Below are 143,567 nucleotides of genomic sequence, written 5' to 3'. Positions count from 1 at the left end.
ATAGAACCCCAAGGAGTTCTACCTGGAACCAAAAAAGGTTATCCTATGGGGATCGCCGAATAACTATTTTGGAGCGAAAGCACATGCCTGTGAATGTACACCTTACTCGTGATTCTCAGTATCTCTGTCCCTCTGTCTGTCAGTTTACACATCCCTCCATACAGCCACCATGACACTCATCTCCCCATGTATCAGCTTCCTCTAGCATGTCTCTCTCTCCCCCTCTTATAAATCTTTCAGTCAAGTTGGAAAGCAAGACTTATTAAATGATTGATAGCGGGGGCGAGGCATGAGAAAAAAAGGGGCAAGAGAAAAGCCTGACTTTTTTGAAGCCCTCAAACATCTGGGAGGAGGGGTGACGGGAGAACGGTAGAGGGGAAGAGAGTGAGGGGGAGAGATTAGAGAGGTTAATATAGGAGGGAACACAGAGGTAGACAGGCTGGGAGGCCAGGGCAGAGGCCAATGATCCAGTCAGAGCAAATCCCCATTCAGGGCTTGTTTGAAGGCCAAGCTTTCAGGGACTCTAATTTAACCCCATCTAACTGGCAAAGCTCTCTCTTGGCCTCTCTCTTGCCCTCTTTCACCCTCCCTTGCTCTCGCTCTCTCTTTTCTCTCTCTCTTTCTCTTGCTTCTTATCGCTCTTTCCCTCTCTCTCTCTCCAAGGCCCACATATATTGTGTGTCACCTTGAGTTATTAGGATGGGGGGCATGGGGATGTAATAAAATGGAGGGGGACTTGTGAGTTATGGATGAGAGTCCACTGGATTATAGAGAATGAGAAGAGCCCGAGAAAGGGTAAGAGAAAATATAAATGGGACGACAGGTGAGGAGGACAGATGACAGCGGTGAAGATACTATCTCTCTAAGTCCATAATGCAGGCTGCTTTTTCAATGTCAACTCTTAGCTTATCCTGTAAACACATGTCGGTCTCAGACTCTCTTTATTAATATAGAATATGCCTTTTTTTCTTCCTCCCCCAATACATGTTGCCCTATTTTCTCTTTCTCTCAATGTCTGTCCTCGCTTCTACTACATCTCACCCCCACAATCCCAGAATGCACTACAATACAAGTACCTACTTTTTAACAATTAACTGTTACCTAGCAACAGTGTGAGTGAAAGAGGTATAGGGAGAAAGGTTTTAGGCAGTAAAGAGAAGTAATTCTTCATAGTACTGTTAAATTATTTTCTCATACAATAAAATATCAAACATACATGTATTATATGAATTAAGAGAACATGAATTTGCTCAATTTAGTACATGAGCATTGGGCAAAACGGCAGATGTTTTGAGGTTGATTGCATCACACATACTGTATACTACATACACCCACACAAGCACTTAACACTGGATAGGAACTGGGAGAGAATTTGGCTGGATGATGCTCCAGGACAGGTGTTGCAGTGTCTATACATAGTGTGTACCTCCTAAGATAGTAGGAGTAGGCATTGAGGAGCTGTCTCTAGCGCTGTGAGGGCCAAAAGGCATCCAGACACAACTGAAGAGACAGCAGCACACAGCTGATACACAGCAGCCCAACATACATGAGCTCCATTGACACCGACAACCACAACATTCCTGCAGGGAGAGAGAGGATCAAATCACACACATGGACACACGCTAAATGCAGAAACACATAATAGAGAAAGGATTCAGACAAAGATAACAGTTGGGTGTGTAATGTACTGGAGGTGGCAGGTAGCCTAGTGATTAGCGTGTTGGGCCAGTAACCGAAAGGTTGTTAGATCAAGTCCCCGACCTGACAATGTCAAAATCTGTCGTTATGAACAAGGCAGTTAACCCACTGTTCCTAGGCTGTCATTGTAAATAAGAATTTGTTCTTTATAACTGACTTGCCTAGTTAAATAAAGGTTAATTAAAAGATACTGTTGCAGATGTATGTTTTACTGGTAATACAGAGAGAAGAATAAAACAAATTCACACCTAAGAACTTGACTGTTGCTATGACGGTTAATCCTTCACAAAATATTTGTTGATATTTGCAAAACAGTTGTTTGCTTGGAGCTGAGGGCGAGTCAAGGTGGGATATACAGTAGATAGCAGTAGATGCATGTAGACGTAATAGGTTCGATGATAGATGAGGTATAGGCGTGGATGTCATAACAGTTTATGGTTATAATAACATGAGTAAATAGGGTTGAAGATTTAGTATCGCGTGAGAAAGAGGGAGAGAGCGGGATGGGATGTGGAGAGCGAGTAACAGATGGAGTGAAAGGACATTTACAAGTGATAGAACACTGAGAGGGTGAAGGACAGAAGGTGAAATGAAGCACTAGTGAGAAAGGGTTAAGGAGGAGAGGGGAACGAAATGGTTACCGCGGCAACAAGAGCCAGCATTTCCATTGCTGAGTGTAAAGGTTTTGATGGTGGAGATGACAGAGTGCCATCGTGTGCCATAAGGGGTTAAACTGTACATGCTCTACGTTAGGTTCGGGAAGCACACTATAATGACTACTGTATCTTAACTAATCAAATCAATCAGGAGTGTTTCAATTAAAGACATGCTCCGGAACATTGGAGACTGGTAAGTATTTTTTAAACCTCCCGCTTTGGGCTGGATGTGTCAATGTGTACATGCATAATCTAAGAGCAGAATTACTGTTTTATCTCAATTAGCCACAAAATCCCTAGCTTGAAAGCAACTGTTTACTGAAAAATGGCTGTTTACTGTTTCCTATTTCCTGTTTACTGGCACCCTTTTCCCTACATTTTCTCCCACGTGGGCCAACCCACTAGCAATTTGAGCTATCAAGAGAGCAATGACGTGGTGCACATATCTGCACATACAGTATGTGACGTAGTATGCAATTTTTGAGGACCACTTTTGGCTCGTGAGTGCTACTTTCAGAATTACTGGTATACAAAAGTATACTAAAGTACCGGAGAATCTCTTTAACTTGATGATTAAATTGAATTGAATAGAATTGCTATGGATTGACCTAGCCCTGGTAGATGTGATATCATTACAGGGCATGTCCTTTCTAAGACCCACTGACAACATTTCAATATACATGATTAACATGACTTAACCTTCATGAAGAGAAACCTGCATTACATCATTATGAGGTTCTTTCATGAAACACTAATTAGTTGTAGTTGAAATAACAGCAAGAAGGGGTACATAATCCTTTGTTTGGTTTCATACAATACTCCAGCAAGGGCCAGGAATTGAAAGTAATTAACATTTGCATATAGTCTCACCTTCCTCTCTTTGTTCATAGCCTCTGCACCCACCAAGGTAATACAAGCAGGATGGTATGGAACCAAACGCTGTCAACCTTGTGGCATAGCGACACTTCCCTGACATCCACCCGAGGGATGAATGATGAGCTGTAAGGTCACGGTGACGTCACAGCAGGGGATCGAAGGTAGAAACCATACATCATGAGAAAGGACACCTCAGACCCCTGGAAGAGAGAAGCAATAAAGCACAGAGGCCCACCATGAGTCACAGGGACAGCACCAAGATGATGACACCATCAAATGTAATGGCCGCTGGGTGGGGGATCGAGAGAGGGTAACCAAAGGGTACCCATAAGACAAACCTGCTTAACTGGGGTAATCCCTCTCCTCACTTCTCATTCTGTAATATCTCTGATTTCGAAATATGATCTCAATATGTCCCTCAGACTTCTCTGGTCCCCTTAGCCCCTGTTCCCTGGCTTGTGTAAACCCTCACCCAAACACATTAACCAGCACCCAGCCTTTCACTGCTGCTGGAGAAGGCCATTCCTTCCTCTAAGTGTGGAGGCCTTGCTGGGATGCCGATGCCTGCCTGCCTGGCCCAGCCCCCCTCCCCTCCCGGTATCCGTAGTGATTGAGGCAGGGTTCTGCGGTTGCTAGGAAATGTGGAGAGTGTGGCAGTCGGCCTCAGCGAGAGAGGGAACCTGCAGTAAACTGTAGATGTATTTAGAACTACATGTAGAACCATGTGAAGATGCATGAGGATGTTGTGTGGGCCTTTAGGAGAGGATGCCCCCTGCTGGATACACATAGTCCCTTTTTCTATTAGTCATAATGCAGCTATCTTACAACATCTCCGTTATTCTGCTCTGACAAAGGACATCTCCTTAGCGTAAAGCATTGAAGATGCTAAGAATGCTCTCTATTAAATGACAGATATTTGCAGTGAAATTAGACTGTCTTGGATTCATTTTTAGACTGCCAACGGACTCGCTCTTGTTTGCTGTCCCCATTACTGTGAAGTGCCTCCTCTCTTTTATCAAGGACAGTAGGAAAGGAAATATGGAGGGATGAATGCAGCCAAAGCTACTCCAGATGCTGTGCTATACTAGAACATTTGTTTTCCATAGAAAGGTATCAGATCAACCCACTCTATTGATTCAATGTCTATTATAATTGCACCAATTGTAATATTGTAGGACACAGACACTACACCAGTGAAGAGCAAAGGCCAGTAAACTGTAGATGTATGTAGAACTGTAGATGTATGTAGAACTGTAGATGTATGGAGAACTATAGATGCATGTAGAACTGTAGATGCATGTAGAACTGTAGATGCATGTACTGAACTGTAGATGATGCATGTAGAACTGTAGATGTAGAACTGTAGATGCATGAACTGTAGATGCATGTATAGAGATGCATGTACTGAACTGTAGATGCAAGTAGAACTGTAGATGCATGTAGAACTGTAGATGCATGTAGAACTGTAGATGCATGTAGAACTGTAGATGTATGTAGAACTGTAGATGCATGTAGAACTGTAGATGCAAGTAGAACTGTAGATGCATGTAGAACTGTAGATGTATGTAGAACTATAGATGTATGGAGAACTATAGATGCATGTAGAACTGTAGATGCATGTAGAACTGTAGATGTATGTAGAACTGTAGATGTATGGAGAACTATAGATGCATGTAGAACTGTAGATGTATGTAGAACTATAGATGCATGTAGAACTGTAGATGCATGTAGAACTGTAGATGTATGGAGAACTATAGATGCATGATAGAACTGTAGATGCATGTAGAACTGTAGATGCATGTAGAACATAGAACTGTAGATGCATGGCACACACATGTCAAAGGCCTTGTTGGATTAATATTAGAAAAGATGTATGTAGAACTGTAGATGGAGAACATGCAAATTGCATGTAGAACTCATATTTTGCATGCTGCTGTGACTGGTGCATGCTCTGATATTTTTTTGATTAGTATGTTGCATTTTTCTGGTATAACTCTGACTCCATGTGGTCATCATAGAAATTGCACATTGCATGATAAGCGTGTGGTGCACTGATAGTTGGTTGCCATAGCAATCAGATGTCATCAGACAAGATGTAAGGTGGTATCTTACATGTGTCTTCTGATGCATTCCTTTAAACTACTTCATTTGTGAAGCTAAACATGTGGAGCCTTAATTGGGGAGGATGGGCACGTGGTAATGGCCGGAGCGGAATAAGTGGAAGGGTATCAACAACATCAAACACATGGTTTCCATGGTTTCCATGTGTTCGGAGACATTCCATTTGCTCCGTTCGATTATTATGAGCCGTCCTACCCTCAGCATCCTCCACTGCTGTGAACTACACCCACCTGCCTACAGCATTTCTATACAGAGAGATCATTCTACTGGACAGTGACAACCTTTGACCAGACTACAATATCCTCACAGATAAAGTACAAAAAGCAGAAGTCATTGGTGAAAAGTTTCGGGAGCCCTGCAGGTATAAATAAATACCCTGTGTGGTACCTTAATGAAGACTCTATGCTGAAACACATTGCTGTTTTTATATGCTATATGCCCAGTATATTAAGGCCTTTTGTAACTTTAACAATTGCCTGAGTGCCTGGACCTTTCTCTCTTTGTTTGGATTTGAGTTTTCTGTTTTTCTGATCAAAAGTAAGTAGCGCTTTATAGTTGATGATGTGACTCCAGTAATATTATACATTTGAATACATTGGGAAATGTGATGGTTAAAAGAGGTCTATGGAAATGTGTAGGCTACAGTATAAAGAAAGACATCCGGTACTTAGCCAGTGTTCCTCCCTGCGTGAGTTCAGGGTTTAGAACTGTGCTCCAAATGGGTTGTTAATGGCTCATTCAGTGATTTGATTGGCATCCTGAACACTTGCTTTTCATATATTAGACGTTTTCGACAAAACCACCTCAGGTCGGTCGAGTGCATGTCTTGAGTCTTTGCTGTTACTGGAGCAATTCAAGTGTTCCTACACAGGTATAGATGCAACTTAATGTATTAAAGTGCTATCTTCGTTTCTCTTGAGATTATGCATATTGTTGACCCTCCTCACTTTGATAATCTGAAGATTAGCTAAATCTACAGACTGTTTAGGTCACTGTTCTGTTGAAATCTGCAGTTGCTACATGCATTGTTTTTACTTCTAAATATATGATATGTACCCATTGATTCTTGAAGAACATGATTTAGAAATGCCTCACGACCTTAATTCAACTTGTGGTGCCCTTCAGAACCCACAATATAAACTTGTTTTAATCCAATGTTTGTAAACAATTTAATTATAACTAAACACTGAGTAGCCTCAAAACATGGTTAAAACCATAATGTTGATATCATGGATGGTCAGTCCTTGCATCCATAGCTTTGTCTATGAATTTGAGAGTGGTTAGATTTCTCCAGCCCCATCCCTCAGCTTTTTACAGATAAAATGTTGGGGATTTAATTTTGTTATTGTTTCAATTGCGGGTTGCCCCTTTATGTAACAGCTGTTGGTGGAAGAAGGTGAGGACCAAGGTGCAGCGTGGTGCGTGTTCATCTTTTTATTTTGAACTGAACACTGAATAATAAAACAACAAAGAGAATGAACAAAACCGAAACAGTTCTGTTTGGTGCAGACACAAAAACAGAAAACAACTACCCACAAATCATAGTGGGAAAACAGGCTGCCTAAGTATGGTTCTCAATCAGAGACAACGATCGACAGCGGCCTCTGATTGGGAACCATACCAGGCCAAACACAGAAATACAAAACCTAGACTACAAAACATAGAATGCCCACCCCAACTCAAGCCCTGACCAAACTAACACAGAGACATAAAAAAGGAACTAAGGTAAGGACGTGACACTTTAAGGTGGATTTTGAGTTCCTTCTCCAAGTAACATTGTCAGCTTTGTGCTCCCTAAGGTATATGACATATCAGGTGAGGGTTCATTCACTGAAGAGGTAGATCATTAAAAACGTGTATTCAAACTGTAAATTCGAATTATTTTATGACTTCGCCTGGTGTAACGTCCCCATAAAAATAATATATTTATTTATAGATAATGGAATATTGACAACAATATATTATATTTATGCCATGGCCTAGGCAGAGAACTCCTGTAAATTTGGAAATAATAGATTTTTATGTTTTTATCAACTTTTTATTTTGTTAACTTATCGATTCAACATTGTCATAAGACCGGCAATTCAGTTTGTTTTGTCAAGATAACATAACGGCTAGATAGCTAGCTTGCTAGCCTCTGGGTTATCTTGACAAAACTTACTGATTTGCCATTCTTATGACAATGTTTAGCTATTTTTTTATATTTTTAAACTGGAGTTGGTTTACAGGAATGGATAAAATCCTCTTCATGGATGGTCAAAAGCTTGGACATCACACAGAGGCTTGTATGTTTGAGTGGATCTTTCACTCCAAGGTGGACTATCCCAATAATTGATGTGTAGTGAGCCTCTGCCGCCCCACCCCCCACCCCACCTTGCTGGATGTGACCACTGATTTCCCCCTACTCAAGCCTGCTTCAGGGTATCAGAGGAGCTGAGAACAGCATCGTGGAGGAGAGTTCTAAGGGAGAGGGAAGGCTCTTGACTGACTTGGAGACGGGTGTACTGTCGACTTGACCTATGTGCAGCCCACCGAAGTTGGATGTGACTTGGACGTGCCAGCCTCTGACTGTTGAAGACATGTCTTTTTTTTTTTGTTTTTAGCGTCTTTGAGATTATCTGTATAAGGAAAAGTGCTATATCAAATAAATATATATACAGTATATATATATATTTTATATAGCAGTTTTCCTTATACAGATTTTATATATATTGATAATCATTTGTTTTAGAGTCAGCAATGTTACAGAGAATGGACAAAGACAGCACAGTCGAACAGGGACACAACAGTAACATTGCCTGTGATACATTATCTTACATTCACTTATATCAGTGCCTGTGTTTCCTGTATATATATTGGCTGGCTATCTGTCCTTGTTGATGCCGTTCTTTTCACCTCTAAATTCTTTCAGTGTGACTAAACATAGAACATGATTGAGTACTACGCTGCTTCTATGCATGTCAGAACTACTGCTACTGTATTTGTGAGTGTATGCATGTTCATATTGTGTATGTAGGTATGTATAGGCCTACATGTATTGGTAAGTCTGTGCATGTGCACATGTGTAACCGGCATAGACACATTTTCCACAGTTAGGGTTCTGTGATGCAGTTGCTATGGTAACCATGATAGAAATAGACGGGTATCGGCATGGAAAGGAAATAATTGAACTGTGTTGTTTAGAAATAGAGACAGAAAATAACAGATCGGTGAATGAGTGTGTGCACACTGCAGTACATTAAAAGTGCATCAGCGTGGATGGGGGCCATAGGCCAGGCCATTATGACTAGGAGAGAGTGAGTGGGTCTGTGCTGCATTCACTGCCTGTGTTTGAGAGGAGATAAGCACTCAGCGACAACACAAATTAAATAGGGAAACAATATAGTTTAGAACCTCTGCTTTGTACATGATGACATGGTTTCCTAATCACAATGTGATAAATCTAATCAGGTAGGCTATTCGATAGCCTAGGCTTCCATTGCTTTAATTTCAGTGCATGGTATTCCTTGCAGTAGGGTAATTTAATTAGACATTTCATAAGTCAGGAGTCAGTTGAGAAGGGCTTTATGTTATGTGTTGGGTGTCAGTGTGCTGTAGCTAAGGTAGGCTACAGTTACTGAATGTCAGGCTTTATCCCTAAACATCAGAGATTTTAAAGACCACATCAACCAGTATGCTGTCTGTATATTTATTAAAGCCATTTTCTTAACACCTTTCAACCACTGTCACGTCTCTTTATGGGTTCCTTTGTAGTGAATTCAGTAATCATGCACTTGGATGAAATAAGAACAAAGAGACTGATTGAAAGACTCAACCCCAGAGGAAAGATAACAAAATACAGTGATTTAAAATAGTAATATCTGGCGCTCAGTGTATATATATATATATATATATATATATATATATATATATATATATATATAAATAAATAAATAAAAATCATTCAGTAGAAAACATTGGGAAAGGGAGGGCAGATGGAGGGATGTGATGGGAAGAAATGAGGGAGGGGGTGCAGGAATATGAGTGTATGCATTTTCAAGGCGGTCTTTCAGTAGCAAAAAAACAGTAACAGGAAAACGAATAGGTCTCCGGATTGATGCATGCTTTTATACGATGTACGTATCATGGAAATAGGCACTTGAGATTTATAATTATTAGTTGTACAGTTAGTACGGTGACACTGGCAATGCGTTTAATTTGAGCTCGAGCTAGGTGGCTTCACCTTAACAGTGTGTGAAAGAAGGAAAGGAGAGGGAACAAGAGGGGAGGGGGTGTATGGACCTCACTGGTTACGGGACCTACAGGCACCCCGATTGTGCTCTCATAATTTGTGGAGGTGAGGACAAAAGAAAGGGAAAATTGGAGGAAAGGCCCGGGATTTGATTGTGACGGGGCCCCCGACTCGCCGCCGCTGGTCGGGGTTGTCAAGACGACAAAGAGTGAGGGAAAAGCGGCGGAGCAGTCGACTCAAGACCGGGGTTTCCTGCCAGAGCAGCGGGAGTGTCACAAAACAACCTTTTACTCTTCGAGGGCCTTAAGCGTTCCCAGGTAATGTGTGCCTCTGTCATGTTTTTCTCAGCATTTAGTAAGGGGAAATTACATGTTGGGGGTAAGATTGTCTGCAGCAGCATCCGCTTTATTCAGCGTTATATATGCTTACCCACCTACCACTGCTGTATTTCTAACATCTGCACCTAATCACCCTCTTTTTGTATGCTGCTTGCCTTCCCGTCCTATTATGATTATTTGACAGACCAGGTAGCTAACAGTGCTAGTTAGCTAGCTAATTGTGTTCGCTGTGCACAAATCTATTTTATCAGGATAGCTAACGTAGCTAAATTGCAACAAAATAACTCAAACAGAATTTGCAATGACGCAAACGGGTTTCTATAGCACAGCCTAGCTAGTCCAGCAGCACCCACTAATTGTGATGCATGAAGCTAACGTTAAACGTGCTAGCTAGCTAATATTAGCTACAACTAACGTCAACATGAAACTACTATCTAGATTCTAGTAGCTGCTCGCGCATAGTTTGGTCTGCAACTATCGTAGCTAACTAAATAAAATACAGGATGTGCTCAAATGGCTAGCTGATATTAAACATTTAGCATCCTATTCAATGTTATTCACTAGCCACAGTTTTTTTCTAGCTAGCTAGCTACATCATAATATCTAGCTATGTGCCATGGCATTGGTTTAGTCGAGGACGTGGTTCATCAACCTACTTCTGTCCTGGCCTATAACTCTACAGAACTTGTTTACAGTGCGTGAGGCCAGTGGTTACGTTTAACACCTGGTGTGACAGCACTGTGGTGTCAATAAAAGCTTCATTGGTCTGTAATCGAATAGGCAGTTTCTTCATAAACTGTCATTTTATACCATCATTTATTTATTATCACGTCACCATCATCAACATTTTAATTACAGTCAGTAAAACGGGGTAATATTGGTCCAAAAGTATTCAACCCCAAACAATTAGGCTACTGGATGTAGTAGTAAACTGACTTGGAAGACTGACCAAATGTGTAACGGTTTCACTGTCACGATTGAAACCTGCCAATTATCATTCAAATCAAAGATTATTGGTCATGTAAACAAATTTGCAGGTGCAGAGAAATCCAGCAGTGGAGTAATACATAGGAGTAAAAATAAAAAAAAATCACACAAAATCCAGAAAAACACAAATAAAGAAATTCAGAAATATCCTAAGGAGCAATGTCAGAGAATGGAATATAAATACATATACCAAACGTTTGGACACCTACTCATTCAAGGGTTTTTGTTTATTTTTTTAAACTATTTTTTACATTGTAGAATAATAGTGAAGACATCTAAACTATGAAATAACACATGGAATCATGTAGTAACCAAAAAAGTGTTCAACAAATCAAAATATATTTTAGATTCTTCAAAGTAGCCAACCTTTGCCTAGATGTCAGCTTTGCATACTCTTGGCATTCTCTCAACCAGCTTCACCTGGAATGCTTTTCCAACAGTCTTGTAGGAGTTCACACATATGCTGAGCCCTTGTCGGCTGCTTTTCCTTCACTCTGCGGTCCAACTCATCCCAAACCATCTCAATTGGGTTGAGGTCGGGTGATTGTGGAGGCCTGGTTATCTAATGCAGCACTCCATCACTCCCTTTCTTGGTCAATTAGCCCTTACACAGTCTGGAGATGTGTATGGTCATTGTCCTGTTGGAAAACAAATGATAGTCCCACTAAGCACAAACCAGATGGGATGGTTACTTGAACTCCGTGAAGCATTTGGGCTGCAATTTCTGAGGCTGGTAACTCTAACGAACTTGTCCTCTGCAGCAGAGGTAACTCTGGGTCTTCCTTTCCTGTGGCGGTCCTCATTAGAGCCAGTTTCATCATAGCGCTTGATGGTTTTTGCGACTGCACTAGAAGGAACTTTCAAAGTTCTTGAAATTTTCCGTATTGACTGACCTTCAAGTAATGATGGATGGTCGTTTCTCTTTGCTTATTTGAGCTGTTCTTGCTATAATATGGACTTGGTCTTTTACCAAATAGGTCTGTCTTCTGTGTACCACCCCTACCTTGTCACAACACAACTGATTGGCTCAAATGCTTTAAGAAGGAAATAAATTCCACAGACTTTTAACAAGGCACACCTGTTAATTGAAATGCATTCCAGGTGACTACCTCATGGACCTGGTTGAGAGAATGCCAAGAGTGTGCAAAGCTGTCATCAAGGCAAAGGGTGGCTACTTTGAAGAATCTCATATAAAATAGATTTGTACTTGTTGAACACTTTTTTGGTTACTACATGATTCCACGTGTTATTTCATAGTTTTGTTGTCTTCAATATTATTCTACAATGTGGAAAATTAGTAAAAATGAAGAAAAACCCTTGAATGAGTTGGTGCCCAAACCTTTGACTCGTACTGTACATAAACTCAGCAAAAAAATAGAAACGTGCTCTCACTGTCAGCTCCGTTTATTTTCAGCAAACTTAACATGTGTAAATATTTGTATGAACATAACAAAATTCAACAACTGAGACATTAACTGAACAAGTTCCACAGACATGTGACTAACAGAAATGGAATAATGTGTCCCTGAACAAAAGGGGTGTCAAAACCAAAAGTAACAGTCATTATCTGGTATGGCCACCAGCTGCATTAAGTACTGCAGTGCATCTCCTCCTCATGGACTGCACCAGATTTGCCAGTTCTTTCTGTGAAATGTTACCCCTATCTTCCACCAAGGCACTTGGAAGTTCCCAGACATTTCTGGGGGGAATGGCCCTAGCCCTCACCCTCCGATCCAACAGGTCCCAGACGTGCTCAATGGGATTGAGATCCGGGCTCTTCGATGGCCATAGCAGAACACTGACATTCCTGTCTTGCAGGAAATCACTCACGGAACGAGCAGTATGGCTGGTGGCATTGTCATGCTGGAGGGTCATGTCAGAATGGGCCTGCAGGAAGGGTACGACATGAGGGAGGAGGATGTCTTTCCTATTAAGCATAACGTTGAAATTGCCTGCAATGACAACAAGCTCAGTCTGATGATGCTGTGACACACCACCCCATACCATGATGGACCCTCCACCTCCAAATCGATCCCGCTCCAGAGTACAGGCCTTGGTGTAACGCTCATTCCTTCGACGATAAATGCAAATCCGACCATCACCCCCGGTGAGACATAATCGTGACTAGTCAGAGAAGATCACTTTTTGTCAGTCCTGTCTGGTCCAGCGACGGTGGGTTTGTGCCCATAGGCGACGCTGTTGCCGGTGATCTCTGGTGAGGACCTGCCTTTCAACAGGCCTACAAGCCCTCAGTCAAGCCTCTCTCAGCCTATTGTGGACAGTCTGAGCACTGATGGAGGTATTATGCGTTCCTGGTGTAACTCGGGCAGTTTTTGTTGCCATCCTGTACCTGTCCCGCAGGTGTGATGTTTGGCTGTACCGATCCTATGCAGGTGTTGTTAAATGTGATCTGCCACTGCGAGGGCGGTCAGCTGTCCGTCCTGTCTCCCTGTAGCGCTATCTTGGGCATCTCACAGTACGGACATTGAATTTATTGCCATGGCCACATCTGCAATCCTCATGCCTCCTTGCATGCCTAAGGCACATTCACGCAGATGAGCAGGGCCCCTGGGCATCTTTATTTTGGTGTTTTTCAGAGTCAGTAGAAAGGCCTCTTTAGTGTCCTAAATTTTCATAACTGTGACCTTAATTACCTACCGTCTGTAAGCTTTTAGTTTCCTAACGACCGTTCCACAGGTGCATGTTCATTAATTGTTTATGGTTCATTGAACAAGGGAACATGGGAAACAATAATTCTGTCCTTCAAACTTTGCTTTTGTCAAAGAATCCTCCATTTGCAGCAATTACAGCCTTGCAGACCTTTAGCATTCTTGTTGTCAAATTGTTGAGATAATCTGACGAGATTTCACTCCATGCTTCCTGATGCACCTCCCACAAATTGGATTGGCTTGATGGGCACTTCTTACGTACCATACGGTCAAGCTGCTCCCACAACAGCTCAATAAGGTTGAGATCTGGAGACTGTGCTGGCCACTCTATTATAGACAGAATACCAGCTGACTGCTTCTTCCCTAAATAGTTATTTCATAGTTTGGAGCTGTGCTTTGGGTTATTGTCCTGTTGTAGGAGGAAATTGGCTCCAATTAAGTGCTGCCTGCAGGGTATGGTGTGGTGTTGCAAAATGGAGTGATAGCCTTCCTTCTTCCAGATCCCTTTTACCCTGTACAAATCTCCCACTTTACCACCACCAAAGCACCTCCAGACCATTACATTGCCTCCACCATGCTTAACAGATGGCATCAAGCACTCCTCCAGCATCTTTTAATTTTTTCTGCGTCTCACGAATGTTCTTCTTTGTGATCCGAACAACATTTGTCTGTCCTTAACACTTTTTTCCAATCTTCCTCTGTCCAGTGTCTGTGTTTTTTTTGCCCATCTTAATCTTTTATTTTTATTGGCCAGTGTGAGATAGGGCTTTTTCTTTGCAACTCTGCCTAGAAGGCCAGCATCCCGGAGTCGCTTCTTCACTGTTGACGTTGAGACTGGTGTTTTGCGGCTATTATTTAATGAAGCTGCCAGTTGAGGACTTGTGAGGAGTCTGTTTCTCAAACTAGACACTAATTTACTTGTCCTCTTGCTCAGTTGTGCACCGGGGCCTCCCTCTTCTCTTTCTATTCTGGTTAGAGACAGTTTTTGCTGTTCTGTGAAGGGAGTAGTACACAGCGTTGTACGAGATCTTCAATTTCTTGTTAATTTCTCACATGGAATAGCCATCATTTCTCAGAACAAGAATAGACCGGCGAGTTTCAGAAGAAAGTTCTTTGTTTCTGGCCATTTTGAGCCTGTAATCGATCCCACAAATGCTGATGCTCCAGATACTGAACTAGTCTAAAGAAGGCTAGTTTTATTGCTTCTTTAATCATAAAAACAGTTTTCAGCTGTGTTAACATAATTGCAAAGGGTTTTCTAATGATCAATTAGCCTTTTAAAATGCAATGTGCCATTGGAACACAGGAGTGATGGTAGCTGATAATGGGCCTCTGTACGCCTTTGTAGATATTCCATAAAAAAATCTGCCGTTTCCAGCGCGCATATATCTATATATATATTGCCACATTTTTTGCTGTTTTACTTTAGTGCCTTACTGCAAGTAGGATGCATGTCTTGGAATATTTGTATTCTTTGCGAGGCATTAGAAAACCTCAGTGTTTGTGGTTAAATCTGTATTTGAAATTTGCTGCTCGACTGAGGGACCTTACAATTATCTGTATGTGTGGGGTACAGAGATGAGGTAGGCATAAAAAAATTATGTTAAACACTATTATTGCACATAGTGAGTCCATGCAACTCATAATGTGACTTGTTAAGCAAACGTTTACTGCAGAACTTAATTAGGCTTGCCATACCGAAGGGGTTGAATAGTTATTGACTCAAGACATTACAGCTTTTCATTTTTAATTAATTTGTAATAAATCTCTACAAACAAAATTGCACTTTCACATTATGGGTAATTGTGTGTAGATCAGTAACACAACATCTAAATTGGATCCATTTTAAATTCAGTCTAATACAACAAAATGTGGAACAAGTCAAAGGGTGTGAATACTTTCTGAAGGCACTGTACATATAAAGTGGGTAAACAGTATGTTAACATTATTAAAGTGACCAGTGTTCAATGACTGTACATAGGGCAGCAGTCTCTAAGTTGCATGGTAGAGTCCCGGGCCTTGGCTATACAAATTACACGTTTACAAAAGACTGCAGAAGTTGGCTGCAAGCAATTGGTCAATTAAGCACTTTACAGTGTATTTAAAACAGACAATAGACGTGTCACATGGGGTCCTTATGAATGATGACCCCATCAAAGTGGTGTCAACCCATAATTAGAGTCCCTGTTGATTTAATTCCTTAGAAAGCTGTTAAATACATTTACGTTGAGCTATACCTCACCTGTTTTATTAATTTAGTGGGGTGATAAGAAATCACGTGGCTGGTTTACCACAGCTTTATAAGATTATTTGTAATCATGTACTATCCATGTAGGCCGACATGGATTCATTGTGATCTTGACATTATTGTGCCACTGTTTTGACTTCATGCTGCTAGGCCTCTGGGTAAATACATTTGAATTCAATCACTTTTTGACAGCACCCCTTTTGATTTGAATGAAACCTTTCATATGTATTTTCCAATTGTAGAAGTGCTCAGAAAGTTACTTTTTAAACCTGAATGCCAAAACATTCAAGAGATAAATGTGGTCAAAGGTAAATCAAGGTTAAATAAAATGTGATTAAATGTGGTCAAATAATAATAATATATCCCATTTAGCAGACGCTTTTGTCCAAAGCGACTTACAAGTCGGCTGGGGCCACTACTTTTACATATGGGTGGCCCCAGCGGGAATCGAACCCACGACGCTTGGCGTTGCAAGCGCCATGCTCTACCGACTGAGCCACACAGGACTCTATAGGTTGACCTATTTTGGTTTCACTGGAAACGATAAACGTTTGAGATTAATATTTATTTAAAGGCTTACAAACAGGGTTGACAAACTGTTTTATAATTGATTGATTTATCTAATTATCATCTGAGGTTTTGGTGTTGTGCCCACCATCTGTTAAGACACAATGTGTTCTTGAATACATTGTGAGTGTTATGTTTTGACTGATACATACATTTATACTTTCAAATGGTCCAACGAACATGGTTGGAGGTCCACACATTAGAGAATGTTGACTTGAAGGGGAATTCAGTTGGTTTAAATAACACTGTCAATCCTCCATAGGAAACCTACTGAAATATAGGTAATAGAATAGACTTGACCAGTTAAGTTAACATTTGACGGTGGGTGGACCGGCGGCCATCTTTGTGGTAGTAATTAAAGTACAAATTTCAATTTCAATGGTGTACCAGTTAATTTGCAGTGGTCTGAAGGGATAAGTCATTCTATGAGTTACATTTCTAGCATGTTGTGTCTCAACCGATGGCGGGCACAACACACAAACTTCAGATAATGTAAATTTGGGTCTAAGCAACAACAAATAATATATATATATTTTTTCTCTCTAAGAAATTATCCAATAGTTTGACAACCCTGTTTGTAAGCTTTTAAAATGATATCAAACTCAATCGTTTATCATTTCCAGTGATGAAGACAATGATGTCTCATAGGGCTGGGATGTTAACAGTATCACAATATTGCAGAACTAGGGCTGTTTTCCTAAATAAGACCTACAGTTAGTACCATACTAAAATAGACCATGTGGTATATGTTAAGGAACACAGTGAGAAAGAGTAAGGGGTTATGCAATGGTTAACAACAAACCCACTGTACATACTTTGTCTACATAAACACACATCATTTTTGGATGTAATAGCCTATGTACAGTATAGGCTATGTGGTCGTTGTGGCACACAGACAGTTATTTTTGTTTCTTTTTCTGTTCTTTCAGATTTACACAGGGCTCCTGTAAACAACTGAAGAGAGATGGACTCACATGGATGGAAATACTGGAGAGAAACTGCAAAAGAAAAACAAGAAGATGCTGATTAAATGGAAACCTTACTTTTGGACATTGGTATGGGAGACGGTCAATTTGAATAATGATTGAAAGAAAATTAAAATAAGGTAAGACAGAAACATGTTGGAGATATAGAAGAGCACCAAGATAAACACTGGTGAAGAAGAACTAAAGTTGGGGAAACTGGGGACCAAAGACTTTTCTACAATCCAACTACATGTGTCAAAAAAATCTAAGGCAATGAGAAAAAAAATGAGAATTTCAAAAAGTATTAATCTCAACAAGAACACACATATCAGTGGATTTGTTTTCCTTTTGGTTTGAGACATTTATTGGATGAAAGTATTGGTTAGCATTTCTAAGGCTGTTTCTACACAGGTACGAGCCAAATACATGCAAACCTACATGAGGGAAGCATTATTGTTTCATATAGGCTACTCCTGCCAGAACTGAATAATTTCTGCAATGGCAGTCCAGCAGTCTAAAAGGCAGTGACTCAGTTACTCATGAAAAGTTTTTGCACATGGGACACCATTGAATCCCACTGCAAGTTTATCTTAACTCTGTTTGCCTGTGCTCTTATACAGTGGAAAGGACTTTGAGGCCTATTATTTCAAGTGCTGTTGTCTCTCTTGCACTTGATATTTTCACATTTAGTGCCAAACTGCATCATATCCTTTAAACATTGAAATCACTACTACATTTAGTACAAAAAAAACAGATATTTAGTTGTAATTTGAACTCAGCTCTCCAACTATTACAACTATAATGGAGTTACTCTACAACATTAGATTTCAGAAGTTCTTTAGTTGCATCTAATTGAAAATTACTGGTCATTTTCTGCTCAAGCCTCTATTTGCTTCATTTTCAATTGCTGCTACAAGTGTGATAAAACATTTGTGATAAAGTCACTTGCTTCAACTCTGCTGGACTTTGTTGGACTCTCCACCATCCTTTAACTGCAAGCCTACGAAGTCAACTGTCACAGTAACTGCCATTACGGAACAAAAAACATCAAAACATGCAGAATTTCCCCAACAGTCCAGCACCTCCAGCTCTTCCTCCTGGATTTACTAGTAGGGGTGGAGGTGGCTCCTCTTACCCACCACTGTCAACAGATCCCCAGATATCCCCAAGGATGACAGACGACTACACTGGGATGCAACAGCAAACCCCTCCAAACCCTCAAAGTCACAGCCGACACCTACTCCATCGAGGGCACCACCACCCTAGTCAGGCTGGCCATATGCTTGCTTATGATGCAAGACACAGAGCTGGGGAATCATCACACGGTAATATTCACAGTGGCAGTAGTAGCAACCCTTACCAAAAGGAAACAATGGATTATTATTTTGCAATGGGTGGAAAGGACAGACCTAGAAGAGGAGGTATGGCATATGGGGCAGGTTTTGGGTACTCCAATATGGATGGACATATACCTCAGCAGTACAGACAAGCTGGAACCAGCTCCTCCGGGATGATGTCTCCCTATCCTTTGGACTATGGTTCGACGGCCGGCTCAGGTGGTAGTAGCAGTGGCAGCAGTGGTGCTGGAGCATTTTCCCCCTCCCATCAGTACAAAATGGGTCAGAACCCTGCAATGCAGCCAGCATCTGGGCCTCAGATACAGCACCGCCAACATGGACAGAATTACCCCACCCATCAAGCTCTGCAACATGGACAGCAGCATAGGACTTATCCCATCTCTGGACACAGAATGCCTCCACAGTTCTCACACTACTCCCCACAGGGTAGTGCATCCACAGGGTCATCAGGAATGTACAGCTCCCCACCACAGAGATATCATGATGGGGCCAGCAGTGGTGGTGGATTTGAACCTAAAGTCAACAACTCTCCTAATATGAACTCTAATTCAAACTCAATTTCAAGTTCAGCTACAACAAACAATGTTGGATCACTGGAGAATGTTGCAAAGAGTTACCACTCTTCAAGTTATCCCTCATACTCCCCACAAACCCATCCACTCCACAAACAAGCCACCCTCCAGCACCGCAATTCTCAGCACAATTTAGGAATAGGTTATGACAACTCTCTCAAAATGCAGCATCATGCCCCTCCACCAGGTCCTGTATATTCTAAACATCACCAATCCACCAATCCCGGAATGCCTCAACAACCGTGTCAAGAAATAGCCAAATCGCCAATGCACTCTCAACCCCAACAGGGCCAGATTAACCAAAACTTCAGCCCTATATCTAACCCCTCTCCAGCTGCCTCTGCAGTGCAGTCTCCCAGTTGTAGCTCCTCACCTTCCCCGTTGATGGGTGTCTCAGAAGGTCATGGGAACCCTTTATGTCCCCCACATGTTCCATCACAGCCTCCTCCCCCAAATCCTCGTAGTTGCCGTGGTCGGTTATTGCAGACGATGCCTCAGTTGAGTCCCACACCCAACTCCAACAGCAGCATCAGTAGTTGTGGCAGCAGTGGCAGTAACAAAGCTACTGGTCTGAATACAAGCGCTGGAGGTGGTCACTTAGTCTCAAACCGAAGCAGAATGGCTGCAGGTACAGGAAAAGGATCACATGAAGAAGGGTCATCCTCGTCTGTCTATTCATCTTCTCCTCTTGACAAACTCATGCAAGATCCCGGCTTGAACAGTCTAAATGCGTTGACATCACAGGTAGCGAATTTACCCAATACAGTGCAACATATGCTTCTCACTGACACATTAATGTCACATAGAAGGGGGAAAGATGGACAAAGTCAAATGCTGCAGGCATTACAAGCCATTCCTTCTACTCAACCAAGGAGTCGAAGTGTCAGTGCTGCCTCAAGCAGTGGGATTGGTGGTGGTGAAGGTCCTAGCTCGGAGGCTGGAGGTGATGATGATTCCTTTCTGGTGTCCGAAAGAGTATCATCAAGGGCCAAAGAGGAACGCGATGAGCAGATTTCTGAGGGGGAAAAATCTAGAATGCGGCAGATGAGTGGCACAAGCAGTGGATCGGAACCAACTGGCTACTATCCTCCTCCATCTCAGAGTCAAATGTCCATGGGTTCAAGTAAAAACCAATCCCATACTGGAAAGAGTGATCAGGGTTCACAAGGGAAGATGATGTTAACGGAATCTTCTACAAAACAATCTCTGAATCCATCAGATGTTTCTGAAAGAAAGACAACTGAAACCCGGACACCTTCATTGCCATCTCCCTCCTCTGCTCCTCAAACTGCTGAGCCTGGTCCAAGCGTACATTCTCGCCCTCCTGTTTCCTCTACTCCCTCATGCCCCATTCCCTCTCCTGCTCCTCAGTTCCACCCAAACTGTGCCACTGATGTTAATACTAAAAATGGGCTTAGGAAAACAAGGGAAATTAAATATGAAGGAATTAAAGATGAAAGTGGAGGGATGGTTGAAAAAAATGAAAAGGGTACCCATGGAGAGCAGACCCGAGAGGGACACATGCGACAAGATGGGCAGGACAAAGAAAATAAATTGGATCGGTCTTCCTTGCGTAACAAAAAGAGTGATGAGAAGGATGGAAAACGATGTAAGACACGAGATTTGGACAACTCCAATCAAGATCAAAATATTGAGGAACAGACAAATGCTGGTGGAGTGGGTGTTATTGTGTCAACTCGCTGTGAGGTAAATAATCCAGAAAAAGCTACATATGCACAAGACAACTGCATAGAGGAGAAACATTCAGACAGCTTCTTTAGAGAGTCTAGTCGTCATAATGGGGAGGAAGGAATGGATTTGAGTGTATATTCCTCTCATCATGAAGTTCCCCAGAAATCTAACTTTGGGCGGTCTGTCCCTCAAAAGCATCCCCTCTCAGGACCTCAAAAATATGGTTATCAAGAGTCACCACATGGTGCTGCCATGGGTTTGAAGAACAGGGGGAGACCTAGTCCAGGGAGTGGAACTGGATTAAATTCAAGGTATCAAGGCTTCCATCAGCCAAAGCCCAGTTATGGGCCTGAACACACCAAGGATGTCGCGGGTACTACAGTTGAGGGATTAGTGAGGAGAAGAGAAGGATCAGGAGCAAGAGGACATGATGATAATTCTCAACTCCAGCATCCATTTCCAAGCCTCTTGCAGGAGGTTCTACAGGGTTATCACTTAGACCGGCGCTATGGGCGATCTGAACAGGCACTTACTGCCCATATCCAGGCTCAAAATTTGACTCGGCAACAGTACCAAACCAGGCATCCTTATGGCATGGCTGAAAGTATGAGAACCCAAACTGGAGTTGGAGTGGTCACTTCCCACCCCTCCCGAATGACAAGCCCTGGAAAGCCTCTTCAACTAAATCAGCGCCAGGGGCCTGGATCTGATTTTGTACCAGAATCACCTCAATCCTCCTTGAGGTCTGAAGGAGTAGATACTAAGGGATCTCACAGTGCTTCTTCAGAGAAAAATAAAATGGCAACACCGCAGCGTCACCTGACCCATATGCCACAGTCTACAGAGTTTTTGTCTGGACCTCCACCAAAACACATAAATTTAGCCGACTACTCGTTACCTCACAGGAAACCCCCTTCAGGTCTGCCCAGCTCATCTTCAGCTGTACAGGAACTCCTATTGCAGGAAACAGAGCCGCTAGCGGGCAGTGTTGGAACCATAGGTCAAATTGAGTCTCAAATGTTGACGTCCTCCCTTTTACCTCCATCTAAAGAGCGCCGCTCTGTCATATGTGATGTTTGTCCCAATCGCCGCAGTACACCAGAAAGGGATGGGAAATGTGAAAGAGAGCGGGAAAAAAGTCCAATTGGTGCCTCTGTCATCCAACTTCCATCAACAAATGATCTAGGGAACAGTAAGGAGATGGGAGATAAAAAAGAAGTTGGAGTGAAGGTAGCATCAAAGGAGACTGCAGAGGCTGTCCATCATCGTGGTCTTACAACCAAGGAAACTGATGTTGAACATCATAACAAGGCTTTACACCCATCTGTGGTTATGAATTCAGAGCCTCTTAGAAGAGGTAAGATTGATTTGACCACCACCATGCCCTCTCAACATCTGCAGCAAACCTCTCACTATCCCTCTACCACCAACCCTCTGTCTCCACCATCAAGACATCAGTCATACCCACATGGGGTAGATTTATCTACAGGGCATGCCAGTGGCTTTCCTGGTTCCAGGTTTGGTGATGCAAGAGAGGGCAATATGATGCCACATAACCCCCATTTTCACAATCCCTACCACTCACCCCAAGTTCAATTACAAAACCCACAATCCGCAAACAAATTACAAATGTATACTCACCTCCATGCTCATGACTTGGATGACAGACTTAATTGGGTAGCTACCATTAATAGACCCACCAAGGATATGATGCAGTCCAGTACTTCTCCAGGTAGACATAAACTCAGTCATTCAGAGCAGAGACAAAGAATGCAGTCTCCAACTGACATTTTGCACAAACGCCAAACGTTCGCTAAACAGCAAGTTCCTCATCAGAACACTTACTATGACATGAAAATGTGGGAGTCAACACACTCTGGTAGAGAGAGTGTGGGGATGTTGGAGGGGGATCCTTACCAGAGAAGTCAACAGCCACCTCCTGCTGCTCCTCTTGGGTCTGTTGCCCACCAATTAGTTCCAACAGCTCCACCAGTCTCCAACATTCTTGAATCACCTGTCTCCCAAGTGGTTACAGAAGAAATCTTTAAATCACTCCATCCAACACCTACACCTAATTCCATGAAAACAGTTGGTCCCAGTATTGGTGGCAATGTCAATTCCGTGATGCCACAGAGCCATCGACCAAATAAAACTGGGGGTTCTGGGGACACTAATCCATTAATGTTGAGGAGGAGAGTTCGATCTTTCATTTCCCCTATCCCTGCCAAGAGGCAGCATCAGGATGTATCACAGCAAAGGAGTGCCCCTAGTTCATATCACTCACCTTTGGCCTACTCTGAATCCAGCCTCCAAAATGACGATGACTCATCCAGTTCAGATATAACTACACTTGGTTCCCCTAATACTCCTTGTCCCACACCAGGACAAAGCACTTATTCACAATCCTCCTCACCTGTTCAGGGTAAAAAGAGTCTGCCTCCAAGAAAAGGGAGAGGTTTGAAACTGGAGGCTATTGTTCAGAAAATTACACCAAATGTGAAGAAATCTACTAACAGCGGCCATACCGATGTTGACTCAAATGATTTTGCTGGATTTTCTCACACTGAAATGTCACAGTTTACTGACACACAGGACGAAGAGGAATGTTTACCTTATCTCGATGAAAGTCTCTCATTAAGTGACATTATGCCCTACAGAGGGGTTGATGAGACTGGACCGTTACCTCCCACCGCATACCCCTGTGATCCTCACCAGACATCACAAGTTCTTAAACGTGGCACCACAGGAACTGTTACAAGACCTTTGCAGCCAGACTTTGATTTTGGGTTAGGGACTGCAGCATCTAGTACTGGTGATAGAGATAAAGAGATACCCGCTGACTTCACCTTGTTAGGGCCCTTACCCCCACCTCCACCACTACCTTGTCCAGTACAGGGCTCCCCCCCACCTTCTTCATCTGCCTTGTCTGATATTCAACATTTCACTAATACTTACCAGCAACTTGAGACTCGAAGAGGTGAACAATCTGCTGCTAACCTTCTGAGACAAAAACTTGAAGAAACTGGGATTGGATTTGATGATTACAGTAGCAGTGACTATTATGGAACCACCCCACCACACCACAGTCAGGCTCAAGGGCACTTACTAAGACAGCCACATCAAACTTCTCCAAGGTCATCTTTGGCAATGACAGGGTCACCACAAGATTCCAAACAATTAGACAATTCTGTACCCAAAGGCTATTTCCCATCAGGCAAGAAGAAGGGAAGGCCTGTTGGAAGTGTGAATAAGCAAAAACGTGCTCAAGCCACCCAGGCACAGAATGTGAGCCCAAGTGCTCTGTCTGGCCCACCTATTCAATCTCCTGCAACTGTTAGTCCACAGGTAGCCCCAAGCCCTAGCACTACAGCCTCTGCCCCATCAGTCACTCCTCCGACTGATCAGAAAATGACTCCTCCTGAGATTCCACCAGTCTTGACCCAAGCAGTAAAAGTGGATGCTGAAAGTGAGGACACTCAGCCAGAGACGGAGGTGAAATCAGTCTGCCAGAAACAAGTGGGGGTGAAAGACGAGAGTGAGGTAGTGGGATCAAGAGGCAGGCAGAGGAGGAGAAGAAGAGGAGTAGCAGCAGCGGCAGCCAAAGATGACCTGGAAGCGGCTACAAGAGCAGGGGGACATTTTGATAACAGCAGAGTTTTTCCTGATAATAGCAAGTGTGCCTTTGCGCCATACATACATGTGGAGAGGAAAGTAGCTGAGATAGGAGCCGTGTGCACAATTGTGAATGGCGAAGAGGAAAAGATGAAGGGAGAGCGTGGAGCAGTTGGAGGGAAAGCAAGCAGTAGTGGTATTGAAGCTCTTTTGACCTCATCTATTTTGTCTCAACTGCCTAGGAGAGATGGAGAAATTGAGAGGGTCAAAGAGAAGAGGGAACTGGAGGATGTAGACTCTGCCCTCCAGGCAGGAAAGGCTCTACCTTCATCTGAGTACCTTCTACCAGGCCCTGTGATTACTGAATCCATTCATTCTGGCCGTCTTCTCTGCTGCCTGTGCCAGAAATGGGCCAATTACAAAAACCTTGGGGATCTCTATGGACCTTACTACCCTCCTGAATATGCTACAAGGCTTCCCAAGAATCAACCCCAGATTCGACAGAGTCTTGTAACTACTGGGATGAGTAGAAATGTGCAAAATCTCGACACCATTTCAAATGTGTTGACCACCCAGGGCCGTGAACTGCAAGATGTGCCAACTATCAAGTCCTCAACTTATAGTGATTACATGTTCAATCAAGAGACAAATACAACTTCCCCTGCCACTGCTGTTGGCACTGCCTCTCCAGCAGGTGGAGGGGAGATGCTTTATCTGGCCAGCAAACTTGCTAAAACCACCACCAACAAGACAACAGTTCTTAAGTGGGACATGCCTCCAGAGTTAAAAGCAATTACTGAGCTAAGGAAACAACCTGAACTTCAGAATGAGCCCACTTACAGTCAGCAAAACCAACCATGCCAGCAACAGCAGACAGAAGACACTCAACAAAGGCCACAACACAGAAAGCTGACGTCGCACCCGAGATTTAAAAGGAGACAGAAATCCAGTGAGAATTCCCCAAGAATGGTGCCATCCAACAGCAAAGCCTCATTGCCATTCCAGCCCCCTCCCCCAACCTTAGACTCCCTTGGGCCTTTGGCACAGCTGGCCCAACTTCCTCAGATGCCTATAGACCCAGAGGAGCTGTGGGTGCATGAGGCATGCATGGTCTGGACCAGTGGGGTTTACCTGGTCAATGGAAGACTGTATGGCCTACAGGAGGCACTAGATGGTGCCAGAGACACAGTGAGTAATCTTTTTTGTTGATGTCTATACAGTATACAATGTAATGATATTGGTTACTATATATAGATATTCTTTTCAGCTCAATATACCTAAAGCAGTTCTCAGAAGTCCACAGTTTTAAGTTGAACTTCTTAGGGCTGCAATTCCATTAACGGGATTGATATGACAACAGCCAATAAAAGTGCAGAGCGCCGAATTCAAGCAACAGAAATCTCATAATTAAAATTCCTCAAACATACATGTATCTTATACCGTTTATTTATTTATTTATTTTTTACCACGTTTTCTCCTGAATTTTGTAGTATCCAATTGTTTAGTAGCTACTATCTTGTCTCATCACTACAACTCCCGTACGGGCTCAGGAGAGACAAAGGTTGAATGAAAGTCATGCGTCCTCCGATACGCAACCCAACTGCTTCTTAACACAGCGCGCATCCAACCCGGAAGCCAGCCGCACCAATGTGTCGGAGGAAACACCGTGCACCTGACAACCTTGGTTAGCGCGCACTGCGCCTGCCACAGGAGTCGCTGGTGCGTGATGAGACAAGGATATCCCTACCGGCCAACCCCTCCCTAACCCGGGCGACACTAGGCCAATTGTGCGTCGCCCCATGGACCTCCCGGTCGCGGCCGGTTATGACAGAGCCTGGGCGCGAACATAAAACTTCAATAATATTCCAACCGGAGAATTCCTTTGTCTTCAGAAAAGCAAAGGAACGCAGCTACCTCTTATGTGAAATGTGCGTGACCAGCGCGTGACTGCTGGCAGACCTCTGACTCATTCCTCTCTCATTCAGTCCCACTTCACAGTAGAATTCTCAAACAAGTTTCTAAAGACGGTTGACATCTAGTGGAGGCCTTAGGATGTGCAACATAACCAATATCCCACTGTGTATTCAATAGGGGCTGGGTTGAAAATCGACCAACCTCAGATTTCTCACTTCCTGTTTGGATTTCTTCTCAGGTTTTTGCCTGCCATATGAGTTCTGTTATACTCACAGACATCATTCAAACAGTTTTAGAAACTTATGAGTGTTTTCTATCCAATACTTTTCTATCTAATATAATAATATGCATATATTAGCAACTGGGACTGAGGAGCAGGTAGTTTACTCTGGGCACCTTTCATCTAAGCTACTCAATACTGCCCCTGCAGCCATAAGAAGTTAATCGATTTTTGCACTCTCTTCTGTTATTTTCTATGTTGTGTCTGTCTGTGTTCAGGTCTGCTCTTATTGTGAAATGGTTGGCTCAACCCTCGGCTGTTACAGCAAAGGCTGCACACTGAGATATCACTACCCGTGTGCCATGGATGCAGGTAAGAGATGCAAAGCATTTCCTTTAACACCGAATCTCATGACTCATATGCTGTGTCCTAAACCTTACCTCCCGCTGCCTACTGTAACTATAACAATAGTACCCAATTATATTGAGTGTTATAATTTTCTGAGTTGATGGTTATGTCATTTGTATCACTTTTCCTTCACCTCTCCTCAGACTGCTCTCTGAATGAAGATAACTTTTCACTACGATGTCCGAAGCATAAGGTAAGAAGGGAGAGGTTGGTTATTATATAATTCCGAGGGAAACCAAATATTTGTGACTCTTCATTGTGTTAATATATTTCAAATTCCTTTATCTCATGTGCCACTATAGTTACTAAGAAACTAAATTATGCCACTATAGTTATTAAGAAACTAAATTATGCCACTATAGTTAAGAAACTAATTACCACTTCAATTACCTTCTCTCCTTTGCACCTCCCCCACCACCTCTTATATTCTGCAGTTTCCCCAGAGCAGCCAGCCAGCTAAATCTGTGTACCTTGAGCAGTCTGAGAGAGGCTGAGAGAGACACTGAGGAGGAGGAGACGCAGGAGTATAGGATCGGTACGTTTTTAAAAGGCAATGGTGCCGACCGTGCTAGAGGGCACCAAAATGAAAGTTACAACTCTGAAGGATTTGAGAAGACTAATATTTGTTTGGTATGAGACTGAGCACCCTGTTCTATTTGTTTGGTATGAGACTGAGCACCCTGTTCTATTTGTTTGGTATGAGACTGAGCACCCTGTTCTATTTGTTTGGTATGAGACTGAGCACCCTGTTCTATTTGTTTGGTATGAGACTGAGCGCCCTGTTCTATTTTTTTGTTCATATTCCCCCAAACTATCCTCAAATGAGCAAATTGTTAAACCAAACAAAGTGTCTGTCAGAGATGAAGCCAAGTATTTATTAGCTCAGTGCTGCTTATTATTTTTGTTTATACCATAAGCTTCAAGGTAGCATAAAGTAAAACATATTTTTTAAAGTGTTCTGCTCATCATAGATTTGGAAATGCCAACTGTTTCCACCACACACAGGGTTGTGTAATCCCTGGTGTCAATACACACATGCTTTTTGTATCCTTCCCTAGGTATGCTTGGACGATGAGGATTGTCAGTGAAACAAACAGCCCTAAACAGGATGGGACGTGCATTTTTTGACGGGTGCACTTTGATGACAGAGAAAAAAAGAGGATTGTAAAATTTCTGAACAGGAATTAACTTTAAAACATTTAAGAAAAACTCCTTACTTTAAAAAGAAAAACAGATCAAAGCAACGCTGAGGTCGACTTAAAAAGGAAGACCAAGGTGGGACAGAACAAGACATTGCGAGTGACGGAACAGAAAGGAACGTCCTCTTAAAAGAAACAAACAGCCTCTCTAGGCAAACTGCATTTCTGGAAATACCCTCAAACTCTTCTTTCCATCATGGCTCTAGTCATTTTATCTATCATGTTTTTTTTGTCCAAATGTTATAAATCAGAGTATTGAGAACAACCCACCCAGAGGACTATAAGAGAGCGTTGGGTTGAAAAGTTGACATTATAGTTGGAAGGGAAGGAGAGGCAATGTATCTACTTCATGTAGTATTTTATCATCTTCATAATCATTATTTTAGTTATCATTATTATTTTGTATCTGCATCAGTATTTACTGAAATGGATTTATCTTCATTTATAATTTGTCAACATTTATCAAACATGGGATATTTTATCATTCCTGGAGAGGGAGGTGCCAGAATGACATCATTTGGAATGTCAAGGCCGAGTTGCCACAAAGACATTATTGCCTTGGAGAATGGACATTTGTTGCCTTTCAAAGTGCGTATGTATACGAGTGAATGTGTGTGAAAATGTGGATTTGAGTGTCCATTTTTGGTCCTTTGAAAAGTGTTCTTATTTTTCATCCTTGGGGTTTTTACGGTACAGATAGTAGTCATGAAAATCGAATGGACATGATCTTATTTTTCAAACAAAATATTCATAATGTGCTGAGAGAACAATTGAACCATGACAGAAGGAGACTAATGCATGCCTGCCATCTTTGACCATGTTGATTGGGAGAAGACGTCACTTGACAGGTAAACCAAGTGTTGACGTTGTGGTGGACCTTGTTCAGTATATGGGTGGGGTTTTATGTGAAAAGAAAGTCACATTTGTCTGACAAAATTCTAACGAGCATTACCAAAACCTTTTGGAATCTAGAGGGTTTTTGGAATGACTGGGAGTCCCCACCTTTACTGTGGAACGAGGAGTCCGTATATCCTGAGTACTTTAATAGGTTCATTTCTCAATGACACTTAAGATATGGATCAAGAGATGCTAAATGCATTCAAAAGAAGCGTTGCCATAAACTTAACAAGTGAGTCGTACGTGGTGTTGTCTATCATTTTTTATTATTGTACTTGTAAAAAAAAAAAATGTTGAACTGAAAGAAAACAAGTATGATATTGAAAACATGCTGTATTAGAAACCTGTCAATATGTATATGAACTACTTACTAAATGCTTCAAAGAATGCTATCCTTTTGAATATTTCACATTGTACTGTTGTCCTTTTAAGCCATTCATTTTTTAATTCAAACTTAATTAGTTTTTATTGGAGAGGAAGATCCTTTCTGGGTTCTCTCAGCCCAATAGACTCCTTTCATTCTGTCACTCCTATTCTTCTCTTTCTCTCTCTCGCGCACACACACTCTTCTCACTCCTGCTGTGTCTTAAATTGTGTACCGCTGACAGTGAGCCTCAAGTTCACTGTATATTCAAGTGAGGATTAAATCTGGCCCCACATATCAGACCCAAGTGTGAATGATGCGTTCAGTCACAAATGTCATTCACAAACCAAATGTCAGAAATGTGCTGAGAACTGTACACTGCAGCTACATTTTTGGTTGAAGCATGGTCGCCATATCGTCTTAGCACTAACACCTTTTTGAGTTATGAGTGTCTGTCCCTCTGCATGTCTCCTTGAAGTTCAGTAGGGATGCTAGTCTGTGTTTTGACATCATCGTGGTGTTTTGAGTACTGTATGTTTCATCTTGGATGTGTGTTGTGTAAATCTGTTTTGTCCTTAATGTCGATGAAGAGCTCCTTGTGGTTGGAGCCAGCTCACCACTTTCCTGAAAACCCCAAGGGCTCGATTCAATCCGTTGCGCTGAAGATCCGCACTACAGCATGATTGAAATTTAAAGGCAATGTTCCTGTGTTCACGGAGACTGCATTCACGATGAACACTGCATATGTCAGCTCAAACGGAAATTACCTTTTTTAAAGGCCCAATGCAGACAGAAATTGTACATAAGCACAAGAAGCTTATTTCTCTGAAATGTTTGGCACAACATGTTTACGGGGCTCCCGAGTGGTGTAGCAGTCTAAGGCACTGCATCTCAGTGCCAGAGGTGTCACTACAGACCCTGGTTCGATTTCAGGCTGTATCACAAACGGCCTTGATTAGGAGTCCCATAGGGCGGCCGCAATTGGCCCAGCGTCGTCTTGGATAGGATTTGGCCGGGGTAGGCCGTCATTGTAAAAAAATAATTTGTTCTTAACTGAATTGCCTAGTTAAATAAAGATAAATATATATAATTTAAATGTATCTCTGTTAGCATTTTCCCCTTTGCCAAGATATTTAACAGCATGATCATTACACAGGTGCACCATGTGCTGGGGACAAAAGGCCACTCTAAAATGTGCAGTTTTATCATACAACACATAGCCAGAGATGTCTTAAGGGAGCGTGCAATTATAATGCTGACTGCAGGAATGTCAACCAGAGCTGTTGCCATACAATTTTGTGTTTCTATACCATTTCTATACCATAAGACGCCTCCAATGTCGTTTTAGAGAATTTGACAGTACGTCCAACCAACCTCACAACCACAGACCACGTGTAACCACGCCAACCGAGGACCTCCACACCTGGCTTCACCTGTGGGATCGCCTGAGACCAGCCACCAATACAGCTGATGAAAATAATTTCTAACCAAATTGTCAGAAACCGTCTCAGGGAAGCTCATCTGCGTACTCGTCGTTCTCACCAGGGTCTTGAATGTAGTTCTGCATCGTAACTGACTTCAGTGGGCAAATGCTCACCTTTGGCACGCTAAAGAAGAGTGCTCTTCAAGAATGAATCCTGGTTTAAACTCTATCGGGCAGATGGTGTGTATGGTGTTGTGTGGGTGAGCAGTTTGCTGATGTCAACGTTGTGAACAGAGTGATCCATGGTGGCGGTGGGGTTATGGTATGGGAAGGCATAAGCTACGGACAATGAACACAATTGCATTTTATCGATGGCAATTTGAATGCACAGAGATACCGTGATGAGATCCTGAGGTCCATTGTCATGCCATTCATCCACCGCCATCACCTCACGTTTCAGCATTATAGTGCACGGCCCCATGTCACAAGGATCTGTACGCAATTCCTGGAAGCTGAAAATGTCCCAGTTCTTTGATGGCCTGCATACTCACCAGACATGTCACCCATTGAGCATGTTTGGGATGCTCTGGATTGATGTGTACGACAGCGTGTTCCAGTTCCCGCCAGTATCCAGCAACTTCGCACAGCCATTGAAGAGGAGTGAGACAACATTCCACAGGTCACAATCAACAGCCTGATCAACTCTATTTGAAGGAAATGTGCTGCGTTGCATGAGGTAAATGGTGGTCAAACCAGTTACTGACTGGTTTTCTGATCCACGCCCCAGTCATGTACACACAATGTATATAGACTTTTCTATTGTGCTATTGACTGTATGTTTGTTTATTCCATGTGTAACTCTGTTGTTTGTGTCGCACTACTTTGCTTTATCTTGGCCAGGTCGCAATTGTAAATGAGAACTTGTTCTCAACTGGCCTACCTGGTTAAATAAAGGTGAAATAAAATAAAAACGTGAAATCTATAGATTACAGTATGAACTGTAACTATGTAACATCTTTGAAATTGTTGCATGTTGTGTTTATATTTTTGTTCAGTGTATTTATTTTTTTTACCCCTTTTTCTCCCCAATGACGTGGTATCAAATTGTTGTAGTAGCTACTATCTTGTCTCATCGCTACAACTCCCGTACGGGCTCGGGAGAGACGAAGGTTGAAAGTCATGCGTCCTCCGATACACAACCCAACCAGCCGCACTGCTTCTTAACACAGCGCGCATCCAACCCGGAAGCCAGCCGCACCAATGTGCCGGAGGAAACACCGTGTACCTGGCAACCTTGGTTAGCGCGCACAGCGCCCGTCCCGCCACAGGAGTCGCTGGTGCGCGATGAGACAAGGACATCCCTACCGACCAAGCCCTCCCTAACCCGGACGACGCTAGGCCAATTGTGTTGTGCGTTGCCCCACGGACTTCCCGGTCGCGGCCGGTTACAGAGTCTGGGCGCGAACCCAGAGTCCGCTCTTAACCACTGCGCCACCCGGGAGGCTCTTGTTCAGTGTATTTTCAACCAGAAACTAACAAATCTATTTTTTTCACGCCTTTACAGCTGTTGTACCATATGATATAAGGCACAGGCCTTTACATTTCAATTGCGCTACAGCGTGGATCTTCAGCGCTATGGATTGAATCAAGACCTTACAAGAAATAAAATAGAAAAAAGATGCTATTTATTTAGGATGTTCTGAGGAAAACCGATGGGTTCTTGTAAAGGTCTGGAAAGTCTCTCACAGACTAACTACCAGGAACATGTCTGTGTGGAATAGAATTTGTCCAGGAGTTCCTTATTTGTGAGATGAAATACAGTGGGGAGAACAAGTATTTGATACACTGCCGATTTTGCAGGTTTCCCTACTTACAAAGCATGTAGAGGTCTGTAATTTTTATCATAGGTACACTTCAACTGTGAGAGACTGAATATAAAACAAAAATCCAGAAAATCACATTGTATGATTTTTAAGTAATTCATTTGCATTTTATTGCATGACATAAGTATTTGATACATCAGAAAAGCAGCACTTAATATTTGGTACAGAAACCTTTGTTTGCAATTACAGAGATCATACGTTTCCTGTAGTTCTTGACCAGGTTTGCACACACTGCAGCAGGGATTTTGGCCCACTCCTCCATACAGACCTTCTCCAGATCCTTCAGGTTTCGGGGCTGTTGCTGGGCAATACGGACTTTCAGCACCCTCCAAAGATTTTCTATTGGGTTCAGGTCTGGAGAATGGCTAGGCCACTCCAGGACTTTGAGATGCTTCTTACGGAGCCACTCCTTAGTTGCCCTGACTGTGTGTTTCAGGTCGTTGTCATGCGCTGGCTTGTGCAGGGGGACCTTGCGTGCGCTGCAGGATTTTAATCCATGATGGCGTAGTGTGTTACTAATGGTTTTCTTTGAGACTGTGGTCCCAGCTCTCTTCAGGTCATTGACTAAGTCCTGCCGTGTAGTTCTGGGCTGATCCCTCATCATCCTCATGATCATTGATGCCCCAGGAGGTGAGATCTTGCATGGAGCCCCAGACCGAAGGTGATTGACCGTCATCTTGAACTTCTTCCATTTTCTAATAATTGCGCCAACAGTTGTTGCCTTCTCACCAAGCTGCTTGCCTATTGTCCTGTAGCCCATCCCAGCCTTGTGCAGGTCTACAATTTTATCCCTGGTGTCCTTACACAGCTCTCTGGTCTTGGCCCTTGTGGAGAGGTTGGAGTCTGTTTGATTGAGTGGACAGGTGTCTTTTATACAGGTAACGAGTTCAAACAGGTGCAGTTGATACAGGCAATGAGTGGAGAACAGGAGTGCTTCTTAAAGAAAAACTAACAGGTCTGTGAGAGCCGGAATTCTTACTGGTTGGTAGGTGATCAAATACTTATGTCATGCAATAAAATGCAAATTAATTACTTAATCATACAATGTGATTTTCTGGATTTTTGTTTTAGATTCCGTCTCTCACAGTTGAAGTGTACCCATGTTAAAATTACAGACCTCTACATGCTTTGTAAGTAGGAAAACCTTCAAAATCGGCAGTGTACTGTACATCATACGGTGCAATTAATGTTCAAGTGATGTGAAGTCATACATTTTACTTTGAAAGTCGCTAGATTGGAGTTCAGGCAGTGGTGCTAGTAAACAATATCTGGTACACTATATTCAAACTGGTGGTATTAGGAGAGTGTGGCCAGTTCGAGAGAAAGCGGGAAGACAGGAGGGGTAAAAGAGTAGATGAAATGGTTGAAAATGAGAACAGATTGAATGGAGTGTGGATTTAGAGTTGTATCAATAGATTAAAGAAGAGGGGAGTTTAAGGCTTGGTTGAGCACCCTGACTTACTGACCAAGCGGTATCATGCAGAGTGACAGCCACACACTCCACAGAGGTTACTGTGAGGGTCAACACCCTGAATCACTAACATGCTATCTGATGGAGAGGAAGAGAAGAGAGAGAGGCGATGGGTAAAGGAATAGGAGTCCTACCACAATCCACACTCACTACAGATAAAGAGGAAATAAGGTAAAGAGAAAAACAGGTTGAAGAAGGTGGATCCTTTTTCTCTTTCAAATGATCCTTACTGTCTGACGTCAATGCTTCTGAACATTTTAGCCATTATGTGTTCTATAGGATTCACAGATAAGCTATTTTCTCCTGTAATTGCTGACATTTTCTACTGCTGGTCTTCCTACCATTTCGGTTTGCATTCTCTAAATTCTTTGTCATCCAGTTATATAATTTGTGATGTAATCCATCTCAAACTATACCTGCCCTCTTGCACAGGGGTAAAAACCCCTGTGCAGACCCTTTACTCAGTACTTTGTTGAAGCACCTTTTCCAGCGATTACAGCCTTGAATCTTCTTGGGTATGACGCTACAAGTTTGGCACACCTGTATTTGGGGAGTTTCTCCCATTATTCTCTGCAGATCCTCTCAAGCTGTCAGGTTGGATGGGGAGTGTTGCTGCACAGCTATATTCAAGTCTCTCCAGAGATATTAGATAGGGTTCAAGTCCGGGCTCTGGCTGGGCCACTCAAGGATATGCCAACCACCATACTTTACCTAAGGGATGGTGCCAGGTTTCCTCCAGACATGACGCTTGGCATTCATTCAATCTTGCTTCTCAGGGTCTGAGAGTCCTTTAGGTACCTTTTGGCAAACTCCAAGTATGCTGTCATGTGCCTTTTTACTGAGGAGTGGCTTCCATCTGGCCATTGCCATAAAGGCCTGATTGGTGGAGGGCTGCAGAGATGGTTGTCCTTCTGGAAGGTTCTCCCATCTCCACAGAGGAACTCTGGAGCTCTCTGAGTGACCATCGGGTTCTTGGTCACCTCCCTAACCAAGGTCCTTCTCCAATTGCGCAGTTTGGCCGGGCGGCCAGTTCTAGTAAGAGTCTTAGTGGTTCCAAACTTCTTCCATTTAAGAATGTTGGAGGCCACTTTGTTCTTGGGGACCTTCAATACTGCAGACATTTTTGGTACCCTTCCCCAGATCTGTGCCTCGACCCAATCCTGTCTCGGCTCACTACGGACAATTCCTTCGACCTCATGGCTTGGTTTCTGCTCCTACACTGTCAACTGTGGGACCTTATATACTGTAGACAGGTGTGTGCCTTTCCAAATCATGTCCAATCAATTGAATTTCCCACAGGTGGACTCCAATCAAGTTTTAGAAACATCTTAAGGATGATAAATTGAAACAGGATGTACCTGAGCTCAATTTCCAGTCTCATAGCAAAGGTTCTGTTTACTTATGTAAATAAGGTATTTATGTTTTTTATGTTTTATACATTTGCAAACCTGTTGTCGCTTTGTCATTATGGGGTATTTTTTATTTTATTTTTGTATTTATTTAACTAGGCAAGTCAGTTAAAAACCAATTCTTATTTACAATGACGGCCTGCCGGAAAACAGTGGGTTAACTGCCTTGTTCAGGGGCAGAACGACAGATTTTTACCTTGTCAGCTTGGGAATTCGATCCAGCAACCTTTCGGTTACTGACCCAACGCTCTAACCATTAGGCTACCTGCATTTTAGAATAAGGCTGTAATGTAACAAAATGTGGGAAAAGTCAAGGGGTTTGAATATTTTCTGAATGCACTGTAAACAGAGTTTATACTGTATTTGGTATTACACTTACTGGAGTCTCTCACAGGCTTTGAAAAATCATCTACGAATAAGCTACCAGTACGGAAAGTGCTGCTGGCTGCTGGTAAGCTTTCTTGACTTGGACATAAATGTTTGCCAACACATGGCTAACCTTTATTTAACCAGCTGAACAGCTGCTCTTATTGAAAATGTATTTGGAGTTACCTTTGTAGCTAATTGGCTTTGTTAGAGTTTACACTTCCTCTTCCAATTATGTGTGGAGGTCAAAGTAAAGTGGGGTCGGGGGTGTCCGGGCAAGGAAAGACATAGGGGGATTAGATTGTTTTCTTTCAGTTGGGTTGGCAATTACTCTGAATACTTTATCTTTTCCTTTTCCATATGCTCTCTCTCAACTATCGTAATGCTATTTAAAAGAGAGCTGGAGTCGAGCCTCTCAGTGCAGTCTTTGTCAACGTCCATATCTGATTCCTGTCACATGTTAAGCGCTCTGACAGAATCTCTGTGTCTGAAGTGGCCCTGTCTCCCTTTGTCATTATATAGTATAGACTGAGGGAGTGTTTGACCAGCTGTTAAAAATACAACTTTCTTCTCGCCCTCTCCAACACCACCTCCCACCCCAGGTTCTCTCTCTCTCCCTTCACCATGTTGTTTCTGTACAGGGTGCGGTCCTGGGGGCCATGGCCCTTTTGTCGTCCTACTGGTGTGAGGGCAGTCAGAAGGTCCCCAAGCCCCTCTGCTCAGCCAACAAACTGACCAAATGCATACCTGGGCCGGGGTCTCGCATAACTCCACCTCCATCCAGTTCTCCTGGGAGACGGGGGACGACCGCTTCGTCTTCCCTGCCTTCCATGAAGGCATGTGGATGAGCTGTGAGGAGAACATCTACACTGATGCCTGGGGTGAAACTTTGGGGGGGTAAAAATGGATGGTTGGAACTTTAATACCTCTAGGATTGTTCACAAGAGTTGTATATAGTGGGTTCAAAGTGGGGGAGTTGCAGTCACACAGTAACGTAACAATGGGAAGCAAGGGTCAAAATGAGAATCACTGATGAGATTAAACGCAATGAGAGTGTGTGTGTGTGTGTGTGTGTGTGTGAGCTCTTGCACTCTATAAAGAGGATTATTATCGGTGCTCTGTTCAGGGGGATTTAGATTCTAACAGCATGACTTAATTATGGATTATGACCAGGTGGAGAGAAAGGTTTATATTATTCAACCCCCCGCCTTGACTGAACTCAACACCCTAAAGCTGGGGCTGGAGAAGACTTGATAGAGCCAATTTGTCTCCAAATTAATCATTTATATATCTCCAACTAAACCAAAAATCTAAATGAAAGAATAGGACTAAATCTAATTTAATCAAACTTTAAATGCATTTATTTAGTCATGTTCTTTAACTTAGATTTTTGGTTTAGATGGAGACGTGAATCCAACATGTTAATGATTAACTTGAAGATTACATTTCAAATCAACCAAAGCTTGAAACCCGAAGCCTCTGCTGTATGTGTTGTCTATATTTTGGTTGAATTGCAGATGCTGTACAGGCCTAAATATTATTAGTGATGATATATGACTTATAAAGTATGGTTACATTTCATTTTCTCTGTTAATAATATGAAATAATAAATGTGTATTTTCTTTTTTAGAGGAAAAGTGTCGCAGTTTTCTTTCTTTAACTCCAGGAGGTGAAAAGGGTAAATGATTCTGCAGTGTCAAGATTGTATGTTGGTACACATTACACAGTCATGATATAGTTGTACTGTATTCATCCTATCTGTTCAAATCAAATCAAATTTATTTATATAGCCCTTCGTACATCAGCTGATATCTCAAAGTGCTGTACAGAAACCCAGCCTAAAACCCCAAACAGCAAGCAATGCAGGTGTAGAAGCACGGTGGCTAGGAAAAACTCCCTAGAAAGGCCAAAAACTAGGAAGAAACCCAGAGAGGAACCAGGCTATGTGGGGTGGCCAGTCCTCTTCTGGCTGTGCCGGGTGGAGATTATAACAGAACATGGCCAAGATGTTCAAATGTTCATAAATGACCAGCATGGTCGAATAATAATAAGGCAGAACAGTTGAAACTGGAGCAGCAGCACGGCCAGGTGGACTGGGGACAGCAAGGAGTCATCATGTCAGGTAGTCCTGGGGCATGGTCCTAGGGCTCAGGTCCTCCGAGAGAGAGAAAGAAGGAGAGAATTAGAGAACGCACACTTAGATTCACACAGGACACCGAATAGGACAGGAGAAGTTCTCCAGATATAACAAACTGACCCTAGCCCCCCGACACATAAACTACTGCAGCATAAATACTGGAGGCTGAGACAGAAGGGGTCAGGAGACACTGTGGCCCCATCCAAGGACACCCCCGGACAGGGCCTAACAGGAAGGATATAACCCCACCCACTTTGCCAAAGCACAGCCCCCACACCACTAGAGGGATATCTTCAACCACCAACTTACCATCCTGAGACAAGGCTGAGTATAGCCACAAAGATCTCCGCCATGGCACAACCTAAGGGGGGGGGGGACGCCAACCCAGACAGGATGACCACATCAGTGAATCAACCCACTCAGGTGACGCACCCCTTCCAGGGACGGCATGAGAGAGCCCCAGTAAGCCAGTGACTCAGCCCCTGTAATAGGGTTAGAGGCAGAGAATCCCAGTGGAAAGAGGGGAACCGGCCAAGCAGAGACAGCAAGGGTGGTTCGTTGCTCCAGAGCCTTTCCGTTCACCTTCCCACTCCTGGGCCAGACTACACTCAATCATATGACCCACTGAAGAGATGAGTCTTCAGTAAAGACTTAAAGGTTGAGACCGAGTTTGCGTCTCTGACATGGGTAGACAGACTGTTCCATAAAAATGGAGCTCTATAGGAGAAAGCCCTGCCTCCAGCTGTTTGCTTAGAAATTCTAGGGACAATTAGGAGGCCTGCGTCTTGTGACCGTAGCGTACGTGTAGGTATGTACGGCAGGACCAAATCAGAGAGATAGGTAGGAGCAAGCCCATGTAATGCTTTGTAGGTTAGCAGTAAAACCTTGAAATCAGCCCTTGCTTTGACAGGAAGCCAGTGTAGGGAGGCTAGCACTGGAGTAATATGATCAAATTTTTTGGTTCTAGTCAGGATTCTAGCAGCTGTATTTAGCACTAACTGAAGTTTATTTAGTGCTTTATCTGTTGTGGTTGTCGGTGTCAATGGAGCTCATGTTGGGCTGCTGTGTATCAGCTGTGTGCTGCTGTCTCTTCAGTTGTCTCTCCTTTTGGCCCTCACAGATCTGGGGACAGCTCCTCAATACCTACTCTGCAGTCTTCACTATATTAGGAGGTTCACATTTGAATTTAGATTCTATCTTTTTTTATCAATTAGCACAGGGTTTCCCAAACTCGGTTCTGAGTCGTCGTCACTACAGCTGATTCAAGTAACCAACTAGTCATCAAGCTTTAATGATTTGAGTCATCAGTGTGGTGCTAGGGCATAAACCAAAACGTGCACCCAGGGGCGGGAGCCCCAGAACCGAGTTTGGGAAACCGTGATATAGCAGAAGCTCTTATGCAGAGCAACTTACAATCAGTGCGTTCCAACTAAGGTAAGACACCCATACATCACAGTCATTGCAAGTAAAACTTTCCTCAATAAAGCTATTAGCGAAATCAGTGCTTGTATGATAAATAAAAATGTCTCTCTGATGGAATGGTGGCTCACATGATGTTCATGCAGGTGTTTCAGACTACTGCCTCTATGGGTCCAGAGGACTTCAAACCACACAGCTACTCCTGGGGCTTTTAGTGACTCTGTACACACACACTGTTTACTACTGTACCACTACTTATTCTCTGATCTTTAGTGTGCTCTCTGATTATTTGGTCTCCAAGAGCAAGTGTGCTTAAGTGTTTACATTTTCCCCTTTAAATAAGAGAGATATCTCAACGACTCTCATGAGGCCTGGGCTCCTGTTAAAGACCTCTGTCCATCTCAAATAGATTATTGCAGTATTGCATATGCCTTGTCGCAATTGTGTTTTAGTGAGCTAAGAGTATGAAATATGTTTGCAACAGTAGGCTTGCACACATTGGTTCAGATCAACACAATCCTCCTTGCTGCTCCTGTCTCTCTACTCGATGTTTCTGTCTAAGTGTGGCATGGCTGGCCTTTACCTGCTGCATGTTGTCAGGAGTCTCCACCCTCAACAACTACACCAAGAAGACTGTAATGGAGCGGAGGTGCAAAGCCTCTACCCCCCTTGATTCCCTGACATAGAGCCCCTGCTTCCCCCGGCCCCCTCTACTGCCCATCCGCCCCCACATGTCCCCACCATCCCCAGAACTCTCACCCTACTATGACTCCCCTTCGCCACCCCCAACCTCATCAACCCGTTCACTCACCCTCTCCCTCCCTGAATACTTCCCACCTCCCCAGTCCCCCCTGTTCCCGTCCCCCTATCACCACCACTCCCCCCCCCACTGGTACACACTCCCCCACCCCCCCCTGTTCCCGTCCCCCTATCACCGCCACTCCCCCCCCCACTGGTACACACTCCCCCCCCCACCCCCCCTGTTCACCGTCCCCCCATACACACTCCCCCACCCCCCTGTTCCCGTCCCCTATCACCACCACTCCCCTCCCCCACTGGTACACACTCCCCCACCCCCTGTTCCTGTCCCCCTATCACCACCACTCCCTCCCCCACTGGTACACACTCCCCCACCCCCCTGTTCCCGTCCCCCTATCACCACCACTCCCTCCCCCACTGGTACACACTCCCCCACCCCCCCTGTTCCCGTCCCCCTATCACCACCACTCCCCTCCCCCACTGGTACACACTCCCCACCCCCCCTGTTCCCATCCCCCTATCACCACCACTCCCCTCCCCCACTGGTACACACTCCCCCACCCCCCTGTTCCCGTCCCCCTATCACCACCACTCCCTCCCCCACTGGTACACACTCCCCCACCCCCCCTGTTCCTGTCCCCCTATCACCACCACTCCCCTCCCCCACTGGTACACACTCCCCACCCCCCTGTTCCCGTCCCCCTATCACCACCACTCCCCCCTCCCCCACCCCCCTGTTCCCGTCCCCCTATCCACCCACTCCCTCCCCCACTGGTACACACTCCCCCCCCCACCCCCTGTTCCCTGTTCCCCCCCTATCACCACCACTCCCTCCCCCACTGGTACACACTCCCCCCCCCACTCCCCTCCCCCCTGTTCCTGTCCCCCCCTATCACCACCACTCCCTCCCCCACTGGTACACACTCCCCCACCCCCCTGTTCCTGTCCCCCTATCACCGCCACTCCCCCCCCACATCTCTCTACCCCTGTCCGTCCCCCATCACACACCCCAGAACTACTCAGAGGACAGGGGCAGAGAGATGGACCAACTCCCTCCCCCACTGGGAGTACTCAGATGAGGAGTACAGCCCACTTTGACTGTATGTGTGTGATACTTACCTATGAGCCAACATGCATTTGGATTTTGACAGAGCAAATCAGTGTGAAGTAGTCTGAAGCTCTCTGTCTAAACTTGTATGCATGCTGTCAATAAAACTTGGTGGAAATGTGCAAAATGATTTAATTCACAGACTAGTATGCCTTCTGTCAGTTTGACTGTGGTGCTCCTCTACCAGTGACGAGGTATCATTCATCTTCCTGCAATCTGTCCTCCTTCACCCGATTATGATTCATATAAAATTGTTTAGCATTGACAGGAGAAATGTGATTTAAATCAGGTTTTAATACAAATTATCATTATCATACTGATAAGAAATAGTAACAAAAATAAAATTGCATTAGACATACAAAGCATAATGTGAAACCAAACATGTTCATATTTACACATATCTCAATGTGCAGCGAGCAAATATGCTCTGTCAGATTTCAAGGCACTCAAGATCAATCCATCTGTCTGTCTGTCAGTCCATGGGTGTGTCTGGGGGATAGGTTGATTCAGACAAACGGAAGTTAACCTACACAATAAGACTAATGGTACAAAGCATAAAATAATTGGCAAAAATAATTTCATAACTAAAAAGGGAAGGGGTCCAGTTAGCAGTGAGATTAGTACGAATGTTCCATTCCATGTATGGACATTGGCAAATACATTATATTCTTTGTCTTATTCCGCACACTACAGTAGGGCTATAAGTCAAACGGGGTAATGATCGTTGACAGTTTCCGAAATTGGATTCTGTTTGCGACACTAGTCAATTCATCCTTCTATTTGGTTTTGAGTGTTTTGGCCTTGTTTTATTCTGAGCCTAATTGAGAAATAAATCAAATGTAAGCAAGAATAGTTCAGGACTATGATTCTGAAATAATGAGATACTGTCGGTCTATACTCTCTGACTGCCCTATACCTTCTCCAACGAATATATATGCTCTGTAGGGTTATTACTATGTTTCAGGATGGGTAGGTTATTACTATGTGGGCAGGACAAGGGAGGTTATAACTATAATGGGCAGGACAGGTAGGTTATAACTATGTGGGCAGGACAGGATTAGGTTATGTTATTCCATGTGGGCAGGACAGGTATTCTTTGGTTATTACTATGTGGGCAGGATGGGTAGGTTATTACTATGTGGGTAGGACAGGTAGGTTATTACTATGTGGGCAGGATGGGTAGGTTATTGGGCAGGACAGGTATGGGCAGGACAGGTAGGTTATTACTATGTGGGCAGGACAGGTAGGTTATTACTATGTGGGCAGGACAGGTAGGTTATTACTATGTGGGCAGGACAGGTTAGGTTATTACTATGTGGGCAGGACAGGTAGGTTATTACTATGTGGGCAGGGTTATTACTATGTGGGCAGGACAGGTAGGTTATTACTATGTGGGCAGGACAGGTAGGTTATTACTATGTGGGCAGGACAGGTAGGTTATTACTATGTGGGCAGGACAGGTAGGTTATTACTATGTGGGCAGGACAGGTAGGTTATTACTATGTGGGCAGGACAGGTAGGTTATTACTACAGGTAGGTTATTACTATGTGGGCAGGACAGGTAGGTTATTACTATGTGGGCAGGACAGGTAGGTTATTACTATGTGGGCAGGACAGGTAGGTTATTACTATGTGGGCAGGACAGGTAGGTTATTACTATGTGGGCAGGACAGGTAGGTTATTACTATGTGGGCAGGACAGGTAGGTTATTACTATGTGGGCAGGACAGGTAGGTTATAACTATGTGGGCAGGACAGGTAGGTTATTACTATGTGGGCAGGACAGGTAGGTTATTACTATGTGGGCAGGACAGGTAGGTTATTACTATGTGGGCAGGACAGGTAGGTTATTACTATGTGGGGGACAGGTAGGTTATTACTATGTGGGCAGGACAGGTAGGTTATTACTATGTGGGCAGGACAGGTAGGTTATTACTATGTGGGCAGGACAGGTAGGTTATAACTATGTGGGCAGGACAGGTAGGTTATAACTATGTGGGCAGGACAGGTAGGTTATAACTATGTGGGCAGGACAGGTAGGTTATAACTATGTGGGCAGGACAGGTAGGTTATAACTATGTGGGCAGGACAGGTAGGTTATTACTATGTGGGCAGGACAGGTAGGTTATAACTATGTGGGCAGGACAGGTAGGTTATTACTATGTGGGCAGGACAGGTAGGTTATTACTATGTGGGCAGGACAGGTAGGTTAAAACGATGTAAATCCATATGTTTAGACACACTTCAGTGGGAACCAAAGATACATGGATGAAAATCTGTGGATAACAACTCTCCCCTTTTGTATCCCACATTCATATCCATACCTAATTGTACAAAAAACGATCAGATCGTAAGATATTGAGCCTGTCCCTTGGGCTAGTCTTCTGCTTCTAGTTTGCGGTCTTCTTTCGCAGGACAAAGTAGATTATACTGGAGATGAAGGTGAACGCAAAGGAGATCCAGGCCAGAATGAAGGAGTGGCCATACCAACCATCCGATTCATTCTTGTGAAAGATGTCTGTGTAGATGGAGGCAGCGATCATGATGCACAGGCCTGGAGGGAGGGAGGGAGGGAGGGAGGGAGGGAGGGAGGGAGGGAGGGAGGGAGGGAGGGAGGGAGGGAGGGAGGGAGGGAGGGAGGGAGGGAGGGAGGGAGGGACAAACGTCAAGCAAAGACAGAACTAGTTGTTTAACAGGTTGAAGATTGAAAGTGTTTAGGGCAATACGTACAGGCTAGGAGCTGGAAGATGCCAGAGAAGGTGAATCTCTGTCCCTTTGATAGAGTGAAGAGCTGTCCCACAAACACAAACAGGCCAAGGGAAGAGAATATGCAGGCCAGGATGGAGCTAGCCTGCACTGCCTGGAGGTATTCTGTAGAGGGAGACAGAGACAGACACTGAGTAAGGACTATTTACAGAACAGACACACCCAGAAAAAAACACCATATTAACGAAACAGTGTTGTGTCACGCTCTGGAATGTAGAGGTGAAAGGGGCAGTTCTGTTTTTTTAGAAACACAATGAAAGTATTTTAATGTGGAAAATTGTGCGCTAAGGAATATTTATGAGAGGATTTAAGACGAGTTCATTTCGTAGGTTGTAAAAGGGTTTCTCAGCAATCAAATAAAACACTTTGAGAAATACAACATTGCTACATACATACTTTTGACCACACATTCACTAAAGGTATACACACAAACTCACTGTATTTGTAATGCACTTTCAGTGTACATACTCAAGCAAATCTGAACCTCCCCAACAGCCCCAACCCTGTCTTTGATCCTGCCACACACTCTGTTCAGTTTCCTCTATGAGAAAATGGCATTGTTCTCCCTCGTTGGGCAATAGAGTGTTTACTGATCAATCATACTTCAGTGACAGACACACAGAGACAGGTTAGATGACAGGCTTAGTCTGACAGTTGTTATGGAGCTCTACCCTGAATTCAACCAAACCTCCAGCGCAGTAAACCCACATCCTGGAGAAACTACACTGTTCCTATTTCTGTGCTGCAAAAATGTATATCTTGGGGTGACTTGAGACAGAAAAAAACCCATTTAATTCACGTGTAGGTTGATATTTACATATACTGTATATCTAGGAGCAATGCTAATTTCCTGCAGTGCTGTTTTTTTCCCACAGAGAATGTTTCATTACATTTTAGCCCAGCGGTTTAGTATGGCCCAGACTTACCATGAGGGTACTGGCTGGGGAGATCGTTGGAGCTCCAGGTTCCATTGATCAGTATCCACCTGGCCCACACATCAGTGGACACGGTTTTTGTCATCCACCAGGCCTGGAAAGGACAGAGAGGAGAGATAGTCAATGGACATCCACAGGTTCATGTGTTGTGTCGTCACATGCATTTGGAAGTCCGGGAACAGGGATAACGGTCAATGGGTGGAATGTACATCTGTAGAACGTAGCAGCATACCACAGCAGCCAGGTATGCTCCTCTCACTACAACGGGCCTTTTAACACTCACTGGGATCCCACACACGAACAAGAGCATGTTTATGCAGCCACATTGTTGACGATAACGCACAGGCAAACACACGCCACACAAACACACACTTAGGGTGATGAAACACTGGCCAACCTGTTTGTCACCTATCTTCTTTCAGGGGTGAGAGTGAGCTCAGAAATGTAGTCCCGAATACCAAAGTGGAACACTGACAAAACAGCACCAAAGGCTGAGCCGATGAGGGCTAACATAGCATGCTTTCATCTTTTGATCCAACACTCCACAGACATAGTGAAAGAGACGTGCTCTCATGTGTAGCTCCACAGGGCTATGTCAACATGAAGAGAACTAAGTGGAGGAGCAGTGGGGGATTACTTACATTGTCTATAGTTGCCACTAGGAGGAGGATGATGCTGGTGAGGTGAAGGAGGAAGATTCCGGCTAGAAGAACCAACATGATGACTAAGAGAAAGACAGAACAAGGGAGAGGGAGAAAGTATATATATTTTGTTAGAAGTTGGTCAAACACTTCCTCGTTCTATACCCTATCAAATAAAGCGATACTGGGGGACATAGACACTGTCACGGGGCTTAACATGATTGACAGGAATAAGATACTCTATTGTTTTGTACTCTTGCTGTACAGTGTCCTTGGGTTTCTTGAAAGTTGCTTTAAATCTCATGTATTTTTTTATTATTAAATACTATTAGATATGGATGTTGACAAAGGTTGCACTGTGAGGCTTGGCTTCAGCACTTTGAACCAGGCAGTCATTAATGATGGAAGGTCTGAGTCTGCACCCCCCCAGGGAGCAGCTTCACAACTCTTGATGGGTTATAGCCACACAAACAGAAATGGAGGGAGGCTTGATAAAAAATGAATCTAAAGGATTCAGAGGAAGAGATTTGAGATAGGACATAGCGATTGGTCAAGCTAGGTAGTGGTAGCCCTGGGAAACAGAGAGTGAGAAAATCAGAGGGATAAATGGGGAAGCGTTGGCAGGAGATGAGTTGCAGCTTGCACCAAACCGCCACTCCTTAAAATAACTGCACAAAATACCTACTCCCCTGCCTGCCCCACCTCCCCCAAATAAACACATACACACACCTTGACCCAGGGGTTCTCAAACATTATGGGGCCGGGGACCCCTTTTGTGATAGTAAATTCATCATGACCCCCCCCCCCCATAATCAGAACACAACTCAAGTTCGATAATAATAGCATCCAAGGCATATTGCCATGACATCGGCAGTGCGTGGACAGACAAACCTAGTTTTGGGCCCTAGGTTGGAACATTTTAAAGGCTCGCCTGTTGCCAAACGTTGCCGTTTCCAAGCTAATTTCCTGCAAATCTACAGATGTTGTCATGCGGCAGAGATTTTTTGTTGTTGCAGCTTTTAAGCTGATATCCTGATATCCTACAACTTTACACATTTTTCTATGAGGCAGAGAGAAAAACTTAGCAGTTTTAAAGATTAAATTACACTGCATTTATGTAAAAGTATTGTGGATGTGTGATTTTTTTAATATATATTTTGAGATCTGGCTGTGAACCCACTGCAAGCCATTGTTAGTGGGTTTGTATGACCCCACATTCAGAATGCCTGCCTTAACCAATTCAGATTAACTAGGGAGCTCAACTCAAAATATTGATAAACGATCAAAATTCACCAATTACAATGGCCATTATTTGATTTATCCATTCTGTAAATATCATAAACAATACAAAAAAAGCTGAATGACTGTTTGAATGGCCATTGTCAGTAGAGAGAAGGCGAGATTGTATTTAGGAAGAACAAGCATCAAGAAATCATATTGTGAGAACAACTCACGGATACACTTTAGAGTTCCTTCCCACCCCTACTACTGGCAATAGAGCGGCTTGGGATCTGGTGGGTGCGGACAGAGTGATGCGAGAGCCCATCTGGAATGCAGGGAACCTCTCTGGGATAAAGGGCTGGTCTAGGTTGGGTCCAGACATGTGATCTACATCAACACTGACCACCCCAAGTTGTTTCCCGCCCACGTACACTTCAAAATTACTGTAATTGGGAACAAGTACTTCTTGGTTAGCTCAACTGTGTGTAAATATTTGAGTACACAAAAGATGGTCTGTGTAATTTCTCATATGAGAGCTTCTCATCTAAGTGCTGAAGGGACAAATGAAGAGGGAACTCGAGCTAGTCTTAGACAATTACACCTCGGACTGTCTGAGCTGACAGCTGCTGAGGGAAGTTTAGCCCTGTTCTGTTATGTGAAGGAAATACAAAGTACGCCCTATCTAACCTCAGCAGTTTGCCAGAGTCACAGAGAGTAAACACTGAATTCATGACAATCTCCCTGCCTTCTAGGATGGAGCATAGTTCCATCATGCACTCAGCTATGGACCAGAAATTACAGGACAGGTTTCATGGGCGAACGTGTGCATTATGAGCTTTAATTAAATGTATACTTAAAGTTTCAGAATTGCAGTGCATTTTCACCTTGTAATGTTTGTTTTAGAACCAGCTACCTGATAAATTACCTGAACACACCCACACTGAACTTACCTGGCAAAGGAATAAACTACCAGTATCACTTGCACTACAAAAGACGTGCTAGCTACAATTCAAATTAATTCACACCCCTACTGACTGTGTGCAATTTTATTAGTCTTGAGAGTAATAAAATAGAAGGTATGCATATAGGCTATTATCATTTAAAAAACACATGAAGAGCAAGTCAAAGAGTTGAGAGTTCTGAAGGAGAACACAAATGTCCAACTTACTTTTTGATGGTAGCCTTTCTGTTGAAGCCCAATTCCTTCTGCTCTCTATGTTCCAAATGTCAGACTCAGCCCTCGCCGCCAAGGAACGCACAAACACTTACAACCACACCTCCACCCACTTCCCTCCCTCCCTCTTTTCCTCAAGTCCACACCCCACCCAAATCTCTCGCTCCTTTTTTCTATATCTCTCCCTCCGTTGCTCTCTCTCTTGCTCTCTCTCACATGCAGCAATTACCCAAAAGCCACTATTTCAACAACTTTGTGGTGGAGTATTTGTTTTTCATGTTCTAGCTATGTCTTTGTCACTCTGTCTATTTAGGCCATTATATCCATGAGTACTCAGAGGAAGCTCACTGACTCACCTACTGATGATTGGGGAACTCCCAAAATATTGTCATGAATTCAAATCCCTGCTGCCATGGAAACTCAGTAGTGGCCAGAGCGACCACATTGTTGCTGTTGTATCTCCACACACTGAAGTGGTGGGTGTAGTGTTTCTGCCTGATCCCCACCCCCTCTCTCCATTCCCCCTCCAAAGCTCTCTCTCTGAGAGGATAGTCAGGATGAAGGAATGTAGTTGGTTGGGAGGGAGGGAGGGAAAGGAGGAGGTAACAAGTGCAAGTCATAGCCTGAGAGAGAGAAAGAGAGAGATTGTGTGTTTGCATGAGAACAACTGAGAGAAACCTGTTTCCCATTAGTTCAATTCATATTCACACTTGATTGATAGATATAGTGCACTATCTAGGACAATAGTCTGACAATATAAGTAGAGGGAAATAAACCTACTTCTATTGACCTCTACTGAGGTAATGTGCTACATACAGAGTGCTTCAGCAGCCTCAGGTGATGTGAAAGGGTAATGATAGGGTTTCAGACATGTTTGGCCAAGTGACTCTCAGACCTCAAAGTATTATCCAATGAGCACGTCACATACTGGGTTATTGGTGGATACAGTTCCACAAACAGCATACCTCACTTGGGTCAAAGTCAAGGAATGTGGAGTAAACTCTAAAGATGTACTGCGGACTCCCCACACCCAACACTAAGATTGTGACTGTCACAAATCCAAAAGGATACACCTTAGCCCCTAGGGGGACAGGCAACTCAAATACTGGGCCTCAAATATAGAAAAGGGCAGAGAGGGAATTTAGAAATTTTGTCTAGCCTGCCTCTTCCCACGGTGTATCGACAACACCTACCTGACAGGTGAGGTAAGCTAGCTTGGGTACAGTGTGGCCTACGATATATCCCTGCTGCCTCTGTCTGCCTATGGAAGCTGGTTCTGAGCTGGGCGGGGCCCCAGTGAAATTAACAAATAACATGTTAATCAAAACTGGAAAAACCAGAGCCCACAAAGCAGGGGTGTCAAACTCATTCCACGGAGGGCTGAATGTCTGCAGGTTTGTTTGTTTTTTCTTTTCAATTAAGACCTAGAGGCAGACTGGAACAGTTGTGATGTTGTTTGAATTGAAGTGTTGTATGTACAGTATTAATAACTTGTTTGCTCCTTCATATCCAAGGTGGGTCTACAGCGTGGCCGTGGCTCGCCTTGTGTGGGATGAGAGTTAGAATGCGTGGGTTACTTCTGGGAGTGTTGAGAAAGACCACGCCGCTTGTGACTCAACGCTGAGGAGCTCCCAGGGCCGCACACTGACAGAGTATTTCCACACGGCCGTGTGAAACAGTTCCAGTGTCCACATGCCAAAGGGAGTAAGCGTGACCATGAGCACGACACTTTACAATGGTCAAATGATCTGCTGTGGTTAACTGTGTCATTCTCCCCGGTCTCTGCCTGTCTGAGTCTGTCTACAGCAACATGACTGTCCTGGAGGTCTGATTGCTAGGTTTACATTTAGAAAGACAGCAAGAGTATGTAGGGGATTTGCTGGGTAATTTGAAAGAAAACTGTGTACTGTTTAATGAGCCAGAACAGATAATAGCCTGTATCAAAAACAGTGTGTTGAAACTCTCACCCTACCCAGTGTTGACTAATTGGGATGAGGCTATTGGAATCTCACTTATCCCTTCACTCCCACTTGTCGCTTGACTGGTTTCCTATACAGGTAAGGTACATACTGACGTCATGGTGCCGTTGTAACACACACGATCACACCCTTCTGGCCCTCAGATTAATGTCATAGCCACACACAGACACAGTGGAAGGTGAAAGGAGATCCCTATCCTACAGGGAATACTACATGGAGCAAATGGACTGTCTAATTCTATGCCTGCCAGTCAATGTTCCCTCATTTTTTAAAATCGCTTAACAAGTTTCAGGTCTGCTGAAAGCAAACTTGAAAATTCTGTGCAACTTCCGGTGTGCGTTTACTGTGAACACCGAGGATGTACCTGCTTAAAGTTAGTTCTAACAGTGGTCAAGTAGGCTACTGTGGCTATTTGATCATAACGTAGGCCTAGCATCAAAAGCAATGGAGAAAATGCATCACATAACATTTTAACAAGGTAATAGCTGTTCTATAGTTCAGTCTACAGTAGCAGCCAATGTGTGGTGTTCAATATAGGCCTACATTCTATGAGACTTTTGACAAAAATATACAGGGCTTGACATTAGTCTGTTTATACACTTGTCCTTGTGTTTTTTGATGCAAGAAACCACTTTACAAAATAGAATTCAGTATTATTCTCATCCCATTATTACAGAGAATCAGACAAATTGTTCTGCCCTCTGCCTATTGGCTACTTAGCTTATTCAAGCCTGTATCAAAATACAACACTGCCCATTGAAGACCAAAAAAGCACTTAAACTGACTTACTTTTCAAAGATGTCTAGAAATGCACATGTTTTGTGCTCTTGTAGGAAGCAATCACTTCCCCATTGCTGACTACAAATGGGGCTATAACAGGGCTAATAACTCCCTAACTAGCAAAGGATATGAACAAATGTACACGTCGCTACATGCAGTTCTCGCTTTGATCTCAAAACAAGGACATCTGCACAAGACCACTCATGCTGTAAATACAGTCTAGTTCAAAGTGAACGGCACAGATCCATATATGGCAATGGTCTATTTGCATATAGGACTACTGCAGTTCTGATTGGTTATGGCACACTGGTCTGTGTCGAGTAGGGGCCTAAGTTATGCATGTCAATGCAATCGAATCCGACTCCGATGCTTTCTGCCCACAACAAAAAACTCTTGCATAGTTTGTTTTGCATACTAAGTCTTGTATAGTTGATTTTGTTTCGGTATGTTGCATTGAAAGTGGCTAATATTGCGTTAATTTGATCACAATTGCCACAGTAAAGGGAAACGGTGATCGTGTTAACTAAGGGGGGAAACTCTAGAAAGTTGAGTGAAAATGTATCTCGTGTTCTCTGCTTGCTGATAATTCTTCTGCATGGCAATCCCGGGGAGCTGCACGCCCGCACACGCGCTCTCAGCTTAGAGGGAACATTGCTGCCAGTTGAAGGATACTACTCCCATGATCTCCATGTTGTGGCATGCTCCTTCCACATACATTATTCTCTGTAATGCACAAGTAATTCACAAGCAAGATCAAGCCCCTTGAAACTGCACAGGTGCAGCTACCACCCATATTAGTGTGGTGAGGGATGCTAAATCTGGTCACTCCCTCCATTAGAGATCCCAGGGACACAATTTGGGCAGAGAGATTCAAGAGGAAAGTGTAAAGTAGTAGGGGTCAGTGATTATGTGGTGAACCTGGTGAGCCACTGGAAAGCCAGCCAAAGTAAGAGACGTACGAGCCTAATTAAGGTGGAGCAACATTCAGGTCAGTCAGGTGACATCATAGGTCAGCCAGAAACAGGTAGAGTTGGACTAGGTCCTAGGACATACACATCAATGTGATTTTATGTAAGCCTCGAAACTAAATGATATCATTATGCAGAGTACATGGACATCCTGTGATTTGTGTTACCCTTTACGTGACCAGAATTAGAATGACATTTTAATTGCTAAGTCATTATCATTTTGGTTTCACGAGATTATATCTACTTTTGCATAACACTGATTTCCCTGGGGATGACGGGGACACTGATCAGTTGAGGCCTGTAACGGCAAGACGATGGCAGTCTGTGGTTCCTTTAGATTCGTCTGGGGTTTCTCAATGCTCCCCATGTATAACAGCTCCCCATGTATAACCCATGTCTAAAAATATAACAGTTTCCTATACAATACTACAGTACTTACTATAGAATGATAAACTGTATTATACTGTAGAATACTATACTGTAACTGTAGTATCCTTCAATAATGTGTAGTACTTACTATAATGTTGAAGTATACTGTAGAATACTATCGTAAATACTCGATATTATCCCCCCCAAAAAACACTGTAGTAAATATTACATTAATGCCCGCAAAAAAATAAGTGAGAAACCTACATGCCAAGTACAGACCAACCTGTTCCCTACAGGTTATAGAAAAGAGTAGAAGCTCTGAGCTATCTGTTCAGACCCCAGTCCTACTATCTAAAGGTTATTGAAAATGTGATATTTTAGTATTTCTCCAGTAGGTTTCCTGAATGAGAAAGCCTCCACGTCTAAGATAATAAAACAAAAACACTATAGTAAGCTAAATACTACAGTAATGTCTACAAAAACACTACAGTACATACTACAGGCCACAAAAACACTACAGTACATACTACAGGCCACAAAAACACTACAGTAAATACTACAGGCCACAAAAACACTACAGTAAATACTACAGGCCACAAAAACACTACAGTACATACTACAGGCCACAAAAAAACTACAGTACATACTACAGGCCACAAAAACACTACAGTAAATACTACAGGCCACAAACCACTACAGTAAATACTACAGGCCACAAAAACACTACAGTAAATACTACAGGCCACAAAAACACTACATTAAATACTACAGGCCACAAACACACTACAGTACATACTACAGGCCACAAAAACACTACAGTAAATACTACAGGCCACAAAAACACTACAGTACATACTACAGGCCACAAAACACTACAGTAAATACTACAGGCCACAAAAACACTACAGTAAATACTACAGGCCACAAAAACACTACAGTACATACTACAGGCCATAAAAACACTACATTAAATACTACAGGCCACAAACACACTACAATACATACTACAGGCCACAAAACCACTACAGTAAATACTACAGGCCACAAAAACACGGCAGTACATACTACAGGCCACAAAAACACTACAGTAAATACTACAGGCCACAAAAACACTACAGTACATACTACAGGGCACAAAAACACTACGGTATATAGTACAGGCCACAAAAAAACTACAGTAAATACTACAGGCCACAAAAACACTACAGTAAATACTACAGGCCACAAAAACACTACAGTAAATACTACAGGCCACAAAAACACTACAGTACATACTACAAGCCACAAAAACACTACAGTAAATACTACAGGCCACAAAAACACTACATTAAATACTACAGGCCACAAAAACACTACAGTACATACTACAGGCCACAAAAACACTACAGTACATACTACAGGCCACAAAAACACTACAGTAAATACTACAGGCCACAAAAACACTACAGTAAATACTACAGGCCACAAAAACACTACAGTAAATACTACAGGCCACAAAACACTACAGTAAATACTACAGGCCACAAAAACACTACAGTAAACACTACAGGCCACAAAAACACTACAGTAAATACTACAGACCACAAAAACACTACAGTAAATACTACAGGCCACAAAAACACTACAGTACATACTACAGGCCACAAAAACACTACAGTAAATACTACAGGCCACAAAAACACTACAGTACATACTACAGGCCACAAAAACACTACAGTAAATACTACAGGCCACAAAAACACTACAGTAAATACTACAGGCCACATAAACACTACAGTAAATACTACAGGCCACAAAACACTACAGTAAATACTACAGGCCACAAAAACACTACAGTAAATACTACAGGCCACAAAAACACTACAGTACATACTACAAGCCACAAAAACACTACAGTAAATACTACAGGCCACAAAAACACTACATTAAATACTACAGGCCACAAACACACTACAGTACATACTACAGGCCACAAAACCACTACAGTAAATACTACAGGCCACAAAAACACTACAGTACATACTACAGGCCACAAAAACACTACAGGCCACAAAAACACTACAGTAAATACTACAGGCCACAAAAACACTACAGTAAATTCTACCTTATACTACAATCCGCAAAAGCACTACATAAATAACTATAGTTTATACTACCATTTATTTATACATAGAATACTATAGTATTTTTTCATGTGGGTCCCTGCAAGGGGAATTCCAACAGGTCTTAAAGCAGTCTGTTGTTGTTGTTGTTTTTTAAGAAGAAAAAGTAACCTGTTGGGGATAGCTTTATGGGACATGAAGCCCAATGTACTAACAAAAAACTGATAAGAAATGTAGCCACTAGTTGTTTTGGTTGTTCCAGCAACTGTTTACATTCAATAAAAAAAAATCCTGATATTTAGTGGAGTTGCCCGTTTCCATGGTGACTGGTCAGGGTTTTATTCTTGATCCACTCCCTCTCTGTCACTTCCACCCTGTGGCTCTTTTTTTAGATCTCACATTATTGCTACATTTCACGTAGTTTGCACATGATCTACCCTCCTCCTCCTTCTCTGACTGTTTTGTCCCTCCTTTTCCTGCTCAGCCCTTGTTTTACCACCCCTCTCCCTCTTTTCTCTCAATGAAATCCAGACATACATATTGTTTGCTTTGAAACGTTGAAAAGAAAACAACTCCTGACTGTTGGTAGCTAGGCAACTCACAATGAGTCATCACTCTGCAGCGCCCATCAACCCACTCTCCTCCCCTGTACACTCTCTTCATGTAGCCTATTGAATAGTGTGGTTCAGTTAGTGTACATTACGCTCAGTTTCAATGAATTCCCTGTTTCTTACGGGTCCTTGAATATTACAGTAGTTAGTATGCAGATGCCTGATAAAAGAGGAAAGTACAGTGGAATTTGTTTTTGTTTTTCAGTCACTCTTAGGCCTACTGCTGTCTGTACAATTCATGCCACTGTACTATTTGGTTGATAATGATCAACATTGATGTTGTCATGTGGTGACACAGTGTCTCTATGACAATAATAGCAACAGTTATAGTGATGATATTACAAAGGAAACACTCAATAAAATCCCTATGACGCACAAATTTGCTAGATTATTCCAAATTGATTTCAGGGAAATTTCCACACAAAAAAATATCCCAATTTGTGCCAGCCATCAATGAGAAACCTACATGCCAAGTATAGATCATATGTTGTGTTCCCCACAGGTTACAGAAGAGAGCAGAAGAGCTGAACTATCGGTTCAGGCTCCAGTCCTACCTACATACAGATTATGGACCCCACTTCTATGTCAAAGATACAAAAAAAATACAGTGAAGTAAATAATACACTACTCTGCTAAAACACTATGGTGAATACTATAGTATATAAATATAGCAATACTGTAGTATTTATACCATAGTATTATATCATGTGAGTTGGTACAAAAGCAGGTTCCCTAAACCATACATTCAAAGGTGAAACTTGATTAGGGTCAGGTTCACCTCTCAGCAATTGCTGACGTTCTTGTGCAACAGCAGATGATGGTTTATTTTCCTACCATATTAACAAAGCAAAGTTCTAGGAACTGCGTAAGGTTACTTGGCCATACCAGGGTAAGGGTGGGGGGAGTGGAGAATTCAATGTGTGCTTTGACTTGTATGACAATACCACCCTCTTGTGGAGAGAAGAGAGCCTGTCATCTCTAACGTATTGTGGTTAAGTTTCAACTTGACTTTTATTATGGTAAATTATATAGCAAACCTGTAATTATATACCCCTGTAGAAATGACAAGCATAATTGGAATCAGCATGCCATTGTTGAGACTAATTACCAATTAAGACTACTTGAGGTTGAATCAGTGAACACATGTGGTGCTTGCGGAAGCATTCAAAAATATACCTTTCCCCTCGTCCCAGTGTGTTAATGCACGTTGAGAAAACAATCATATTGGCAATGTATTTTACACATAAATGTTACGGTATCCTCCTACTTTACATTCTAACAATCACTCGGTATCTGCAAGGTCAGGCTCACGATTCGACGGGTAAAATAATAATCCACACACCTGTTGAGTTCACAGAATCCACACAAAATCCTCTTTCAAGCGACATTGTCTCCCGTAATGATAAACTGACTCATTACACCCCGACGACAAAGACCAACGTCGGTCAAACGAACCAGTCAAGAAACCGCGTAGAAATGCCAGCGCGAAGACAGATCCACGAGACCAAGCCACGTGAAATTGGTGAATCATACGAAAATGTATATTTTCGCACGTTATCTCAGGACTTTGAAGAATTGAACAGATCACGACTTTCAGGTAGAAAACGAATGGTGGTATTCAATGATAAGAACGACAAGTACCATGCCAAACAACACGAGGAAAAGCATTCGGAAGGTTTACCATTTAAATCCTATAGTAATATCGATTGCAACCAAGGAAACATTCAGAATTTACATCGTGGAAAGTTTTCTATCACAGGAAACGATGAGAACCACTCACAAATGGCATACCACTCAGATTCAATAACTCCAGGTAAGCTATAGATGGGCTCTGTTTGTCATGTAGCCTATTCTACCATTCAACCTGTTTAGTTTGACTAGCCACGTATTTCCTTGCTCAAAATATGCATAATAGGCTAATGTTATGTCTATTTTAGGAGTGCGTGCAGGAAAGATCCGAGTTCGAGGTGAAATAGCGAATGCAGATAGCTGGATGAGAATGGAGCCAGACGTAGAATGTGGAGATGAGTCTATGACCCTCACTGTCAGAGGGAGACGAGCCCTACATCTGTTAGTAGACAGAGGTAAATCGGACAGTGACCTATCCCGTTGATCACGACTCCGTTCCGTTACACATTAGTCATTGGATGAAGGTGACTTCTGTACAGGGGGGTGTTTATTTTATTATATATATATATATATATAAACGTTTTTTTTAAGAGCCCCGATGCTCGGTCTGAACATTAACTCACATCGCTTGGGGTAGGGTTTTGGAAGCACAAGGACCTTATATTTTATATAAGCAAGACATAATTTTATAAAAACAAACATTTAAATTGATACACGCCTTTAGAGTTAGGCCCAACCTAGACGTAACATAGTATGTGTAAATCTGGAACACTCAAATCAGTTTGCTATGGTTACATAAAACAGAAGGTTACTTAATAACCCTTTAACCTTAATCCCTCACCTAGCTAACGTTAGCCATTTTTTTCTACAAATGAATACATACCATACTAAATGGAGTGTCACGGATTTACGTACAGAATAATACGGAAGACAGTGGACTACTGTGCTAATTAGCTATCTGCGTCTCTGAACACACTGTGTAAATGGAAGACGGACGCCACAAACTTGAGACATCACCAAAAAATACTATTGGCTGCAACTGTGTTAAAAACAGTGTACAGTATTTTCATTTGTGAAATGATTTTGACGTGATATGAAAGTAGAGGGATTTGTTTCTAGAGACATACTGCAATTGAGAATTGATTCCTGTTTAAGATGGAGTATTTGACTATTTTGGCTTCCAGAGCCAATTCGCCTTTAAACAGAACATGTAGAGGCCTTGGACTATAAGGAGTAAAGTTATCCCAATAATGGACTAAAAGGAGCCTCAGTCTGACCACAAGGAGTGTGGGTGTGAATGATGCATAGCTGTAGGCTGTTCTATTCATTTGTCCTCTTTCCTTTAGCGAATGCCTCTGCTGTCCCCCTGGCCCAACTACCCTCTCAATGTGGCTACTCCGTAGAGTCAACCTGGCGAGACTTGACGTTTGTGGTACCTTATAATGCCTGTCACGTCAACCAAGAAGTGGTAAAGTAGCACTCACCCCCCTCTGCCCTGCTTAAAAGTAACTTGATGTCCATAGTCACAATCCATTCTCTGAACTTGTCAGACTGGCAGGTGAAAACTGTTCTGTGACTGTCATTCTGTCAACATAAAAGCTTTTTCTATTGTTCTTCACACACTGTTATTCACTCCTTTCCTTTGGCCTGCTGACAGGATGGTAGTTATGTGTTGCCTCTGATCTGGAGAGGGACCCCTGTGAAGATGTCCTGCCCAATGTCCCAGGCCCTGGCCCCCTCCTCCCTCTGCTGCTCATCTCAGGGAATGACTGTCAGACTGCAAGTTCATGGAGCCGAAGAGGAGCTCAGAGTCAAGGGTAAGTGTGGAGTTGTATAGTATAATTTATCACAATTGTACTCCGCCTGCACGCTATCGCTGCTGAACAGACTGATTTAGAGACATCATTTGGACTGAATCCAATGTTTCTAACTATTTCTACAGCTATGATGAGTTTGTGGGGCTACTGTCAGGTCTGTATGTGAGCTGTGTTGGTTTCCCCCTGCAGTTAGAGGAAAATGGTTGCCACTGCTTTCGCTGGCCCTGCAGTGTGGCTTCAGTATGGACAGGCAACATGGAGAGCTGCTCATATCTGCACCCTTCACTGCCTGTGGGATCACATCAAAGGTGAGCCATGGCACTCCTATTGCGCTATGACTTGGGATGGAAATGATTACTCAGGGCTACTTGACTGTTCTTTTTTCTTTTACATGAAATTTGCTGAAACAATTTCTTTGCTTCATAATGTTGCATTTCACACTGTGAACAAAACATTAAGAACACCTGCTCTTTCCAGAACGGACCAGGTGACAGCTTTGATCCCTTATTGATGTCACTTCTTAGAGCCACTTCGATCAGTGTAGATGAAGGGGAGGAGATGGGTAAAATATAATTTTTTGAGCCTGGAGACATGAATTGTGTGTGTGCCATTCAGAGGGTTGAATTGGCAAGACAAGAGATTGCAGTGCCTTTGAACGGGGTATGGTAGTAGGTGCCAAGCTCACCGGTTTCTGTCAAGAACTGCAACGCTGCTGGGTTGTTCATGCTCTAAAGTTTCCTGTGTATTTCACTAACTGAAATAATTGACATTTTCTTCCAGGATGGAAAATACACTCTCTCTCTTCAAATAGGAGAGAAAGCCGTCACACTGGCCTGTCCTTCTTCTCTGCCTGTCCAAGTAACACAACCCTTCCGACCTGCAGCAGATTTCCCCCATTATGTAACTATGGGCCCAACAAGCTCAGTTTCCTCAACCCTGCTGTCTAACCCTTTTTCCATAACCCTGTCTTACCCAGTGCTTCACCCATCCTTCCCATTTAATCCCCTGCCCACATTGCCCCCTGATCAGCCTCCCAGCCCTGGTATCCATGTTGCTTCTCCCTTGACTACAGGCCCCTCTGTCCATCCTCCCCTGGCTCAGCGTCTTCAGGCCTACCCATTCTCTCAGTATTACTACCTCCACACGATGCCCCTCAGTGAGTCATACCAGTCACCCCTCTCCTCTAGTCCCCCCTCTCAACTCCCAAGTACAGGCCCCACTGAGTCGAAGCCAGGCCACACTCCTGTCCCAAGCCACCCCAACTACAATAACCCCCATGTTACTCAGTATTCTTCCACTACAGCTGGTCATCCAGTTCACTCTGAAGCTCCCACTCTCCGACCCCCTGAGTATACTCACCACCCATACTACCACAACTACCATCACCCCAACATCCCTATGCTTGAGCCACCTCAAGGGCCCAGTCCTGGTGCCAAGACGGGTACTTCCACCAATGGTCCTCAGGTTGAACCACCTGCCCCTCACAACCTTAACCCGATCTTCCGGGTGTTTCCGCACTACTACCTCTACCACCCCAAAGTGCCTCCCTATAACCCACCCCAACACCCTCAGCCTGTTACCCCTGCCTCTCACTCCTCTACTCTCCCGGTTAGCAGTTCACAAACACACCGTAGAACTCCTGTTCCTCATGTGCCTCACCCTCCACCCTATCCTCACTACTACACCCCACAAACACCCAGTGGTGAAGTCAAGAGATCCCATCACCCTGATAACCCTTTTATTAATCTTCAACCTTTGAAACCTATCACTTCCCCTAACTCATCTCCCACTTTAATAGAGGTCCCATTCTACCAATACACTCTTAATTTTCCCTACAAGCCTCCACCGATCCAGAAACATAGACTTGGTCTCCAGACCAACAATCCCTCTAGACCCATGGACGAACATCCTCCAGTTGTCCCATCTCCCCCTGCGTCGTCTCCTGATCAAAGTGGAAAGTCACACCCTCATGGTCACCTGAAATGGCCTGCACAACAACAGCCCTCCAATTCACACACAGCCCAGAGCCTGTCTACTAGTTCTACCTCTGTTGCCCGTGCTGCAACCCAACCTCTTCTCTTTCCAAACTTCCCCCCATTGTACTACCCTAATCTGAAATCACCCATCAGCAACCCTCAACAAGAACAAAACCCTGTTACTGTCCTCCCCACTGCTCCGCCTGCATCCTCTTCAACCTCTACTCCAGCATCTGGCCATCCAGTTTATCCACACTACTACGATCACCCATATTATTACTACTCAATGCCTTATGATCCATACAGATTACCCCAACCTGTTGATCATGCATTTTCTGCCCCATCTAAAGGAGCTCCGACTCCTCCATCTCAGACCTCTGCTCCTCACACTATGGAGACTTCTCCCCAACTAGCCCTCCCATATGACTACGCCCAGGCCAAAATGCCTATCCAGATTACTACCCAACCTCTGCCTACTCCTCCTGCCACTAACAGTCCTCAAACCTCCACTCCAACCCCAGAAACTACAACTCCTGAAATCCCACCTTTTCCCTTTGACCCTTACTACTACTACCATCCTGGAATGTCCATCTACGACCAGGACCAAAGCTATGATCCCAGTACACACGCCGAAAAGACATCAGGGGCTCAAGCTCCCCTAGATTCTGACCATTATAGAAGAAGCTTTGCCCGCACTCCTTTGGCGAGTCCAACCCAGGCACCCCATCCTACCAACCCCACTCATAACCCCTCACCCCATCACATCATTCATCCACAACCTTCAACCATTCCTTCCCCTCATCGTCCCAACCCAGGGCCCCCTGGAGATCTGTCAGACCCAGTGATGAAAGGTGAGTCTTCATCTTGAACATTTCTACTGTATGTGTGAACTTCACCACCATTGAAAGGCTATGTGGTTGTCTCATATCAGTGCAGGCACTATAAGAGCCACAAGAGGGAACCTCACCTCTACTAGGTGATCCTGGAGACCACCGTGTAATTGGTTTTTACTTCGGTAACAAATATCCACTTTCTTAAGTAGAAGTTAATTTCCCTCCATACAGACCCTGGTTTCAAGGCTGATACACACACACCCTGTGGCTTGTCCGACCAGGACTGTGACGGCTCCTTAGGTTGCTGCTCTTACCTTGTGAATGGTTAGTCTCTCGCTCTCAAGCTACTGGTCTTGGTGTTGCTATGGAGAAGCCATAACAGTTTGGTGTTTCGCCGACATCACAACACTTCTCGGAGGAGTGGAAATGGTCTTCCAGCATGTCCAAGGCCATGTGCACATGCTTGGTATTTCGGGAATGTCAGCTTTCGAACTGCTTTGCTACTCATTAGTTGACACAATGTGCTGTGTCTTAGGTCCTCAGGCTGTGTATGTGTGTCAACCCTCAGAGTGTACATTGGGGCGTCAATTTGTCTTTGCCGTCCCTGGCTCTCTGGTGGACCCCACGGTCTCCCTTCCCCCTCTACCTGCGGACAGCCATGTGTCCTGTACCCCCCAGAGGATGACCTCTGACCTGTACAGTGTACCCCTGGATGGCTGTGGAGTGCACAGATACGTAAGTTACTGTACACTTGCTACTCAACATCCTTGTATAACTGTTCAACATATTACCTGTGTGTAATTATTTTGCATGTTATAGTTTGATGCTCCTTCTTTTGCCCTGTTGCTCGTGTCTGTTTGGTTAGGAGGATGGTCAGGCCATGGTCCACTTGTTGGAGTTCACCGCTCTACTTTCCACACAACATAAACACAGCACCACGTCTGAAGACTCACCTGTCCGGTAAAGCCATTTTACTACCTGAACAAATGGTTCAAATCCCCAGAAAATTTATTTCATTGTTTTTCCCAGAAGTTACCATTTGAATGCTAATGCTTTCAAACCATGATGATGAACTTGCAATCCTTTTGTACAGATGGGATGAGAGAGTGCAACATGAGCTTGTCTTCTGTGTAGGTTGATGGTGGAGTGCAGGTCTTTTCCTGGTTCTCCCGGAAGGGTGAGGTACCAGGTGATGAACACCACCCCTAGCCCCCCTGTCCCCACTAAGGGTTCATTGGCTGTCCAGCTACGAATTGCTACAGGTAGGACTATATAAGTAATGAAACCTTCAGGAGTAGCAGCAGAGCTATGTAGGACTCTGAGGAGGGGGTTTTATCATACTGCATCTGCCAACTAACCACTTACCCTCATATTTATCTCTGCCTGTAGATGAGCACTACAGCAGCTTCTACTCAGAGAAACATCGACCACTCAGTCTACTTCAGGGGCGACCTTTGCACCTGGAAGTGGGTCTGCTGAGCCCCCCAGGCATGGACCCTGGCCTGGTGCTCCTGGTGCACTACTGTCTGGCCTACCCAGACACACCACGGGCCCGCTGGCTGCTCATCTATGATGGGTAGGTTGTTCCACTATAGTTCCTGTTTGTTTACATGCAACAGCAGAGAAAGCACTTCATAGCTGTATGAAATATCCATATTTTATAGGTTTTTCCACAGAACCTGCTGCTCAGCTCCACTAAATAACTGTCCATATAGTGAACAGGCAGTTATTTTGTCTGAACCTCCACGTTGTTTTCTCATTTTTCAGCTGTCCCAGCCGTGGTGACTCCCAGGCCCCTCCCCCACCTGCCCAACCCCGTCACACCCGGAGGCTCACAATCACCACCTTCCAGTCTTTACCCACAGGAAGTCCCTCCCACCTGGAGGACCAGGAGGTCTGTTTCAGCCAATGGTGTCATATTATAGACAGTTTGATACAGTACTGTCTGATCAGTGCATTTGAATGTGTTGTCCTGTCCTCATCCACAACAGATCTACTTCATGTGCTCCCCATCAGACGGGGACTGTATTGAGGGCTGCTTCAGTTTAGAGTTGAATTAACACTCCTATAATGGTTTGGACAATTGTGAGCACAAGGTAGAAGTATAAACCATCCATTTCTTGAAATTACTAAAATGTACTGTATTAATACTGTAGTGCTCAAATGTACGTGTTTCTTAGTGTTCAACTTGACACTCGTATGTTACATCAACTGTTATTCATTTGTAGGACCAAAGCTGGACAACTGAACAAATTAATAAATATACATTTACTCATAATTGGTCAATGATTTTTTTCCCCCCAGCACTTATTCAGTCATGCAGTAAGCACGATGACGAAAAAAACTTTAACAAAAAAGCTCCATTTGGTGCCAAGTTAGTCAGTAGTATTAGCTTGTAACAGAACATAAGCTGTTCTCACAGTGCAAACAAAATCACTGGAAATTGTAGTTCAAGACTTCCTATAAGACACTTGACCTGTTACGGTACACCATTTGGGCAACACTTGGGCTAGTGTACCAAGCCACTCCATATGAAGTGTTTATTCGATCACACTCAGCCTCCAGTACAACTGCTGCCTGATGGGGCATTCAGGGAGACATGATTCCCAAGCGCAATAAGTTTCACATCCACTGATTGGAGTGACTCAAAGGAAATGTATCCGTTGCAAACATTAGTTTGCTTATAAAAATCAGTTGGCATGCTAGAAATTGGCATCAAAGTAATAAGTCAAGCAAACAATGTTCCAGGGTCATATTTAAGGATTCCTGACTCAACTTTGCATGTCAACATCCAAACATGGAATGAAGAAATCAGTCTTTATCACCTCATGGCGTACAAGTGGAGCAGTATTGTAATTGTCGCATGATTAGATATTAATAATGTACTTTATTTGGCATAGAGAACCAAATATGAATTAATCCAGTTCAATCCTAACACCATGTTAAGATACTAATTGTCAGCAGTACATTGCAACAAACATGTTTCTAAACTGATGTGATTACAGGGAAAGGTAATGTTGGACAGTGCTTCACTTGTCTGATTACAGCAGTGCCTTCATTTAATGCTCCGTATGACTTAATAAAATGGTCCCTTTCATGTCAGCAAGCGCAGCTATATACAGTCGGTAAGTGATTGAAGGTATAAAAAAAAAGATTAAGGACTACAGTGGGAAGACGGGCAGAACAAACAGCTGCTACAGAGCAACAGTGTCTTGCCCTGTTCATGTCATCTAAAGCATGTCCAGATGATCGAGAGCCCTGTCCAGCTACGCAAATAATGAAAGCTAATTAGGACCATTTATTTTTATTGGGCAACTCTCCAGAAGTATTACATGACAGGATGGGATGATGGTCACTGAATGACAACCATCTGGTTTGGTCTCATAGTGGAGAAATGTTTGAACGTGGTGGTCCTGTCCCCTCAGTACACGGGGTCAGAGAGGTGCCTCTTCTTGATCTGTTTCATGAGGATGCTGCAGCACACCAGGGCTGTGATCTAGGAGCAACAGGAGGAGATGGTGATGAGGGAGGAAAGGGTTAAGCAGAAGGGGATAATATAAAGAGAGCAGGGAGAGCGATCGCCCCCCATCACCTTCAGGATTAGACCACATGAAGTAACAGGGTGAGTGACAGATGACGGTATGGGTTACTACAAAGGAGAAGCAAAAGGTTGAAAAGGGAAACATTAAAATCTTGGTTTGCTTCAACTCTCCTGACAATCAGATTCAGCCCAGGAACAATGTGTAACACAACACCAGTCTGTTGCGCTCTCTTCTAACCAGTGCATTTCTGACCCTGCAGCAACATCTCCCCTGGTTCACAAATTTGACCACTAAACTGTGTCGGTGTAGTATTACCTACCAGCATAGCAGCAGTCCCAAGGAAGAGGCCCATCACCAGAGGCGCTTTGGACTCAAAGAGGTTGTGGATCACTGTGGGGCAGGCCTGCAGGGGGACAGAGAGACCAGAGGGGGACAGGTTAGGGCCTTGGGCTCAGTACAGAGCAGAGATATGGATATCTAGGCTAGCCTCCTCGATGCCTCTATAGGGAAATAAACAAAGTAACAAATGTAATGTCAGTCTTGACAGATTATTTTATAGGTTTTTATTATAGTCAGTTATACAGTCAATATGAAAAATGACCGTATCCTATGCACCTGTACAGGGCCGGTCATGGCCGTTCTGCCATCCTAGGCGAGAGTAAGAAATTACCACCCAGCAAAACTATGTATTTTCCAGATGTTGAAATCAAGTTTATTTTCGGATCTATTCTATTTTGAACATGTCAGTGCATTTTTGTTTGATTGGGCGCCATTTAGGGTTGGCTCTTTGATTGGAGAAACCTGCATGTTGCATGTGTGTCCATCTCATTACATTGTCATAGATTTCATCTCCAGCCTGTAGGCTACAGAAAAGGCCACATATCTCTTGACACAATGATGAAAATAATCATGGCCTCTAAACCTTCAAGCTGCATACTGGACCCTATTCCAACTAAACTACTGAAAGAGCTGCTTCCTGTGCTTGGCCCTCCTATGTTGAACATAATAAACTGCTCTCTATCCACCGGATGTGTACCAAACTCACTAAAAGTGGCAGTAATAAAGCCTCTTGAAAAAGCCAAGCCTTGACCCAGAAAATATAAAAAACTATCGGCCTATATCGAATCTTCCATTCCTCTCAAAAATTTTAGAAAAGGCTGTTGCGCAGCAACTCAATGCCTTCCTGAAGACAAACAATGTATACGAAATGCTTCAGTCTGGTTTTAGACCCCATCATAGCACTGAGACGGCACTTGTGAAGGTAGTACATTACATCTTAATGGCATCGGACCGAGGCTCTGCATCTGTCCTCGTGCTCCTAGACCTTAGTGCTGCTTTTGATACCATCGATCACCACATTCTTTTGGAGAGATTGGAAACCCAAATTGGTCTACACGGACAAGTTCTGGCCTGGTTTAGATCTTATCTGTCGGAAAGATATCAGTTTCTCTGAATGGTTTGTCCTCTGACAAATCAACTGTAAATTTCGGTGTTCCTCAAGGTTCTGTTTTAGGACCACTATTGTTTTCACTATATATTTTACCTCTTGGGGATGTTATTCGAAAACATAATGTTAACTTCCACTGCTATGCAGATGACACACAGCTGTACATTTCAATGAAACATGGTGAAGCCCCAAAATTGCCCTTGCTAGAAGCATGTGTTTCAGACATAAGGAAGTGGATGGCTGCAACCTTTCTACTTTTAAACTTCGACAAAACAGAGATGCTTGTTCAAGGTACCAAGAAACAAAGATCTTCTGTTGAATCTGACAATTAATCTTAATGGTTGTACAGTCGTCTCAAATAAAACTGAAGGACCTCGGCGTTACTCTGGACCCTGATCTCTCTTTTGAAGAACATATCAAGACCATTTCAAGGACAGCTTTTTTCCATCTACGTAACATTGCAAAAATAAATCAGAAACTTTGTCCAAAAATGATGCAGAAAAATTAATCCATGCTTTTGTCACTTCTAGGTTAGACTACTGCAATGCTCTACTTTCCGGCTACCCGGATAAAGCACTAAATAAACTTCAGTTAGTACTAAATACGGCTGCTAGAATCCTGACTAGAACCAAAAAATTTGATCATATTACTCCAGTGCTAGCCTCTACACTGGCTTCCTGTCAAAGCAAGGGCTGATTTCAAGGTTTTACTGCTAACCTACAAAGCATTACATGGGCTTGCTCCTACCCATCTCTCAGATTTGGTCCTGCCGTACATACCTACACGTACGCTACGGTCACAAGACGCAGGCCTCCTAATTGTCCCTAGAATTTCTAAGCAAACAGCTGGAGGCAGGGCTTTCTCCTATAGAGCTCCATTTTTATGGAATGGTCTGCCTACCCATGTCAGACGCAAACCCGGTCTCAACCTTTAAGTCTTTACTGAAGACTCATCTCTTCAGTGGGTCATATGATTGAGTGTAGTCTGGCCCAGGAAAGGGAAGGTGAACGGAAAGGCTCTGGAGCAACGAACCGCCCTTGCCGTCTCTGCCTGGCCGGTTCCCACTGGGATTCTCTGCCTCTAACCCTATTACAGGGGCTGAGTCACTGGCTTACTGGGGCTCTCTCATGCCGTCCCTGGAAGGGGTGCGTCACCTGAGTGGGTTGATTCACTGATGTGGTCATCCTGTCTGGGTTGGCGCCCCCTCGGGTTGTGCCGTGGTGGAGATCTTTGTGGGCTATACTCAGCCTAGTCCCAGGATGGTAAGTTGGTGGTTGAAGATCTCTCTCTAGTGGTGTGGGAGCTGTGCTTTGGTAAAGTGGGTGGGGTTATATCCTTCCTGTTTGGCCCTGTCTGGGGGTGTCCTCGGATGGGGCCACAGTGTCTCCTGACCCCTCCTGTCTCAGCCTCCAGTATTTATGCTGCAGTAGTTTGTGTCGGGGGACTAGGGTCAGTTTGTTATATCTGGAGTACTTCTCCTGTCCTATTCGGTGTCCTGTGTGAATCTAAGTGTGCGTTCTCTAATTCTCTCCTTCTCTCTTTCTTTCTCTCGGAGGACCTGAGCCCTAGAACCATGCCCCAGGACTACCTGACATGATGACTCCTTGCTGTCCCCAGTCCACCTGACCGTGCTGCTGCTCCAGTTTCAACTGCTCTGCCTTAATAATAATTATTATTAGACCATGCTGGTCATTTATGAACATTATAACAAAACATGGCCAAGATGTTCAAATCTCCACCCGGCATAGCCAGAAGAGGACTGGCCACCCCACATAGCCTGGTTCCTCTCTGGATTTCTTCCTAGGTTTTGGCCTTTCTAGGGAGTTTTTCCTAGCTACCGTGCTTCTACACCTGCATTGCTTGCTGTTTGGGGTTTTAGGCTGGGTTTCTGTACAGCACTTTGAAATATCAGCTGATGTACGAAGGGCTATATAAATAAATTTGATTTGATACTCTTTCTACCATATCCTGTATTTGCTACATAATTTACGCTAGATAATGTTTTTGAATGTTGGTGGAGCGCTGCAGCAATGAGTCTCTCCAACAGCACCCTGGAGAGGCGCACTGAACGGACAAGCTAAAAATGTTGCGCCTTTGAGGAAGTGAGCATAGGGCGGCATCAGCGCTCACCTAAAGCCCATTTGCCGTTGATTGAGTGATTTTTTCTTTGTTGTTAGGTAGAATAATGTGAGGCTTTATGCGTTGTTGGTGAGTCTTGTTCACCTTAGCTTAGAAAATGCCACCCTCGTCAATCTGCCACCACAGGCGTCTGCCTAATGAGCGGGCCAGCCCTGCACCTTACATATACTCGCAAATATCCATTGGCTGGACAACAATGCATGAAATACATTGAAGAGAAACATGTGCACCTTGAACATGTTTCTCAAGTTTATAGGATTTGGTCTTTAATGAACATACTCACAGGGAGAGTTAAGGTTTCCCAAATGCCAGTTTTGGGACATGTTTCTTTTACCAAGAGGTCCAAGGCACCAATGAGTCCACAGCAGTGCAACTAGAAGAGAGAGAGAGAGAAAAGGCAAGTGCAATTCAGAATGTGTGCATAATTGTTATAGAGCTGTGGATTGAATTAGCTCTGATGGAGTGAAATGTGCCTAACTCTAGCTGTGATGCTATTAATAGTTTGGGAATAGGTTTGATCTTTACCACTTTGTGGAACATGGACAGGGTAACAGCCAAGCCAGGGTCTCCTTTGTCCACATACTGAGCATACACAGTCATATAGAATTTTGCCAGCTGCTCTCCCACCTGCACAGCACAAAGAGAAGACAACAACACATGAGGTAGAGTCACACTGTTGACTACTACCATTTCAGGAAATAGCACAGGGTTTGGTGATCTGCATGAAAGGGAGGCCTTTGCTTGAAGTTGTTTATCATTCATAATTCTCTTTCCCTTCCCTCTCTCACCTCATCGCTTCTCATGTAGGCGACCACACCGGCTGCAATCTCTACTCCAGCCAGGATAGCCAGCAGAGAGGAAAACTGGGAGGGACAGGTAAACAGCAGAACACATACGGTATGAATTACCATACATAAAACCCCAGTATCACAGTATATGTAGAAACTTCCCTTTACATTTCCGTATTTATTATTTGTGTTGTGACGTTAAATGTATGAACAATAAATAAAAGTTGAATTTAAAGTTGCAACAATCACAAGAGACCATGACCTTTCTGAGAAACTGTATGAAGGTTACAATGTGCCACTAAAGTAAATCACTGGCTATCTTCACAAGCTACTCAAGCATAGAATTGCTAACATTCCTCAACATGAGTGCGGATTTTAATGTGAGAGCAATTACATACTGTTTGACATGCTCACAGTCATGCATCCAATAATAAACCACACAGCGAAAGCAATCGCTGACGCAAAATGGCAACAGGAAGCTCTGAGCAAGATAAATCATTTACTGTGATTTCTACCTTGAACCTGCAGCCAAAAACACGTTTCAGCTCATCATAGCTGTAAATTAGTAAGCGCATTGCTTTGTCAATTTGAGATACGAAGCAATCATAATTGCATCATCTGTTTCTCGCTGACATCAAAACTGTAGTGTGTTTCGTAGAGGAATAGTTAATAATAATAATAGTTTGGTTTATTTCATGCTGTGAAAGTGTTTTCCAAATCTAGGGACTTTGTTAGAGCCTTTGAGCTCTTCCTTGAACTCACTATCCCTAAGAACTGGAAAACTGTTGCTATACCCATGGTGGTGGTAAACCAGAAAACAGGTCACCCACTGAGTTGGTCATACACAAAAATGTCCTGCAGCAAAGCTTCATACAGGAAGCAAGCATTTCCTATCTCGAGCTCTTGTTAAATGGAAGCTTAAAAGTCTTTGGCTTTCTCAGACAGAGGCGAGATTCCCAGTGCTCCTCTATGGTTGCAAAGTGCACCATAGCTCGAGGTAGCGGATCAGTTGAGAGATTGATGACAAGTGCTTGCTAGGCCCTTGAGAGGCGGCAAGGAGAAACTGAGAATTCTGTGGCGGGAAAAAGCATCAGGATCACTCAACAATCCAAATGCTCCCACGTCACAGATTAGATTTCCACTGGTGCTTTGTGGGTAAGGGCTTTGGGTGACATATTGGGCTGAACAAGTTTAGATACTTTCTAGTGAGGGACTCTTATTAGGAAGTGAAACTAACATGCATGTTCTTATTTGTAACGGTTCTCCTCTTCGTCTGAGGAAGAGTAGTTAAGATCGGACCAACACGCAGCGTGGTAAGTGTCCATGTTAATATAACAGAACACGAAACAAAAATAACAACGAGAATGTAAGAAACGAAACAGTCCTGTCAGGTGAAACACAAAACAACTACCCACCAACACAGGTGGGAACAGGCTACCTAAGTATGGTTCTCAGAGACAACGATAGACAGCTACCTCTGATTGGGAACCATACCAGGCCAAACACAGAAATACAAAACATAGAACAAAACAGAATGCCCACCCCAACTCACGCTCTGACCAAACCAAAATAGAGACAAAAAGGAACTAAGGTCAGGACGTGACATTATTAGCTAAGGCTACTTACCTCTGTCCACTCCAGCCTCTAAATCAGGGCTGTCAAATACTTTGTGCCCCCACTTCAGTGTAGTGTAACTAATGGAAAATGGATGCTGTTTTTCTTTTCGTTGTAGCTTACCACTGCCAATCCATTCACATTCTCATTGCATGCTCCATAGTCTCCGAAAGCAGCCACGAGCAATATCACTGCTCCTAACGCAATCAACACTGACACACCTACAGTATGAGAGAGAGCGAGAGATGCTCATTTGTTAAATGTTCACTGTTCAGCACTAATTATTTTTCAGTAACACTTAAGTTATACTTTATAAATGATTTTCAAATTGTTTATTAATTACTTATAAACTAAGTTGTCTGTCTATCCATGGCTTACAGCTGCAAAAAGCTTTCCAAAACATTTGGGGCTGAAATTAGTAGAGCAGAGTTGTGTGAGCTCACCGATGACAAACTGTTGTGTGTTGAGGTCTATGTTGAAAAATCCTCTGGTCTCAGAGCTGAACCTCAGCCACAAGCCCAACCCGAACATCGCCATACCCACCAGCTGTCAGAGGAAGAAACAACAAAAACTGTGCATGAAACAGTTTGTGCAACCACATCTAAAGTCTTACACAAGATGTTACAAATAGTGTAAAAGATGTTCAAGTATTAAAGGGATACTTCTGGCTTTTGGCAACGAAGCCCGTTATCTACACTGCTCAAAAAAATAAAGAGAACACTTAAACAACAATGTAACTCCAAGTCAAACACACTTCTGTGAAATCAAACTGTCCACTTAGGAAGCAACACTGATTGACAATAAATTTCACATGCTGTTGTGCAAATGGATAGACAACAGGTGGAAATTATAGGCATTTAGCAAGACACCCCCAATAAAGGAGTGGTTCTGCAGGTGGTGACCACAGACCACTTCACAGTTCCTATGCTTCCTGGCTGATGTTTTGGTCACTTTTGAGTGCTGGCGGTGCTTTCACTCTAGTGGTAGCATGAGACGGAGTTTACAACCCACACCAGTGTCTCAGGTAGTGCAGCTCATCCAGGATGGCACATCAATGTGAGCTGTGGCAAGAAGGTTTGCTGTGTTTGTAAGCGTAGTGTCCAGAGCATGGAGGCGCTACCAGGAGACAGGCCAGTACATCAGGAGATGTGGAGGAGAGCGGAGGAGGGCAACAACCCAGCAGCAGAACCGCTACCTCCGCCTTTGTGCAAGGGGGAGCAGGAGGAGCACTGCCAGAGCCCTGCAAAATTACCTCCAGCAGGCCACAAATGTGCATGTGTCTACTCAAACGGTCAGAAACAGACTCCATGAGGGTGGTATGAGGGCCCGATGTCCACAGGTGGGGGTTGTGCTTACAGGCCAACACCATGCAGGACGTTTGGCATTTGCCAGAGAACACCAAGATTGGCAAATTCGCCACTGGCGCCCTGTGCTCTTCACAGATGAAAGCAGGTTCATACTGAGCACGTGACAGACATGACCGTCTGAAGACGCCGTGGAGAACGTTCTGCTGCCTGCAACATCCTCCGGCATGACCGGTTTGGTGGTGGGTCAGTCATGGTGTGGGGTGGGGTAGCATTTCTTTGGGGGGCCGCACAGCCCTCCATGTGCTCGCCAGAGGTAGCCTGACTGCCATTAGGTACCGAGATGAGATTCTCAGACCCCCTGTGAGAGCATATGCTGGTGCGGTTGGCCCTGGGTTCCTCCTAATGAAAGACAATGCTAGACCTCATGTGGCTGGAGTGTGTCAGCAGTTCCTGCAAGAGGAAGGCATTGATGCTATGGACTGGCCCGCCCGTTCCCCAGACCATAATCCAATTGAGCACATCTGGGACGTCATGTTGCACCGCAGAGTGTCCAGGAGTTGGCGGATGCTTTAGTCCAGGTCTGGGAGGAGATCCCTCAGGAGACCATCCACCACCTCATCAGGAGCATGCCCAGGCGTTGTAGGGAGGTCATACAGACACGTGGAGGCCACACACACTACTGAGCCTCATTTTGACTTGTTTTAAAGACATTTCAAAGTTGGATCAGCCTGTAGTGTGGTTTTCCACTTTAATTTTGAGTGTGACTCCAAATCCAGACCTCCATGGGTTGAGACATTTGATTTCCATTGATAATTTGTGTGATTTTTTTGTCAGCACATTCAAATATGTAAAGAAAAAAGTATTTAATAAGAATATTTCATTCAGATCTGTGTTATTTTAGTGTTCCCTTTATTTTTTTGAGCAGTGTATATACTTCCCCAGTCAGATGAACTCATGAATACTGTTTTCATGTCTCTGCATTCAGAACAGTGCTTTATATTTAGATGCAACACATTTGAGCTAATATTCTATAAGAGGAACAGGAGCTCAAGCAGTAAAAATTTGCTGTCAAGCACTGAGTATGAAGGCAGGTAAACTAATGCTTACTAGCATTAGCACAATGGCTGAAAGTCTATGGTACAGTTGAAGTCGGAAGTTTACATTCACCTTAAACTTCTGACCCACTGGAATTGTGATACAGTGAATTAGAAGTGAAATAATCTGTCTGTAAACAATTGTTGAAAAAATTACTTGATATGCGCAAAGTAGATGTCCTAACAGACTTGCCAAAACTTAGGTTTGTTAACAAGAAATTTGTGGAGTGGTTGAAAAACAAGTTTTAATGACTCCGACCTACGTGTGTAAACTTCCGACTTCAACTGTATATACTAGTATGCTAGGAGTTACCATATACTTCGTCATTGTGCTAATGCTAGTTAGCATTGCGATACACTAGTTAGCAACTTCCTTCAAACTGCATGCAGAGACATGAAAATTGTATCCATGAGTTCATCTGAATTCTGAGGCAGAAGATAATGGGCTTCATTGCCAAAATCCCAAAGTATCCCTTTCAATGTTACTATGAAATCTACAATGTTCAATGAATCAATTAAATTCAGTTGATTGTCAAGAAACACCAACATTGAGTGTGATGAAAACCTTTTTTTTTTACAGTACCAGTCAAAAGTTTGGACACCTACTAATTCAAGAGTTTGTCTTTATTTTTCCTATTTTCTACATTGTAGAACAATAGTGAAGACAAACTATGAAATAACACATATGGAATCATGTAGTAACCAAAAAAAAGTGTTAAACAAATCAAAATATATTTTATATTCTTCAAAGTAGCCACCCTTAGCCTTGACAGCTTTGCACACTCTTGGCACTCTCAATCAGCTTCATGAGGTAGTTACCTGGAATGCATTATAATTAACAGGTGTGCCTTGTTAAAAGTTAATTTGTGAAATTTCTTTCCTTAATGCTTTTGAGCCAATCAGTTGTGTTGTGCCAAGGTAGGGATGGTATACAAAAGATAGCCCTATTGTTCAACTGTTCAGAGGAGACTGCATGAAATCGGGCCTTCATGGTCGAATTGCTGCAAAGAAACCACTACAAGGACACCAATAAGAATATACTTTTTTTGTGCCAATAAACACAAGCAATGGTCATTAGACTGTTGGAAATCTGTCCTTTGATCTGAATCTCGAATTTGAGATTTTTGGTTACAACTGCCGTGTCTTTGTGAGACGCAGGTTAGGTGATTGGATGATCTCTGCATGTGTGGTTCCCACCGTGAAGCATGGAGGAGGAGCTGTGATGGTGTGCAGGTGCTTTGCTGGTGACACTGTCATTCATTTATTTAGAATTCAAGGCACACTTAACCAGCATGGCTACCACAGCATTTTGCAGCAATACGCATTCCCATCTAGTTTGGGCTTAGTGGGACGATCATTTGTTTTTCAACAGGACAATGTCCCAACACACCTCCAGGCGGTGTAAGGTCTATTTGACCAAGAAGGAGAGTGATGGATTGCTGCATCAGATGACCTGGCCTCCACAAACATCCGACCTCTACCCAATTGAGATGGTTTGGGATGAGTTGGACCGCAGAATGAAGGAAAAGCAGCCAACAATGCTCAGCATATGTGGGAACTCCTTCAAGACTGTTGGAAAATAATTCCAGGTGAAGCCGGTTGAGAGAATGCCAAGAGTGTGCAAAGCTGTCAAGGCAAAGGGTGGCTACTTTGAAGAATCTCAAATAAAAAAATATTTGGATTTGTTTAACACTTTTTGGTTACAACATGATTTCATATGTGTTATTTAATCATTTTGATGTCTTCACTATTATTCTACAATGTAGAAATAAAGAAAAACCCTTGAATGAGTAGGTGTTCCCAAACTTTTGACTGGTACTGTATATTGAAAGCAGTAACTCCCCTCGATTTAATGTGAACATTTCAGGTCTCTAAGACCAAGAAATGTATTCAAAATAGCTTCTGAAGTTTCATTATTGTATGTTTGTTAATGGGACAATATGGCAGTTCTCAATTTCCTGAAAAGTTTGTTTTGGAGATTAGGTTGATTGGTAACATGACAATAATGTCATCATGTAATAAAATAAAATAAAAAAATATATCCCATTTAGCAGACGCTTTTGTCCAAAGCGACTTACAAGTCGGCTGGGCCCACTACTTTTACATATGGGTGGCCCTACCGGGAATTGAACCCGCGACGCTTGGCGTTGCAAGCGCAATGCTCTACCGACTGAGCCACACAGGTGGAGCACTGTTTTGCAAAAAAGGACTACAAATAAATAGTCTAGTTTGGGAAATCTAGATAAACAAGACATTAAGAAGAAAAAAAAGGCATTCCTTTCAAAGCACAGAAAGCAACAGAATAGCTTCCTTAACCAGGGGCCAGGACTAAACTAGTTCAACAAATTAAACAGCACACCTGTGTGTTTCGTTTCCTAGTTTTGATTTATTAATATGGAATTCTCCTGCTTGGAATATCAGTTAGCTGGTAGAGTGAACTAACCACACCCCAATGATGCAGTAAGTCTGTGGTTTTGCATCCGTCAGCTCATATTTCACATACTATTACCGGTTCAATGACTTAGGCCTGCTTTTCAGCAGCAAGGTAACTGTTGTTTTGTTGCGTCTTTTGTATTCTTATTACATTGATTGGATATAAAGGTCTGACCAGAAGGGTCACCCAAGCAGATTATCTGTATGAATGCCAACATTTTGAAACTTAACATGAGAAACAAAAACTTATCATTAATTTCCATTAATGAAGGATAAGTTCATAAATGGAATGAACTAGTGTGCGAGTACACAACATATGCACACCGACAAAACAAACACACTTTTACACATAATTTGCTGCTGCAACGTTATTTTACTCTTATTGTCTATCCTGATACCTAGTCACTTTACCCTGCCTTCATGTACATATCGACCTCAAATACCTAGTACCTCTGCGCATTGCTCTGGTACCCCTTGTCTGTAGCTCCATTCTCCTGTATTTTATTACATTTTTATTGTTCTTTTAAAACTCTGCATTGTTGGGAAGGGCTCATAAGCAAGCATTCCATGGTAAAGTTTACAGCAGTTATTTTCTGGCATGTGACAAATCCAATTTTATGGACAACTGTGAGCAACAGACATTAATTGGTACTTTGATGGGAAAGTGGTTTAATCAGTCAGACATGTTATTAACAGCAGGTGAAATATACATAGATGGTAGCAAGGGTCTGGACAAAGATAAATCTCATTTAAATTTGACTTAAATGGCAAATGCTGCCTAGGTTGATCAAAGAAAAATAGACCATTGTAAATAACAATTTGTTCTTAACCCACTTGCCTAGTTAAATAAAAATAAATACATTTGAACTCGTCACCTACCACAATGAAATTACATTTTACACCAGCCCCCTTCTCTTTCTCATACACACCAGATACCAATGCGTTACCAATAGGCATACAGTTAGTGAGATTACGGATACTTACGGCAAAAATGATGTTGAACATGATGAGGAAACACTTGCACAGCTGGCCACATCCGTCTAGTGCCATGGTAAACGCTTTGCCAACACGCTACACGCAGGAAGTCAGAAATACAGTGTGGTGTCCTGTGAAACGAATTGCATATGTTCAAACATCTAAATGTTTACAATATGTGTGGGAAAAAAAGCGGTAATGGGTAATAGACTGTGTCGAGGGTTGGTGTAAGTATTTACTTAACTATAGAGTATCATAGCCAGGTTTGAATCACTGCGAGGTGAATCTTTCATTAGAAACATTTTGTAACAGTTTGAGTTTGATATTCTACCTCGAGCTACAGTGAGGGAAATGTAACGCAAGCCTGAACAAATATAAACCTACCTGGACTCTTTGCGCTCAGATCAGTCTCTTCACACTGCAGAATGCAACTGCGACACCAAACTGTTCTTAAATTTCAGACGAGTTGTGTGAAGAAGACAATTTATTGTTGGATTTGGTCTGGGTTAATTCCAACCCCCGGGCCGATTGAATCCTTTGATTGGATTAGGATGTTGAGTGACGGGGGGGCAGTACACCTCAGAAGACGAGAAGACAGAGGGTAGCAAAAATTGAGAAATGAAACTTATCTTTGGCTAGTTCTGAGAAAACATTTTCGTTATGCGACAATCAGTTGTGTTGTGCAATAATGAGATTATAATTATGAGCAAAAAGGAGTAAGCAGATACGTGTACTTACTGTACAGTTATAGCCACATACAGTATATAATATAGGCCTTTCATAATCAAATCAAATGTATTTATAAAGCCCTTTTTACGTCAGCCTAAAATCCCAAACAACAAACAATTAAGGTCAGGTCGTTCTTCAAGATGTTCAAACGTTCATAGATGACCAGCAGGGTCAAATAATAATCACAGTGGTTGTAGAGGGTGTAACAAGCCAGCAATTCGGGTACGAGTACGAAAAAGCAGGTCCAGGACAAGGTAGCAGGTCTGGTGAACAGGGACAGAGTTTCATGGCCACAGGCAAAACAGCAGAACTGAATCAGCAGTACAACCAGGTGGACTGGGGACAGCCAGGAGTCATCAGGCCAGGTAGTCCTGAGGCATGGTCCTGGGGGAGGTTTCTTTATTTTTTACTATTTTCTACATTGTAGAATAATAGTGATGACATCATGACATCAAACTATGAAATAACACATATGGAATCATGTAGTAACCCAAAAAGTCTTAAACAAATCAAAATATATTTTAGATTCTTCAAAGTAGCCACCTTTTGCCTTGACAGCTTTGCACACTCTTGGCATACTCTCAACCAGCTTCATGAGGTAGTCACCTGGAATGCATTTCAATTAACAGGTGTGCCTTGTTAACTATTTACATTGACACCCCCCTCCATTTGTTTTGTACACTGCTGGTACTTGCTGTTTATTATCTATTCATAGTCACTTCAATCCTACCTACATGTACAAATTACCTCGACTAACCTGTACCCCAGCACATTGACTCGGTACCAGTACCCCCTGTATAAAACCTTGTCTGCTTCCAACTCAACCTCTCAAACACGTAGATCCCCTGAACGCAGCTCACTCTCCATATCCCAATCACCTGAATTCTGATCACTTGTTCACACACCTGTATGTCATTATCACACACTATTTAGTTCAGTTCTTTGCATCCCATCATTGTGAGGCATTGTTTGTTTTGTGACACACTTGTATTCGGAGCGCGGACTGGACTGGACTGGACTGGACTGGACTGGACTGGACTCCTCCTGTGTATGATAGTTTTTCCCCCAGCCTCACTAACGACGCCTATTCCCTGCCTGTACCTTAGCCTATCGGATTTCCTGTTATCAACCTATTGCCTGATCTCCCTGACTACGTTACTAGCCTTTTCCCTGCCTGTACTGTTGCCTTGTTGGACCCCCTGTGTATGACCTTCTGCCTGCCCCTGGACCCAGCTACCTGCCTCCTCCTGTGGTCCTTTACAATAAACACCTGCTGCTCCCTGCGCTTGAAACCAGCTCTCATCGTGTTCATTACAGTTAGTTATTTTGTGTTACTTTTTATCTTTTACTTTAGTAGTACTTTTTGGTAAATATTTTCTTAACTGTTCTTGAACTGCACTGTTGGTTAATTAAGGGCTTGTAAGGAAGCATTTCACGGTAAGGTCTACACTTGTTGCGTTTGGCACGTGACAAATTAAGTTTGATTTGATTTGAAGGTCAGCCAATCTGGAAAATGTCCAGAAATGTGAAAGTTTCTTCAAGTGCAGTTGCAAAATCCATCAAGCGCAATGATGAAACTGGCTCTCATGAGGACCGCCACAGGAAAGGAGGACCTAGAGTTACCTCTGCTGCAGATAAGATCATTAGAGTTACCAGCCTCAGAAATTGCATCCCAAATAAATGCTTCAGAGTTCAAGTAACAGACACATCTCAACATCAACTGTTCAGAGGAGACTGTGAATCAGGCCTTCATGGTAGAATTGCTGCAAAGAAACCACTACTAAAGGAAGTAACCGGAAGTTATTTTTTGTAGCATGTTAGGAGAGAATTTTAGCTAACCCTTTTCCTGCCCATAAACTAATTTTCCTAACCTGCTATGAAGAAGTTACTTCTGGTCGTAGCTGTATACCCCCCCCGAGTTACAAAAAAACACAATTTGGTTTGGTTGGGGGCCCCCTTATTTCTGAGGTCAGACCTACCCTGAGCACAGCCATCACACACACCACAGGAGGTTGGTGACGATTGGTGGGAACTTAATTGGGGAGTCGGGAATGTGGTAATGGCTGGAGTGCCATTCCATTCACGCCGTTCCAGACATTATGAGCCGTCCTCCCCTCAGCAACATCCACTGACACACACACACACACACACACAGGTGTACATGAACAACTAGCACATTGCATTTGATCGGTGTAACATCAGGACGCAAAAGGCTTTTGCTCCACCTTTGGTATGTCAACTTTTTGTGGACAATCTTCCATAGGAACCAGATCCAACTGGTTTGACTCTGTTCAATGATCAATACATTTCCATGGCCCCAAGAAATTCCATGATATTACAGGACAGAATGAGTTAAAAGTCAATATATATATAAAAAATATAAAAAATTCTGGGCCAAAGCAGACAATGGAATGACCCCTGGAAGTCATCTCCCGTCTGGATTACTGCAACTCGCTGTTGGCTGGGCTCCCTGCCTGTGCCATTAAACCCCTACAACTCATCCAGAACGCCGCAGCCCGTCTGGTGTTCAACCTTCCCAAGTTCTCTCACGTCACCCCGCTCCTCCGCTCTCTCCACTGGCTTCCAGTTGAAGCTCGCATCCGCTACAAGACCATGGTGCTTGCCTACGGAGCTGTGAGGGGAACGGCACCGCAGTACCTCCAGGCTCTGATCAGGCCCTACACCCAAACAAGGGCACTGCGTTCATCCACCTCTGGCCTGCTCGCCTCCCTACCACTGAGGAAGTACAGTTCCCGCTCAGCCCAGTCAAAACTGTTCGCGGCTCTGGCCCCCAATGGTGGAACAAACTCCCTCACGACGCCAGGACAGCGGAGTCAATCACCACCTTCCGGAGACACCTGAAACCCCACCTCTTCAAGGAATACCTAGGATAGGATAAAGTAATCCTTCTCACCCCCCTTAAATGATTTAGATGCACTATTGTAAAGTGGCTGTTCCACTGATGTCAGAAGGTGAATTCACCAATTTGTAAGTCGCTCTGGATAAGAGTGTCTGCTAAATGACTTAAATGTAAAAATGTAAATGTAAGTTCATAGCATGTTCAGTGGCTGTTGTTGAGAGGGCTGTGATAGCACTGATGGACACCCATCTCAATGTGGCTGCAATAATGTTTTCTGAAGTAGTGATGCTGAAGGGAATGTGGAATCACAAAGGTGAAGTAGAGATAGATTTGAATTGGTTGTTGCTTGTTTACCTCACACCTTGTAAGTTAAATTCATCTTTGATGGGTTTTTTTGCTGTGATGTTCTTGCTTTCAATAAAAAGGTGATTGTTATCACAGACAGCAATTGATACAGTGATTTTGGTGACCTTTAAATCACCACTAAAATAATATCTTGGTGGATTGGCCACTGTGGGTGAAAATCCAGCACTTGCAGGATGAAGAAATTAGAAATATACTTTCTAATTATTTAACTACTTGTAACGTAGTTCAGTTCAACTCCAATCAGGTTAGGGTTGGGGGGTGGGAGAAAGTATAACAAAAAACAAATAAAAATAATAAAACCTGTAATTTTCTATCAGTGTCAATAACTACTTGTGATTGAACTTGTATGCACTTCATTTATTGCTGAAACTGCTGCAGAAAGTATTGGCCTGTTAAGTCACATGCTTCCTCTCCTTTACATTGCAATTAACACTACATTAATGTGGCTGCTACCATGATTATGGAGAATCCTGAATGAATTGTGAATAATGATGAATGGGAATGCTAGAGGTATAAAAAAACACTAACCTCCCCTGTTATTGTAATGGTGAGAGGTTCACATGTCTTGGGGATATATTTGTGCATCTGTAACTTTCTCACTCATCATTCACGATTCATTCAGGATTATCTGTAATCATGGTAGCATCCACATTAATGTAGAAGTGTTTAGAAACATATTCTATTCTTATTTACAATAAAAGTGACTCCAAAATGACACAATACATTGAAATTTTACCATTCATTTCTATTGGGCACAAAAATCTGAAACACAACAAAAAAAAACTGCAAATGCATCCAACAAGTTTTTACAGTCACAAGCTTAATGTAGTCATTGCGTGCTAGGAATATGGGACCAAATACTTTACTTTTTACTACTTTAATACACATAAATGAATTTGTCCCAATACTTTTGGTCTCCTAAAATGGCGGGATAATGTATAAAAAGTTCTGTAATTTCTAAACAGTTCACCTGATATGGAATAAAATACCCTCAAATAAAAACTGACAGTCTGCTCTTTAACCTCAGTCATTGTATCATTTAAAATTGAAAGTGCTGGAGTACAGAGCCAAAACAACAACAAAATTGTCACTGTCCCAATACTTTTTGAGCTCACTGTTAGTATTACTTGCATGCATTTACTTTCCCCAGTTGTTGTTGGGGTGAGATTATTTTACACCTGCTACGTTAGGTTAGGGTGAGAGAATGTTCAACCTCTCCTTGTCCCAGTCTGTAACCCCCATGTTTTAAGATGACCACCATCAATCCTGTTCCCAAGAACTCTAAGGCGTTATGCCATAATGACTATCGCCCTGTAGCTCTCACATCTGTAATCATGAAGTGCTTTGAGTGGCTGGTTATGGCATACATCAACTCCATCATCCCAGACACCCTAGACACACTCCAATTTGCATACCGCCCCAACAGATTGATAGACAATGCATTCTCAATTGTTCTCCACACTGCCCTCACCCACCTAGATAAGGGGAATACCTATGTGAGAATGCTGATCATTGACTACAACTCAGCGTTCAACACCATTGGCCCCTCCAAGCTCATCACCAATCTTAATACCCTGGGACTGAAAACCTCCCTCTGCAACTGGATCCTGGACGTCCTGGCAGGCCGACCCCAGGTGGTGAGAGTAGGAAACTTCACCTCCGCCACGCTGACCCTCAGCACAAAGGCCTGATGATGAGACAGCCTACAGGGAGGATGTTAGTGACCTGACAGTGTAGTGCCGGGACAACAACCCTTCCCTCAATGTCAGTGAGACCAAAGAGCTGATGGTGGACTACAGGAAACGGGGTTTGAGCACACCCCATTCACAACGACGGGGCTGCAGTGGAGCGGGTCAAGAGCTTCAAGTTCCTTCAAGGTCCTTGGTGTCCAAATCACTAAGGACTTAAAATGGCGTACACTCATGCGCACAGTCGTGAAGAAGGCGTGAAAGCGCCTCTTCCCCCTCCGGAGGTTGAAAAGGTTTGGCATGGGCCCTCAAATCCTCAAAATGTTCTACAGCTGTACTATTGAGAGCATCTCGACTGGCTGCATCACTGCTTGGTATGGCAATAGCACCACACTCGATTGTATGGAGCTACAGAGGGTGGTGCGGACAGCCCGGTACATCACTGGGGCTGAGCTCCCTTCCAACAAGGACCTCTATCTCAGACAGTGTGAAAGGAAGGCCCGGAAAATTGTTAAAGACTCCAGCCACCCAAGCCACAGACTGTTCTCTCTGCTTCCACATGGCAAGCAGTGTCGGTGCATCATGTCTGACACCAATAGGCTCCTGAATAGCTTCTATCCCCAAGCCATAAGACTGCTAAAGAGCTAACGAAATGGCTACACAGATTAATAGAGTTGACCATTGTATTTTGTTTTTGCACTGTCTCTATGCACACTCACAGGTCCCTATACACTCACGCACACTGACACTCCAACACACACACAAACACTCATGCCATCATTTGCTCACACACATAATATGCACATACATTTATACTGACTCTACACACACGCACACCCACTCACATACAATCATCATATATGCTGCTGCTTCTCTGTTTATCATATATCCTGATGCCTAGTCACCTTACCCCAGTTTGGGGGGAAATATGGTACTGGAGCTGACTGACCCTGTATATAGTATTCTTACTTACCTTCTCATGTTCTTCATATCTACCAAAGGAGGTTGGTGTCACCTTAATTGGGGAGAACGGACTTGTGGTAATGGCTGGAGCACAATAAGTGGAATGGTATCAAACACATGTTTTTTATGTGTTTGATGCCATTCCATTTGCACCATTCCAGACATTATTATGAGCTGTCCTCCCTTCAGCAGCTTCCACTGATTTATATTTTATTTAACTAGGCAAGTCAGTTAAGAACACATTCTTATTTACAATGACGGCCTACCCCGGCCAAACCCTAACCTGGACGACGCTGGGACAATTGTGCGCCGCCCTATAGAACTCCCAATCACTGCCAGTTGTGATACAGCCTGGAATTGTACTAGGGTCTGTAGTGACGCCTCTAGCATTGAGATGCAGTGCCTCAGACTGCTGCGCCACTGAGCACAAAGATCTACCTCTATCACTCCAGTATCCTTGCACATTGTAAATATGGTATTGGAGCTGACTGACCCTGTATATAGTATTCTTACTTACTTTCTCATGTTCTTCTTATTTCTTATTTTTTATTTCTCGTGTGTTTTTGTTCTACCTTATGTTATTTCTTGTTATTACATTGTTATTCATTACAGTTTTTGGGGGTTTAGAGCTTTGCAAGAAATCCATTTGTCTAGATTTGTGCATGTGACATTAAAAACTTGAAACTTGCTTGGCCATTGATTAAGTTGTTTGATATCCACCAGGCGTCGCACTATCATTAAAAAAACATGCTTTCATATCAGTCCTGTAAGATAATTCGCCTTTGAAGTTTCCTAGGTTTGAGTGGTTTAATTAAAATAGATCACCTTTAACATGTGTTTAGCCAGACCTATACTATCCTGCGTCTTTTCTCACACATACGTACTCTACATTGTTAAATTGCTAGTTGTGTGTTATTTTAGGCCTACCCCATCTATTCCTTCTTTATTTATAACCCCCCCCCCCCCCCCCCCCCATCTACTTCATTAGCTATATCACCGCCAACTGACTAGTGAAAGTCAATTAAAGCGTCGGGGGAAACTGTTTATACTCGATTCCTTGTTCTATTCCTTGACTTGAGACACTCGCTCAAGCGTGGAAGCTGCATGCAGAGGGGTGCGTGCGCGCAGTCGTAAAATAAAAGGAGGATAAATACCTCGCCATAAATCGTGTCAAGCAGTCTCATATTTACACGCGAACAATCCCCTAAAAATAAACATACCAATTTACGAAATGCAATTGTTAAAATGTAATATATCGGCAATGACAAAAATCGTAAAAAGACATTTGAGGTAGGCTCCTCTAAATGAAATGCCATGGTGTATGTTATGGTAAAAAAAAGAGAGAGAGAAGGGGGGTGCAGGAGGGAATACGGCAGAGGAAAAGGAGGGGAATATAGAGAGGGCAGATCTAGGACCCGTCTAAATGGTTTACCCCTATAGTAATCTTAGCACATGGAAAATAAAAAGAACTGACACCAGATCAGTGTACTCTTTGCGGCCCGTTCCATACCACACCAATCGGGACATACACTATAGAGAGGAAATCGTGTTCCTCGCCAGTCCGTACACGCCACTAGAATTCACTGAACATACTGCGAGAAAAAGGAGGGTGATAAAAAGAAGGCCAGGATAAAGAGAAGGTGAAAGCAAAGAAGGGCTTAAAAATATATTTGGTTGGGAGCGGAGGACGCATTGGCTTCGCAAGGAGAAGATTAGCGATTCAAATCATTTCCTAAAATTTTCTATATTCGGCGGATAAAAAACTCTTGTTAGCTAGCTAGCTACTGTTACGAGGTAGCGGAATGTGTAGCTAGCTAATTAGCAAGGAATTAGTGTTTTGTATTTACTTGGTTTACGCGTTCTATTGTGACTATTTTTCTAAGGCTAGTAATCGTGTGAAATGTGCACGAGCCACACATGGTCATGGTGTTCTGTGTTGATTAGACAATAACAATCTAGCTAGCGGTACAATACATTTGGCCAAGAAGACCAGCTACAATCAGCTATTTGCACATTCAAGGAATAGCGTTCCTTGTCCCAGAATAGGGAATAAGTCAACGGTAGCGTAGACTAGCTGCCGTCCAATGTTAATGTCGACCGACGTCGCATCCATAATGTTACCCGTTACTCGGGGAATGATGGACAGGGAAAAGGACATTGATACAGAAACCGGACCCCACGCGAACACGACCGGGGGTCCAGCAGCAGTAGTCCGGGGAATGAAACGAGGGGATCCTGAGCAAACAGCTGCAGCTTTGACTGAATTAGCAGGAGCAGAGTGCAAACGGCCAAGGATAGACGGGACGGTGGGTGTTGGTGACATTGGACAGGTAAGGAGTAGAACATTAACAAATGAAGCCAAATTGTTGTTTGTTTCCGTTCGATGAGCTGTTTTCATTGAATGCGTGCAACATTGTAACCCCTGCATTAAACGATTTCATTTCAATAGCACGTTACATCTATTGTTTCAAGAACATCAGTGGGTCATGGTTCTGCTGACAGGCAGGCCCACCTATCAATAGCATGCCTCGTCGCGTCAACTGCAGTAACGAACGTGCGGCAGAATTACAATCTAGGTACTAAACGTGTCTTGCACATTGTTCGGTGCTCGTGGCAGCTAGACTAACACCATGATTATGGCCGAGACAAAGGTAATATGATAGCCCACAGTTTATCGGCAATGACAGTTAAGCTACAGCATAGATCCGACGATACACAAGGGCCTTTCATGCATTTACGTGCACTGCACTTATGTACACACTGATATTCCCGCCTTTACCATGATGGTCTGTCTTTTGTCGTTGGACATCACATCAAAGCCTCCGACACAGGAGGGTACTCGCATTGGGAACAGTAATTTGTGCCAGTCCCCCTGGTCTGTGATTGGAGCTAGGTGCTAAAAAGAGGAGAGAGACAGGGGGTTGGGGGAGGGGTCACAATGGGAGAAACAAAGAACAGACCCCTTTTCATGATAAGGGAGTAGGAAGGAAAGGGGCTTTAGGATACCTTGCCTCTAGCTATGGGGCCTCTCCATGACTTGACTGCTGATACAGCATAGCAACAGTGCTCTGCTCTTCGGCTAACCAGTGATATTACATGAACATGCAGTATCCGTAAGCATCATTGAAAATAGCTGACATAGTGTTTTTGTTTGAGGCAGCAGTCAAACATGGTTCCAGGTCAGCTGTGGGTAATTGAATCCTGGGGGTTGGGAAAATGTTTCAATTGGCACTGCTGCATATCTATTGCAATGACAAATGGGCAGGCCATGTTCCTCACACCATATAATGGATGAAAGGTGATGACAAAAGGTTACGTGTAGATGGTGTGACAATGAGAGGTGCAACAGGATCTCGCTGCCAATCACTTATATTGATCTCCTGCCGTTGTGGGTCAGGCTGGAAATACGCCCACAGAAGAGAGGGAGGAAACAGGAGGATAGAAGGCAGGATTTACAGTATGAGAGAGAACACTTTAACACGAGAGAAGGAGAAAGCTGTAGAAAAATCCTCTATGCAGCTTAGGTTTGACGATATCTAAAGGTAAACATGAAGAAATTACAATGGTGGTTCTTAATGTAATTAGACTGGATTACATCATCCAGTCCTGTAGGTGACATCATGTTCAGTGCTGAGAAGATGAGTTCACTAAATATTTTTGGTGCGGCGATAGATAGCTATTTGATCTTCATACCTGCCCAGAGGACAGGATGGGTAACAGCCTAAATCATGGCTGACATATTAAATGAGAGAGGAGTGTCCTCATCTCCATCCTCTTCTTTTGTTTCTGTCATCCTCTCCCTAAGGCATATTTCCAGATTGCTAATTGACTCCTGGTCCATAGAATTTGAGTGTGCACTGCCTGTGAGACAAACCTCCCCACCCCTGCTCACTGTTTCTACTGTCCAATCTCTCTCTCTCTGTCTCTGTCTCTCTCTGTTTCCCACTATCTAGTATTGATGTGCCCTAGCCTAGTCCAGCATGGTAGTGTACTGTGTGCTGTATATGCCTCCCTCCGGCTCCCCGAGAGCAGATTTTTCCTATCGTTGGCAGTAAAGCGGCTTTGTGTCGCGCTAAACGAGATCAAAGCTCATTTAGGAGGGGGCATTAACCAGACTGATCGCTTCAAGGGGAGGAGAGTAAAGGGGGAGAGGGTGGGCGAGTGTTGAAGGGGAAACTACGATATAAACAAACCATTAAGATTATACAGTTTTGCACAGATAAGCTCCAAAGGTGCAGTATTCTTTGAAACTATCAAGCTACCAGGGAATGTTGACTAGTAATAGCGGGAACATTGGCTGTCATTAAAACCCCAAAGAAAAAAGTAGGAGTTATAATGTGCAGCACACTAGTGGACACTTGCTAATGGTTGTCACTGACCTTTCACCCCTTGAGATAAGCTCAAAATTCTCTTCAAGATGTTTCTCAACACAACAGTGCTCAACCCCCCCCCCTTTAAAAAAAATGTTTTATAGTCCACCACTCGTTTAATCAGATGCAGGGCCTACCACTTACACTCACATGTTAACCCTGGACACTGGTTGTTGTTGTCATGTTGTTGTCATCTCCCCTTCTACACCGCTGCCCCCAAACTGTCATATGTACTTCCATCTCCGCCCGCGAATGTCTCCCTGTTGGTAACGTTGATTCATCCTGTCTTCTTTCTCCTCATTTTTGTCCCCTCTGCTCCTCAGCGTTATCACCCTCCGTCCACCCCTCCATCCCTTCTTCCCCATCCCCCTCCTCCCTTACCATCTGTTGACCTCATGCCATTTTGCCCTCCTCCCTCCACTGCTCTCTTTTTCTGCCCATTTGCTCCAACTCAACTTTTTCAGTTTTCCTAAAATAGAAAGTGGGGGAGAGAGAAACCCAGCAGAGCGATGCCCTTTAGTTGAGCATACAGAGAGAAAGTCACTGTATGAGGTGTGTCTGTACATTTCTGATCCGTATAGACTGGAGCTCCTGGCCCTCAGAGCAGCCACACCTTATAACTACCCCTCTACTGTAAATGAGTGTAATTAATACCAAAGTGGATGGTACCCTGTTAAATTACTGTCTGTATCTGCATGGAAGAGGTTCTCATGACTTTCGTTGAGCATAATAAAAGCTTGAAAAACTTTAGACTCAAAGCAGACCTGATATGCAGACCAAAGCGCCATATGCCCCGCAAAAGAAAGTGTGTGTGTTTTAACAATGAGTATCAAGTTCAGACCCCCCTCTCCCACCATTTTAAGGAAATATAAGTCACATGACATTCTTGGGGTATGAGTCATTGTCTCCATTTCTTGGTCTCTTCTTTTTGCTGTATTTTTCACTTCTTGTCTTTGTCTTTCTTTAATCCCCACATTCTTCCACCCCTGTCTTTCGTTCCTAATTTCCATCTCACGCTCTTGTTCTTTCTTTTCCCTCCATCCCCCATTCGTCTCACTCCCCCTTTCCTCCAGACAGATTGATTCCAGATGTTACCAAATTCTTCTCCTCTCCCTCCCCCTGTTCTAACCTAAACTCCTCCCTCTTCATCCTGCCTTTCTACTAGAACAAATCGTTGTTTTTTTTTACTGCAACCTTGTTATGTATTGAATCGTGTGGGGTAGTTCTGGTTTCCAAGTGATGCGCTACATTGTTTTTCCACTGATGGTGCCTTGTCAGACTTAAACTCACTCTGGTATACATTGTCAGAGGCATTGGAGACCTGCGTCCTTTCAAATGTTCAGTGTGTCGCATCTTCATCAGTCCTCCACTGTCTAGCCTTTGAAGACTACCAGTGTTTTTACCTCGTGTGTTGCTGAATACAGCACTGTCCATTCGGCGGCTCTCCCACTTGAATGCGGCGCACTGATGAGTGTGTTCCCCCAGGGGATGAGGCACGAGGGGGAAATTGGTTCCAGATGAAACAGGAAGTGGATAGGGGGAGACAAAGACAGGGCTGTTTTATGCAGGAGAGGCAGCCCGGACACTGCAGGGCTGAATAGCATACATCTCACTCCTCTGGCATGGGTCATGTATGCTATAGTCTGTACTGTCCAGACAGCATCACACATCAATCTGTCACTCACTTCTGCTGCTCACTACTTAAACGTTCTCTGTGCCCCGTCAAGTGTTGTCCCTCTATACTTGTTTGATTGACCTCATTCCCCTTTCCTTCCTCTTTCCCCTCCCTGTTTTTGCTCTGCCACTCCCTCCCTCTACCACCACCATGTCTCATTGTGGTGTGGCTGTGGAGCCCCATCCAGGGTTAGTGCAGTAAGCACAGCCAGCACAGCTAGCTTTCTGAGAGGGCATCTCTCCCGTGCTGTCGCCATGGCATCCTGAGTCAGGCCTTTCCCATGATTGGTTGAAAAAATTATAGTAGGGAGGGACCAATTCCCCCAGGAAGCAGGTTGGGGCAGAACCAGGAGGTTACCTATGTCTGTTTACAATGAAGAGGCCACGACCACCTTTTTACTACATTACACCAGCACTGGCTGCTCACTGAATGGAAGCGACTGGAGATAATGTATGAATTTATAATGACTTTCTGACTCGTCTTTTAGCACAAGCACAATGGAAACATATTCACCCTTTTTAACACATGTAGGCTGTTCCACCCTCCTTCCCCTGATTGAAAAGACCGGAGACTTGTTACTCTGCCTCTTTTCCCTGCACAGTGTACTGCTAGTATATCAGATGGGATCGCTGGAATCTTCTCTCCTTACTGTTGTCAATATCACTGTTTGGTTTAACTTTCCCCTATTGCTCTATCCCGCCCCCTCTCCCCCGTTCTTTTCCCTCCTCTTACATTGCCATGAACAATGGGTCTTCTGCCAGAGGGAGAGGGAGGGGTGACAGAAATAATCTAATTAGAAGTAATTACAGATCAATTAACCACAACACTAGATTCTGGGGCATGGACAGGGGAAGGGTCTGTTCTTTTTGTTGTTGCGGAGTGCAATTTGTTTTGTCGGCTGAATAAGGACCTGGCCTGGCTGCAGAATGATTCACCAGCTGCTCTAAATGGGTGAGGCAGCGCTCAGGGTCTAAACCAAAAGAGTCATCATGTTAACTTGCATAATCCTTTGTGAAATGTGCCCCCTTAATTTCCCCGCTTCTTTCCTGCACCATACGTATTTTCATAAATGTATTGGTCTGTAGGGTATACAGCTAGGGCTGGGAACTGCCAGGGACCCCACGATACAATATTATCACGATACTTAGGTGCCGATGCCATATGTGTTGGGATTCTCGCGATTCTATGTGTTGCGATTCCAAACATATTGCTCACCATACGTCTGCTGCAGAGGGACACGAGAGAGTTTTGATAAAACTGCTGAAAATAAGCTGGAAAACAAGCTTTGAAGGAAAAATACTGGAGTATTGGTGCAGGTACAGCACACTAGTACAAACATAATATTGCGAAGTTGTCAAAATTATGCGATCGGCAAAAATGATATCCTGATATTTTACTGTATACATTGTTCCCCCATCACAAGTAACAGCTAGGCTGTTTCTCCTCTGGAGCATATTACTTTGTTAGGGGTGAACACATCACTGCAAAATGTTAGACTCATGTTGAATCACATCACATTTTCCAAACCCTTAACTCTCTCTTTTTATTTTTGTAATATTTTTTTTTATAGAACAACGACCCTTTAACCCCAGGTTTCCTTGGATACCCACCTCACAGCCAGGTAAGAGTACCATCTTACTGAAGTCTCCTTTAATTTAGGTATAATGATTTAGGTATATATGGAGTTTCATGAAACACGTTATGGTACTATTATAGTACTTCAGAAGGCCCAACACGAACATAGCCTACAGAAGCTGTGACAACATTTTCTCTGAATCAATTTCATCTCCCTGTCTGCTGTGCACACTTTTCCACAATCCACATTCCCCTGCTCTCTTTCCCCTTCTTTCTCTTAGTTTATTGTGCTCTCACTCCATATCGAGTGGTGCAGCGGTCTAAGGCACTGCTTCTCAGTGTCAGAGGTCCCTGGTTCTAATCCAGGCTGTGTCACATCTGTCCGTGATTGGGAGTCCCATAGGGCGGCGCACAATTGGCCCAGCATCGTCCGGGTTTGGACTGGGTTTTAAATATTGGTTACAGTAATGAGTACCTTATGTGCCAGACAGGGCTGTTTCTGACAGTCTCTTTATCTTCCTGGGAGCAGCAGCACAGTGATGTGTCTTCTGTCTGTTGTCATTGGTGAGATGTGAGTGCAGGTCTCTGGCAGAACCACAGGAGGGGGGTGTTGGCCTGCCTGCCTGCCCTCCCACTCCTCTCAACATGATGGATCTCCACAGCTTTATCTCCATGATGTGTTTTTTCCTCCATCGTGCGTTCCTCTACCCCTGCCATCTCCTTTCTTGGGAATGCAGTTCGCTCGCTGCTTGTGCTGTAGAGAGGGGGAGGAGGGGTGGATGGAAAGTAGAATAGGCAGGAGAGAGTGAAAGCGGGAGGAGGGGAGGATAGAGACTGAAGCAAGTGAGCCACCATATTGAAGTTAACCTTTCTGTGGGGAGGTAATATAGATCAGTGGTATTCAAAGTTGGGTCGGGACCTGAAGTGAGGTCACGGGGGAACTGCAGTGGGGTTGCCAAAATATATATTTTTTATAAAAATTAAAGAGTGCCTGGTTTATTGTATAGGACAATATACAAATATTTTTGAGAAAGATGTTGTTGTTTTTTAAATACTATTTTATTGAGTAAATGTATTTTGTTTTTCTTTGAATTTTGATAAGAGATAAAAATGGAACTAATTGAAGATTATTTGTTGATAATAATTGTACAAAGTTAGATTTGGTGAGAAATCCCTGCAAAAAAAAATGGGGACGCCAGAAATTCTTGCTGAGGGATTTGGGTCCCTGCTGAAGAAGCTTGAATACCATTGGGCTAGAAACGTCTGAAATAACATGCATTTGGTAAGGTTGTTAAAATAGTTAGGGTCTCATGTGTTTGTTTGGATCATCACTTATTTGATTCAAAACTAGTCAAATATACAACAAATGTTTTAAATGATTTAATGCTAGCTATTTCTTAGTGATGTAATCGGGTATACATAGGAGTTGAGCCGGTTGTCATGCAAAGGGTTGAAGAAGTTAGTGTAGCTTACCTACACTAGCTGGAGTTCCTATGGGCTATTGTGTGTTAGTTGATTTGGCTGTAGGTTTGGCTGTGTCAATAGGGACAATGTTTATGCATGGTGGCTTAGCCGAAACCCTACGTATTTTGGTTTGTCTGGAAGTTGGTAGGGTCCTGTAGTATGAGTCTAGTGCCCCTCATCACGTTTAGGCTACAGAAGCCATGATGATCCTAGTCAGTACACAGTTCTGTATCTGCCTCTGATGATATAGAAAATAATACATTTTACTGTGGGGTTAGTAGTGTAGTAGTGTGTTGTGCATTTACTGCAGCAAATTCACATCCAGGACCACAATGGCTTTATTGTGTTTTCATCCTTTAATTTATATGTATGTATTTTTGTCTCAAATCAAGTTTTATTCGTCACATGCTTCGTAAACAACAGGTGTGGACTAACAGTGAAATGCTTACTTTTTTTTTTAATTGAACCTTTATTTAACTAGGCAAGTCAGTTAAGAACAAATTCTTATTTACAATGATGGCCTAGGAACAGTGGATTAACTGCCTTGTTTAGGGGCAGAACAACAGATTTTTACTTTGTCAGCTCGGGGATTCGATCTAGCAACCTTTCGGTTACTGGCCCAACACTCAAACCACTAGGCTACCTGCCACCCAAGATAACATCAACGTTGGCAGAGGTGGGATTGGAACCCACACCTCCAGAGAGCCTGGAGCCTAAATCCATCACCTTAGACCACTCGGCCACGCTACCCAGTTAAATAACAATACAGAGGAAGACAATTGAGAAATAAAAGAAAAATAAAACACGTAATAATAGATACAAAATGAGTAACAATAACTTGGTTCTATACAACGGTGTGCCAGTACTGAGTCGATGTGCAGGGGTACGAGGTAATTGAGGTAAATATGTACATATAGGGCTGATTTCAAGTTTTCATAAGTCGAAAATCGGTACTTTTGGGCGCCGATTTAAAAAAAAAAAGAAATTTTTTTTTAAATATATACCTTTATTTAACTAGGAAAGTCAGTTAAGAACACATTCTTATTTTCAATTAACGGTCTAGGTACGGTGGGTTAACTGCCCCATTCAGAGGCAGAACGACAGATTTTCATCATGTCAGCCCGGGGGATCCAATCTTGCAACCTTACCGTTAACTAGTCCAACACAATAACGACCTGCCTCTCTCTCGTTGCACTCCACAAGGAGACTGCCTGTTACGCGAATGCAGTAAGCCAAGGTAAGTTGCTAGCTAGCATTAAACTTATCTTATAAAAAACAATCAATCATACTCACTAGTTAACTACACATGGTTGATGATATTACTAGATATTATCTAGCGTGTCCTGCGTTGCATATAATCTAACTGAGCATACAGTATCTAAGTGTCTGACTGAGCGGTGGTAGGTAGAAGCAGGCGCGTAAACATTCATTCAAACAGCACTTTAGTGCGTTTTGCCAGCAGCTCTTCGTTGCGCGTCAATCATTGCTCTGTTTGTGACTTCAAGCCTACCAACTCCCGAGATGAGGCTGGTGTAACCGAAGTGAAATGACTAGCGCGCTAATAGCGTTTCAAACGTCACTCGCTCTGAGCCTTCTAGTAGTTGTTCCCCTTGCTCTGCATGGGTAACGCTGCTTCGATGGTGGCTGCTGTCATTGTGTTTGTTTTTGCATTATGTAAACCAAATTGAACATGTTTCATTATTTACTTGAGGCTAAATAGATTTTATGGATGTATTATATTAAGTTAAAATAAGTGTTCATTTAGTATTGTTGTAATTGTCATTATTACAAATAAAAAATTGTCCGATTAATCGGTATCGGCTTTTTTGTCCTCCGTTAATCAGTATCGGCGTTGAAAAATCATAATCGGTCGACCTCTAATTTGGACCATGATAGATCCTTAGTGATGTGGACACCAAGGAACTGAAAGCTTTCGACCCGCTCCACTACAGCCCAGTAGATGTGAATGGGGGCGTGCTCGACCCTCCGTATCCTGTAGTCCACGATCAGCTCCTTTGTGTTGCTGACTTTAAGGGAGCGGTTGTTGTCCAGGCATCACACTCATTATAGGCTGTTTCATCGTCGTCGGTGATCAGGCCTACCACCATCGTGACGTCAGGGATCGTGTCGTTGGAGTCGTGCGCAGCCACACATTTGTGGGTGAATGGGGAATATAGGAGGGGACTAAGCACGCACCCCTGATGGGCCCCCATGTTAATGGTAAGCGTGGTGGATGTGTTGTTGCCAACCCTCATCAACTGGCGTGGTCCGTCAGGATATCCAGGGTCCTTAGCTTAGTGATGAGCTTGGAGGGTACTACGGTATTGAACGCTGAGCTATAGTCAATAAACCGCATTCTCACGTAGATGTGTATTTTGTCCAAGTGGGAAAAGATCTGTGGATCTCGTCAGGGTGGTATGTGAGTTGGAGTGGATTCAGGATGTCTGGGATCATGGTCTTGACATGAGCCATGACCAGCCTTTCAAACCATTTCATGGCTACAGATGTGAGTGCTACGAGACGATAGTCATTTAGACAGGTTACCTTGGCATTCTTGGACGCAGGGACTCTGGAGGTCTGCTTGAAACAGGTTGGTATTACAGACCAGGTCAGGGATAGGTTGAAAATGTCAGTGAAGACACTTGCCAGCTGGTCAGCGCATGTATGCGTCCTGGTAATCCGTCTAGCCTCGCAGCCTTGTGAATGTTAACCTATTCAAAGGGCTTACTCACATCGGCTACGGAGAGCGTGATCACAGTTGTCCGGATCAGCTGGTGCCCTCACGCATGGTTCAGTGCATAGAAGGCATTTATAGCTCGTCTGGTAGGCTCACGTCACTGGGTAGCTCGTGGCTGGGTTTCCTTTTGTAGTCCATGATAGTTTGCAAGCTCTGCCACATCCGACGAGCATCAGAGCCGGTGTAGTAGGATTCGATCTTAGTCCTGTTTTGATGCTTTTGCCTGTTTGATGGTTTATCGGAGGGTGTAGTGGGATTTCTTATGTGTCTGTGTTAGTGTTCCGCTCCTTGAAAGCGTCAGCTGTAGCCTTTAGTACAGTGTGGATGTTGCCTATAATCCATTGCTTCTGGTTGGAATATGTACGTACGGTCACTGTGGAGACGTCATCGATGCATTTATTAATGAAGCCAGTGACTGATGTGGTTTACTCCTCAATACTATCGGATGAATTCTGGAATATATTCCTATTTGAGTTTTTGCTTGTGAGCAGGAGTCCGGGGTATAGAGTTATGGTCAAATTTGCCAAATGAAGGGGGAGGGAGAGCTTTGTTATGCGTCTCTGTGTGTGGAGTAAAGGTGATATAGAGGTTTTTTTCACCTCTAGTTGCACAGGTTAAATGCTGGTACAAATTGTGGAAGACGGATTTCAGTGTTCCTGCATTAAAATCTCCGGCCGCTAGGAGCGCTGCCTCTGGATGACTATTGTTTGCTTATGGCTTTATACAGTTTGTTGAGTGCAGTCTTAGTGCCAGCATCGGTTTGTGGTGGTAAATAGACAAGCCTGCTGCTTTTAATAGTCAAATGAATTCAATCTACTTAATTAGTAGAGCTATGTATTGTTTGTTGGTATGTAGGAATGCATGCATTGGCCTTCAGATTAATATTGCCATATCGATATATAATCCATCATGGACAAGAAAATATTGATTAGGACTATTGCATCATCCCAGAATGCCCATATCAGTGCATCCCTATATGCATGGCCTTATGATGATCTGTGTTTGTGGGGGAGGGGCATTGTTTGAATGTATGTGTGAGAGAGAGTGTGATGGAAATAGCCCTTTGTTTGAAAGCGTGTGTGTGTTTGTGTGCCTGCCAGGATGCACAATAAATATGGCTGTGCATCTGTGTGTTTATCAGTGTGTTCAGTCTGTGTAGTTAATCCTTAGATCATCCCCCATTCATCCTCTCATCCTCCTCACTTACACCCTAATCCAGTCATCCCTCGCTCTTTCCCCATCCCTTTATCCTTTTATCTCTATCCTGTTATCTCTCGCTCGCATCCACTGCCTCTCTCAGCCTCTCGCTTACCCCTTTCCCACCACCTCCCATCACCTCTTTTGGTCCCTCTCTCCCTCCCTCTCTCCATCTCTCTCTCCCCTCTGTAGTAGCCAACCTCAGCAGATGTCTGCATACTGGCATAGACATTTTGCAGGCAAGGCAGAAAAGGGGAGAAAAAAACAAGAAGTGCAGGGGAACTGCACTCCTCTCCCATCGAACCCCAACAGTACTGTAGTGTAGGAAATGAAAAAGCGCAATGCAGAGTAATAAATATACATGTTGTGAAGGTGTAGAATTGGGCCGTAGCAGTTTGAAGCTGTTTCCTCTCTGGGTAATGAACATGGGGAGGTGAGGGGGAGCTGTCTGCCTGCCAGCCTAACATGGGGTTGACAAGCTGCCATCCAATAAATAAATGATTAAAAAAACCTGCAATGCAGTGGGTAGCGTTACAGTGTGAAACGGAGCGTCTTCTTCTCAGGGCTGCCAAACAGCATCTCCTTCCTTCCTTCCTAACCTGTCAGTACCTAGCCTGAGAGGGGAGGGGAGGGGATGGAGAGACTGATGGATAGGAGGGACCCAGCCAGGCTCACAGAGAGGGAAAGTTTGAAGGGGGATGGAACATGCAGAAGTCATGACCGAGCAGAGCAGGAGAGGTAGTGTGAGTGAGTGACACACGTCGAAGGAAGAAGAGAAGAGACACGATACAGGAGAGAACTGACAAGGGGAAAACAGAGAAGAGGCTGAGAGTGACAAGGACACAAGACTTGCGTGGTGCTAAGGCAAGGGGGACACTGGCGGAGAGCGAGGGAGAATTTGAATCTGTGAGAGACGTGGACAGAAGGTGCTTCCCGGCGGATGGTAACAGACCACATTCAGAGCGGAATAGAGAGAGAGACTCTTCCTTCCCGTGCAGACAATGATGGGGCTGTACTATCCTGCGGTGTTGCCGGTGAGTTCATGTCATAGCCAGTTTTCTGTACGTTCCTATCCAGCAGGTTTAGACCTGGAACATCGAAAGAACAAAATGCTTTGCTCTTTTCTACGTTTTGAAATAATATGCAGTTGATTCGACTGCTGTTTACCGAGCTAGTTTTGATACGTTGCATAAGTTAAGGCCTCAGATTACTACGTGGAGTTATACTGTTGTTTCTCTTTTACCACAAACACATGCACATAGCCGACACATTGAGGAACGCTCCGTGTTTTGTGACGAGTATTGTGTAACGACTTATGTAACCTCACTTGTTTTTATCATTTAAATATGTAGATGTGTTACTGGCAGCAAGAGGGGTTAACTGTGTACATGTTCTAATGAGCCTGCTGCCCCAACATGTTCTGTGGTCCTGGCTGTGCTTCAGGGCCCTCAAGGAGGTCCAGGCTTCTGCAAATGTCTCTGTAAATTAGCAGTGTTGAGCTGTGTGTATGTCGCACGTTGCGGCCATGCTGACTGTACAGGACATCATGTTAGTCCAGGGGGTGTGGTGGGGGGCTGTTGGAATGAGAAGGGGGTGCTACAGCAATTCTTTGTTGTCTTCCCAGCTGTCTTGCTGTTTAACCCCCCCCCCCCCCCGAGTGAAAGAGACAGGTGCCAAGAAACAGTTGTGACTCTTTCCCCTCAATCCTTCTCTGTTGGTACGACCCAGCCTCCCCTTTCCTCCCGCCACAATACTGGATGGGATGCTGTGAGGTTCTGTGCTCTGGGTGCTGATTGGACAGTTAGCAGCAGGAATCTCCCCAAGTGCTTTTAACTCCAGCACATGCATTTCCAGGGCTGTGTGACTTGGAGCTCAACCCTCCCATTTCTCTGCTGTTTCTCTTTCCTCAGGCATCAGCAGCTGTTACCTAAACATGTTTTTCTCCTCAAAGGGCACGGGTAGCCTAATGGGGGATGTTTTTGGGGGGGGGGGGGGTTCAAGTGTGAATGGATTTTAAAGGTGTCACCAATCATCCACTGTCCCATGCGATCAGTGAGAAGTGAGGTTAAGAAAATACCTTCTCTTAGTTGACAGATTTAAAGTGTATGCGTGTGAGTGCATTAGGGTTATAAATGCTGTTTGCTACCCCATCAATTTAACTTACAGCTTTGCTATTAAGCAACCAAGCAAAGTGCAAACACAGCAACCAACCGTATGAATGCCGGGTTCTGAGAAATGGCGTGATGGTGGTGTATTTTACTGCCTCACCTCCATTACTGCAGCACCCTGCTTGGTTTAGAGAGGGAAGGCAGGGATTGAAAGTATTTTGCGGAGCCCCACCCAAGTGTTCGCCCCCAGGGGTATGAGACTTACCTGCTGCTTCACATTTGCACCAACCAAACTGCTGCAGAACTGGCAGACAGTATTAGAGCACTAATGCACTCTGAGACATCTGTCTCCACTACAGGCTTACTGCTGCCCCTCACTCTGCCCATTTAAACCTGCAGTACTGACAATCCAGCTGGCTCAAGGGACATGCAGAAAAGCATTGAGCTTTGAATAGACAGCACAGCAAGTATGTTAATTTGCACACATGCACTATTGTGACTGACAGAAACAATGGCCAGTTCTGCTGCAGTGCAGTGTTGAGTCTCAGAGCCTCCTTAAGCCCCTTCCCCCACCATCGGCTGACGGAGCTGGTTCAGTTCAATGGACACATGGCGCAGCAACGTTTATTCTCTTGTCGTCTTCTCTGAGCTGAAAGAGAAGAAATCCTCACTAGTGTTGGTGGATGACTCAATCAAATATTGTGTGGAAACGTTTACAGCGATTGGGCATGGATGTTAATCCTCCCAAATACACTGATTCGTCCCCCTACAGCAGGCTAGGTCTTAGGGTGCTGGGTTGTTTCCCTCTGCAATTATCTGCATAGAGCAGCGTTTCATAGAGCGACCGAAGGATTAGGAGGGTCATGTCAGTGAACTTGGCAAAGGTTAAGTGTCAGGGAGGAGGTGTGCTCCTCCACCATACCAGACATCTTTTGGGGCCGCGTGGGGCCACCATGGTGTTGGTGCCGTAGTGGACGTGGCTCAGGTTGGGCCGCCTGGAGGAGTATATAATGGGGAGGCTGCTGAGGGGAGTCTTTTTAAAGATGTCCTGTGAGATGGGTCCAGACAGGCTTTCAGAATCAGTGTGGTACGGCTGAACCTCCTACTGCCCTTGCATGGTCCCATCCTTCATGGCCAACAACATCCTCTGATCTCTTTGGTGTGTTTATGTCATATTGACTGAGTCAGTGAATACAATAGCCTGTACTACCACCGGACCTTTAGAAACTGACCAGCTCTTTTGTTAAGAGTCTAATGCTGTGTTACCCTTAAATACAATGCCATGTGTTATTTTGCTTGTGGTGGCTGTAGGGTTTAAGCCAATTAGCTGTTAATGTACCGTGGAGGGATAGGCTGTATATTATGTGTCGTGATTTTCATTGGTTGACAACCCTGAAGGAGTGACAGGGTTTCAGGACATAGGCGCCCTTACATGGAGATGGGAGGCGGCTACAGCGTTATGCTTGACTGGCTCTTGGGATCTGTGGGTCACGTTTCATAGCGGCGGTGGCTTTGACTGACTTGGGGGAGGCGGGGCGGAGGTAGAAACCCTCGTCTGGATTTCATCAAGCGAGGAGGGAGAAAGAAGGAGAGGGAAAGCATATCTATTTCTCCAGCTGCAGAAAAAGGAAGAGGAGGCATTGGAGAGAGAGGGGGGAAGAGGCGGCATATTTAATGCAAAGCAATGCGTCACAGTGGGCTGTAGATTAGTTTAATAGTGGTTATTCATTCATGATACACGGATTGGGATTAGAGTAACTAGCAAGTTAAAGAGATTACTGTAGTTTACTAACACTGACGCTGACTGTCTACTGTACTGTGCAACTGAATTCAAATGATTTCATTACGCTGCAGTCACTGCACACATTTTAACACATGCACTCTCGCAACGTTCGCTGAACATTTTGACCCACATTTGCAAGCCCTCTCTCTCTCCCCCGGTCCTCCTGGTGTATGGAAAAAACTATGGTGTCTCAGGTAACACTTCTGTACTACCGCTGTCGAGTGTGTAGAGAGAGAGGGATGCAGAGTTTAGCCTATCGTAATTCAGATGGCGCATTTAGTATTGTGTTATACGTTCATGCAGAACAGTAAATCTGAAGTTACCTTGTGGTCAAATGAGATTTGTTATGCTTAGACTATTTTATATTCATTCCTGCATTGCCTTTGAACATCACCTAGTGGCTTACTAGTGAGTTATGATATATATGATATTGTATACAAATATACATGTGAAATATTATACAATATGACTGTACAACCCCCTCTGTCTCTTGAAATTTGTAAACAATTTGATCATTCTGTTTCCATTTGTAATACAATGTTTTTCCACATGAGTTCATTCTTTTCTTTTTGCAACACAGAATCACTCCCTTTTTATAATAGCCTCTCTCTCTCTCTCCTCTCCCTCTCCATCTCTCTCCTCTCCCTCTCCTCTCCCTCTTCTCTCTCTCCTCTCCCTCTCCTCTCCATCTCTCTCCTCTCCCTCTCCCTCTCCTCTCTCTCCTCTCTCCTCTCCCTCTCCATCTCTCTCCTCTCTCTCTCCTCTCTCTTCTCTCTCTCCTCTCCCTCTCCTCTCTCTCTCTCTCCTCTCTCCCTCTCTCTCTCTCCTCTCTTCCCTCTCCTCTCTCCATCTCTCTCCTCTCTCTCCATCTCTCTCTCTCCTCTCCTCTCTCTCTCTCTCTCTCCCTCTCCATCTCTCTCTCCCTCTCTCCCTCATCTCTCTCCTCTCCCTCTCCATCTCTCTCTCTCTCTCCCTCCTCTCTCTCTCTCCATCTCTCTCCTCTCCCTCTCCATCTCTCTCTCTCCCTCTCTCCTCTCTCTCTCTCCATCTCTCTCTCCCCTCCTCCTCTCCCTCTCCTCTCTCTCTCTCTCTCTCCATCTCTCTCTCTCTCTCCATCTCTCTCCTCTCCCTCTCCTCTCTCTCTTCTCTCTCTCCATCTCTCTCTCCTCTCCTCTCCATCTCTCTCCTCTCCTCTCCTCTCTCTCCTCTCCCTCTCCATCTCCATCTCTCTCCTCTCCCTCTCCATCTCTCTTCTCTCCCTCTCTCTCTCTCTCTCTCCTCTCTCTCTTCTCTCTTCTCTCTCTCTCTTCTCTCCCTCACCTCTCTCCTCTCCCTCTCCCTCACCTCTCTCCCTCACCTCTCTCCCTCACCTCTCTCTTCTCTCCCTCACCTCTCTCTTCTCTCTCTCACCTCTCTCTTCTCTCCCTCACCTCTCTCTTCTCTCCCTCACCTCTCTCCCTCACCTCTCTCCCTCTCCTCTCTCTTCTCTCCCTCACCTCTCTCCCTCTCCTCTCTTCTCTCCCTCTCTCCCTCTCCTCTCTCTCTTCTCCTCTCTCTCTTCTCTCCCTCACCTCTCTCTCTTCTCTCCCTCTCCTCTCTCTCTTCTCTCCCTCACCTCTATCCCTCTCTTCTCTCCCTCTCCTCTCTCTCTTCTCTCCCTCTCCTCTCTTTCTTCTCTCCCTCACCTCTCTCCCTCTCCTCTTTCTCTTCTCTCCCTCACCTCTCTCTCTCTCTTCTCTATCTCTTCTCTCGCTCTCTCTCGCTCTCTGCTCTGTGTGTGAAATACTGCCATTTAGGGCAGTGTTACTGTTGCCTCTCAGTGAGTGTGGCAGGAATGTCCCGTTGACAAATGGGTTGAGTACTACCAGCCCTCAGCCAGTACCTTCTCTCTACTATTTAGCTTTGTCCACCCATCATTGGATACCAGTGAGTAGCCTAAATATCCATTCCAGTACTCACATGATCGAGATACTGTACTGTTAGTAACACCCACTACACTTCCACCCATCCTCTGAGCCTCCAAGACAGATTTGGTCACTGTGACTCAGATGATGGGGAGCACCTTTACTTCCTGGTTCCAGACTTCTACATGTTTATGGATGACACTGTCTTTACAGGGGGAAGGAGTCTTTGATTCCCTACATTTAACCTATTTGGAATCCTCCTTCATTTAATCATCCTCCCTGTTTATGCAGGACTTATGTGCTATTGTTGTTATTAAGTTAATGACATTGCAATGAATGCAGTATGCAGTCAGCCTCCTAAGCGATTCATATGGACCAGAATACATAAGGAGAGGCTGGTGGAATATAGCAGTAGAACACTTTTCCATCCTGTTCTGAATTCAACCTACCTTTGTTGCACTCGTTATCTTGGAGGCACAGAACCGAGAGCTCAGTCCTCCTTATCAGGTAGAGGGGATTTAACAGTAGCCGGGACGGTTCTTTCCACTGTCGTTTCAAGATGAGAAGTCTGCAGTCTGGGATTAGTGAATCCTCATTTGCTTTACTGCCCCGCAATTTAGTTTCCCTGGTAATTACAAAGGCTGTCTGGAGCCTGGGTGTCGCCCAGGCCTGGCTGGCCGGCTGACTGACTGGCCCGTTTTAATGGTATTTGATGCTGTCATCACGCCTGGAAGGCCACGAAGCAGTTTCATGGCCCGAAACAAAATGCCCCCCCCATTCCTCCCTCCCCCTACAGGCTTTGCTTTTTCTGAACACAGTTGGGGTGTTTTTGAAGTTATTACAGGATGTCCTTGAGTGTGTGACTGAGGAGTGCTACATCACAGCGTCACCATACCACAACACATAACTGACACCTTTTTGAAATGGTGACCGGCCGGCGCTACAATCCCTTACCGGGTTTATCATGAAGACAGTATAGTAACAGTGCTGTGGCAATGGCCTGGTCCCGTCTCCCAACTCAACTGGTTCTGATATCAATTCATATCAGGTGTAACTGAAAAGGATAACGGTATCTGATCTCACAGGGTATAACAGGTACTCATTGTTGTACATATTCTCTGGATATGTGTGTACATGGATTGTGAGCAGGCTTGTGTAGCAATGTGTGTATCAGATTTTGTGATTTGTCAATAATAGATGTGGTTGCAGTGAATATTTCATGGTAGGCTGACTGAAACGCTCTGCTGCCAGAGATATGGAGGGAGAGAGAGCGAGAGTAGGAGGGAGGGTGAAATTGACGCTGTGTTTTTAACCCTCGTTCTCGTCTCTCCATGCCCTCCATCTGCACGGTACAGTACAGTAATGCCTACTAGTATTAACCCTGTCTTCTCCTCTGTCAGGGTTCTCAAGATTCAACGGGGGGCCAGGAGGGGCTGGTGCCCCCGCCCTTCTCAGCGTTCCCTCCACCACCCCCACCGCAGAACGGCCTGGGGACAGAGTTTGGTGGTGCTTTGTTTGGTGCTGGTGGGCAGGGGCCTTCGGATTCAGGGGCTGGAACAAATGGCTCAGCCACCACATCCAACATCTTACCCACCCCGGTCAGTGTTATGGTTGGTTTTGTTGTTAGACTCACTCTGCATTTGTCCCGACAATGATCAAGATTACTTGGATCATTCCATTTATCAGCCTTTCCCTCTCTCTCTCCTGTCCCCCAGCAGACAGAAGTGTCCCCAGGTCAGGTAGATGGAGTGGGGCAGTGCGTGGCAGTAGAATTAGCAGGAGTATCCGGGGCTGACTCCGCAGAGGCCAAAGGAACCCCAAAACGACTTCATGTCTCCAACATCCCCTTCCGCTTCCGAGACCCTGACCTCAGGCAGATGTTTGGGGTATGAATCTGGGAACTTCCTTGCTGCACTTTGAGATGAGGAGTAAATCAGTTTAACCCTCCTGTTGTTTAATTGATGGTTGGTGTCAGAGGGGGGGTTGAGAAGAACAAAGGGCCAGACAGTCACAAAGGGAGGAACACTCATGTCCTTTGATGTACTCTATCACAGGGCCATGATAGCCACAGAGAAGTAGTCAGTAGTTAGTGAACGAGTGAGTATAGGAAGGCGTGTACTTACAAAGGGATAGAAAAATAGACAATAGAAGGTAGTTTGATTGAATTTATTTTGGTACAATACTGCCTCCTAGTGTGCTGCAGGTGTAGTTCACCCCTGATTGTCAATTAATTACACCGAGTACATAATGCAAGTTGACTTTTTGTTTGTATCCTAATTTCTTGTGTGTTGTTTATTTTCAGCAATTTGGGAAGATTATTGATGTTGAGATAATTTTCAATGAGAGGGGCTCAAAGGTGAGTGAGATGGTGAACATGTCCTCAGTCCCACCGCTGTGGACATTATGATGAAAAAGTGAAGTGTTGACTGTGTCTCAATGCTACATTTTCCACACACACTGTGCCCTACTTACCTGCAGTGATAGTATAAACAATAGTGTAGTATTATGGGTTTAACTATTGAACGTCTGAAACTAGATTGAAAGTAAGTCAAAATTATGATGGACCTATATATTTTCTAATAACTGCAAATAGATTTTGAAAAGCAAATTGGTCCAATGAAAATCTGTGCGGCCCTCCGTTGAATTTCGACATTCCGTTTCCACAACCCTTCACTAATCAGTAACCACCGTATCAGTTCTAGAACAAACAGTATAAACCAGTGATTACAACTGTGTACCTGTTCAGTAAATGTGTAATGAAACGAGTAAAACAAGCTAAATCAAGGGTTTTGATTTTCTATAGAACAACTGGTATGTTTCTTCCAGCCCTCTCCTTACGCTGTCTTTGTGGTGCTCCTCGTTCCCCTCTGTCTTTGTGGTGCTCCTCGTTCCCCTCTGTCTGTCTACCCCAGGGCTTTGGCTTTGTCACGTTTGAGACCAGCGCCGATGCGGAGAAAGCCCGGGAAAGGCTTCACGGCACGCTAGTGGAAGGTCGCAAGATAGAGGTAATTTAACCCATCTCCTCCTCCTACCATCGTTCCTCTGCCTGTACACTGATTCCGCTAGCTGCCATCCTTTTCCACTGACATGCTCTGATGTGGCCTCTGCTGGTACCCCCCAGATGGTTTGCTGCCTTTTTTTGGGGTGTTTCTTGTTTCCTGGTTCATTTGGGGTGGGGGGAGAGTTGAAACCTCAAGGCATGCTGGGAAGTTTTCGCTCTCTAAATCGTTTAGGTCTCAGTTCTGTCTTGCACCATTTCTTATTTCTTATTATAGCTTCTACTGCTTTGATTTCAAAATACAATCTAAAACGTCTTTCTCTGTTGCTGGAACCGTGGGGCATTAGGAGAACGTGATGAGACGATGATGCATGGCCGATTGTAGCCAGGTTGATCATATCTTAGTTCCTAGTCTAGAATGCCCCCCCCCCCTGTGCTGAGTGGTAGTGACAAGCTTATGTCTCCCGGCCTCCAGCATGCAGCACAGTGCTCTCCTCTCCATCTGTAAAATAACTACGCCATATCCTTGATATTAAGCTCCCTACTTTCACTATCATTTTTTTTATGAAGCTTTGGCTCGTATGTGACTGTTTCAGAGTTGGGAAGAAGCTGAGAAGATGCATGTTTTGCTTTGAAATATTGTCCGTTTGCGTGCCAGTGATATCCTACCCATCTCTGGAGCAGATCTATTTTAAGCCAGGTTCTTAGCCAATCACGATTTTGCATGGGCTCCTGCCTCCTTGCTGTGGTTAACTGTGGTAGTTGTGTCCTGCATGATGGTGATGGCTGAACCCGCTTGGGTTTCATCTCAGCTCTCCAACGTCTGGTTCTGAATGACACCTGCATCCAATGGTCTATAAACCCTACATTTCACCTTCAGTCAATCAGCAAGTTGAATGGATACTGATGGAGCCCAATGAAAACCCACATCAGTTAAACTTCTATAAATCAACAACCTATTTGTTTGGCCCTGGTGGTTCAGTAACCTCTGTGTCTGTAGTCTCTAGAGTAGCTTCTTGTTTCATGCATGATCGTTATCACTTTAATTGTAAGGAAGTTTCTCTCTCTCTCTCTTCGCCTTTTGTCATTGCTGCATGTGTGACAGTAGTTGCACTCTCTGAAGCTGTGGCCAGTCCTTTGTAATCTGCATGGGGTCAACAGGAGTGTCTGGCATCAGGTTTGTCTGTGTTTGACTAGTGCATGGGATAGAACAGCCGTACAGACTAAGGGCAAATAAAGGTTGTTCTGTATTTATACACTCATTCAACACCGGAGGAAAAGTGCAGCATTCCTTTGAGGCACTGCTATGTGACGATTCTTCTTTCTCCTAGAAGTTGTTTGCAACCCTAGCTTAGTCATTGGTCATATAATTTAAGTTGTTTTTAAACTGGCTGTTATTCTAACAAATGTGAAGATACTAATTAAAAACTGGCTAAGCTTAGAGGCAATGCTCTGACGTGAGAAATGTTTAGATGTTTTAATGGTCCCGTACTAGGCTAGGCTTAGATTACACATTGTTTTGCTTAAAATACTACCGTAGTATGTCTTTCAGTTTCCTAACCTATTGTTTTGCTTAGGAAACTCTGAAAGATATACCATGGTAGTATTTTACCAGATTGTTTTTGAAATCAGAAGTGTGAATATTCTGTTTGCTGTCCTTTTGCATGGGATTTATTGGAAGTATGTGTGCATGATAACACTATGGTGTTGTAACATGGCTGTCACTGCAGCGCTAGTGAGGACAGTCTGGGATTTCTTGCATGTCTTTTATATTGGCTATTTTGTTAAGACTAGATGATTTTGGTGATAGTGATGTGGACTTTTGGTTGTTTAGCATGACATCTTCTCAAAGTTAAAAATGCCTTACTACTTTTATGAAGGTCTGTTTATCCATAAAACAGAAAAGGGCAATAGTTGTTGATTGGATTCAATATTTTATTTCATGTTGTTGACTAAAGTCTGTCCGTGCATGGGAATCTGTAGCGAATGTTCTCCGAGCTAGTCCGTTTGGAATCCTAAGTGTGCATGGCTGTTGGTTCTACACAGAGTGCAGTATTGATCTCTGCAGTGGCCTATTCTATTACATCGAAGTGTACTTCTTTTTGTCTGGAATAAAACTCTGCGCTTTGAAGAAGTCAGTTTCCCGTGCGCGTCCAATGTACCCATGTAAGTGGTCCGATTCACTTGTCTTCCTGCTGTTTGTGTCTCCACTCCACACTAATGTGTGTGTCTAAGTCTGCACACACACCATGCATCTCCTCCATCAGTCTGTGTTTGTTTGTGTCCTCTTCATGTCAAAGGGTATTCCACAAAAAGCACTCAAACTAAAGACATTGACATCACCACCCATAGACCAGGGCGCTCCTACCCTGCTCCTGGAGAGCTACCCTCCTGTAGGTTTTCACTCCAACCCTGCTCCTGGAGAGCTACCCTGCTGTAGGTTTTCACTCCTACCCTGCTCCTGGAGAGCTACCCTCCTGTAGGTTTTCACTCCTACCCTGCTCCTGGAGAGCTACCCTCCTGTAGGTTTTCACTCCAACCCTGCTCCTGGAGAGCTACCCTCCTGTAGGTTTTCACTCCTACCCTGCTCCTGGAGAGCTACCCTCCTGTAGGTTTTCACTCCTACCCTGCTCCTGGAGAGCTACCCTCCTGTAGGTTTTCACTCCAACCCTGCTCCTGGAGAGCTACCCTCCTGTAGGTTTTCACTCCTACCCTGCTCCTGGAGAGCTACCCTCCTGTAGGTTTTCACTCCAACCCCAGTTGCGATGTAGCTGATTTTTCCTTTCAACCAGGTAATTATTAGAATCGAGTGTGCTAGATAACCTACAGGACGGTAGCTCTCCAGGAACAGGGTTGGAGAGCCCTGCCATAGACGCTTAATCAATTTCCAGGCAGTGACAATTATATGCCATCAAGCAACTCATCACACTGATGTATTGAAAGTGACATTTTAGACATTTGACTGTGGGATACCCCGACATTGGACGGATAACAGCCCTGTAAGTCTTGTCACTGTGCTGACACACCACAGTTCCCACCCTGAGGTACTGTAGTAGTAACAGCCTATTGAACGTGTAGGTGTGTCTCTCTCACTGCATGCCGCTCTTGTTGATGTGTTGGTGTGATGGGAAGTGATTGCTCCGTGGCGCAGAGTTTTAGACAGACATTAGATGCAGTAGAATATGAAGGTGCAGTCTATCACCCCAGTAGTGGTGGTAATGTGAACGAGCAACGTCTCGTCTCCTGGTGCTCTTGAGTCTGCATGCATCTCATCAGACACAGGGTCGCAGGGAGGAGAGCTCCTCACTCAGAGACCAAACCATGTCACCACTGCATGAGCCTGAGTCTCTGACTCAAGATAGAGCTGGGTGTGATAAGGACTAACTTACTGGGCCTGTTCATCTGATCCTGCATGGCTGATCCGTTCTCATTCAGTGATAGATGTACGCTACACTACTGCAGGTGGCAAACCGCCCACAGCCTCCATTTGAAACAGTTCTGTCAGACTTTTAAAGAAAAGGGTCATGTTCTTCAAGGAAGCCAATCAGACTGGATGTTTAATCCTGACATTTCACCTCGGCATCAACCTAATTGAAAAGGCATTGATTTGGATCCTTTTTCAACACCAGCTCTTTCACTTGAGCTTTAGATGTGAATTGGCTCAAATCAAAAGAAGGCTGTGATCACTCTGCTCCCCAGAACTGTATTACTGCTCTAAATGGGCTGTTTGTGATAAACTGGGCTTAGCTTTGGATTTAGTCATGATTGTTGCTTGTTTCAGATACTTTGCATGATTGACAGAGAAAAGGAGGTGAACTTGTGAATGGATTGGTGTGGTTGTGTGTGTTTATGTGAGAGGAGGGCAAAAGAAAAGGGGACAGGGAGTATGAACTGTTCCTTTACCACTCCTCTCTCTTTCTCCCAGACCACAGGCTGCTCCCTCTCTCTCTCTCCTCTCTCTCTCCTCTCTCTCCCCTCTCTCTCTCTCTCTCCTTCACTCTCTCTCTCTCTCTCTCCTTCAAGCTCCCATTCTCTCCAAGCCAGTCAAGTTTGTCTTCCTTTGTTTCTCCACTGTTATGTCTTTCCCTGTGTGACACTCCCCAGTCCTCTGTCCCTGTGTGACACTCCCCAGTCCTCTGTCCCTGTGTGACACTCCCCAGTCCTCTGTCCCTGTGTGACACTCCCCAGTCCTCTGTCCCTGTGTGACACTCCCCAGTCCTCTGTCCCTGTGTGACACTCCCCAGTCCTCACCCTCTTCTATTGTATATGTGCACCTGTGTGTGTAATACGTCTCGTTCTATTTCCTTTCACATGTTATATTTTCATCTTTAGTCCTTTAACTCATCCTTCTCTCTTTTTATCACTTTTTTTTTCTAAAGTTATTTTGTTGTGATTCATGGCGGAACTAAATGTTCCAAAGTAATTTCTTTATACAATTACCCCCCTCTGCAGATCAAAATATGAATCCTGCCAACGTCGCTTTTAGTAAGAATCATTTTACGCTACAATTCACATAAGTATTTTTACTGCCACTCTTGACTGTGGGAGACATATTTTCAGACGCAATTAAGCCAATCTCTTAATATAAAAGTGGTCGACCTGGTTTTTGTGTTCCTTACTCCTCTCGTATGACCACTATAATTTGCATACGTTGAAAGAAGCACCCCTCCAGTCCGTGTGTCTCTCTAGAAATGGAAAGACGCTCATGCATTGAGCAGAAACTAATTTTGGATGATTTTTCTCTCTCAAAAACTGTATCACTGCTTTCAACTATTATCCCCATTTTATTTCACATTGGGGGAATTTTAATTTATTGGGTTGTTTGTTGGTTTATTTATTTGTTATTATATTTTTTCTGTTTCCCTGATGACTTCTATGTGTGTTGTCAGTCTCCACGGTAACCACTCGCGTGTCCTCACGCTGTTTCTTCGGCAACGGTAAGTTATGTATAAATGACATAATCGCTGATCTGACCCCAACCCCTCCCTTGAAAAAGGCACTAGATGCAAAATCACACATTGTTTTGAATATTCCTAAAGGAACCGTTAATTTGGTAGTTCCAATCTGTCAATTAGCTTATTGGCAGTAGATGCTGGGAGCAAGACGTACAGTAGTTGCATGCTTTAGTTATGTCAGCATCTTTGTATATTACAAATCAATTTGAAGTATGGTAGCCTAGCATTGTTCTGATCTCCCAGCTATCCAAAGTATAAGTCCCTTTTATGATGGGGCCTGTATTGATAGGGAAGGTAGCAGTGACGAGGCGCACACACACACACACACATATATATATATATATATATATATATATATATGACAGACAGACAGACAGACAGACACAGCCCATTGACAGCCTGGTCCAACTAGTAATAATAATGGATCCACCCCCCTCCTCTCATTAACACCTCCCCGGAATGTCCAAGTTTAATCATCCTCCTCTTTGCAATGACATGGCTTACCAGAACCCATTTGATTAATACTTCATTCTATGTATATTTTTCCTAATGAATTGTTATCCCCAGTAATGACAATAACTCATGGCTCTCTGGGAAGCTCCTGTTCAATTGTGTTATCATCCTTTCAGCTGCTTCAGTCAGTGTTAGTTAAGGGGAAAATAAATCCGGCATAACTTTTGGGAATAACTTTTCTTTGTCTCCAGTGTTGGATGGGTTTCAGATTCATGGGTGGGCCTGTGTAAAGGTGCAATATGCAGACATCGCTTTGCCATTTCCTGGTTGCTAAAATTCTAATAGTTAGCCTAATTTCTGTTTATGTGACAAACAAGTGACCTATAGTGTAGAGAGTCATTGTACCATTTAAACCGCTGTGAAATATATTTTCAATAACGGAAAAATACTGTATTTTCAGCTGTTTGAAGTAGAGGTTGACCAATTATGATTTTTCAACGCCGATACCGATTATTGGAGGACCAAAAAAAAAGCCGATACCGATTAATCGGACGGGTGTGTATATATATATATATATATATATAAAATTTGTAATAATGATAATTACAACAATACTGAATGAACACTTATTTTAACTTAATACCGTATATCTATTTAGTCTCAAATAAATAATGGAACATGTTCAATTTGGTTTAAATAATGCAAAACACAGTTTTGGAGAAGAAAGTATAAGTGCAAAATGTGCCATATAACAAAGCTAACGTTTAAGTTCCTTCCTCAGAACATAAGAACATATGAAAGCTGGTGGTTCAGTATTCCCAGTTAAGAAGTTAAAGGTTGTAGTTATTATAGGAATTATGACGCGTCAACTATTTCTCTCTATACCATTTGTATTTCATATATCTTTGACTATTGGATGTTGTTTTTGTTTTTTACCCCCTTTTTTCTCCCCAATTTCGTGGTGTCCAATTGTTAGTAGTTACTGTCTTGTCTCATCGCTACAACTCCCGTATGGACTCGGGAGAGGCGAAGGTCGAGAGCCATGCGTCCTCTGAAACACAACCCAACCAAACTACACTGCTTCTTGACACAATACACATCCAACCCGGAAGCCAGCCGCACCAATGTGTCGGAGGAAACACTGTACACCTGGCGACCTGGTCAGCGTGCACTGCGCCCGGCCCACCACAGGAGTCGCAAGTGCGCGATGAGACAAGGAATATCCCTGCCGGCCTAACCCGGACGACACTGGGCATCAAAAAACCGTCCTGAAAATCTTTCTAAAGACTGTTGACATCTAGTGGAAACTCTAGGAACTGCAATCGGAAACGATTTCGCCCTATTATAAAAGTGCCAGCCATTGAAATCAGTGGTATGCTGAATTATTTTATTTATTTTATGGTTTGTCCTCAGGGTTTCACATGCCATTTCAGTTCTGTTATACTCACAGACATTGTTTTTACAGTTTTAGAAATTTACAGTGTTTTCTATCCAAATCTACCAATTTAATGCATATTCTAGCCTCTGGGCCTGAGTAGCAGGCAGTTTAGTTTGGGTATGCTTTTCATCCGGACGTCAAAATACCGCCCCCTATCCCAAAGAAGTTAAGAACGGGAAGCATAGAAATGGTGCACATGGAAAAGATCTACCTTAGACTTGCTTTCATTGAGAATGACAGATCTATAACTCGCATTTCTATGTGAATTTGGTCCGGTCGTCCAAAAAGTTACATATTGCAGTTTTAAATCCTAATGCGCAACATTCAAGCACACAGAAAGTAGTACAGAAATTACAGTTACCATTTTCAAACACGACCCATCAGTTATGCTGATTGGAAAGTACAATCATCGCTGCAAGTTGCACTTGCATAGAATGGTAATTCTCACTCGCGTGGTGGAGGACATGATTAGAACACAGCATTGCTTCCTACAACATGGTGTTTTTCCATAGAGATCCTATTCAATTACTAGAGGGGCTATTTCATAAGCCCTCTGAAGTTCCAGAATGGGGTTAAAATGGCACCCATAGTGGTCAGGGGGAAATCCAAACCAGTCTAATTGGAATTAATGGCTAAGGCATAATCCAGATTTTACTTATGCAGGAAAATGAAAGTAACGCATGTGATATATCAGAAATTGTGTAATCAAATTATTGTCAACCTAAAATATTGTGATATAATTACAAATACAGTTTAAAGGTTTATACCAATTTTCCGTATAAATAGCCTCTAAAATGTATGTTTGTAAACCATAGATGTTAAGTGTTTGTTTTCATGGGAATTTGAGTGCCATTATATGATGTAATAGCAATAATTTCCAACTTGTCTACGTCCGATCATCAACTGATTTCAGCCAATGTATGGCTGTGGATTGACTGCATTATTGGCATATTAGCAGTTAATAAAAAATAAAATACAAATCTACAGAAACATTCTTCTAAAACTGGCTGGCTTGCTAGCTAACAAACATACAGGGCAGATAAATCCTTCAAATTCATTATTTTATATCAGGGATGGGCACCATGGGGCGTAGATAAAATGTTGCTGTTTTAAAGCTAGTTTACTGCAATTCCAAGAAATGTGCCGTGGGGTGGAGAGAAGATTTTCCAATTTTAGAACTAATTCCATGCAATTGTTTTTGTTTTATAGTTAATTACATGCCATTCTACACATTTTGCCATAAGGTGGAGAGCAATGTTTCCAGTTTTTAATATAATATCTGTGAGACTGACTAACACAATCAATGGGGGCCCCCGGGCTCTAATTCGACCTTGATTACTAGAAGTTTGGATAACTGGCTGCTAGACTAACTTACCAATCTAAAAGATGTTAGCTGACATGGGCTAATTTGACTGACATAAAATGAAAATGCAACAACATTTTGAAATTGAACCTTCTGTATTCTGCTTCGCAATAGTAAATTGTGACCCCGACTGAGCCCCTCCCCCCCAAAACAATAAATATCCTTGGGCTGCAGCCACCAGTTTCCCAGCCCTGTTTTACATTATCTTATCACAGCACTGGCAAACCATAGTTGACCAACTCCCTGACCAAAATGGCTGACCTTTATCCAATCATAAAAATATTCATGTCAATTCTAGTATTCTAATTCCTAATTCTGTGTTTTTCTGTGTTCTAAATGTGAAAGTATACTACGCTAAAGTGTATATGCTTATGTATTTCACATTTTGAAACTTCAGGGAGAATCACTCATGGAAACCGATAGATTAACACAGGGCCATAGGCATTTGTGGGGTGGACACAGGCCCACCCACTGGGGAACCAGGCCCTGCCAGACCCACCCAATCAGATTGGATTGGTCCTGCAGGCCCTCCCACCAATTTCTGTCTACGCCCCTGCATTAACAAAAAGTACAATATTTATGTCCATTCAGCAGTCATCATAAGTATATCTGTTAAAGGAGTTGGTGAAATTGTAATTGTTTAGAAAAGATAGCTCATCCATCTGTCCATATTTTCTCTTCACAATGATAAGCAGCGTTAATCGTGTAGCTCTTAAAGTTTGAGGGTTTTTAAAAAGTTCACATTGCGAGCAGCAGCAGGGAATCTTATGGAATGCACTTTAAGAGAATACTCAATCAATAAAGTTTATAACGGCAATAACTCTGTCATGAGTCTAGTAATGGGATTAACAACCAGGAGTTAAAAGAACAGAGATTCATTCTGTTCTGTGAATTCCTCTGTAGAGTAGCCTGAAAAGATAAGGGGTTTAACCAACTGTATATAAACACATTGGGTTTAACTGGGTGATCCTTTGGTCTGTCTTTTGCTGTCCTTTTAACCTCCCTTTGGTTTGGTTTTCCTTTATTGAATGGTGTGTGTATTAGTTTGTGTACTGGTCTTAGTTTGTGACACACAGTAATAATGCCTGGCAATGTCTCATGTATTATTTGATTTCTCTCTTTTTTGGGGTATGAGGATTGCTCTTCTCCTCTCTCTTCCCTCCATCTTTTGGTGCTCTGTCTCTCTATTCCTCCACATATAGAGATTTTTGGGAGAATGGTCACAGAATCAATTGCTTTTTTTGAATGACGCACCTTGGTATTTGTTATTTTTGTTTTTGAGAAAATAATTGTTGATTTTTGTTGTTGCTTATGTAGACGACGTCTTTCTCTTTCTTACACCATCTTTGTGTTTCCCTGTTTCTGTATGTGGACTGGCTCTGTATCTATCTATCTCTCTTTCTCACCTGCATCCCTCTCCTGAACTCCTTACCTGTCCCATCTGTCTCTGTATGTGTTTGATATGGGAGTGCTGCGATTGTTTTGATTGGTCTCTATGCTGCATCCGACGCTTGCTGATTGGCTGAATTACATTTTTTGGTTCTTTATTCTCACTCTTGGTCATGTGATGCGCCCATATTTGGCTGCGTATAATTTCTGTCTTATAAAATTATCCATTTTGTCCAACAAATGTTTTTTGCACCCCTCTTTCTCTCCCTCCCCCTTTTGTATGTATTGATGTTGATTTATTTTTAGGTTAACCCCAACAAGTTTGGTTTCATTTGGGGATGGATTGGGTTACTTTGGTCCAGTTCTATTGGTACTGCTGAGGGCTTAAGTTGAGGGGTGGGATGGGGTTGAATGTTTATTATTAACCCATGCAGATGTGTTTCTCACTGGTCTCTGTTTGATTTGCATGTCTACCTCTCGGTGAGATTGATCAAATTTCATTACCTCCCCTGGCATTGACACACCACTAACTATACATAAGGAAATGGATCATTGCCCAATTATCACACCCAAAATAGAGGCTTATAAATGACCCGGATATGAATGCTGTGATATGAAAAGATTATCAGCATTAATCTGATTCATTAGGCTGATTTATTTGTTTGATTTTAGTGTCTTCACTCACAGGGACAATTATGTCAGCTAATTGAATCAGTCAAGGCTGACCATCTCATTTGCAATGAAGGAAAATTAGGTAATTGTCATTTCCATTTGAATGAGGGCTGCAGTGATAGAGTATGATTAGTGGGGTTTTGAAGGTGGCTGAATCCATAATGGCCTTCTAAGTGGAACTTCGTCACATAGAAGTCTCAAAGCTCTCCAATTGGCCAATAGGTCATTAGTAGCTCACAACAAAGTTTGACATGGCGCAACGGCACACTCAAACTGTGAAATTGCACGACACAACAGTCATTCTCATAAACCCCATCAAAGGCGATGGATAAAGATTAAGGGAGCCTAATATGGCCCTTTGAAGTTCAGTGGGGGGATTAGCTGGCAGCCATCTTGATTCAACAGCCGTCTGTTCACACACCTGCAAACACATATTATTATTCTCCTGCAGTGCCATGTATCTCAGCTCTTCTCCTTCACCTTATCTCTTCCTTTCTTCTTTTACCTATACATCTCTCTTCCTCTCACCGCTGGGCTCAACCACTGGCCCTCAGTGTAGCTAGTTGTCTCCACAATGAGTCATCGATTACACTCCTCTTGGGCAGAACACTTTAATTGCATGACTAAGATTCCCCCCTAACAATCCTCCACCCACTCATGTACACACGCGCACACAAACACCACCAGGGAGAGCAGAGACTACTTCATCATAAGCCATGTTGTCAGCTGTCGTATAACTGGCTGGGGAGGAGGCAGCCTGGCAGGGAGGAGTTAATGATGTGAAGCATCAAACCCACCGCCGTATTGATGAGAATGATCCAGCGATGGTGAATGGGGAGCAGACTGTAACTGGCCTCCCTGTATGTGTACACACAATCACCATCTTCTTGGCAAATGGTCTGTTGACCTTAGACAGCAGGAGTGTTATTACCATTGCATTATTCACACAGTCAGAGTTAGATATGCTTTATTTTATGAATTGCTATCACGTGTAAATGTCAAACATTGGTCCACTTGTGTGATTGTCTTTTGTGTCAGAGTTGTTTGTGTGTGTTTCCTCAATTGAATAGAACTGGCCAAACGTTGTGCTCACTGTCCCTCCTCCCACTCCCCAGGTTAACAATGCCACAGCCAGGGTGATGACCAATAAGAAGATGGTCAGCCCCTACCCCAACGGAGAGGCCCTTAGCGCCCTGCCATATGGTAACCATATGCAAACTACTCCATTAGCCTCATTATGATCCCTAACTGTTAGTCAGTTGCCCATCTTCCCGTGGAACCTCTATCTATATGAAACCCTCCTGTCTCTGCCTCCTCTCTGCTTCTCAGCAGGATGGAAGCTAAGCCCAATGGTACAGGCCATGTACGGACCAGAGCTCTATGCAGGTAAACCTCGTCTTCCTCTTAGATTTCATGCCCTTCATTTCACCCAAATCTGACTTCATTTAAGCATCCCTAATTCATAGTACCCCCAGGCATTGGATGTTCATACCCTCTCTCTCCTTCCCTCTCCCTCAGTTCCGGGGTTCCCCTACCCGTCTGCGGCAGCGGCAGCCTCCACGGCAGCTGCGTTCCGTGGTGCCCACCTTAGGGGCCGGGGAAGGCCAGTGTACGGCGCTGTGCGTGCGGCCGTGCCGCAGCCTGCCCTCCCTGCCTACCCTGGGTAAGGGATTCAACTACAGAATCCATACTCTGAACGGACACACTTAACATGACATTTATATATGTTTAGTAGTTTACTATAAATACCAATAAGCTTAATAATGTCATTAGTTTGGTAGTATAGACACAAACTCCCTCTGAGCAGAACAATAATTTGACCCTCTGCGTCACACTGCACACAAAGACCAGACACATTTTCTTTCTATTTTTCTATGTTCCAGTAATTCCACTAGAAACTGTACTGCATGTTGCTGGGCTGTGCCAATTGGTTAATGGGGATGCAACTGCTGTGATATTCTGGATTTTTTTTTAAACTAGTGCTGCAGGAAATGGATCTTCCATATTTAATCCACTACTGCCTGACTTCAAACAAACGACTGGCTGACTTGTCCTCAGTCTGTCCAGGACCTTGTCCTCATCAATGTAAATGGGCCTCCGTTCCCTCTCCCCGGGGGATGCTGATAGAGGATGGTACCCTATAATAGTCATGTTGATAATACCACTTGGTTCAGCAGTAATGGAACAAATAAATGGTAGTGTATTTCCTCTGCATGCTGCATGTGTGTGAAATAACTGTTCTATCTCTCTCCTTGTGCGTTCACTTTTCCCCTCAATCATCTCCCTGTTTACTTTCCTCCACACTGGCTATCATTCCTGCCACTCTGGTCTTGGACCTTCTCACTGTACACACCGACCCTTCCATCTCCACTGCTCCTGTTCCTCCCTTCTTTGTTCCTCCCTATCTCCTCCCTCCACCCCTCTCTTCACCTGCCATCCCCCCTGTCTGCCATCTCCTCCCTCCACCCCTCTCTTCACCTGCCATCTCCTCTGTCTGCCATCTCCCGTGTCTGCCATCTCCCGTGTCTGCCATCTCCCGTGTCTGCCATCTCCCGTGTCTGCCATCTCCCGTGTCTGCCATCTCCCGTGTCTGCCATCTCCCGTGTCTGCCATCTCCCTGTCTGCCATCTCTGCCATCTCCCGTGTCTGTGTCTGCCATCTCCCTGTCTGTGTCTGCCATCTCCCGTGTCTGCCATCTCCCGTGTCTGCCATCTCCCGTGTCTGCCATCTCCCTGTCTGCCATCTCCTCTGTCTGCCATCTCCCGTGTCTGCCATCTTCCCTGTCTGCCATCTCCTCTGTCTGCCATCTCCCGTGTCTGCCATCTCCTCTGTCTGCCATCTCCCGTGTCTGCCATCTCCCGTGTCTGCCATCTCCCTGTCTGCCATCTCCCGTGTCTGCCATCTCCCCTGTCTGCCATCTCCTCTGTCTGCCATCTCCCCTGATCCTCCCTGTCTGCCATCCTCCCTGCCATCTCCTTTCTCTCTGTCGTTTCTGCCATCTCCTGCCCTGTCTGCCATCTCCCTGTGTCTGCCATCTCCTCTGTCTGCCATCTCCTCTGTCTGCCATCTCCTCTGTCTGCCATCTCCCGTGTCTGCCATCTCCTCTGTCTGCCATCTCCTCTGTCTGCCATCTCCCGTGTCTGCCATCTGCCCTGTCTGCCATCTCCTCTGTCTGCCATCTCCCGTGTCTGCCATCTTCCCTGTCTGCCATCTCCTCTGTCTGCCTTTCTCTCTTAGCGTGGTGTATCAGGATGGTGGGTTTTATGGAGCTGCAGACTTATACGTAAGTAGATTCCCACTCCTCACCTCCCTCACGACTCTCTCTCCTTTCTCTCTGTGCGTTTCTGCATGTACATAATTAAATGCGCTGCACAGAGCTGCCCAAATATTGAATTATGCTAAGGGGTACACTCTGTACTTTTCCATTCCACCGCTGCCTGGGGTCACACCTGTGGGTCTGAGTTTTCCCAGAAGAGGGTGTTGTAGTCTGGTGTTGTCAGGGGGTTCCAACACAGTCTGTAGTGTGCAGCGTGTGTCAGGGCGCGTGTCTGTCAGTGTGCGTGCGTGTGTCAGGGCGCGTGTCTGTCAGTGTGCGTGCGTGTGTCAGGGCGCGTGTCTGTCAGTGTGCGTGCGTGTGTCAGGGCGCGTGTCTGTCAGTGTGCGTGCGTGTGTCAGGGCGCGTGTCTGTCAGTGTGCGTGCGTGTGTCAGGGCGCGTGTCTGTCAGTGTGTGTGCGTGTGTCAGGGCGCGTGTCTGTCAGTGTGTGCGTCAGGGGCGCGTGTCTGTCAGGGTGTGCGTGCGTGTCTGTCAGTGTGTCAGGGCGCGTGTCTGTCAGTGTGCGTGCGTGTGTGTCCAGGTTGACAATGGCTGTCAGTGTTCTGCGTGTCTGTCAGTGTGCGTGCGTGTGTAGAATAGTGTTTCAGGTTGACAATCTGTCAGTGTTTAGGACTCTGTCAGCAGATTGCCTCAGGTAGGGTCATTACCAAACACTGTGTGTATTTTTATTATCCCTCTGGTGATTATGATCTTTTGATGTTGTTTTGAAACAGTAACTTGCTTTTCATTTTCCTACTAACTCACCGACATCTGCACAGATGGATTGTGGGGAAACTACTCGTGTGTTTTTGCCAGTTTGTTCAAAGAGAACCTGGCCCCTGAAAGGTAGACTGCTGGCAGTGATAACATGAAAGGTAGACTGCTGGCAGTGATAACATGAAAGGTAGACTGCTGGCAGTGATAACATGAAAGGTAGACTGCTGGCAGTGATAACATGAAAGGTAGACTGCTGGCAGTGATAACATGAAAGGTAGACTGCTGCAGTGATAACATGAAAGGTAGACTGCTGGCAGTGATAACATGAAAGGTAGACTGCTGGCAGTGATAACATGAAAGGAGACTGCTGGCAGTGATAACATGAAAGGTAGACTGCTGGCAGTGATAACATGAAAGGTAGACTGCTGGCAGTGATAACATGAAAGGTAGACTGCTGGCAGTGATAACATGAAAGGTAGACTGCTGGCAGTGATAACATGAAAGGTAGACTGCTGGCAGTGATAACATGAAAGGTAGACTGCTGGCAGTGATAACATGAAAGGTAGACTGCTGGCAGTGATAACATGAAAGGTAGACTGCTGGCAGTGATAACATGAAAGGTAGACTGCTGGCAGTGATAACATGAAAGGTGGCAGTTGTATTTGTCTTGAAGTCACTGGCAGAGAGCCTCTTATTTCATACAAACACCAATGTTCCCAGCACCATTTCTTATGATTGGAAGTTACCACATCCGTTATGCTGAGTAACATCCATAGCTTGAACAGGTACAGAGATGAGCTGGAATATACTCTATCCGTGTAGCAGCAGTGCCCTGTGGGGCTGAAAATAAAGACGAGGAGAACACGGTTTCTTATTACTAAAGCCTGTCCCCAACCCCTTCCCGGTCTCGACTCTTCTCTGGAGCTACAATTACTGAAGCATGCTGGTCCACGTCTGCATGCTCTACAGGCATACCTTTTCTCTCTCCCCCTTCTCTCACAGCCCCCCTCCCTCTGTCCTGTCACTAGTTGTACTGCAGGTTTCCAGGGGAATGCTCTGGGTTGTGTTCTGTATGATTAGGTCCAAATGCAGTGGTGTGTTCAAATAGATTTGCATTGAATCTGGGAAAGCATGCTGTCTCAATGCCAGGAGGTGACACTGTGAGGGTGTTTGAGTGTGGCATCTCTATTCTCCCCCTCTCTCTTTGTCTTATATGCATATGAGAGATCACAACGATAATATGGATGGTTCGTGTAAATGTTACTTATCTTTCTCTATAACTCTGAATCTTTGATATGCTGCATTATTGATGATTGTCAACAACCTCCACTGTAATTATTAGGATTTTTTTTTTTTACATGTGTTGATATATTAATCTTTAACCACAAATGTTCTAAACTTGGTTGTTGTACTGTGTGATTCTTTAACTCACCCTGCACTTACACAACTCTGCCTCGGTAATGATCCTGTCTACCTCAGCTGTACCATGGTAATAACCTCCATTTGTCCCTCCGTCTCCCAGGGAGGCTATCCTGCCGCTGCCTATCGCTTTGCTCAGCCTACTGCTGTAACCGGGGCAACTGCTGCCGCAGCAGCTGCTGCTTTCAGTGACAGGTAAGAATAAGGAGGATCGTCTGAGGACTCAAAAAGCAGCAGCCTCGAAATGCAATAATGTGGCCAGACTTTTACACAATAACATGCTAGGCTATGACTCACAGTAGATATTATTTAGTTTTGGTGGGTATTTATGATACACTTGATCTTTACAAGTCTTTTGTTTTGTGATTTGTAGTATCTCAGCCTGTCTATGAGTCAGTGCAAGGTGTGTGTTATATTCTCACTGTAACTATGTGCAGCTGAAATACATATGTGGTTTGGTATTCCTCTGGGACAGTTATGGGCGAGTGTACACTACAGATCCCTACCACGCTCTAGGTCCTGCTGCAGCTGCCTATGGAGTCGGTGCCATGGTAAGAGCCCCCCAGCCGCAACACTACAACAACAGGCTGGAAACTGAGTTATCTTCACTTTATGTAAATGTAGTTATTTATTTCTCGCACATCTTTTTCACTGCTGTCTGTTGTTTAAAAACAGCTACATCTTCCTTTCCTTATTTCTAATTTCTCTTTATCTCTCTCCCTTTCTCTCTCCTCCAGGCTAGTTTATATCGGGCTGGATACAGTAGGTTTGCACCTTACTAAACAGCACTCGCACCATGGAATTCCACATTTCTGAACCTCTTCATTTGGGAAGAGCTCCCCTCCATTTTCTACAGGTGGTAGTATTAACCCATGTGTTTTGGAAAAAGGTCATCCACTCAAGATAAACTCAACTGTAACTCGGCTTGCTTCAACGGTCACATTCAGTGACATAGTAATGAATGAATGAAAACTGCCTGTGAATTTCAAGACTGGCAACAATAACTGAAGACAACTGTGGGAAGAACAAGAATGGTTCCATAAAAAACACTATTGGACATGAATGGAGAAATTGCTGCCCACCAGTAACTTTTTACACTACATCACTACAAACCTTTGCTCCTAATAGTCTGGTAATAATACTCAAATGTAAAATGCACACATATGTACACAGCTCAATGTGTTAATATGACCTAAAAGTAGGCCATCACTAGTCTAAAATCTTAGGTCCTTTATACGAAACACTACATTGACAAAAAACCTGCCCAGTGGAGGAATCCCATCAGTTAAACACTGAACACATCCAATTAGTTTTTTTAAATAACCTGTTCAACAAAAAGGTGAATGGCACGAAGAAACGCAAAAGTAGCAAAAAGTCAATAATCTGGACTACAAAAGCTGAGCGACAACGCAGTTAAATCTAGGTAACAGCTCTGAAAATGATTAGAGAAATCCAAACAGTCTACCATTACATTACATTACACCACCAACCCAACTGTAAAGGACAAAACAAGATAAACAGTGTGAAATGACAAGGAAAAAGAAACAAAATTACTTGTTTTTGTTCTGCATTACCTCAGTTTTTCTTTTCTATAATTGTCTATGAAAAAGCATTGCCTAAAATGATTATTGTTATATAATGTGGATGCAATGAAATTACATCCACTATCATCATCATTTTCCAGTTGATTAACACTGCTATTGCTGGTCTAAGTATTATGATTATGATTCTTACTGTAGTTGAAACTATAATGACACGTCTTTTGATCTGTATCATGTACCCTTACGATCATATACCTACATTATCTTCATTTTTCCTTTTGAAAATATTGTACAACACAACTCCTTATACATGTTCTCTTTACTAGACTACATGCCATTCCAGGTGTAGCATCAGAATGGTGACTGAAAGGGGTAAAACATTGAAAGTGTCTGGGCATAGCTAACATGCTGTAGAAACCAGTCATGCAAGCTGGACCCAGCTATTTACAGATAACAATGGAATTCTTAGGGGTTTGAGGGAACAAACCAGAAGGTAGGAAACATATGAGAGTTACAAACACTACAAGTTGATGTTACTTTTGGTTTCACCATTTTTAATATATATTTTTTTGTCAAATTGACACAAATATAGACACGCGGGAAGTGAAACAACGTAATGTTCACCCAATGCAATCTTCCTCCCTCCTAAGTCTTTGGGAATGTTCTAGTCCAGTATGTATTAAAGTCACTGCCTCAATGCTACTTTAAGGTACAGGAAGTGGGCAACAAAAATATATAAATAGTCTTTGACCTATTATGTATCTCCATATACTCTGAATATGCTATTGCTATTGTTTGTCTTTTGGATCCAAAGATTCTCTAAAAGCACATTTGTTGGTCAAGTGTACACATTTATTATACTTTTTCTGCTTGATCTTGCTGTTATTTTAGCTCTTTTTCTATTTTATGGTGGGTTCAAAGTGCTCCCTTTCAGTTTGCTGATGGTGGTGTTTTAAAAGCACCGTGTCCTAGAACATTTTATCTGAGAAGTGGAGAGGGAAGATAGGGGCAAACATGAATTTATTTACATTTTATAGCAACAGATTAATAAACTTAAAATCCCCAAAATACATTTTTGAACTGGCAAAGTTGGTCTTTTAAAACAGGGCTGCTGAATGTGCCGAGGGCTTTTGATGAAGTGGTCCCAGGCAGATGATAACCCAACATTTTACACTGCCTTAAATATAACATTTAGGAGTCCACAGTAGACTTGAGAGGGGAATTTGACAATTTGATAGAGAATAAATGTCAGACTAGAGTGGGTGTGATGATGAAACAAAGTGTTCTATTCCACACCATTTTAAAGAGCTCCCACATGCCTCCTTTTTTCCAGTTTGGAGTGAGTGTGTAGTTCAGCGACAGTTGTAGGGTGGAGGACCCAGGTAGAGAGCTGAGCCATAAACCACCTGTTGACATGATGATTACCATGTTACTAGCTGTGTTATCAGGCCTGGAGGGATGCATACAGACGCAGTAGTTATTCTGTTGAGTATTTATGCCATGATATCATGACAATAAGAATTTTGAACTTCTCTTAAAAAGTATTAAGTATCAGTATGCATGTTTCTGTGAGAAGGACGGGGTCAAATGTCATTTCATTTGTTGCATGAATCAAAACAATGTCTATGGAAAGGAGGCTATGTGAAATATGAAGGCAGGATCGAGAGGGGTTTCAACATAGTCCACTTGAGTTTGTTTCTAGTTGGGGGGATAATGTAAAATACTGCCTGTTTTAAGTTTATGCCTGTGTTCTCTATGTTCTTCTGTGGTCATGGTATCATTTGAATTACCAGTTTATATCTCTTAGTTCAATTTTAATTTGGAATGTTGAACCCCTGCAGTTTTTTCCTTTGAAATATGTTAAGTAACCAATGATGTTGTCCCACCATGCACACAGCAGTTCAGCACAGACAGAACTAATGGTGTTTCCAATGCCTTGCATTGTAGCCCAAGACTGCTCTATGGCACAGCAACTGACCATCCCTCCATAACCTTCCACTTGTTACCCAGCAGTGGAGACTCCCATGTGCCCGCTCACGGCTGCTGTGATCACCTTAGACCCAGTTGTGTGTCTGACTTACCCCTGCACTGTGCTGAAGTCAACCTAGTGGGAGTTGTTGGACAGGGATTTCATATGAGTTGGAATTGCATGTGACTTTTGTTTTCACATGTGCATTGCTAAGCTCATTTGATCCAAGTGATATTTTTTTTATTTTCTTCAAGTGGCTTGTGTATTTCTCTTCATTTTTTGCCATCTTCATGTTTGCCTTCTATTTCCTGTCATTGTTATTGAATGTACATAATAAACGGTTTGGTTTTTATACTCTTCTTTTCTCAACTCCTTATTTGGGTAAAATGCTTGGTAGATTTTGTTGCCTTTTGATTATTTGTATGTAATCATAGGGTATGGACTGGCCACACAGGCCATACCTATTGTTCACTAGTAGTAGAGCTGGTGGCAACTATGCCAACTTAAACTCTCTAAAGTAGCTCATTTTCTCTTAACCAATCTCGCATTGCATCTAAAGTCAATGTGAATGTCTGGGTTGAGTTTGGAGGAAATCTCATATCCCTGTTAATTGCTCTAATGCACAAGAGGCTAATTGCCAATTTGATGACATGCACTTCCAGATTATTGAAGTAGGACTAATTGAAAGGATTACATTGAGGGCTGTTTGATCAGTGAAACAATAAAGCACATGGATCCACTGAATTATTGAGGTATTGACCCGACTGACTCACCCACGATGAGATGACCATGATGGCTATAGGCAGGCAGAGTTGAAAGTTCTATTGCTCTCATGTTATTCCTAGAGCGCTACAGATCTATCATTAATATCAGTAAACTGCTATTTGCATGGGGAAACGACATGATGGAATGCATTTGTTTACATTTGGTGGCTCAATAATGGTATGAACATTGAGGTAAATTGAATCCCACCAACAATAATTCACATCTTGTACAGTGTCACCTAGTGGGTAAAACAGTAGTACCACTCAGTCTAGCTTGTGCTTCTTTTTGTGAGAATGAATCAGCCCTCTACTGTTAGATATGACTAACAAATATACCTTTTAACATTCCATTTTAATAACACTTTTTCAACTGCACAATATGCATAGCATAACATTGATTTAAACATGTATTTCTAAAGTGGGATATAAAAACAAAAAATGGCATCCACCTTTACGTAAGATGTTAAGACATGATGACAAGGGTCTATTTTATCGCTGCCAGGTCCTTTCTCTCCTCTCCTTCACACATGCCTGGCGCTGCCCCTGCCCATCCCTGCAGTTTGGCACCCTGATACAGACAGATTCACGCCTCCTGCCTGAGACTATTAGACACTGTGGTGTTTTCAAGCAGCATGTTGCAAAAAGACTCTTGTCACATTAGGTCAGATTCAGTAAACTCATTCTATCTGGATTCAGCCTGAGTAAAGAAACATTAAATTAATCGATTGGGGCCTTAGTCACGTAATTATGGGAATCATGTTGCAATGCAGGTTCTATTCAAGAAATATACATTTGTAGCTGAACTTCCAAAACATTTCTGGGCCATGTGAGAGTGCGTGTATAAATCAAATTGTATTAGTCACATACACCCGCAATAGCATCTGCTAATATGTGTAATGTTTTAGTTTTTTTCTGTCTTTGTCTTTGTGTGTGGGTATGTGTACATGAAAAGCAATGTGATCTTAATCAGACAGGCTGTGTCCATAGTATACATCATAGGGCTCGCTGATGTTGGTGGTCTGAGGACGAGGGATGGAGTAATCTTTGTCAGGATCGATTTCCTGAAACACAAACATAGTGAAACATTAAAACATTAGTGTAGTAAATAATGTCAATTAGTTGTTCAGCATTACATATACATGGCTTGTAATGGCAAGGGTAATTTTCTTTTGTAAGATGTTATTTATCTTTTATGAACAATACACAACATAAACATATGAATGACAACATCATACAAACATCAACTACATTACACCTGCCCAGACCCACGAGCACACAACCCCATCTCCAGCGCCCGCATCGCTTTCCTCCACATGACCTGAAACGGCACCATTTTCTTTCTCTCCGTAGCCCACGTGTTTTCAATGTTGAAATAATAAAAACATTTTTCCATTGTGTTAATGATGGTGAATTGATTAATTTCCACATTTTTAGTATACATTTTTTCAAGATGAGTGATGAGAAGAGAATTGTCCATGGAAAACAAAGGAAAATGCCGCACACTGCTACTCACGCTCCCAGGTGATATTTATTTATAACAACATTTCGACAAGTTTTCATCAGGCATCCATGTAAAGTACCTGGATGTGCGTATGTTGTTCAGTTTTTGTAAGAGAATCATCCAAACCACCGTGTATCTCACTACACCACCATGTGCCATGTCTTGAAATATGCAGACAGACGGATTAAAAGTACATTTACATTGTAATACTTCAGATTGCCAACTTTCTAGCTCCGCCCACAACTTCTGAGCCCACAACTTCTGCCTTCCCAGAAGGCATCGAATATTGATTGTTAGTTTTACACTTAAGACATGACTCTACACTTGTGCTGTAGAATTTGTGAATTTTGTCTCTTGTATAATACAATTCTATACATTATCTTATACTGGATTAAGCGTGCATTTTTGTGAGTTATTCTTTATTACAACATGCTGATTCTCATTCCTATTAATCACCCAGTAAGCCCAGAGCCATTTTGAGACCTACTCACTGTCATTGAGAATCCAGACTCATATGGTGATTGGAAAACGGGGTCTTGTTTTCTGCCTGGGGAAGAGAAGACAATACAATGACTCAATTATCTGCAGATTCCATACAGTGAGTATTAAAGTGATAGACTGTGTAATTAACCTCATATGTCATATTTTATTCATTGGAGCGAGTCCATATACTGTATAATGTAGCTTCCATGCTAACTTATTAATACTGTACCACCAGTCAATTTTCTGTGTTTCTAATGTTATGTTGCTGATTAACTAAACGTAGACATGCAGTACAGTACATTTCCCTGCTTTACTCCTTTCCAGTGCTACTGTTTCTCACTTCTCCGTTCCTCACCGTTGTTCTCAAAGCTTCTGTTCTCCCTCCCTTCTTTCAGGCTCCCCAGCCCTGGCAGGTTGGCGTTGGGACTGGTCCATCCGCCAAAGTCTAGGGGGCCTTCCTTTGAGCTGGCCTCCCACCTGCAGAGTAGAACCACTTGGGCTAGTCCGTGACCCAGCAGTAGGACCCAGCCGTTGGCCACCAGGGCTATACTCAGCACCGGGTCATCCCACTGCGGCCGCCGGCCCATCTCCATGTTACCCCGGGTCAGCAGGGCGATCCACACCACCCAGATGGCAGCAGACAGCAGCAGGGTGAGGCAGAGCAGCGTGGCCTGGACCTGGCTCTGTCGGCGGCTGCCTCCGCTGTAGCTGTAGCTGTAGGTGAGACAGGAGCGGCAGAGGCACCACAGGGAGAGGACCAGGCCGGCGGCCAGCAGAACCAGCACGTAGATGAGCAACATGACATACTCCCCCTGGAAGTACTGGCAGGGTCGGCCGTCCCGCAGCAGCACGATTATCAGCCACTCTGTAGCGATGACCACCTGGAGGGTGAAGAGGGCCAGGGCCACCCCAGCCTCCCCCCAGCCTCGGGCCACAGAGAAGCCCAGCAGGGCCAGGCAGCGAGCCAGCAGGCAGGAGAAAGCCAGGGAGAACAGCACCCCAAACAGGAAGAGGCGCGTGGGGCATGTCTGGGTGGTGAGGCGGATGACGAAGGCAAAGGTCAGGGCGAAGACCCCCGCCGTGCTGAGCAGGAACAGAGCCATGGAGGCTACGCTCCCCCCGATGCCCCTGCGCTGGTGGGACGACACACACATCCACAGGGTCCAGAACAGCAGCCCCATGAGCAGCCCTGAACTGACCACAAAACCCAGTGAGGCCAGGCTCTCCACTACGATACCCCACGCCGCTTGACGGTCACACAGGTAGGAGTACACAGGGTCCAGATCCGCCCCACACCCCAGGATTGCATCCTGGGAAGTGAAGTTTGAGGAAGAGTTGCGCTGGAGAAAGGAAGTGGTGTCTCGATTGATAGTGGATTTTACAGTGGGATTGTTAGTGTTGGCATTGGGGATAGCATTAGAGCTAGTGGCAGCACTGGGATGGATGGTTTGGTTGAGGGTGCCAGCATTCAGTGTGGTCTGACATGTGCTGGGAAGTGGGATATTGAATAGTAGGATGAGAAAAAGAGATTTGTGTGTCTGTAATGGAAAGACCATCCTTTTGTTTTGCTTTGTCTGCATGTTGTTGTGTCCTTCCTCTCTGGTTTTCTGTTTTGAGAGAGAGAGAGAGAGAGAGAGAGAGAGAGAGTAGCCAGACATGCCAGGACAGGGAAATAACTTTGTGTACACGGTAAGAACAGAGGAATTAGGAGTTATTTCATTGGGAATTGGTTCTAGATACTCTACATCAGAGATGGGCTTGGAGGGAGTCGGGGCCACAGAAAATCTGAACTCATCAAGAGGTGCTGCAGTTGCTCGCGGGTCTGCGTACATGCATTGTTTTACAGATCATTTCCTGCAATTCTACACATTTTGGTGGAGAGAAATTATTATATCCGAGTGACTAACGTAATCATATCATAGTATTATACTGTATTTTATACAGGACAGTTTAGATGGCTGGCTGCAAAACTAACTTAGGGATCTAAAAAACGTTATCTGACATGGGCTAATTGACTGACTATCAGTGCTTTACATGACAAGAGAATAACTGCTGATGCATAACCACATTTCGAAATTGCACCTTGTATATTCCACTATTTTAACTCGCAGCAGTAAGTTGAAACCCCAACTGATTTCGTAATAAATAAATACAAATTGGGACGTCCCATTGCCCATCCCTGCTCTACACAGAGTAAAAATATAGACTACATGAACTCATAAAGCCGTGTGAAACCAGGAAAGAGGGAAATAGGGAGTGAGCGTGACAGCGAAATACAAATGCAAGGGGGAGATATACCCTCCTGATAGTTGATTGTCACTTCCTCTAGTTCATAACAGAGCCCTTGTTTCAGTGTCAGAGATTCAAATATGACATTTAATTATCGCTGGGTAAATATGGCCCTGGTTCCTTTATTTAACCCTTAACTCTGTTTTCTACAGAGGGCAGGAGATGGAACCTCTAAAAGTCACTAAAACATCTCTATCAACTCTATCTTTACCGATTACTTCAGGAACATGTTTATGTGGTTGGTAATTTGTTATATAACACAAACAAATATTTAATAAAACAATTGTTTTTAATGTTTTTCAATTGATTGGGTCGTTGAATTGGTTGACAGTTACAACAGTCTAAACAATAATGATTAATTGTCATCCAACAACAGGAGACTTGACGGAATCGCTGCTTCAACTGTTTACTTTTAATCTCGTGGGCAACATTTTTACTTTAAAACAACAAACTCTTCCTGTGGCAAAACAGGTGGCAAACAAATGGTAGGATATACCTCCATTCAAGCTACTTTAAAACTAGCAACGATGAGTAACATGAATTATTTACCCTTTATCCGGAGGCTTCAGTGCATCCACCTCTGTGGTCGGTGGTTATTTCTGATCCTACTTGTAGTTCCACTTGAGATTTGCAATAAACTCTCAGCTGATGCATCAGTAGACAGTCATCTATGTATGAACGTGCCTCCTAACTCAAGGATGTTCCCATATCATTTACAGGCAGTGCAAGAGGGAGGGAGGGAAAGCAGGAAGAGAGGAATGAGAGAGGGAGTAAATTCTTTTGGAAACGAAAGATGATGATTTTATTCACCTCACCCACATTTACATCTAGTGGTGAAGCGATAGGAGAGATGTTTGGACTGACCCACCCCTGACTTCCCCTCCTCTCACTCTCTTTTTCTTAGTGTATCTCACAAAACAGCAAAGTATAGGTGGGGCTCGAATCCCTGGACGCTATGGAACAGGCACTGATACACATTGACACACACACGCACGCACACACACACACACGCAAGCACGCACATGCACACACATACAGTATCAAGGACATGCTAACGTTGAACATCTAGCTATGAGAGTTGACCACGTGATTGGAAATTATATGCATAGGCCCAGATCTGAATGCCAGGTCATCATAAATAATCACACTGCTGGTTGCTATGTTACAGAGAGAGGTTAGAGGTTAGGGGGAGGGTTTCCACTAGTTACTACAACCACAAACTAGAAATGGGATTATTTTCTCTTTGGTTTTAATTTAAGGTTAGGGTTAGACATAAGTGTGGTTAGGATTAAGGTTAGGTTTAAAATATAATTTTTGTAGAAATAGACATGGTTTATTCTTTTGTGGCTGTAGTAAATAGTGATGACCGAGGAGGAGGCTGAATAACACAACTGACTCATTTAACTGTCCCTGAGACTAACAGTAACCACTTAGACATAACCTCACAACATTGATACCCCTCAGGTGGTGTATGTCAGGGAGGGAGAATGTCTTCCAATGGGTCTCTGTATGAACAAGCCCGTGCTGAGCTCCTGGGTTCAAGTCTGTACAGGCAAGGACGTTCTGTAAGGTGTGTATAAATGGAGCAGAGTGGATCAACACTGAACCTTTCATAGAGACAGACACAAAGGCCGGGATAGTTTGTCTGTTCACAGTATAGGATTTCCATAAGCTTCAGGGACCTAGGAAAATAATATACAGTATCAGCAGACTATCAAGACTTACTAAATAAATATTAAAGCACAGACACAGAGAGCGACCTATGACCACAGGGCATCAACCAAAACAAGGTAGCAACACAAATGGGAAAGACGTTTTGAGAAAGATATTTGGGGGACTGTGAAATAAAGGAGTTGATTTCCCCCTCCTTTCATGTGCGAAGGGATTGTAACACCCAGGACATTGTCTGGAATATTCCAAGAGTGGCATACTGTCACACCCTGACCATAGTTTACTTTGTATGTTTCTATGTTTTGGTTGGTCAGGGTGTGATCTGAGTGGGCATTCTATGTTGGATGTCTTGTTTGTCTATTTCTATGTCTGGCCTGATATGGTCCTCAATCAGAGGCAGGTGTTAGTCATTGTCTCTGATTGGGAACCATATTTAGGTAGCCTGGGTTTCACTGTGTGTTTGTGGGTGATTGTTCCTGTCTCTGTTTTTACCAGATAGGCTGTATAGGTTTTCACGGTCGTTCTTTGTTTTGTTCGTTATTTCATGTCTAGTTCATTTCATTAAAGAACATGAATAACCACCACGCTGCATTTTGGTCCGCTTCTCCTTCGACAGACGAGAACCGTTACAGAATCACCCACCACAACAGGACCAAGCGGCGTGGTAACAGGCAACAGCAACAGCAGGAGCAACAAAGAGAGGAATGGACATGGGAGGACGAATTGGACGGAGAAGGACCCTGGGCTCAGCCTGGAGAATATCGCCGCCCCAAAGAAGAACTGGAGGCGAAGAAAGCTGAGAGGCGCTGGTATGAGGACGCAGCACGGCGACGTGGATGGAAGCCCGGGAGTCAGCCCCAAAAATGTATTGGGGGGGGGGCTCACAGGGAGTACGGCGACGCTAGGTAGGAGACCTACGCCAACTTCCTGTGGTTACCGGGGGGCTAGAGAGACCGGGCAGGCACCGTGTTATGCTGTGGTGCGCACGGTGTCTCCAGTGCGGGTGCATAGCCCGGTGCGGTATATTCCAGCTCAGCGTATCGGCCGGGCTAGATTGAGCATCGAGCCAAGTACCATGAAGCCGGCTCTACGCATCTGGTCTCCAGTGCATCTCCTTGGGCCGGCTTACCTGGCACCAGCCTTGCGCACGGTGTCCCCGGGTTCGCCTACATAGCCCAGTGCGGGCTATTCCACCTCGCCACACTGGCAGAGCGACCGGGAGTATTCAACCAGGTAAGGTTGGGCAGGCTCGGTGCTCAAGAGCTCCATTGCGCCTGCACGGTCCGGTCTACCCAGTACCACCTCCACGCACCAGTCCTCCGGTGGCAGCTCCCCGCACCAGGCTTCCTGTGCGTGTCCTCGGCCCAGTACCACCAGTGCCAGCACCACGCATCAGGCATACAGTGCGCCTCGCCTCTCCAGCGCTGCCAGAGCCTTCCTCCTCTCCTGCGCTGTCGGAGTCTCCCGCCTGTTTAGCGCTGCCAGAGCCTTCCTCCTCTACAGCGCTGCTGGAGTCTCCTGCCTGTTCAGCGCAGCCAGAGCTTCCAGTCTGCATGGAGCAGCCAGAGCTGCCAGTCTACATGGAGCAGCCAGAGCTGCCAGTCTGCATGGAGCAGCCAGAGCTGTCAGTCTGCATGGAGCAGCCAGAGCTGTCAGTCTGCATGGAGCAGCCAGAGCTGCCAGTCTGCATGGAGCAGCCAGAGCTGCCAGTCTGCATGGAGCAGCCAGAGCTGCCAGTCTGCATGGAGCAGCCAGAGCTGCCAGTCTGCATGGAGCAGCCAGAGCTGCCAGTCTGCATGGAGCAGCCAGAGCTGCCAGTCTGCATGGAGCAGCCAGAGCTGCCAGTCTGCATGGAGCAGCCAGAGCTGCCAGTCTGCATGGAGCAGCCAGAGCTGTCAGTCTGCAAGGAGCTGCCAGTCTGCAAGGAGCTGCCAGTCTACAAGGAGCTGCCAGTCTGCAAGGAGCTGCCAGAGCTGCCAGTCTGCAAGGAGCCGCCAGAGCTGCCAGTCTGCAAGAAGCCGCCAGAGCTGCCAGTCTGCAAGGAGCCGCCAGAGCTGCCAGTCTGCAAGGAGCCGCCAGAGCTGCCAGTCTGCAAGGAGCCGCCAGAGCTGCCAGTCTGCAAGGAGCCGCCAGAGCTGCCAGTCTGCAAGGAGCCGCCAGAGTTGCCAGTCTGCAAGAAGCCGCCAGAGCTGCCAGTCTGCAAGAAGCAGTCAGAGCCGCCAGTCAGCATGGAGCAGCCAGAGCCGCCAGTCAGCATGGAGCAGCCAGAGCCGCCAGTCAGCATGGAGCAGCCAGAGCCGCCAGTCAGCATGGAGCAGCCAGAGCCGTCAGTCAGCATGGAGCAGCCAGAGCCGTCAGTCTGCCAGGATCCGCCAGTCAGCCAGACTCTTCCAGATCCGCCAGCCAGCCAGACTTCCAGATCCGCCAGCCAGCCAGACTCTTCCAGATCCGCCAGTCAGCCAGACTCTTCCAGATCCGCCAGTCAGCCAGACTCTTCCAGATCCGCCAGTCAGCCAGACTCTTCCAGATCCGCCAGTCAGCCAGACTCTTCCAGATCCGCCAGTCAGCCAGACTCTTCCAGATCCGCCAGTCAGCCAGACTCTTCCAGATCCGCCAGTCTGCCAGACTCCTCCAGATCTGCCAGACTCTTCCAGATCCGCCAGTCAGCCAGACTCTTCCAGATCCGCCAGTCAGCCAGGATCTTCCAGATCCGCCAGTCAGCCAGGATCTGCCAGAACCGCCAGTTTGCCAGACTCGTCCAGATCCGCCAGTCAGCCAGGATCTGCCAGAACAGCCAGCCAGCCAGGATCTGCCAGAGCCTTCCTCCTCTCCTGTGCTGCTGGAGTCTCCCGCCTGTCCGGCGCTGCTGCCGGAGTCTCCCGCCAGTCCGGCGCTGCCCCTCTGTCCCGAGCTGCCCCTCTGTCCCGAGCTGCCCCTCTGTCCCGAGCTGCCCCTCTGCCCCGAGCTGCCCCTCAGTCCAGTGTTATTAAGTAGGGTTGCCGTGGCTAGGAGGCCACGGAAGCGGACAAGGTGGGGGACTAAGACTACGGTGAAGTGGGGGCCCGTCCAGCACCAGAGCCGCCACTCCGGACAGATGCCCACCCAGACCCTCCCCGATAGGTTCAGATTTTGGGGGTCCGCACGGTGAAGGGGGGGGGCCTGTCACACCCTGACCATAGTTTACTTTGTATGTTTCTATGTTTTGGTTGGTCAGGGTGTGATCTGAGTGGGCATTCTATGTTGGATGTCTTGTTTGTCTATTTCTATGTCTGGCCTGATATGGTTCTCAATCAGAGGCAGGTGTTAGTCATTGTCTCTGATTGGGAACCATATTTAGGTAGCCTGGGTTTCACTGTGTGTTTGTGGGTGATTGTTCCTGTCTCTGTGTTTGTGTTCACCAGATAACCTATACAGCCTTTCACGTTCGTTCTTTGTTTTGTTCGTTATTTCATGTCTAGTTCATTTCATTAAAGAACATGAATAACCACCACGCTGCATTTTGGTCCGCTTCTCCTTCGACAGACGAGAACCATTACACATACTGTATTATTCTTACTCAATATTTGTGGTTGGTATGTCATGGAAATGAGACGCTGTTGTATAACACACTGATGACAATTGGATGTGTTTCTGAGATAAGGACATGTACAGTATGTTTAGGAAAAACCTAACATAGTAACCGGTTGTGAGAAATATATACAGTACCAGTCAAAAGTTTGGATACCTACTCATTCAAGGGTTTTTCTTTATTTTTACTATTTTCTACATTGTATTTTCTACAACAATGAAATAACACCTATGGTATAATTTAGTAACCAAAAAAGTGTTAAACAAATCAAAATATATTTTATATTCTTCAAAGTAGCCACCCTTTGCCTTGATGACAACTTTGCACACTCTTGGCATTCTCTTAACAAGCTTCATGAGAAATGCTTTTCCAACAGTCTTGAAGGAGTTCCCACATATGCTGAGCACTTGTTGGCTTATTTTCCTTCACTCTGCGGTCCAACTCATCCAAAGCCTTCTCAATTGGGGTTGAGGTCGGGTGATTGTGGAGGCCAGGTCATCTGATGCAGCACTCCATCACTCTCCCCGGTCAAATAGTCCTTACACAGCCTGGAGGTGTGTTTTGGGTCATTGTCCTGTTGATAGTAGCTACTAAAACATTTGGATAACCGAAAAAGGGGTAAAAAAAATAAAAAAAAAAATAAATGATAGTCCCACTAAGCGCAAACCAGATGGGATGGTGTATCGCTGTGGTAGCCATGCTGGTTAAGTGTGCCTTGAATTCAAAATAAATCACAGTCACCAGCAAAGCACCACACCACCTCCTCCATGCTTCACGGTGGAAACCACACATGTGGAAATCATCCGTTCACCTAATTACCACACACGCGGAAATCATCCGTTCACCTAATTTGCGTCTCACAACCAAAAATCTCAAATTTGGAGTCATCAGACAAAGCACAGACCAGTCTTTTTACCCCTTTTTCGTGGTATCCAATTGCTCGTGTTTCTTGCTCGTGTTTCTTGGCCCCTTCTTATTATTGGTGTCCTTTAGTAGTGGCTTCTTTGCAGCAATTTGACCATGAAGGCGTGATTCATGCAGTATCCTCTGAACAGTTGATGTTGAAATGTGTCTGTTACTTGAACTCTGTGAAGCATTTTTTGGGGCTGCAATCTGAGGTGCAGTTAACTCTAATGAATTTACCCTCTGCTGCAGAGGTAACTCTAGGTCTTCCTTTCCTGTGGCGGTCCTCATGAGAGCCAGTTTCATCATTGCGCTTGGTTTTTGCGACTGCACTTGTAACGGCAGATTTCCTCTTCGTCCTCTTCATCTGAAGAGGAGTAAGGATCGGACCAAGATGCAGCGTGGTAAGTGTTCATGACGATTTATTAAAAACTAACTGAACACTGAAATACAAAACAATAAACGATGTGATAAAAACGAAACAGTACTGTGTGGCGACAAACACTCACACGGAAACAAACACCCACCACAAAGGGACCAATCGGCGTGGTAACGGGCAGCAGCAGCGGCCAAAATTTCAGGACTCCTGGACATGGGAGGTGATTTTAAACAGAGAAGGATCCTGGGCACGGGCTGGGGAATATCGCCGCCCCAAAGCAGAGCTGGAGGCGCCGAAAGCTGAGCGGCGGCGATATGAGGAGGCAGCACGGCAGCGTGACAGGTACGAGAGGCAGCCAGGGAGTGTGGCTAAGCCAGGTAGCAGACCTGAGCTCACTCCTCGTGCTTATTATAAGCAGCGCGTTACTGGTCAGGCACTGTGTTATGCGGTTAAGCGCACGGTGTCGCCAGTATGTGCCCATAGCCCGGTGTGCTATAGGGCAGCTCCCCGAAAGTGTCATGCGAGTGTGGGCATCCAGCTAGGGTGTATGGTGCCTGCTCAGCGTGTCTGGTCGCCAGTACGCCGTTTCGCTCCAGGGTATCCTGCACCGGCTCTGTGTGCTGTGTCTCCGGGGCGCTGGGAGGGTGCAGTGCGTCCTATGCCTGCGCACCGCTCATGCCTGGCAAATGTGGGAGTGGAGCCTAAGGGAGAGGTGCGCGTAGTAGGCACTAGACCTCCAGTGCTTACTCACAGCCCAGTTCAACCTGAGCCTGCATTTTGAAGGGTCCGGGCTAGAATAGTTATCCAGACTGGGGGAGTGGTGCCAAGGCTGTGCACCAGAGCTCCAGTGCTCCCCCACAGCCCGGTCCTTCAGGTGCCTCCTCCTTACACCAAGCCTCCTGGAGGTCTCACCAGCCTGGTGGGTCCTGTGGCAGCGCCACGCACCAGGCTGTCTCTCTGTCTCCTCCCTACAGGTGCTCCCGCCAGTCCCGCGCCACCTGAGCCGTCCGTCTGCCCAGCGCTGCCTGAGTCGCCCGCCTGTCCAAAGCCGCCAGCCAGCCAGGAGCCGCCAGAGCCGTCAGCCAGCCAGGAGCCGCTAGAGCCGTCAGCCAGCCAGGAGCAGCCAGAGGCGTCAGCCAGTCCGGAGCTGCCATTCAGTCCTGAGTTACCCTTCAGTCCTGAGCCACCCCTCAGTCCTGAGCTGCCCCTCAGTCCGGAGTTGCCTCTCCGTCCAGTGGGGCCCTTTAGTAGGGTTGCCAGTCCTAGGTTGGCGGCGAGGGTCGCCGTTCCTAGGGGGGGGGGGTTACTGTCACGCCCTGACCATACTTTGCTTTGTATGTTTATATGTTTTGTTTGGTCAGGGTGTGATCTGAGTGGGCATTCTATGTTGTATGTCCTAGTTTGTCTGTTTCTGTGTTTGGCCTGATATGGTTCTAAATCAGAGGCAAGTGTTAGTCAGTGTCTCTGATTGGGAACCATATTTAGGTAGCCTGTTTTGTCATTGTGGGTTGAAGGTGATTGTCTATGTTATGTTGCTTGTTAGCACAGTGTTTCTTTAGCGTCACGGTTGTCACTTTGTTGTTTTGTAGTGTTCAGTTTTTCCATTAGACGAACACTTACAACGCTGCATCTTGGTCCTCCTCTCTATCTCCAGACGACATCTGTGACAGCACTTGACGAAACTTTTAAAGTTCTTGACATTTTCCATAGTGACTGACCTTCATGCCTTAAAGTAATGATGGATTGTCATTTCTCTTTGCTTATTTGAGCTGTTCTTGCCATAATATGGACTTGGTCTTTTACCAAATAGGGCTATCTTTTGTATACCACCCCTACCTTGTCACAACACAACTGATGGCTCAAACACATTAAGAAGGAAAGAAATTCCACAAATTAGGCACATCTGTTAAATGAAATGCATTCCAGGTGACTATCTCATAGCTGGAAGCTGGTTGCAAGAATGCCAACAGTGTGCAAAGCTGTCATCAAGGCAAAGGGTGGCTACATTGAAGAATCTCAAATATAAAATAGATTTTGATTTGTTTAACACTTTTTGGGTTACTACATGATTCCATATGTGTTATTTCATCGTTTTGATGTCTTCACTATTTTTCTACAATGTATAAAATAGTAAAAAATAAAGGAAAATCCTTGAATGAGTGGGTGTCTCCAAACTTTTGATTTGTACTGTACATTTGTTAAAGTTTCAAATACGGTGAACGGCCTACATGTCAGAAGGTGAATTCACCAATTTGTAAGTCGCTCTGGATAAGAGCGTCTGCTAAATGACTTAAATGTAAATGTAAATGTCATGGTGGAGCAATGTAGAAAAAATATGGTTGAATTAAATGCTTATGAATGTTCATTGCTGTTCTTAATGAATGTTCTTTAAAAGAATGTCAGATGTTAGTGAAAATTATAACATACTCAGATTTTCATTTTATACCCCATCATGGAAGGGGTTGTATTTTCTCATATTTTCTCAGAGATGTCAGAAGAAAAAAAGGACAACATGATTATTGAAAATAAAAACTTTAATGGATCTATCAGGACATACAATCACACATACACATTCCCGTAATATAAATGTGTTTGTAACACATCAATATATTTATATTATGTTTAGTGGCATACCGTATACTAAGAAGGGGGCGGTGTGGTAGCACCACAGGGATAACAGGGAATGCCTTCACCATAATGGTCTATGAGAAAGCATCACACACCCTCCTCCCTGGTCTCATCCCTTTCGTTTCCTGTGTGTTCACAGTAGCACGCCTTATCAACAACAAGTAAAAAACACAATGCAAAAAAAGAGATTGGGGTAAAAAGGGAGGGTAACGAAGGTAAAGGTTGCATTGGAAACAGAGACATATTTACAGTTCTGTAGTAGACTATAAGCAAGTACAAGCTAGTCATAGCTAGTCTTTGCTTGCGTCCATTGCTGTGGTTGATGGTTCACAGAGGAATTGGGGGACTAACGTGATCTGAGTGATTACAAAAGGATAGAGGGAAGGGGGAGCCGAGGTAGGCTAATGTAGAGAGGGGTGGGGGTGGTCTTGTTGTATCACATCAAGTATCTCTTATGTCCTGTATAAAATACAGTATAATACTATTATATGATAATAATAAAAATAAACAGTTCATTGTTCCGTCTGCTCACCGTATGTGGTCTTTCAGGCCGCAGTGCCTGACCACAACAGACTTAAGAACAGCGTGGAGTGACGAGACGACTTTAGGGGGATGGCCAGTCGCCTTATGGTGGCGCGCCAGACTAACACAGAAGGAAAGGGTCAAGAGCGTAGAGGTTAAGGGAAGGCAGGAGACAGCAGTCTTAGATGATTCCATATTTGGCCAGATCACTGAGCTCCATGTCGCCGTAGGCCTCCCATGGGCAGACCACTGCTATGTCTAGAGAAAATGAGAGAGGGAGAAATAATTACTATTGATTGTCCAGTTGATTAAAAAGGGCAAGGAACACTTGTTGGTTGTCTTGGTTGTCGATATACAGTGCCTTCAGAAGGAATTCCACATTTTGTTGTGTTACAGCCTGAATTGAAAATGGATTAAAACACACAATACCCCATAATGTCAAAGTGGAATTATGTTTTTCAATTTTTTTACTAATTAATTAAAAATTAAAATCTGAAATGTCTTGAGTCAATACATTTTCTTGGATGAACTCACTCTGTGTGCAATAATAGTGTTTAACATCATTTTTAAATTACTACCTCATCTCTGTACCCCACACATAAAATTATCTGTATGGTCCCTCAGTCGAACAGTGAATTTCAAACTCAGATTCAACTTCAAAGACCAGGGAGGTTTTTCGATTCCTCATCACAAAGAAGGCACCTATAAAATAATAAAAGCAGACATTGACTATCCCTTTGAGCATGGTGAAGTTATTAATTTCACTTTGGATGGTGTGTCAATACACCCAGTCTTTACAAAGATACAGGCGTCCTTCCTAACTCAGCTGCCGGAGAGGAAGGAAACCGCTCAGGGATTTCACCATGAGGCCAATGGATCAACAACATTGTAGTTACTCCACAATACTAACCTAATTGACAGAGTGAAAAGAACGACCTCTGTACAGAATCAAAAATATTCCAAAACATGCATCCTGTCTGCAACAAGGCGCTAAAGTAAAACTGCAAAAAATGTGGCAAAGCAGTTCACTTTTTGTCCTGAATACAAAGTGTTATGTTTGGGGCAAAACCAATACAACAATTACTGAGTACCACTCTCCATATTTTCAAGTATAGTCGTTGTTGCATCATGTTATGGGTATGCTTGTAATCGTTAAGGACTGGGGAGTTTACAGGGTAAAAAGGAAATGTAATGGAGCTAAGAACAGGAAAAATCCTAGGGGAAAACCTGGTTCAGTCTGCTTCCACCAGACACTGGGAGATGAATTCACATTTCATCAGGACAATAACTTACACTGGAGTTGCTTACCAAGAAGACAGTGTATGTTCCTAAGTGTCCGAGTTACAGTTTTGACTTAAATCTGCTTGAAAATGGTTGTCTAGCAATGATCAACAACCAATTTGACAGAGCTTAATTTTGAAAATAATAATTGGAAAATATTGTGCAAAACTCTGAGACTTACCAAGAAAAACTCACAGCTGTTATTGCTGCCAAAGGTGATTCGAACATGTAATTGACTCAGGGGAGTGAAAACTTATGTACTTATACTTATTTTCATTACATTTGCAAAAATGTCTCGAAAGATGTTTTCTCTTTGTCATTGTGGGGTATTGTATCTAGATGTGTGAGAATTTTTTATTTATTTAATCCATTTTGAATTCAGGCTGTAACAACTAAATGTGGGATAATTCAAGGGGTATGAAGACTTTCTGAAGGCGCTGTATACTGAAAGTAGAAATACAAATATATAGATGAACAAACATGACTACTGATGATTGCAGATGGAATATCAAAGTTACCTGTGCCAAGACCCTCCATGCCTGGGATGTCATCACCAAATCTGCAATTGACAAGGAAACATGTTAGTATTTTACAGATTCTAGAATTTGTCTGTCTGCATTTATAAAAGTTTGAGAATGTGAGAAACTTGAGTGCTTGTTCGTGTAAATATGTGGAACGGTTGAGTGTGGAGTTTGTGTGTATCTGTGAATGTGTGATGACAGAGAGAGATTCTCACCCTTTCTGGCCAGGCTTGGGGGCCTTGCTCTTGAATGTACGGGTTTGCCTCTGCTTGAACTTGGGGGGTCCCTTCTTGGGGGTGGTGGGGCCAGCTGTTCCGGCGGGCGTTGCCAGGGCGCTTCCTGCAGGGGGAGCTGTGTTCATTTCTGCTGAGGTCTGACACAGAGAGAGACAGAGATTGTTACAAGACTGTACATAATATAACATTTGAAATGTCTCTATTCTTTTGACATTTTTGTGAGTATAATGATTACTCTTAATTTCTGATTGTTTATTTAATTTTTGTTTATTTCACTTGCTTTGGTAATGTAAACATGTTTCCCAAATCAATAAATCCCATTAGAAAGAGAGAGAGTGCACTGTAATAGTGTTGGCCAGAAAATTTCCCTCAATTTTGTATTATCCTCACTCCCATTTTCTATGTCTATCCCGGCTAGTTTAACTTCACTTCAGATCTGTCCACCCCCCTCTTTTCTTCTCTACTGCTGTCTTTCTGCTAATCTCTATCTCTCTGCCAGGCTCCCTCCAGCCACCTTACTGGTAATCAGGATAGATTAGGGGGATTTGGCTAAACAGCCAGATTATCTCTGATTCCATATAAAACCCAATTTGATGAATTGCCCTTCTTAAATCCCAGGAATGTCCTCTGTGTCACACGCAATTGCTTAGATCACGAAGGGAGGGGGGAAATCAACTCCTTAATTTCTCAATCCCATAGTATATTTTTCAAAACATCTTTCCCATTTGGGTTGGTACATTGTCTTGACCCTGGATTTTACATGATCAATTATTTTGACCTGACTAAAGTATTGAATTGACTAGCCCCCACTAAATTTATATACATGCATATAGCATTGTAACACTAATGTAAATTATATCTTCACTACTGTGCATCTGATTTAAGATCCCATTGGCCTTTGATGTCGTCAGGGGAAAAAAGGTTGATCCTTATGACTTAGTAAGGATGTCGGGACGGGCGTCAGTAAATGATGGTATTGAGATCGGCAGTGGCTGGCCTGCCAATCTCTTTAGTGGCTCAGACACTATACTGGACAACAGGTGAGGCCACACTCTGTCCTTGTTCCTGTTCTTCTTCATCCATTTAAGCAGTATCCTCCTAATCTGTCTCCTGAGTACCCCCTTCCCTGAACCTGGGAGCTCCATAATCCTCTTAACATAATGACGTGGATGGAGCTCACTTTACCAGGACACGGTATGTAACTCAACAGATGCTGCACCTGCATGGGATCACAGATCTGGCTCTCCCTATGCTACTGCCTAATACCCATCCAGAGTGGATAGAGATCTGTAAAGCTGTGCAAAAGCATCTGTTGTTGTGATTTCAGTCTCTGCTTCTAACAGGTAAGTCTAGGAGCAGAATTTGATTTCTGCAGGTCAACTGTTTCTACAGTCACATCATTTATCAATAGATTGTAACAAATATTTTCCCACCTAGTTCCCACTGCACTATTATAAAACAAATCTCAGCTGTTCCAATATCAACACTAGCATACCACTGAGTGTGAAGCAATGCATTGGGCATGCCTTAATGGTACTCTAGTATGGACATTGGAACTTGCTGCTTCTAATGTGCCAATGATTTTAGAGTCAAGATGCACACGTTTGTAGCTATGTTGACTTCTGTCTACCACACAAATGGATTCCACATTTCACTTCCCAATCTGAAAGCACACTCATTGCTATCATGCTAGAATTCTCAATTGAGCAGGTGAGCTACAAATACATATGCATGTACATTCTGCATCATGGCTACAGGTGTTAGATTTGCATGAGACAATCAATCACAATCTTAGATGTTCCTGCTTGATACTCTTGGAAATCTTCCTATATACTTCCTTTACAAGTTATGTGTACTTATACTGTAGCACTAATGTATTCATCTATGTTAGCAATAAGTAATTAAGTAGTAATAATGTATTATTTCTGAGGAATAATAAAGAAAAGTAGCAATAAGGAGCCCCCCCCGTAACTATTTCCCAGGTCGTTGTGGTAAATGAGAATATGTTCTCAGTCAACTTACCTGGAAAATAAGGGTTAAATAAATAAATGCATAAGAAGTCTCTGCCTCACCTAATTTCACAAATGTTCCAAGGAGCTTCTGTCTCGAAATGAGAGCTACTGCTGCATGTCAGTCCAAGAGCAAAATGAACACAAGGAACCGGCCTTCGTTTAAATACCCCTGATTCTTAATCCTGCAGTCTCCTGGTTTCCAGTCACATGGTCTCCAAAATGGTCAGCCAGCTCCTTCACCACCCTCACCCCACCCCCATTCCTGGACATCAGAGGGGGTGGGGACATCAGTGAGGCAGGTCAATATGGTGTTTTTAACTAACTTATCCAATTAAGCCTTGGCACACCTGTGTCAAGCTTGTCAAAGGAGTCGACATTGTCTGTCTGTGGTTGCCTTCCTGGTCCATGTGATGAGTCTTTGAAGAGTCTGCGTTGTCACTGTGATTGGTCTTTAAA

General features: G+C 43.9%; 7 protein-coding genes across 14 annotated transcripts; 3 read left to right on the top strand and 4 right to left on the bottom strand.

Moving 5' to 3' along the window:
• The first annotated feature begins 9,381 nt into the window (after positions 1-9,381).
• Positions 9,382-29,470, top strand: LOC135555521 (transcription factor 20-like). Its single transcript, XM_064988031.1, has 6 exons — positions 9,382-9,899; positions 17,321-25,778; positions 27,003-27,096; positions 27,276-27,325; positions 27,567-27,667; positions 28,191-29,470. Exons 2-5 carry the CDS (start codon positions 18,411-18,413, stop codon positions 27,624-27,626), a joined length of 7,572 nt encoding a protein of 2,523 aa, XP_064844103.1. The 5' UTR covers positions 9,382-9,899; positions 17,321-18,410; the 3' UTR covers positions 27,627-27,667; positions 28,191-29,470.
• A 13,858-nt stretch (positions 29,471-43,328) lies between these two features.
• LOC135555520 (epithelial membrane protein 2-like) lies at positions 43,329-48,813 on the bottom strand. Of its 2 annotated transcripts, none has more exons than XM_064988030.1 (5): positions 48,660-48,813; positions 45,909-45,991; positions 45,259-45,361; positions 44,297-44,437; positions 43,329-44,120 (listed from the first exon to the last, which is right to left on the bottom strand). In XM_064988030.1, exons 2-5 carry the CDS (start codon positions 45,984-45,986, stop codon positions 43,957-43,959), a joined length of 486 nt encoding a protein of 161 aa, XP_064844102.1. In that variant the 5' UTR covers positions 45,987-45,991; positions 48,660-48,813; the 3' UTR covers positions 43,329-43,956. The 2 variants fall into 2 exon arrangements, with proteins under 2 accessions (XP_064844102.1, XP_064844101.1); XM_064988029.1 differs by lacking the exon at positions 48,660-48,813 and adding an exon at positions 48,298-48,404.
• Positions 48,814-56,483: 7,670 nt separating this feature from the next.
• On the top strand, positions 56,484-63,634 carry LOC135555518 (uncharacterized). Its single transcript, XM_064988026.1, has 11 exons — positions 56,484-56,925; positions 57,050-57,196; positions 58,088-58,209; positions 58,399-58,558; positions 58,748-58,866; positions 59,339-61,385; positions 61,936-62,102; positions 62,233-62,327; positions 62,502-62,629; positions 62,757-62,943; positions 63,135-63,634. The coding sequence occupies exons 1-11, from the start codon at positions 56,589-56,591 to the stop codon at positions 63,397-63,399; spliced, it is 3,774 nt and encodes a 1,257-aa protein (XP_064844098.1). The 5' UTR covers positions 56,484-56,588; the 3' UTR covers positions 63,400-63,634.
• Positions 63,635-64,234: 600 nt separating this feature from the next.
• LOC135555519 (CD9 antigen-like) lies at positions 64,235-77,237 on the bottom strand. Of its 2 annotated transcripts, XM_064988028.1 has the most exons (9): positions 77,091-77,237; positions 76,716-76,837; positions 71,341-71,443; positions 71,021-71,118; positions 69,284-69,358; positions 69,021-69,122; positions 68,779-68,868; positions 65,229-65,312; positions 64,235-64,863 (listed from the first exon to the last, which is right to left on the bottom strand). In XM_064988028.1, exons 2-9 carry the CDS (start codon positions 76,779-76,781, stop codon positions 64,789-64,791), a joined length of 693 nt encoding a protein of 230 aa, XP_064844100.1. In that variant the 5' UTR covers positions 76,782-76,837; positions 77,091-77,237; the 3' UTR covers positions 64,235-64,788. The 2 variants fall into 2 exon arrangements, with proteins under 2 accessions (XP_064844100.1, XP_064844099.1); XM_064988027.1 differs by lacking the exons at positions 76,716-76,837; positions 77,091-77,237 and adding an exon at positions 76,611-76,709.
• A 7,501-nt stretch (positions 77,238-84,738) lies between these two features.
• LOC135555516 (RNA binding protein fox-1 homolog 2-like) lies at positions 84,739-124,705 on the top strand. Of its 6 annotated transcripts, none has more exons than XM_064988022.1 (13): positions 84,739-85,642; positions 90,928-90,978; positions 103,526-103,735; positions 103,841-104,011; positions 104,428-104,481; positions 105,038-105,130; positions 116,509-116,596; positions 116,726-116,779; positions 116,912-117,056; positions 118,631-118,676; positions 120,947-121,038; positions 121,319-121,394; positions 121,581-124,705. In XM_064988022.1, the coding sequence occupies exons 1-13, from the start codon at positions 85,397-85,399 to the stop codon at positions 121,623-121,625; spliced, it is 1,371 nt and encodes a 456-aa protein (XP_064844094.1). In that variant the 5' UTR covers positions 84,739-85,396; the 3' UTR covers positions 121,626-124,705. The 6 variants fall into 6 exon arrangements, with proteins under 6 accessions (XP_064844094.1, XP_064844093.1, XP_064844091.1 ...); XM_064988021.1 differs by having other exon boundaries at positions 84,740-85,642; positions 116,723-116,779; XM_064988019.1 differs by having other exon boundaries at positions 84,741-85,642; positions 121,319-121,457.
• LOC135555517 (G-protein coupled receptor family C group 5 member D-like) lies at positions 123,472-130,192 on the bottom strand. The gene is made up of 4 exons (XM_064988024.1): positions 129,940-130,192; positions 127,457-128,708; positions 127,110-127,165; positions 123,472-126,178 (listed from the first exon to the last, which is right to left on the bottom strand). The coding sequence occupies exons 2-4, from the start codon at positions 128,679-128,681 to the stop codon at positions 126,080-126,082; spliced, it is 1,380 nt and encodes a 459-aa protein (XP_064844096.1). The 5' UTR covers positions 128,682-128,708; positions 129,940-130,192; the 3' UTR covers positions 123,472-126,079.
• Positions 130,193-139,242: 9,050 nt separating this feature from the next.
• Positions 139,243-141,224, bottom strand: pde6hb (phosphodiesterase 6H, cGMP-specific, cone, gamma, paralog b). Its single transcript, XM_064987352.1, has 3 exons — positions 141,079-141,224; positions 140,861-140,901; positions 139,243-139,319 (listed from the first exon to the last, which is right to left on the bottom strand). Exons 1-3 carry the CDS (start codon positions 141,222-141,224, stop codon positions 139,243-139,245), a joined length of 264 nt encoding a protein of 87 aa, XP_064843424.1.
• Between the last annotated feature and the right edge of the window lie 2,343 nt (positions 141,225-143,567).

The sequence above is a fragment of the Oncorhynchus masou genome, chromosome 15 (genome assembly GCF_036934945.1).
Source record: "Oncorhynchus masou masou isolate Uvic2021 chromosome 15, UVic_Omas_1.1, whole genome shotgun sequence".
NCBI classification, from domain to species: domain Eukaryota; kingdom Metazoa; phylum Chordata; class Actinopteri; order Salmoniformes; family Salmonidae; genus Oncorhynchus; species Oncorhynchus masou.
This window is presented reverse-complemented; position numbering and strand designations above follow the sequence as displayed.

Bases quoted from the DNA above. Each gene is read 5' to 3' on its own strand.
- LOC135555521 (XM_064988031.1), top strand. From the start codon at position 18,411: ATGCAGAATTTCCCCAACAGTCCAGCACCTCCAGCTCTTCCTCCTGGA. The intron at 25,779-27,002 runs GTGAGTAATCTT...GTCTGTGTTCAG, and splicing joins TAGATGGTGCCAGAGACACA to GTCTGCTCTTATTGTGAAAT. The intron at 27,097-27,275 runs GTAAGAGATGCA...ACCTCTCCTCAG, and splicing joins CCCGTGTGCCATGGATGCAG to ACTGCTCTCTGAATGAAGAT.
- LOC135555520 (XM_064988030.1), bottom strand. From the start codon at position 45,986: ATGTTGGTTCTTCTAGCCGGAATCTTCCTCCTTCACCTCACCAGCATC. The intron at 45,362-45,908 runs GTAAGTAATCCC...TGTCCTTTCCAG, and splicing joins TAGTGGCAACTATAGACAAT to GCCTGGTGGATGACAAAAAC. The intron at 44,438-45,258 runs GTAAGTCTGGGC...CTCCCTCTACAG, and splicing joins CCCCAGCCAGTACCCTCATG to AATACCTCCAGGCAGTGCAG.
- LOC135555518 (XM_064988026.1), top strand. From the start codon at position 56,589: ATGCCAGCGCGAAGACAGATCCACGAGACCAAGCCACGTGAAATTGGT. The intron at 61,386-61,935 runs GTGAGTCTTCAT...GTCAACCCTCAG, and splicing joins GTCAGACCCAGTGATGAAAG to AGTGTACATTGGGGCGTCAA. The intron at 62,630-62,756 runs GTAGGACTATAT...CTCTGCCTGTAG, and splicing joins CCAGCTACGAATTGCTACAG to ATGAGCACTACAGCAGCTTC.
- LOC135555519 (XM_064988027.1), bottom strand. From the start codon at position 76,688: ATGCCTATTGGTAACGCATTGGTATCTGGTGTGTATGAGAAAGAGAAG. The intron at 71,444-76,610 runs GTAGGTGACGAG...TTCCTCTGACAG, and splicing joins TAAAATGTAATTTCATTGTG to CTGGTGGGTATGGCGATGTT. The intron at 69,359-71,020 runs GTAAGCTACAAC...TGTCCCTCCCAG, and splicing joins ATGTGAATGGATTGGCAGTG to TTTTCCTCTCTGCTGGCTAT.
- LOC135555516 (XM_064988018.1), top strand. From the start codon at position 85,397: ATGTTAATGTCGACCGACGTCGCATCCATAATGTTACCCGTTACTCGG. The intron at 105,131-116,508 runs GTAATTTAACCC...CCCACTCCCCAG, and splicing joins TGGAAGGTCGCAAGATAGAG to GTTAACAATGCCACAGCCAG. The intron at 118,677-120,946 runs GTAAGTAGATTC...TCCGTCTCCCAG, and splicing joins ATGGAGCTGCAGACTTATAC to GGAGGCTATCCTGCCGCTGC.
- LOC135555517 (XM_064988024.1), bottom strand. From the start codon at position 128,681: ATGCAGACAAAGCAAAACAAAAGGATGGTCTTTCCATTACAGACACAC. The intron at 127,166-127,456 runs GTGAGGAACGGA...TCTCTTCCCCAG, and splicing joins CAGAAGCTTTGAGAACAACG to GCAGAAAACAAGACCCCGTT. The intron at 126,179-127,109 runs GTGAGTAGGTCT...TTTGTGTTTCAG, and splicing joins AGTCTGGATTCTCAATGACA to GAAATCGATCCTGACAAAGA.
- pde6hb (XM_064987352.1), bottom strand. From the start codon at position 141,224: ATGAACACAGCTCCCCCTGCAGGAAGCGCCCTGGCAACGCCCGCCGGA. The intron at 140,902-141,078 runs GTGAGAATCTCT...TGTCAATTGCAG, and splicing joins CCCAAGCCTGGCCAGAAAGG to ATTTGGTGATGACATCCCAG. The intron at 139,320-140,860 runs GTAACTTTGATA...CATTTTCTCTAG, and splicing joins CATGGAGGGTCTTGGCACAG to ACATAGCAGTGGTCTGCCCA.